The 115,462-nt window shown below is 35.0% G+C and overlaps 9 protein-coding genes and 1 long non-coding RNA gene across 12 annotated transcripts; 4 read left to right on the forward strand and 6 right to left on the reverse strand.

Moving 5' to 3' along the window:
* Positions 1–633: 633 nt before the first annotated feature.
* On the reverse strand, positions 634–4,709 carry LOC149475514 (uncharacterized). Its single transcript, XM_089713229.1, has one exon. The coding sequence runs from the start codon at positions 4,506–4,508 to the stop codon at positions 3,501–3,503; it is 1,008 nt and encodes a 335-aa protein (XP_089569355.1). The 5' UTR covers positions 4,509–4,709; the 3' UTR covers positions 634–3,500.
* A 6,001-nt stretch (positions 4,710–10,710) lies between these two features.
* LOC149475515 (uncharacterized) lies at positions 10,711–11,679 on the reverse strand. Its single transcript, XR_016318056.1, has 3 exons — positions 11,555–11,679; positions 11,086–11,111; positions 10,711–10,743 (listed from the first exon to the last, which is right to left on the reverse strand). It is a non-coding gene; the product is annotated as an uncharacterized LOC149475515 (long non-coding RNA).
* A 202-nt stretch (positions 11,680–11,881) lies between these two features.
* LOC149475516 (uncharacterized) lies at positions 11,882–12,956 on the reverse strand. The gene is made up of 2 exons (XM_089713255.1): positions 12,699–12,956; positions 11,882–12,076 (listed from the first exon to the last, which is right to left on the reverse strand). The coding sequence occupies exons 1-2, from the start codon at positions 12,954–12,956 to the stop codon at positions 11,882–11,884; spliced, it is 453 nt and encodes a 150-aa protein (XP_089569381.1).
* A 423-nt stretch (positions 12,957–13,379) lies between these two features.
* On the forward strand, positions 13,380–28,703 carry LOC149475517 (sorting and assembly machinery component 50 homolog). 2 transcript variants are annotated; one of them, XM_089713439.1, is made up of 13 exons: positions 13,380–13,516; positions 14,355–14,462; positions 15,075–15,197; positions 15,779–15,874; positions 16,353–16,437; positions 19,322–19,451; positions 20,592–20,697; positions 21,192–21,279; positions 23,115–23,296; positions 25,389–25,541; positions 26,271–26,391; positions 27,497–27,675; positions 28,607–28,703. In XM_089713439.1, the coding sequence occupies exons 1-12, from the start codon at positions 13,496–13,498 to the stop codon at positions 27,673–27,675; spliced, it is 1,392 nt and encodes a 463-aa protein (XP_089569565.1). In that variant the 5' UTR covers positions 13,380–13,495; the 3' UTR covers positions 28,607–28,703. The 2 variants fall into 2 exon arrangements, with proteins under 2 accessions (XP_089569565.1, XP_089569566.1); XM_089713440.1 differs by lacking the exons at positions 27,497–27,675; positions 28,607–28,703 and adding an exon at positions 27,229–27,389.
* A 4,591-nt stretch (positions 28,704–33,294) lies between these two features.
* Positions 33,295–38,027, reverse strand: LOC149475518 (uncharacterized). Its single transcript, XM_089713279.1, has 7 exons — positions 37,719–38,027; positions 36,608–36,797; positions 35,216–35,348; positions 34,694–34,796; positions 34,228–34,344; positions 33,835–33,954; positions 33,295–33,504 (listed from the first exon to the last, which is right to left on the reverse strand). The coding sequence occupies exons 1-7, from the start codon at positions 37,891–37,893 to the stop codon at positions 33,374–33,376; spliced, it is 969 nt and encodes a 322-aa protein (XP_089569405.1). The 5' UTR covers positions 37,894–38,027; the 3' UTR covers positions 33,295–33,373.
* A 1,493-nt stretch (positions 38,028–39,520) lies between these two features.
* Positions 39,521–54,399, reverse strand: MFS16 (major facilitator superfamily transporter 16). Of its 2 annotated transcripts, XM_089713395.1 has the most exons (14): positions 54,006–54,399; positions 50,071–50,237; positions 49,086–49,166; positions 48,493–48,626; positions 48,129–48,261; positions 47,634–47,782; positions 47,188–47,253; positions 46,059–46,103; positions 45,605–45,791; positions 44,726–44,874; positions 43,624–43,747; positions 42,598–42,675; positions 41,802–41,913; positions 39,521–39,638 (listed from the first exon to the last, which is right to left on the reverse strand). In XM_089713395.1, the coding sequence occupies exons 1-14, from the start codon at positions 54,164–54,166 to the stop codon at positions 39,563–39,565; spliced, it is 1,662 nt and encodes a 553-aa protein (XP_089569521.1). In that variant the 5' UTR covers positions 54,167–54,399; the 3' UTR covers positions 39,521–39,562. The 2 variants fall into 2 exon arrangements, with proteins under 2 accessions (XP_089569521.1, XP_089569522.1); XM_089713396.1 differs by lacking the exon at positions 46,059–46,103.
* Positions 54,400–55,155: 756 nt separating this feature from the next.
* LOC149475520 (uncharacterized) lies at positions 55,156–65,431 on the forward strand. Its single transcript, XM_089713231.1, has 7 exons — positions 55,156–55,167; positions 62,764–62,911; positions 63,251–63,447; positions 63,877–64,046; positions 64,124–64,183; positions 64,450–64,526; positions 65,333–65,431. Exons 1-7 carry the CDS (start codon positions 55,156–55,158, stop codon positions 65,386–65,388), a joined length of 720 nt encoding a protein of 239 aa, XP_089569357.1. The 3' UTR covers positions 65,389–65,431.
* Positions 56,173–61,583, reverse strand: LOC149475521 (uncharacterized). Its single transcript, XM_089713216.1, has 3 exons — positions 60,382–61,583; positions 56,889–60,333; positions 56,173–56,854 (listed from the first exon to the last, which is right to left on the reverse strand). Exons 1-3 carry the CDS (start codon positions 61,580–61,582, stop codon positions 56,173–56,175), a joined length of 5,328 nt encoding a protein of 1,775 aa, XP_089569342.1. The 5' UTR covers position 61,583.
* Positions 65,432–65,545: 114 nt separating the features above from the next.
* Pus10 (Pseudouridine synthase 10) lies at positions 65,546–78,956 on the forward strand. The gene is made up of 12 exons (XM_089713230.1): positions 65,546–65,770; positions 69,987–70,279; positions 71,165–71,274; positions 72,031–72,164; positions 74,429–74,530; positions 75,184–75,302; positions 75,738–75,851; positions 76,219–76,321; positions 76,814–76,920; positions 77,248–77,341; positions 77,899–78,085; positions 78,763–78,956. The coding sequence occupies exons 1-12, from the start codon at positions 65,648–65,650 to the stop codon at positions 78,939–78,941; spliced, it is 1,665 nt and encodes a 554-aa protein (XP_089569356.1). The 5' UTR covers positions 65,546–65,647; the 3' UTR covers positions 78,942–78,956.
* A 4,293-nt stretch (positions 78,957–83,249) lies between these two features.
* Positions 83,250–112,667, forward strand: LOC149475523 (putative fatty acyl-CoA reductase CG8306). Its single transcript, XM_089713418.1, has 12 exons — positions 83,250–83,355; positions 99,970–100,191; positions 103,101–103,352; positions 103,916–104,061; positions 105,004–105,113; positions 106,035–106,118; positions 107,846–107,954; positions 108,639–108,755; positions 109,799–109,918; positions 110,691–110,850; positions 111,190–111,287; positions 111,719–112,667. The coding sequence occupies exons 2-12, from the start codon at positions 99,994–99,996 to the stop codon at positions 111,855–111,857; spliced, it is 1,533 nt and encodes a 510-aa protein (XP_089569544.1). The 5' UTR covers positions 83,250–83,355; positions 99,970–99,993; the 3' UTR covers positions 111,858–112,667.
* The last annotated feature ends 2,795 nt before the right edge of the window (positions 112,668–115,462 follow it).

The following is a 115,462-nucleotide window of genomic DNA, read 5'->3' on the forward strand; positions in this document are numbered from 1 at the left end:
TGGTTAATCAAATCATAGTTAGCTTTAAAAAAGTTTCGTTTTGTTTTGGGAGCGCTACACATAAGCTCGAGTTGAGTATCTATTTGCACTACGGTATCTAGGGGTGGATGGTGTGGAACTACGTTAAGCAACGGGTCATCTGCAACACAAACAGAAGTTCCTACAATATTACTTAGAATAAGGTCGAGTATTTTATTATTCTCATTTGAAATAGTGTTATATTGCTTTAAGTTAAGGTAGGACATAGTGTATGATAATAACTTAGCCGTATCCGTGTCACATGATAGTGGGTCCGACGAGGGGCAGTCCGATGACCATTTGAGATAGGATAGATTAAAATCACCTATTATAAGAAAATTACTGAATGTACAATTTGTATAGATGTCATGAAGTTTGTAAAAAAATCTATCGTAAATATTATTTCTAGAAACTGGCGGAATATAACAAGCACATAAAAGCAAATCTGAGTATGATGGAAAATGTAAATATAATTCTTCTAGGTTATCGGTCTCCAAATCAAACCTCCTCAAGACATTAATTGAACTTTTAACCATTATTAAAACACCCCCACCGCCTTTTTTATTAAATATACTAAGATTTCGATCTCGGCGAAACATAGAATAATTATTAATCGTATAGGAGCTACCAACGTTGACAAGTGAGCATTTTAGTATAGTTGGTTCTTTGATATACTGTTCCTCTTGCTATTTCGGTTAGAGTCCGGGCTGTCTGGCTGGTCGCAGTGGTTGCGTTTTTTAGTGCGCATCTCTTCTGCACAGGATAATTTCCTTAATTTAAAGTCATTTTTTAACGCGTAATTTTTAATATTTTACCTTTAGATAGATCCATTAGACATAATTTTTTTATTGCAAGACGTTTTTTTCGTTGTTAAATAGGTGCCAGACGCAATTTTTTATTTCGTTTTTATAAAAAATTCAAATTATTTTAGAATGTCTGTAAATTTCATATTATGTTCTTCAAACATAATATAATCTAAAATGAATTAGCCAGACGCTAATTCGATTGTTAAGTATTAAATAATGTGTATAAATAAAAAAAAGTAATGAAGCATGCAGCTCATCAGCTAGTGTATTTTAACTATGCGACAGGAAATAATTGCAAGAATACAATATTATTTACACTTGTTCTTATAAATAAAAGCTTAAATGAAAAAAAATAAACATAAAAGTGAAAAATAAATTAAAGTTACCATACATTGAAAAGAATGGAATAAAAACTTTATCAATGAAGGTTAAACAATTACATTGTTAAATTTAAAAAGCCATCTTCATAATCATCATCATCATCATCTTTCCTCACACTGTCAGAATTATTTATGTTATCGTCTAAGGAATTGTTATTGTTTTCCAATATTCCATCATCTGTAAACAACTAGAAAGTTTGTTTCAATATTATTGATGTACACACGTACACACACACAACACACACACACCACACCACACACGACACACACACGTGAACACACACACACACGCATGTTTAAGTTTGTATTGAATTTAACTAAAGTAGTTAGCATGAATTTATATAGGTAGGTATACTAGCGGTCCGCCCCGGCTTCGCCCGTGGTACCTACATGTATAAACTATCCTATCTCTCAAGTTGAATCGAACTGCACATGGTGTGCGAATTTTATTATAATCGGTTAAGTGGTTTAGGAGTCCATTGAGGACAAACATTATGACACGAGATTTATGTATATATATTAAGAATTAAGATTAATGAATTAATATTGTTATCATCATCACTACATAGTAGGTATAAAAAAAAGTCGCTTTCTCTGTCCCTATGTCTCTTTAAATCTTTGAAACTACGCAACGGATTTTGATGTGGTTTTTTTAAATAGATAGAGTGATTCAATTGGGAGGTTTATATGTATAATAACATCCATTAAATAGTGGAGAAGTACCTACTGTTATTTTTGAGGTTTCTAATGTGATTACGTAAATAATTACAATTTTTCCACTTACAGTGCAAACGGAGGCACCCTACGAGTTTTATCAAAATAATGTACTAACTACATTGAAAAGGTCTACAGAAAAGTCCGTGATGGTATATGTCTATCTCTTATGGATAACCCACAATAACTTTTTTTATCATTTACTTTTTACGACAAATAATGGCTAATTTTCGAAGCGATTTTAACCAATACAGCATTAATCCTTAACCAATTAAAGACCTTGAATACATTGTTCATTTAATATAGATCTATATGGCCTTTTACACATGGATTTCAGTGAATATTTTCGAAGATATTACAGATTTAAAAATTGCGGGACGTAGCGTTTGCGGCGGTACCAGCCGGCCGCCCGGCTATATCTACACTAATATTATAAAGAGGAAAGCTTTGTTTGTTTGTTTGTTTGATTGTAATGAATAGGCTCATAAACTACTGGACCGATTTTAAAAATTCTTTCACCATTCGAAAGCTACATTATCCACGAGTAACATAGGCTAGGTTTTATCCCGGAAATCCCACGGGAACGGGAACTATGCGGGTTTTTCTTTGAAAACGCGGGCGAAGCCCGTAAATGTACCAATGGAAGGTACTTGTTCCCACAACACAGGGAATCCTAGAGTAGGAACAATTCAATTTCTATGCATCTTAGGTATATTTTCGAAAAAAATAAGTTATTTTTTATTGTTATTTAATTTTCGCGGCCGACCCTTTCTATCTCTCTTGCACTTTAAACTATCTCTCCATATACACAATCATCAAATTGTTATACTTACCTACTTTCACTACGTTTTTATTTGTACATATTTAATACTTAACAATCGAATTAGCGTCTGGCTAATTAATTTTAGATTATATTATGTTTGAAGAACATAATATGAAATTTACAGACATTCTAAAATAATTTGAATTTTTTATAAAAACGAAATTAAAAATTGCGTCTGGCACCTATTTTACAACGAAAAAAACGTCTTGCAATAAAAAAATTATGATTGATGGATCTATCTAAAGGCAAAAGTTTAAAAATTACGCGTTAAAAAATGACTTTAAATTAAGGATAATTTCCTGTGCAAATAAGATGCGCACTACTGAACGCAACCACTCCGGCCAGCCAGACTGCGCGGACTCTAACCGAAATAGCTAGAGGAACAATATATCAAAAAACCAGCTATACTAAAATGACTTCTTTTTCAACGTTAATAGCTCCCGTACCATAACGAGTATTTCCGAATCAAGTATACTATTGGAAAGCCATGTCTCCACCAATATTACAACATCGTAATCAGCCGCAAGTAAGTTTAATTTTAATTCATTAAGTTTTGTTTTTAAGCCACCACAGTTTTGGTAAAATATGGACAATTTACTTGTTTGCATTATTAAAACAAAAATAATACAATATGTCAGAAATATTTGCAATACTTTTTTTGAATTTTGTTTTCATGCTTCCGGTTAGTAAGACGTACATAATATAATAATTTGAATAACGATATTCTATAAGAGTGTGACTTAATCTCAACAATAATAGTCACTTTATTTTATCTAGATCACAAATATCTTTTATATGTATAGCACGAGATTCATCGGTTTTCCGTATAAGAATACAAGCATTTTTTACCCACACGTATTTATAGGACATATTTTGCGCATGTTGTCTAACGGATCTAAATAACATTTTGTTCTTGAGTGTTAAATGTTCATTTATATAGAAACGCACACTTTGAGAGACTGCGGTGGCGGCAGATGTTGGAGTACCGAGCAGCGCCGCGACCGTGAGTGTGCGGCGCGCCCGCGCCGCCGCTATTATATTGTCACGTAGTCTTCGGGAGGAAAGTTGCAGAATAATATTTTTTGGACGATTGCTAGTAGAACCGGGAGCCACACGATGCACGGATCTTATATCAGTCTCAGTAATTTTCACGCCGATTAATTTACCCATCTCAATGGAGAGGTGAATGAGATTTTCAGTCTTTTTCTCGGGCACATTTTGAATTTCCACGTTACAGTTGCGGGAAGCTTGATCGAGATCATCGAGCTTGGACTGAAGATGTTTCAGGTCAGCGCGAAGTTGGGTATTCTCCTGAGACAAGTCGGGCTGATTAAAAGATTTAGATGTACTTATTACTTGCTCCAGTTCCGTAATACGTTGCTCCGACTCCAGTAACCGCGTCTCTAGCCTTTCTATATCACTTTTAAATGATGACGATACTTCCCGAATTGCTGCATGGAGGTCGTCCCGCCACTTTTGTTGCCAACTTTCGAATTTTTCGTCGAAATACTGCATAAGCATTTGCGAGTTCATATTGAGAATTTGTGTCGGTGCACTGTTTTCTTTGGGGGAAGAAGACCCACTAAGCAATCCTTGTTTTTTAGACTTACATAATAGACATTTCCATTTAATTTTATTCATTGGAAGTATTTTTTTAAATTCAGTTTCTGATAAATTAGCACACTGATAATGTAAAAACATATCACATGAATTGCATTTTATCATATCTTTATCATTTATATTCTTCTTACACTTCCCGCAATCCATTGTTAATTTATATCAGGTAGAAATTAATTTTCCACAAAATTGGGCAAAATTTCTTAGTATGGCAACACTACGTCTCCCTAGTCCGTTCTCTTTGCACAAATATCATTCAGATATGACATATGCCAAATGCGAGTGACAGAAGGTGAAGGTGAAGGTCGTTCCAATTATAAATTATTATTCACCTACCTCCAATAAGATTATTAACGGCCAAAGCGTGAAATAAATCTTCTAGTTTTTAGCCACAATACGGAGTCTAATCACTGATTATAGTTGTTCACTGTGTTCTTCAAAAGTACTACAAGTGATGTAACGGCAGTTATAATGATATAATCAAATTTGTGATTTTAAAAACGCTTCGTCAATAGCAACAGGTATGTACCGTCGTAAAGAACTTTGAGTCGATAAAAGCAATTACTAACTAAATTAGTGACATAATCTTCGAACCTTAACTGAGCGTCGAAATCGATGCCCAGATTACGAGCAATTGTAACCCGCTCTATAGGGGTGGAGTTTACAAAAACAGTGGGATCTGCTTTAACCAAGTCAGCGACTTGCTTCTTAGACCCAACAACAAGATATTTAGACTTGGATGGATTAAGAACCAATGAGTTTTTATGAGACCAGTCTGATATGCGTTCCAAATCCTCATTCATTTTCCTGGTGCATTCTTCTATTCGATCTCTATCAATAGGTATGTAAAGTTGCAAATCATCGGCATATAAATGATATTGGGAGTTATTTATGCAAGAGGTGATATCTGCCGAGTACATGATAAATAAAAGAGGACCGAGAATAGAGCCCTGAGGAACTCCTCTATTGACAGGCACAAGCGAAGAAAGATCTCTGTTTCCGTCACCTTTAACCAGCATTACTCTTTGGTGACGTTGGCGAAGATAGCTATCAAACCAAGATGAAGCAATAGGATTGAAACCATAGAAATTAAGCTTTGAGAGAAGAAGAGAAATATTTATACAGTCAAAGGCCCTAGAAAAATCAAGCAGCGTTAGAATCGATGGCTGGCCATTGTCGCGTGCAGAGAGCAAGTTATCCACAACATCAATCAATGCAGTACAGGTACTACGAAGTTTTCTAAAACCTGACTGGTACTCCGGTAAAATATTATTTGATTCGCAGTACTTAGTGACTTGGTTGTAGACAACTCGCTCTAAGATCTTGGAGAGGTAAGGAAGAATACTGATTGGCCTAAGGTCCTTGAGGGCAGTGGGATTGTTGTTTTTCGGTATGGGCCGCACCAGGGCTGTCTTCCACTGCGATGGGAAAAGTGAAGAAGAGAGAGATGTATTAATAATTGCAGTAAAAGCATGAAGAGAATGTGGAAGTGTTAAAAGAAACATGTCCCTGGTTATTCCATCGACTCCTTCTGCATTACTTTTGATGTCCAGAATAAGTTTTCCGACATAGCTTTCAGTAACGGGTTCGAATGTAAAAGTACTGTCACAATAACGATTTTCGTCAAAATAAGCAAGGTCGACAGGGTCAGCAGTACTTTGACCGGGAACATCCAGGAAATGTTTATTTATTGCGTCGGCGTCACACAAATATTGCGGGATCTCACCAGTGCATTTAAAATCAGGGATAATATTTCTTTTCAAATTTTTCCACAGAAGTTTAGCGTTATTCTTGTGTTGGTTTATGTTATGATCGAAGAAGGCTTTCTTTTCATAGAACAAGCTAGTGTTCACTAATCCTTTCAAATTTTTATAGTCCTGAAGATGAACGTCAAGGTTAGTTTTTCGATATTTATAATGTTGCTCATCTCTCAACTTCATCATGTACCTTACGTTACTAGTTAACCATGGATACGACACTTTTTTTATTAAAGACTTCTTTATAGGGGCAAATGAGTCAAATAAGTTTATAATCAAGTGATTGAATGCATCTACCATCTGATTCACATCGGATAAACGCGCAATTGTATCCCAGGGAAGAACAGAAACAGCTTTATTAAATTTATTAAGATCTATGTCTTTTAAGGGTCTAAATATTATGTGTTTGGGGGAACAGGTGTTTTTTCTTAATTTGAATTCTGTTGTGATAATTGCATGAGCACCAAGGTCTGGGATATGTTCAACTTTTATTTTAGCTACAGGAGCATTTGTACAAACAACATCAATAAGTGACTGACTATGATCGGTGAAGTGTGTAGGCTCATTGACATGATTTACCAATTGCAGAGATTGTAAGAATGCATTCAAGCGTGCGGTATTTGGGTCTCGTTTGTTAATGAGATTTATATTAAAATCACCAGTTAGCACCAGATAGTCGTAGTCACTGAATGCAGATATAGTGTCTGTTAAAGTGTCCAAAAAGACATCGACGCTAAGCCATGGCGGGCGGTATGCTGTGCCGACAATGACGCGACGAGAGTTTATCTTCATCCTCAGCCACATCTGTTCGACAGATGCAGGAGAAGAGGGAATGGTACAGTCTCGCACTCTCATACCACGCCTTACGTAGAACCCTACACCTCCACCCCTACTGCGTACTTCGGGTGGGCGGGGTCGGTGACGGAGATTAAAGCCGGGCAATGAAGGAGCATGTGCTTCCTGCCCATCCCGAAGCCAGGTCTCATTGATCGCAAAGATATCTGGTTGTGAGCGATCAAATGCAGCACGGAACTCATCCTGTCGTGTACCTAGAGAACCCGCATTAAAAAATCCAATAATTAAACTAGTAGACTTGGCCATAACAATTAAATAATAAATAGTAAATACCTAATGCAATAATTTTAAAATCATACGTATCCCGGGTGCGATTATTTAATTGATAAATGTATGGTAAACTATAATAAAAATTTAAGGTAATAAATAATGTTTTGTGAAAATACATACTTTTAGATACAACTGGAATAACAAAAATAATATTAAAGATAATGTTAGCATATGTTATAATCTCATATGGTAGTACTTAGGTATGTTGTAATATATAAATAATAAAGTAATATTATTTGATTGTGTAAGATAAAAGATATAGGATAAAATTTATTCAATAGCATTCCCAAAATTCTTAAAAGTTCACAATATGATATGATTTTATATTTTTTTATATGTTCAGTGTCCAAAATGGTACCTGAAGAATTATCAGCTGTATCGTGGAGTAGGAAGTAAATGAACAGAATAATAGATTTAACATAATATAATATAGCCATAACTGACCATGATACCAAGTTTCGCACAACCACAACGCAATCACAGTTATCTACCTTTTGTTTAATTAAAATAGCGACAAAAAATAATATTAAATTAAGAATTAAAACAATTTTCACAATACTATAATATAAGTTCATACAGTTTAAACGTAACACATTATTTAGAAAAAAGTTGAGTACAAAGAAAGGGTCTGACCACAATATAAAGTACATAATTTTAAGTATTGAAATTGAATACAAGATAGAAAATGAATAGTTCAATAACAGATTAATATCATATTCAAATATATGGCGCAATCCACTACAAATACATACAAAATATTCAAATATATAAAACTCAAGCTTATTAAAATATAATACAATATTATATCTAATTTTTGTTATCAACATTGTACGGCACATTTTTGTTTCTGAATACACGGGTAATGTCGTGTTCATTACGAAATAAACAAATTTTTGTGGTTTCACTTTGCCTTGCATATATACGTCCCTCTTTCGTCCAGGCAAATCTCCAATTTTGTGCCTTACACATTTCACGTAGTTTACCGAAAAGTAGGCGATTAGATTTAGTTAATCTTTCATTAATATAAATTGATTTTTGATGGTGGGGTGGGAGTCCAAGATCAGCTGTTGTTAAGTTGCGTTTAATGCGAGCCTGCTTTATAAAATCATTCTTTATTGATCGGCGCGTGAGTTTAACAGCGATAAGCCGGGGACGCGGGGAGCGGGAATCAAGGTGCAAGCCATTCGTAGAAATCGTAGAATCATTAGTACGATGTTTAGACCCTATGCGATAAGCACATACGATGTCGCGTTCTTCGATTTCGATGCCGAGTTTTAGTGCAGTGGTGATAACAAGATGTGTCAGGGACTCGTTGTTAGTTTCGGGAATGCCAGATATTTCTATATCATTGAGTAAATCAAGCTGATAACGTTCGTTTAACTCGAATTGTAATGCATTAACGGTATCACTAAGATTAGTTGTGTCCCGGGAAGAAAGTTGATCGCGTATGGTGCTTAATTCGGCCCTCAGTGAGACGTTATCGTTTTCCAGTGCCAGGATTTTCTCCTTGTGAGTATGCAGCTCGTTTTGATAATCAGCCAGTTGATCACGCAAGATGTTAATAATATTCGAGAATTCTTTTTTTATCTCAGTGAGGGCGGCACTTATATTACTTTCAAGTAGGGATTTCAACTGATCGTAAGTAAATGGGGAAGGTGGGATGACAGGGGAACTATTTGATGATGAGCTGGTTTCATGAGAAGTGTTTTCTAACTGGGCTTTAGCGGGTGTTTCATCGCCTTTACGTCGAGATGTAACGTTCTTACAGAGAGGACAAAGCCACGATCGTTTTAATTCTTTAAGATTTTTCTTGAAGTAGTCGACGGAAATATTGATACACTTGTAGTGATAAGACCCCGCACAGGTAGTACAGTCAAGTTTTTCATCATGCCTTAAAAGTTTCTTACACGCAGCGCAATTCATGATAGATAAATACGTAAATAGTAAAGTTAAGAAACAATTTTTACTTGCAAACCTGCTTCACATAAATATGTCCCACTAAATTCACCAATTACACAGTGATATGTAACTTATATACTTTAAATACAATTAATTATTCACAGAACTTTTAAAAACAGCTGTTAACTTTCGAGGCGCAAACTACCCTCATTATCACACTGTTAAAAATAAGATTACAATTCAAAATAAGGTGAAAAAATAAATATTTTCAATCAAATAAATTTATATGTATTTATATGTATTTGGGACATAATAAAGTAAGTTTCTACCAAATTTCGTAGAAAAAAAATAAATTTTGAAGTAGATAGAAATAAAAGACCAAAAACTTGGTTTTTTGAATTTTTCACCTAAATTTTTAGGTTATGTGAAAAAATTGTGAATACAAAAGTTGTAGAACTTTTAATTACCTACAACTTTGCCATTGAACTTTTTTCTATAGGACTTGTAGTTTTGTCGGAAATCGAGAGAAACCATTTTTTTCTCTTAAAAGCTCCCCCCTCCCGCTTCCCGAACTCGGATTGACCGTAATTTATTTTTCCTTACATTTTTATCATATTCCCCTCCTTTTCTAATGGGTTTCATCCGACTGCGATTTTTTTTATCTTTTCATTATTTTCAAAGGCTTCTACCCCAGCCTATATGGTTGTTCGACTAATATAAAATCTTATTCCTAACCTTACAATATTAATAAACTTTACCTGAAGCTGAAATGACGACAAACCGTTCCATGTCGATGCCAGTTGAAATTGCACTTTAATAAATTTTGTACAGATTTTATAAAATAATTATTACGACAGAAAAAGCTGTAGAATACTATGGCGCGTATAGGTGATTGACGTTTGAACTTAGGTTCTCGAGAACGAACGAAAGAATTTCAATTTTGGCGCGTCTTCATAATCATAGATAACAGTCAAGAAAAAATTGCCATGCGACGAAAAAAAATAATTTAGATACAGATACAATCACAGGATACAATTTATTCTTGCTATCCACGCAGACAAGACGCAGACTGTTTCAACTTTTGTTTAATTTCTTTTACTGTTGAATTTTTGTTAGTTAACATTTATGTGGAATTAGTCGCGCATTTAGAACGCAACTCATCGATTTCGCTTAAATCACATAGGCCATGTTCATATGAAATCACGATGGCTCATGTAATTTATACCAAGCTTATACCTTTCCATATTGCAATTACATTTTAATAATGCGTACTTTTAAAATAAATACACGTTACACGTATTGCAAATTTTAAATGATGTGAAGCATTTATGTACTTAAAATTAGTATAAAAGCTTTCTAATAAAATAAAAACTCGTATAGATTTACCATCATATAGTACTTTACTTTCAAAGCTATGAACAAGGTTGAATTCTTGTCTTCTCTGTGTTTTCAGCAAGTGCCATTTTATCCAAAACATCTTGTAATTCCGGCCAGGGTTCATAGCGTTGGTTGATGATCATCATCTTATGGACTGTTGGGTTGCGCAAATCCATTGTTCTAGATATATTGTTAGCGGGACTGTGGTTTTTAAATACGACGTCCACCTGTGAAGGAAATGACATGTTTTTGTATATAATATGTACTACTATTTAGAAATAAAAAGTTCGTTTAAAATATCAAGAGATTACAGAGTTTTCTTTCACACTAACGTTCCCGCCCGCAGCTTTGCTCGCATCTAATTTAGATACTTGAATCTTATTCGGAAACCACGCTGTAGGTACATTGATGAGAACTGAATGTAAATCGGTGCAGTGACTTATGAGTTTATCGCGACACAGAGACGCAGCGGAGGACTTTTTATATTTTAATATATCTAGCGACTACTGATAGACTAAATACTGAAAATAGGTTACTAGATAAATTACCACAATTGAATCAAACATTACCTTATGTTGCGTAGCCCAAACGCACGCTAGAAAGCACAATATAAAACTGAGAGCGGTCACGAAAAATAACGGTATAGTCTCCCAATGAACCTTCATTACGTAGAGAAGTTTTAATCTTTTAGGTATAGGAATATCATACTGTGTTGGTGGAACTAAACTCGAAGTTCTAACAATAACCCTATTTGGTTGCTTTAATAACATTAGCAAGGAAGGACGTAAGACACGCGATGGTTTTAGAAATTTTGAAAGCATTTTAAAACAAAAAAAATTAAAAATACGTATGTATAAAAACCTGTCCTGTACCAATACCTAAGTACACTATGTACAAATATCAGACGATACTAGATTTGCTTAGCATTCTAATTTTAAAATTTCAAGAGCACTAATATAAAAGTATAGACGCATAGATGTATTCTATTTTTATGTATGCACTACTCGTTGATTAAAATAATTGATCCAGATTCCATACACCTCCAAAATTGCTAGTAGGTATAAGTAAATTGCTGTTATCCAAATCACTTACTGTGTCCTTTTTACTTCCTTTTTATTATAAAACCGTTTGCTTCTTTAGTGTGTCTTTCCTGTGTCACGCATAATTAATTAACACAGTATAACTGGCACTAATTCTTTTATATCTACCCGCTATAATAAAATAGGAAAACGTGGTCACAACAGATCAAAACACTTCATTATTTATTATAATTAAAATGATAAATGTAAAAACGATATATAAATGATAAAATAAATGATAAAAATAAATGATAAAATAAATATTTCCAAAAATAGTACCCCTCGTTTATGCGTGTTTACAAGACTGTGCGCGCATCAGCGCCCTCTTTTGCGCGAGCGTCATTTTATCCAGAACGTCTTGCATCTCGGGCCACGGTTCGTAGCGTTGGTTTATAATTATGATTTTGTGCACTGAAGGGTTCCGCAGATCCATGGTACGGGATATACAATCACGGTTGTGGGTAGTATACACGACGTCTACCTGTAACAAGAATAAATATCTATACTAATATTATAAAGCTGAAGAGTTTGTTTGTTTGAACGCACTAATCTCTGGAACTACTGTTCCGAATAGAAAAATTCTTTCGGTGTTAGATAGCCCATTTATCAAGGAAGATATATATTATCATTACGCTAAGTAAACCACGGAGCGTAGCTATTAATTAATATTTAAAAAAAACCTGACTGCTTAGGTATATAGCCTATGTCACTACAACCTTTTGATAATTATAACGACACCTCATAATTCAAAATCCGTAAAGCAGATTGTGTTTTAGATTGTGCCAAATAAATATACATACATTCTCTCGAAAAACATAACCCTCCAGTCTTTCGAAGTCGGGTAAAAAGATCGGATGCGGATACGGATGCTTCAATATATGTATAACGATCACGGTACATAATTTAACAAAAGAATAAATTTTATACCACGATGATTGTAAGACAAAAATATTGTTCGCTTCTTCAATATGTTTAGCCTTTTACTAGCTAGTAGCTAGCTACTAGTTATTTGTTCTGTGCTTATAGATAGATTATAAAACAAAGGGCCGCTATTGCAACGATGTAGTGTTCTTAAAAAAATGCTAGACCAAAATGTTACGCACCTTATTTAGAGATGCCCAAATGCAAGCTAGAACGCATAAAGTACAGCTAGTCATGGTGACCGCGAATAAGGGAATTGTTTCCCAGTAAACCCTCAAAACGTAAAGAATATGCAGTCTCTTCGGTATGGGAATGTCATATTGTGTAGCCGGCAAATAATCGCCTGAATTTCTCACAATAATTTGATTTGGGTGTTTCATTTTGAACGAATGTAGCGAATGTCGTATAATAGATGCTGGTTGCAAGAGTTTTGAAAGCATTTTAGTACAAAAATTTAAATAAATAAATAAAATGCAAACTAAAGTAAAAAGCTTACAAAAACTTGTATTAAAATGACCTATGAAAATTACTGTATATTATGTCATAATGATTTCTGTGATGATTTCTATTTTCAAAATACTTCATGCAGATATAAGAAAAAATTGATAAAGTTTTTAAAAGAGAAGTCATGGGAGAAGTACTTACTTGGTACTGTGCTTGGTACTTACCTTACTGTAATATAAAAAAACTTTATTATGAAGCACCTAACTTTAACCACTAAATAAAAAAGGCACTATTAATTTCGTGCGTTTAAAATAATAGTAATGAGAATTATTAAAGATGGTATTTTAAAAAGATGCCAGTTTTCGTAAGAATAGACAAGTATAGAGTAAAAATGACACATGACATATATTATCTGTCAAACTCGATGACAGCCTCTGCCAAGTTAATATTTATGTAATTTAAAAATAAGAAAAATTCCAAATTTTCTTTTAGATTTCCAATTCATAAATAATTGAATCAACCAAAATCAATAGAAATGGGTACTGTGCACGCCAAGGTACAGTATAGTGATTTTTTATCGTTTTGTAACGTGATATTTACATTGGTTTACTAAGGTTAACTTTGATTAAACAATAATCGGTAAAATTTCTTAAAAAGCCGTTTTATTTATTTTAATTAGTTATTAGAAATTTTATCTCTCATAATACAGTTACGATATTATATAGTTTTAGTGTAAATATGGGTAAATATATGATAAATAAACATTATAATAACATTGCATTAAAATGAATTTATTTAACGAATTAACTTCTAAATATATATAAACATTAGAGTCGAGCATGCTTCGGCAAGAGATGGGCCAGCTTGTACTAGGGGAGCTTCATCCCCACAGAAGAACTGTGTTTATTTGACACATAGTTACTATGATTCGTATTTTATTATATACTAGCTTACCGCCCGCGGCTTCGCCCGCTTTTTCTAAAACCTAATAAATTATATACTAAAACCTTCGTCTTGGATCACTTTATCTATTAAAAAAAACCGCATCAAAATCTGTTGCGTAGTTTTAAAGATTTAAGCATACAAAGGGACATAGGGACAGAGAAAGCAACTTTGTTTTATACTATGTACTATATTATTCATTATAAGTGTGGAAAGCTAGTAACCAGAGTTCTTCCCAACTTTATTTTTTTGCCGATTAGAAACATTAACCCATTGAGCCCTGAACGGCCAGATCCGGCCGCGACACAATAGATTTTCTATTGTGTCTGTGATTCCGGGGCCTGATGGATTAAAAGTATGTTTTGAAGATTCAAAAATGCTTTTAGAAGTGTTAAATAAATGGTTGAATTTGAGTTTAATATGAGAATTAAACATTTATTACTTTATTTAAGGCACAACAAGACATAAACACAGTTGGTGGAGGGCTATTTGAGTTTGATGAGTCAATCGAACTTGACGACAGGATTCCTAAGCCGCAAATCAAATTGAATGGAGTGAGGGTGAGTATTTTGTGAATTTATAGTAATCCTAGTAATCTGAATAAAGGCTATAGTTTTTTTATATAAACTAGCGGTCCGCCCTGGCTTCGCCCGTGATACATGTTTATGGTTTTTTTCCATAAGAACTATCCTCATACTTCAAGGAATAGATAAATTATACTTTTTACATTTATAAAAATGCTAATTATAATGCACACAAATAATATTTTAATTGTAAAAAGGCACATTTGTCTTTTTAATTACTACCCGGCTTCGCCCGCGGTACATATTTACGTTTTCTCTACATAAGGACCATCCTCGTACTTCAAGGAATATAATAAAAAAAGAATTGTCGAAATTGGTTCAGCCGTTCACACGTGATGCCGTGACAACGCGAAACGGGTTTCATTTTTATATAATACTAGTGGTCCGCCCCGGCTTCGCCTGTGGTACCTACATGTTTAAACTATCCTATCTCTCAAGTTAGATCGAACTGCACATGGTGTGCGAATTTTACTATAATCGGCTAAGTTATTAAGGACCATCCATTGATGACAAACATTGTGACACCAGATTTATATATATTAAGATTTTCATTTTAACTTGATATTCAACTTTATAAAATAATTACAGGCTCGTGTAGACCGAGTGCACGTGGACGGTTTGAATAGAACTAAAGATGATATAGTCAAGAGTGCCGTGGACGAATTGTTTCATGCTACTGATTTTGAAGATGTCATACTTAGAGCTCATAAGGTGTGTGTTTTATGATGTTAGAATTAAGCGCGTCACACACTGTGAAGATGCTATAATATTTTATCTTAAGATACTGTAATATTTTATATGACTCGAAATTTTGGGGGTCATTTGTAACAGGATGGCGGTTCTACAGGGGTTTTAGTACGCAATGACAAAAAGAAAAATGATGGTCAGAACCCTGATACCGGATACCTTAAGATACTGTAATATAAAATATTACAGTATCTTAAGATAAAATATTATAGTATCTTCACCGTGTGTGACGCGCTTTAGTGTGAGATATAACTGTAACTGTTTAGATTTGTTTCGTTTTCTTTCATATACTTAATGATAAGATATTTTTTTTTATAATTATTTATTCAAAGAAAAAAAATTCATCACTTAAATTATAAGGAAAGAGTATTTTGTTTTTTAATGTTGGTCCGGAATGGCGGAAGACGTGGGTTCGAATCCTGTCTCGTCATATAATTTTTTCTGTTGTTTCAAAAAAATTAATATAGCATTTAAATACTATAAAAATCTAAATAGTAATGATAGTGTCAAATAAATATTTTAAATATTTTATTTGTATTTTGCAGGTCCGTCGTTCGCTCGATTCATTGGGTTGTTTTAAAGACATTGGTGTACTAATTGATGTGTCCAGTGGTCCGGGTTCGACTCCTGAAGGGTTGGAAGTAAGATTTTTAACTGATTTTAGTTTTTGTTAATAATAACTTGTTTAATTTGTAGTTTTATAGCATTAAAATGTTAAGATATATCAGTTCTTTTTATAGTCGAGCCAATTTAATAGGCAACATTTGACGTCTATCAATTTTATCTTTGAAGAGAGGTAACTTGCTTAAAAACATCGATTTAAGTGAATTAATCGATACGGACTTGAAACATTTATCAATCGAACTTGAAACATAATATGTCAATTTTAAAATTCTTTGGGCGAATCCCTGTCCCAGTAATATATTTTCTTTCGTAAATTTAATGAGCAAAATAAGACAATTATCTACATAATTAAAAATGTTTTGAGGTTAATCTAATTAATGTAAGAGAGAAAAATAATTACATAATTAGACTGTATGGATATTTAATTAGTTTTTAACCAAATTAAAAACAGAAATAAGTTTTATAATATAATCCACTGTTTTTATAAATTTTCAGGTGACGTTCCAAGTGCAAGAGCTATCTCGTATAGTGGGCGGTGTGAACACGACGGTCAGTGAGAATGAAGGGAACCTTGTTCTTGGTGAGTTTGAGAAAGGAAAAGATAGATAAAAGATACAAAAAAAAGATAGAATAAATAGTCTGCCATGTGTATGGGTGTGTGTGTGAACAGTGAAGAATCCTTCTACTATTATAAAGGCGAAAGTTTGCATGTATGGATATTTGTTACTCTTTCACGTAAAAACTACTAAACCGATTACAATGAAATTTAGCACAAATATAGAGGGTAACTTGGATTATCACATAGGATAGGTTTTATCCCGAAAGTCCCACGGGAACGGGAACTACGCGGGCGAAGCCGCGGGCGGAAAGCTAGTAGGTATATATTTTAACTAGCTTTCCGCCCGCGGCTTCGCCCACTTTGTCTAAAACCTCATAAATTATATACTAAAACCTTCCTCTTGAATTACTCAATCTATAAAAAAATTGCATCAAAATCCGTTGCGTAGTTTTAAAGATTTTAGCATACATAGGGCCAGAGAAAGTGACTGCTTTATACTATGTAGTTATAAATTGTTCAATTTTAATTTTAATTTAATGAAAATTTTGCTTTGTACAATAATTCTGACAAAAAAAATGTCTCGTTAGGAAGATTATACAGTATACACGCTTCATCATGTTCAAAAGCACCTGTAAAAGCTCCCGGACCGGTTAAATTACCTGTTACAGCTCTCTGACTTGTTAAAGCAATTGTAAAAGCTCCCTGACCTGCTTAAGCACGTGTAAAAGCTCCCTGACGTGAAAGCAGCTGTTAAAGCTCCCGGACCTGTTAAAGCACCTATATAAGCTCCTGGACCTGTAAAATTTCCTGTAAAAGCTCCTGGACCTGTTAAATTTCCTGTTACAGCTCCCTGACCTGTTAAAGCACCTGTTAAAGCTCCCGGACCTGTTAAATTACCTGTTAAAGCTCCCTGACCTGATTAAGCACCTGTAAAAGCTCCCTGACCTGTAAAAGCTCCCTGACCTGTAAAAGCTCCCAGACCTGTTAAAGCTCCCTGACCTGATTAAGCACCTGTAAAAGATCCCTGACCTGTAAAAGCTCCCTGACCTGTAAAAGCTCCCTGACCTGATTAAGCACCTGTAAAAGCTCCCTGACCTGTAAAAGCTCCCTGACCTCTAAAAGCTCCCTGACCTGTAAAAGCTCCCAGACCTGTTAAAGCTCCCTGACCTGATTAAGCACCTGTAAAAGCTCCCTGACCTGTAAAAGCTCCCGGACCTGTTAAAGCACCTGTAAAAGCTCCCGGACCTGAAAAAGTGACTAAATAGTGTTTTGTGTGTGTCATGTGCAGAAAACAATACTATAGTCCTTTTCACCTATGATGATTCCTGTGACACTTCATCGTGTTCCGAATTACGAATTTTATGTTTAAAAAGTCAAAATAATTTTAGTGCACAATATTTTTATTTTATGGCGGCATTATTACCAAAAATATAAAAATGAAACATCTTAAGCTTATAAATAAAAAACAGTATTGTTTAGTTTAATATAATGAAAAATAAAATAAAATAACACAAAAATATAATACCTACGCAATTCGTGTACATGAAATGGATCGTTGAAAAATCATAGAGTTGGAAAATCATATAATCGGCGCCCATCTTGTGATCGTTTGTCAATCGAGTCAATCGTCTGTATGAGTGCGTCAGTCTTGTATACAAGTTGCATTTTTATATTGATACTTTACGTGATATTCTGTTATTGTTACTAATTGTTATAGTTGACTTTTTGTTGCTGTTGTTTGCTAAGTTTCCTTAGTTAATTGTTGGCGAAATGCCGAAAAAACTAATTTTGGTACTTTATTCAAATCGATTTCATTTCCATATAGAATATTATCGATTATCGGAAACAATTGATACGATTTCAGTAACCGACATCTCTACACGTGTCAAAAATCGATGTGTCACAGAAATCATCTTAGGTGGAAAGGACTATAAATATTGTATTGGATATAATAAATTCATGTGTCATGAACAAGTAACTAAATTATTAGAATTATCTTGTGTGTGCGTGAAGTACAGGTATCTAGAATCTAGATCATTATAATAATATTCTTAGGGATTTTAAATTCAACCAATAAAGTTTTATTCCTTACAAAATGATTTTACATGTCTACCTTCAACAATAAAATAATAATCGACTCAAAATAATAATTAACGCAACTAAACACAACCAAAAACGACCGTTACGTCCGAGAGCCAAACACAAATTGTGTTAAATCCGCTGTTCAACTCATTTTTATAACCTCCCACTCGGTTCGGGTTGCCAGTTGGGGATTTATTTCTAACTATATATATCTATATTGAATTTGATAGTTTTGTTTTATGGCATTCAAATGCATTGTAAACATAATTTTTAAAGAATACAAAATAAATCGATCACTAAGCGGGATTCGAACCCGCGCCTGTCCGCCAAGATCAATGTTTCTATTTACGAAAAGCTAGTAGATAAATATCTACTAGCTTTTCGCCCGCATTTTCAAAGGAAAACCCGCATAGTTCCCGTTCCCATGGCATTTCCGGGATAAAACCTATCCTATGTGTTAATCCAAGTTACCCTCTATATGTGTGCTAAATTTCATTGTAGTCGGTTCAGTAATATTTGCGTGAAAGAGTAACAAACATACACATACACATCCATCCTCACAAACTTTCGCATTTGTAATATTAGTAGGATAGTAGAATAGTAGGATAGGATTGTAGGATATACATATTTATATACATACTAGCAGTCCGCCCCGGCTTCGCCCGTGGTACCTACATGTTTAAACTATCCTATCTCTCAAGTTGGATCGAACTGCACATGGTGTGCGAATTTTATTATAATCGGTTAAGTGGTTTAGGAGTCCATTGAGGACAAACATTGTGACACGAGATTTATATATATTAAAGATAAAACCACCTTGTAGGTATTAGATTGCCCAACGTAGCCGGTCGCGGTGAGCGTGTATCAGCTGAATACAGTGTTGGACACAGGAGTTCGTCCAACTTCAATGTGGCGGCTACAAAACCGTTCCCGAGGAGCGGTTTGCAGCCTGTGTGAGTTTTACTTTTGAGTTAATGATAATTAATTTAATTATCGTCTTCGTTTAGATTATTGTTTTAGCTTTATAATATTAGTATTAGTTTAGTATAGATGATCTTTACCACCTTGTTTCCAAATCACAATGCGTGTTCACAGTCCTGTGATAATTTTCAAAGGAGAATGGGCAAATTGGGCCTGAAACTTTGGCTAAGACCAATACACACGAAATATTGTTTTTGTGATAGATCATTACACATAACTTACGAAAAAAATAAAATAAAAAAATAAATCAACCGGGTTCTTGTACAGTCAAGGCAAAAAGTTTTATTTATTTGGCTATTATTTTGCGCACAATAACGGTGTTTTTAATTCCAGTGAAGTAAATATAAATCTAAATGTCACTGAAGTGACTGAGTTTAACCACAAAAAACGTCTAACTACGTTGAATTATAATAAACACGGTATCTAGATACCTGTTACAAAACATAATATTAGTGTATTTCGGTTATTAGAAGGCTTAAGATTAGTACGTATTTGTAAGTGAAAGTGAATTGGAGTAACATAAAGATATTGTCATTGTCTTATAACAGTTATTTATTGCAAAAAATATTATACACAAAGAAATAAAACTTGATATGACTGTACAAAAACCCGGTTGATTATTTTTTTATATATATTTTTCCCGTTATGTATGTGTTATGATCTATTATAAAAACAATATCTCATGTGTATTGGTCCAACTCAAGGGTTCAGGCCCAACTTCCATAGTAAAATGCCCATTCTCCTTTGTATCCAATATTTTTTAACGTAATGCAATTACTTCCTCGAAATGTACTTTTAGAATTCTAAAAATAAGCTGTGATATTTTATAATTTACTAGCTTCCGCCCACGACTTTGTACGTGCATCCCCGTTTTTCCCCGTTCCCGCAAGAATTTCGGGAAATCCTTTCTTAGCGGATGCCTACGTCCTAACATCTACCTGCATGCCAAATTTCAGCCCGATACGTCCAGTGGTTTGGGCTGTGCGTTGATAGATCACTGTGTCAGTCACCTTTGAGTTTTATACATATATTAGAAGATATACTTCGTATAAATCACCCCTAAAAAATAACACTAAAACCTTTCGACCTTCTAAGATAATATTTCTTTGCAGTTTGACCACTACAGTATATCAACAGAATCATGAATACCCATGGTCCGGGTATAGACTCCTAGATCGAGGAGTTCTGCTAGACATGGCTTTTAAATCTTCACCTGCTGTAAGTTTTAGTGTTTCTAAATTATTTAAGTGTGAAGTTATTTAGTTAAGTGTATCTTGCTTTGAGAAATTTAGTTAGTGTTTTTGGCTTTTTGAAATCTTTGATTTATATATTTGTTATTGCTTCCTGCAATCGAGTGCTCCAGTTTTATTTCTAACTAGCTGTGCCCCGCGGTTTCACCCGCATTGCTCCGCTCCTGTTGGTCTTAGCGTGATGATATATAGCCTATAGCCTTCCTCGATAAATGGGCTATCTAACACCGAAATAATTTTTCAAGTCGGACCAGTAGTTCTTGAGATTAGCGCGTTCAAACAAACAAACTCTTCAGCTTTATAATATTAGTATAGATTATTATCCCGATGTTTCGCGCGATTGTAATGAATAAATCGCCTTTAAAATCTTTAATTTGTACAACTAACTTTAGATTTTTTAATAATGATGACATATTTCGTCTGTTTTATTACGAAAACTGATTATTATTTATTATATTACAGACAAAACACAACCTGCAATGGGAAGGTATGATTCGCGATACCTCTGTACTGAGTAAGACCACAAGTTTCAAAGTACGCGAGAGCAGTGGTGAGTGTTTTCTATCTACCCTCTAATTCTATAAATATTTTTTATTAATAATATAATTGGTTAAAAAACACTATCAATATCAGAAGTTGTAATTTCAATCCTTTTTATTATTCTTTTTTTTTTGGTAAAATCTGGATTCAATAATTCGTGTATTCACTTAAAATAAATAGTTCGTATCAAAAAATTGGTCCTTCAAGCCGGATTCATGACAAAATGATCTTCCATAGGGCCGGTATGTATTGACCGCCTCCTTGGTACAGTGGTTGACGCGTGAGCGTAGAACCGAGGGGCCTGGGTTCGATTCCCAGTGGAGACGAAGAAAAAAAAATGTCTCGGTCTGGCAGGACACAGAAGGCTGATCACCTACTTGTCCCTAAAGAAAATCGATCAGTGAAACAGATGTATAATGCATCTGCCCCTTACCCCACTAAGGGGACACGGGACTTCACTATAGTGTGTCCGGACATGACATACCGATATTTGAAGGGGCTATTCTCCAGGTATTTTTATCGACAATTCAACCCCTCTATAGTCCCCTACCTCACCCCCCTCAAAATGGCAAACCTATCAATTCGGATAGTGAATTTATGAAAATTGTAATAACTTCGAAAGTGAGTGTCACAAAATACTAAATTTGGTTCTATTTGAACAATAACAAGTTATTCTAGGGACCACTAAACAAATTTAATTGATAAGAGTGATGAAACATACTTTAAAAAATTCGAAAACCATTTTGAGGGGGGTGAGGTAGGGGACTGTAGAGGGGTTGAATTGTCGATAAAAATACCTGGAGAATAGCCCCTTCAAATATCGGTATGTCATGTCCGGACACACTGTATAGGGCCGGTGTTAAAGTCAGTCTTACGAAACATAGTATCAGGGATAAGAACATATTCCCAACGATTACTAATGTGTATTCTCTTTTGTAAAATGCTTATTTTATAAATTACTAGCTTACCGCCCGCGGCCTCGCCCGCTTTTTCTAAAACCTAATAAATTATATACTAAAACCTCTGAATCACTCTATTAAAAAAAACCCGCATCAAATTCCGTTGCGTAGTTTTAAAGATTTAAGCATACAAAGGGACATAGGGACAGAGAAAGCGACTTTTTTTTATACTATGTAGTGATACTGATTAAAACATGGAAATTATCAATCGTTATCATTAAATAAATATTTATAAGCCCCTTTATTAGCTTCACCTGTATGTTTGTATATAACCGACTCCTTTAGACTCGATTTTAACCAACTTTTAACGGACAGGTTTAAACTTTGTATACCTGTCAGGGATCGGTGACAAAACAATAATTTCATGAGTTTTAGTTGGTTTGTTTTTTAATTATATTAGTTACTAGCTGCGCTCCGCGGTTTTACGCGTATTGCTCCGCTCCTGTTAGTCTTAGCGTGATGATATATAGCCTATAGCTTTCCTCTATAAATGGGCTATCTAACACTGAAATATTTTTTCCGAACAATTATTTATTCATACATTACATATACTTACGCTTTAAATCATTAATTGTAATATTCATACAATATTTCTCAAATATACTGTACAATAATCTTTGTGTGTTGCAACAAATTGGTCCTTCAAGCCGGATTCATTAAAAATTATCTTAATAACTAGCTGTGCTTCGCGGTTTCACCCGCATTGCTCCGCTCCTGTTGGTCTTAGCGTGATGATATATAGCCTATAGCCTTCCTCGATAAATGGGCTATCTAACACCGAAAGAATTTTTCAAATCGGACCAGTCCTGAGATTAGCGCGTTCAAACAAACAAACTCTTCAGCTTTATAATATTAGTATAGATATTAATATTAATAATTACCATAGGTCCGGTGCTAAAATCAGTCATACGTCACATAGTATCAGTGGACCACAGAGACGAGAACATTTTCCCAACTCGCGGTACCTGGGTTCAGTTCTCGAGCGAGCTCGCGGGGCTGGGAGGGGGGGTGGCCAATATAAAGACGGAGTTACACGCGGAGGCCAATAAGGAGATTGCGCCCGGTTTTGTAAGTATCAAATCAAATCAAATCATTTATTTATTTCTCCTCACAATTCCCAATCTCATAAATTAATCTACATGCATACAATGATATTTTATGTATAGATACGTTATATACTCACAATATATCCAAAAAAAATGCTTCATATGCAGTGTCAGGCACACACAAATACAAGTATCATTTTACTTAATTTATTACATTCACAGACTGTATAAGAGAGATGGCTCTAATAAAATGATATAAACAAAAAAGACAAAGATAGTTTGTCACTTCCGCGCAGGTGTAAGCAAAAGTCATAAGAATTCACCAATTAAATATAAATAAACAAATAGTTGCCATGGTAATTGGCATAGACTAACGACACAGAAGGTTCAATGTTATAGATGTTACGTTTCCTGCACAAGTAAACAAATGTGACAATTTCATTTACTATTTAATTATTATTATGATGTTGTATTAAAATGAAAAAACTTTTTTGGAGATATAACTGTATTAAGTATTTATTACTAGCTATGGTGTTCGTTTTCGGTCATCATCATTTCACCCGATAAACACCCACTGCTGAGCATAGTCCTCCTTATAGAATTCCATAAGGACCGATCTTACGCTATTCGTTTCAAGGCAGTTCCCGAAACTCGTACAAGGTCATCACTCCAACTTGTAGGATATAATAATAGTGGTGCCTAGATGAAAAAAAAGGATGAAATAAAAGAAAGGATGAAGTATAAGCCTTTTTTATCTAAAACACAAATAAAATGTATGTTCAATAGCTATTTACAGAAAAGCAAATAGCATTTTTCGTCAGTAGCGATAATCTTTTCTTTAATGTACAATATACGTATATTCAACATCATTTTTGCAAAAAAACATTTTTGCCATCACGATTTCTTTGTATATAATAAATAGATATATTTGTTAATTACATGCACTGTGTGGATTTAAATATAAAAATAATCAAGTACTTATTTACCCAAATCGAAATTAATAAAATAACCGTCCTATTTTTAATAATCGTATCTACATGATAATCTTTGAACACAGTGTACGCTATCTTTGTCACACTAGTGATTGAAGCAATGTTTTATCCCTTTCATTATTTCAATACAAGTGTCAAGCATGTGTCATTCATAAAGAATTGTAAATTGTTATTTTTACTCATAAACTGTAATCATTTAATATATTTTCCTGTGATATGATATTCCTTTATCTTTCTTTATTTTTTTGCACGAATACGTGCACTTTCTGAACACACAGGAAGGCATTTTCGACAACTTTAATGTACCTATCGGCACATGCGCTCACTGGGACCGGTGACAATCTGACTGATTGCATTGGTCCCAAATAGGACCAATTCACGGAAGCAATTTTGGTGCGTTGATGACGTATCTACCTCTTGTTTCTATATATAATATCATTGCATGCATACAAAAATATCAAACAATAAGCTGGAGTTGGAGGAGCTGGTGTCTGAAATGGGTTTTAACCGGTATCACAGATCACCTAATTAAATTATATAATTAATTAATTAAACAAAGTATGGCTGTGTGGAGGTGTAAAATGAATAAAACATGTTTGAAGTGAAACTTGTTTAGGCGCGTTGAGAGTAAAATTTCAAGGTCACGTCATGGCAATACCGTCACGTGGAGTAAGGCGACGATTTTGTTATCTTTAAATCTTGCCAAGAAGTTTCACTTCTGAAACGTGTGCTCGGCACATGCCCTTTTTTGTAACTCTATATACACCTTTTTACTTATAATATAATTGATTTTTAGTAATCGAAGTTTATAGTTTCCTATCTGGTTTCCATAACACAAGCGAAAGCTTAGTATGGGATCAGATCGTGCCGTGTGTGAAATTTGTCCTGAAATACCTCACTGAAAACCAGTGTTACAGAAACACTCTGTAACTTTTGCTGACGTGGGGACCGTTTTGGCATCACACTAATTTTATTTATTTTTTAATTTTTAATTTAAATTTTATTTTGTATTTCTTATTTTTGTTTGTTTTTATTTAATTACCTTATTTCTGTATAATGTGGTGCCAAATAAATGAGTTTGAGTTTGAAAAAAATATTTATTTTGAAATATCTACTTTACAGGTGATCCAATTGACCGGGGCAGGGGGGGTGTTACACGACGTTTTCGGGACGGAATTAGCGGATTTATTTTATCTCGGGGGCCCCGGGACGTTACGGGGCTTTCAGCAGAGGGGTGCGGGGCCCCATAGTGATGGACTCGCTACCGGGGGCACGGTAGGTGTTTTTTATAGATAAAATATAGGTAGGTAATAGAAATGAACGAAAAAATTTGCACTTGTGATGTTTTTTTTTTGTATCCATACTAATATTATAAATGCGAAAGTAACTCTGTCTGTCTGTCTGTTACTCAATCACGCCTAAACTACTGAACCAATTTGCATGAAATTTGGTATGGAGATATTTTGATACCCGAGAAAGGACATAGGCTACTTTTTATTGCGAGATATGTACCACGGGCAAAGCTGGAGTGGACCGCTAGTAATATTATAATTGTGAAAATTTTTGTGATAATGGATGTGTATGTGTATGTTTGTTACTCTTTCACGCAAATACTACTGAACCGATTACAATGAAATTTAGCACACATATTTAAACTATTTAAACAATTAACATATAGATGGTAACTTGGATTAACACATAGGATAGGTTTTATCCCGGAAATCCCACGGGAACGGGAACTATACGGGTTTTTCTTTGAAAACGCGGGCGAAGCCGCGGGCGGAAAGCTAGTATATTATAATATAGAAATTTTAAAGGCAGGCAGAAGACGCGAAGAACGCGCTAATCTTAGGAACAGTTGGTTCCTCGATAAATGGGCTATCTAACACTGAAAGAATTTTTCAAATCGGACCAGTAGTTCCTGAGATTAAAACAAACAAACAAAATCTTCAGCTTTATAATATTAGTATAGATGTATAGATTTATTTAAATTTTGGTCCACAGATGTACTGGGCCTCTGGTCTCCACCTATTCACCCCGCTCCCCTTTCAGCCCGGGAAGGGAGGCCTGGGGGAGTTGTTTAGATCCCATTTATTTGTAAATGCTGGTTGTTTGGCGCATCCCGGTACGTATTTTGTTTATTTTTGTGTTTTTTTTGTAAGTTTAGGATCTTTTTATGATATTCGTTTTGTTTCTATTTTTTTTAACTGTAGTGTAGCATCTATAATGGTCAGTGTATGTTTTTATATTGTGCTTTTTGAAGTGAAACTTCTTTTAGGCGCGTTGAGAGTGAAATTTCAAGTTCGCGTCATGGCAATACCGTCACGTCAGCTACGATTTTGGTATCTTTAAATCTTGCCAAAGAAGTTTCACTTCTGACACGTGTGCTCGGCACACACGCTATTTTTATTTGTTATATAATAGGAATTTATTTAGATCAAGAATAAAAGTGGCCCTGATATGCTTCCTTGCGGTACTCCATATTTTATAACGTTTCAAATTTAATAACTTTTTAAGTCAATGGAGTGTAATTTGTTGTTATATTGCCGAAAACATATGATACTTTGGCCGCCATTGAAGATTCGTTTCTTTATTGAACTGCGTAATACTAAAACCTTCCTCTTGAATCACTTTATCTATTAAAAAAAACCGCATCAAAATTCGTTGCGTAGTTTCGAAGATTTAAGCATACAAAGGGACATAGGGAGTAGGGACAGAGAAAGCGACTTTGTTTTATACTATGTAGTGATTAAGGCTGCCTGTCCACCGGAGCGGAGCGAGGCAGCGGAGCGGAGAAACGGAGAAATATTAACCAATAGGACTGCACAAAATCTCATTTTGTGCAGTCCTATTGGTATCACGATTTTGTGCAGTCCTATTGGTTAATATTTCTCCGTTTCTCCGCTCCGCTGCCTCGCTCCGCTCCGGTGGACAGGCAGCCTTATTTCTGGCTTTATCGCAGAAGACCAAGCGATAGTCGAAGCACTCAGCGCTGTACGAGTGTCTATCGGCGCTGGAGTCGCCTTACGTCTCGGTCGGGCCGCTCGCGTGGAGCTAAATTTCTTGATTTTAGTACAATTACAAGAACAAAAAACAATTATAGATTGATATAGTTTGCTTTTACCGGATTTTTGGGTGCCTATTGCCTGTTTATTGCTACATATTGACATTTATTGCGTATTTCTGCCATTATACCGATATTTATTGCGTATTTTCTGCAATTATCGCAGAGGACCAAGCGATAGTCGAAGCACTCAGCGCTGTACGCGTGTCCATCGGCGCCGGAGTCGCTTTACGCCTCGGTCGGGCCGCTCGCGTGGAGCTGAACTACTGCGTGCCGGTGCGGGCCCGCAGCGGGGACGCACCGGCGCGCGGCCTGCAGCTCGGGGTGGCCGCACAGCTGCTGTAGGTGAGTGGGGTAAGGGGAGTGGGTGGGGATGTGTGGGGGGAAGTGGGGAGTGGGGAGAGGATAGGGGTAGTGGGTAGAGGGAATCTTTTGATTAAAAATCATTCAAATGGACTCAGAACTACTCAGACTACGAGCAGAATGTCTAAGAACCTATAAAATTTGTACCTATGTAACTACATTCAGCAAATAAAGATAATTTGAATTTGAATTTTTTGAATTTGAATTTGAATTTCAGCCAAACTCAAACTCACTCAAACTCAAACTCAAACATTCATTTATTCAATTAGACTACTATATTTTAGTAGCACTTTCTAATCGTCATTACATAAGTATTTTTAACATTTACCACCGATTCGGAAAGCAGTATCTACGGAGAAGAACCGGCAAGAAACTCCATAGTTGCTCTTTTAAATCATGTCAATATTACATAATATGTCACTTATATCTAACTACATAATAATATGCCAAAGAACTTTCCTGTGGTTTTTACGCGACAACCCTCCATGAGTTTTATATCTCATAGCCAGTCCTGAGTTAAAAGAAATGTAACGAAAACGCTTTTCTTTTCAAAGATCGTGATTGCTAATTGAGCGAAAATTTAGATCACAGCTCGTCGTGATCACAGTAAAAGATGCACGTCGCTAGATTTGGGCTTTGGGTCTTGGGATAATATAAAATATAAATTTTTAAAGAGTAGAAATATTCTATCATGAGGCGGGATTCGAACCCGCGTGTTTTTGCCATACCACGGCAATGAAAAAAAATATGTTGACCACGTGAAGAATCTCGCGATGTGGATGTACTATAACTTATATTGTGACTCAACACAACGCATTGTGGCCTATATTTTCTCCTATTTTTGACAAGTTATTTATTTAGACCTAATATTATACTTTTTAATACCAATTTCTCATAATTCTTCTCTTTTCAGGTAAAAAAAGAAGAATTTATCTTGGATCAACTTAAAGTTATGTAAATTATTCGTGTCTGTAGCCATAGTAATGTTAAATAAATATATAGTTACTATATTGTATCGTTTTATTTCTATTATACAAATACATAGAAAAATGAAATACACAAGAGATTTTTATGATATTTGAAAAACCACTTGAGCCACGATTTATCAGAAAATTTATCAGCGATTGCTAGAATGAGAGATCAAAATTGGGTAAGGATGTAATTATAAGCAAGTTTACAATAAAAAATGCATAAAAACAACAGTTTTTTAACACCAATTTTTGTTGCATAAATAAAAATATATTAAATAGAATACAGAAACGAATATATAACTTCACAAAATACAGAAAAAAAACAACTTATCAGTAACAAATTCCATTATATTTCTTATTTGGTGTGGCAAATAAAATTATTAGAAAAATATGATTTCAAATGCTGTCAATTAAAACACGTGTGAGTAACTAGCATTGATGCAACTTTTATACCTACTTATTAAATCAGTAGGAGAACAGATTAACTAATTACTAAAAATTAATATATTTTAGTTATAGTTAAGGTCACTGTCAAATTTAACAATAACAATAACGGTAACTTTAGCAGTGACAGCGAAATGGGTTGGAACAGTGTATTTTTTTAGCAAAATTAAAGTTATCAATTCAATGTCATCTCATTTTGTATTTGACGCCTCTGGTTTTTTAACGTTAACAATAGCTCTAACCGGCGAAATGTAAGCTGTTATAGTTAGTGTTGAAATTAATGTTAAAGTCAAATGTTGCAACTCATATTTTCCCTAACCGTTACTTTAACATATTGTTTATTATTGCTAAAGTAACATGGTGCAATCTAGCCTACTTTTCATATTCATATCTTTTAATACAGCGCCATCTATCGGAATCTATAAATTTCGTTTCATCCAGAAGTCTATATATATTATATATTATAATAAAATCGTGGGAAATTCAAAACTGTACATTGAATATATTTGAGCGTGATCTACAATAGATAGGTACCGAGGCCAAAAATATAGTTTTTCATAAATTCATTGAAATAAATTTCGAAGTGATTGAAATGCACATCATGAGTAAGAATTAAACGTAGTACGTGATCCCTGAGGGCTATAGACTATAATAATACCTACTAGTTGTCCCGGCAAACGTTTTTCTGCCTTACTTTTGTAACTTAGGGGTATGAAAAATAGATGTTGGCTATTTACCCAATAGGAATACAAAATTTCATCAGGTTTCGTAGGAAGTAGGGTAATGTCATGGTAATGTTTATGTTACATTAGTTACATTGTGTGGTTTTTTTACGGAAAGAAAACATAAAAAGTATCAATAGAGCATGACGTCTGCTGGGACAGCTAGTATTAGTAAAAATACCTATCGGTGACTTTCTAATCTTAAAAGCACGTGTCATTTTGTCCTCGATGGACTCCAAAACCACTGAACCGATTTTAAATTTGAATTGCACCCCTGGTGTAGATTGATCTAACTTGAAAGATAGGATAGGTTACATCTCAGTTTATAGAAGCAAAAATTTTTTTTTTTCAAATTTTTAAAAACCATTCTTACATAATTTGGCGACATCTGTTGATGAGTAAGTACTTAGTATGCAATAGATGGCGCTTTTTAATATATTCGTATTTAAATAGACATTACAACGTCTATCGGGTCCATATCGGGTCAGCTAGTAATAAAATATATTTCAAATCGTTAGCAGTTCTAGTATTTTTGGAAAATCAAATGAATAAACAATAAATTTAGAATATTGGGAACTGGGGCTGATTACAAATAAAACGAAATTCTTATTTAAAAACAAATTTATTATTTCTTGTCTAAGTTAATACAAGTAATAGTAATCTTAAGACATCGGATTATATGCACTAACAAAATGCCAAAATATGCATGCAAATATGCACTAAAAACGACTGATATGCCTAAAATATGCACAATACAAAATAAAAAAACCTTTATTATTTTATATATTTAAATCAAAGATTGTACAAATACAGTGAAATTTTCATGAAATTTAGTATAGTTTTTGTGCCAATATACAATTTTTACCTAATTTTCGAGCGCAAATTTGTGACGTTTGTCACCCGCGAGCCCAGTGTTGCCACCTTAGACCTTTCCGGGCTAAATCTAGCCCTTTTTTGGAATTCAACCCATGTTTTAAGTTTTAGGGTAATCTAGCCCTATTTTGAATAGCTCAAAATTTACTTAAAATGGAGCCCATTTTGTAATTTTTCGCCATTTTACCATGCCAAAATAGGGTTTGTTTACTCGCTGAGCGTTCTGATTGGCTAATAAAGGTTAGTCGACCAATCAAAACTCCCGTTACTTAACGAAATATGCACTATTGGGGAAAAAGGCTAAAATATGCACTAACGCCGTAATTAGCGAGTTTTATGCATTTGCATATGCAAATATGCAAATGCATATAATCCGATGTCTAGTAATCTATCTAATAAAATTGAGACTGTAATTCCTTCTTATCATTACATAGGTACATAAAAAAAATGAAAAAACATGAAACAAAAAATTAATGAGATTTTACTGATAAATAAAATTTTACATACCTATAATAATACATTAAAAAGTAGTACTTGTATACGTAGTATATTATTATTAGTCTGTGGTAGTACACACACAAAATAGGATAACTTTTATTCGTAATTATTATACACTCATAAAATCGTTTTTAGACGCTTTCAAATTAAAATATACAATAATTGTGTTTTACAACCTATATTGCTGACTGTACTTAAATTATAATTTCTATGTTAGACCAAAATTTATGGACTTTTTAGCTAAAACCATGACTAGTACATAAAAATGGAAGAAAAATAGCATAATAAAGTGGATTAAACTTAATAATATATATATTGTGTTTTATTTCTCCTAGATTGGTCGTCTATTTTCTATATTCTAAAATAATCTAATTGAGCTATTTAATATATTACTATTTACTGCTTATAAGGCCTCAGTTTTGGTCTTTTTTTAGGATAGAATAAAAACCAGACTCACACTCGCCTATTAAAAGGTCGTCGAAATGTTTTATAGCTAGCTTTCCGCATGCGGCTTCGCCCGATTTCTTCAAGGTTTAAGTATATATATATATATGTCGGCGCAACGACGATAAACGACTACCCTCAAACTACTAAATAATTATAACTAGCTAAAGTTTACTTTGATCTTTTTAAATAAGTGGTTGATTCATTAATCAACCACTAATGAAACAATTAAATTAACGAAATAATTAATGTTTGTTAAAACTGATGAAAATTCATTGTAAAAATTCGAGTGGCAACACTCAAACTAATTCTTGTGAGTCATGGTTCGCTTTAAATACGAGCGCCCGACGGCACAGAGCACATTCACTCGCCGGCCGTCGGAGCGTTCGGAGCTCTCTCTATAATTTCCACGCAGATTAAAAAGGCAGTAAAAATACCCACGGGCGTTCTACTTCGAGTATGAGCGTCTGCTCTGATGATGGTGACGTCAGAATTGCTGACGTCACTCTTTTTAAAAATAGCCTTTGGGCCCTTCTTCCGTCATATATAATTTATTAGGTTTTGTCTAAAACCTAATAAATTATATTATACTAAAACCTTCATCGAGAATCATCATATATCTATTAAAAAAGAGGGTGAGCCGAGCACACGTGTCAGAAGTGAAACTTCTTTGGCAAGATTCAAAGATACCAAAATCGTCGCCTTACTCCATAACGTGACGGTATTGCCATGACGCGACCTTGAAATTTTACTCTCAACGCACCTAAAGAAGTTTCATTTCAAAACCGTATCAAAATCCGTTGTGTTGTTTGAAAGATTTAAGCATACATAGGGATATAGGGACAGAGAAAGCAACTTTGCTTTATAATATGTAGTGATTCATTGAAATTACCACCTTATTTCGTGGCAGTAATGTTGAAAGTGTATTGTATGAACAGAAAAGTATGCCTAATACACGCGTAGGCATAGTTTTTCTTTGGACAATTTTAAAACGTGATTGTGAGTCAAGTTGTCTATTTTCAATGTGATCGAAGCGATTCTAAAACTTGTGTATTCTTTTTCTTTATGCGTTTGTATTTTTTTTACTTGCGTGTTTTTTGAAGTGAAACTTCTTTATCGGGGTTGGAAAAAAATTTAGTGTAACATTTTTTCGTTACGCGTGACATTTTTCCGTTACGCGCCATCTTTTTCTTATCCCTACTACGCGTGATTAACGTATTTCTGTAAAGTTGCAAATAGTAATTTTTTTTTTGAAAAATAAGGTCATAAAGAAGCTTCACTTCTTACGTGTGTACACTAGTACACGCACACATTTTTTTTTATTTAAGTATTACTTTATTTAGGCTTTTTATTACTTTCATTTTCTAACTAGCATACTAACTACATTTTTACCGATTTCAACAAAGATTTTATTTTTTTAGATGTTTTTTTGTTATTTTTTTGACTAGAATAAAATAGTATACCATAATTAATGAATTTTATTAAAATTTTACCTGTTTAGTATTTGGGTCTTCATCCACCATTAGGTAGTTAGTGATTTTAGAATCGATTTATTTTTCTATCTATTTACCTATTTCTTTAAAATCGCATTTAAAAATTTAAAACCGTCTAAGACATTATAAGGCAGTTATTTAACTATATCCTAAAGAACTAAGAAGCTATCACCATATCAGGAACGGCTGAACCGATGGGTTTCAAAAGGACGGTAGAAGTTAAAATTTTATATTTTTAAGTGGGTAGGCTTTTGGTGATGCTACTTTCATAAGATATAGTAGAAAGTAGCAAAGCCTGTGTCGGCGCGAGGAAAACCGCGGGAAGACGATATAGTCCCAATTTTGGACATGTTGATGTTACCCAATCTGAAAAAAAAATTGAGTTATTATTTTTAAAAGAAGGTAATTTTTAAACTTATTAAAATGGGTCATAAATTTTATCATTAAATTACACATAAGCAAGTACTTATGTATTAAGTAAAAATTCTGTATTCATTATAATAAATAATAATAAAACTACATTTAATCATAAAAAGACATAAAAATTTTTTGGAAACGATACATCATAAATGAATAATGGTAGTTACATGCTTTAAAAAAATCAACATCACATTACTTGCCTATCAGGAAAATTCAATTATACCTAAAAAAATACATAAATAGATTATAAATTATGATATTTATACTAAAACTCACCAATTTGCGTAGACTTAGGCACAGAAACTAGTAACAAAAGTTGAGCTTCAGCCGAATCCAAAATTCTGCATTTTGAGTAGAGAAAACTAGACGCAGCCACTGTTATGAGCCAACTTATTACTGCAAGAAAAAACAATTATTTTAACTCAAACTCAAACATTTATTTATTCAATTAGACTTCTTCTAGAAGCACTTTTGAATCGTCATTACATATTTTTAACATTTACCACCGATTCGGAAATTAGGAACTATGGAGAAAACATTATTTGACATCTAGATAACATTAGTACATAATAAAAAACTTTCTTTTTATGATAAAAAAGCACATGATGTTAAAATATACATAGTTTCACTTCTGACACATAGAATAAAAATTTACACAAGACGACTCACCAAGAACAAGTGTCGTGACGACATCGGACACATATAAAACACCCTCAGCTTCCACAAGAAGACAACAGCATTCTAAATAGACCAGCATTAGGGCTGAGAACTTGCTCCAGACGGATACTGTATGGACAGACATACAAACAGGTGTTATTAAAGAAAAAATATAGTGTGTTTGTTATTTTAAAGTGCTTCATTTTAAAGTTCCAATAATCTTTTTTTTTATTGAAGTAAATATAATTTGCCACTTGATATACAATTTTATATTTTGGCGCGAAAATCCAGCTTTTTCTATTTTTTATTATTATAAAACAAGAAAGGCTACTTTTCCGATTTTAAGTTCAATTCATTTTATTTTAAATACTACAGAAATTATATTTTCACTGAAATTCTAAAATCAACTATACTACTAAAAACTACTAACTATATATACTACTTAAATCTACTTACTACCAATTAACTACATAATTACCTGTCTCTTCTTTGGTAGCGCATGTACCAATTAAAAATGGTAGCAATGACGTCATCACCACCCACTTTAATTCCTCCAATGATGGCAGTGGTGGCTTACCGCACTGAAAGAAAATCGATTGATTGATTGATTGATATTAAATGTAATTTTCCATTGATTTTTCCGGTAAAGAACTGTTTCTAAAATAATTTTGTTATGATCGATGAAAATATGATTTTAATTAGTTACCTCTCCAAATATAGAATTTAAAAGCAAAATTAACTTAGGAATAAATTTCAAAAATATCTTACCAACACAATACAGAAGCAAAAATAACTTACCAACAGAATACAGAAGCAATAATAACTCACCAACACAATACAGAAGCAACAATAACTTACCAACACAATACAGAAGCAATAATAACTTACCAACAGAATACAGAAGCAATAATAACTTACACTGGTAAGTATTCTGTATTGTATTGACAATACAGAAGCAACAATAACTTACCAACACAATACAGAAGCAAAAATAACTTACCAACAATAAATGGAACAGCGGTACCGTCAGCAGCGATACGATATAATTGCAAATGGCTAAATATGGCGTCACTTTAGAATATAACGCTAAAGACAGCCAGGAACATGGTCCACTTGCGCTTGCTAATATTGCTCTGAAATTAATTAAATGTGTTGAAGGAAATATATATTTTATGCCATTTTGCAAACATAAAGTAGTTACAGCAAAAAGAGAAAAAACATAAACGTTTTTGCAAACCTATCAACTGCTCAATCATTCATCGCTAGAATCGAAAAACACAACTCTCAAAATGCTTTTTTGCACCGTACTGACATCATTCATCCCTTAATTCATCCATAAAATTCGAAAGAAAGACAACACAACCTAAAAATACTATACCACAAAAAAAAAACAACGCAACATAAAAAAATCGCAAAAAAAATAGTTTGGAAAATCCAAAAGTGCACGCCTCATAATTTTTTTTAATAATTATTTATTAATTATTATTTTTGTTTATTTAATAACAATTAAACCACATCGAATCAGATCCTGAAAAATGAAAGGGTTCTATTCCTGAGCATACTCAAGCGTAAGAGAAAAAAAAAGACTCGATTAGTAAACTATTTCGGTCGCTATCGTGTTAACAAGAAAATCCTCCACACATACAGACACACGGACGTCCAAGACAGAACTTTTTTAAACTGTTTTTTAACTAGTTTAAATAACAAAAATGACATCAAAAATATCATGAATGTTAAAAATAGTGTTTTTTCTTAATATGTGTGTGTATGTATTATCTTACAAGTGCAATGTATGATACATAAAGACATTTTAAGTTTGAAAAATCAGATGTTTTGCGCGAAGTGACAGTAGTACCCACCTCAACGCTTCGCTTATGAGGCGTGCAATTATTACGTTTGCAAAAACTCTTTTTTGCACACCCTACTAAGTGCCGAAATATCCATCCACACAGCCTAAAACACAAAACACTACTACAAACCAAACAAAAATAAAACACAAAAAGCTTCAAAACTTTATTTGCACACCGTACCCCTCCATAACCCGCCTATCCACGGCCAGCGACAAAGCATTGACGGTCATTGCGTACAGAATCACCGCCGCTATGTTCGCGTGGAACGCTGTGAGCAGGTACAACTGAGGTCGGGCTGGGTGTGATTTACCCCGGCCTGCCGTGAAGTATAGTAATGATATAAATCACGATTTAAACGCGATAAGAGGTTTTTATTTCTAAACTTACACTATGGCAGTTGAAAAACTATTTTTTGCACACCCTACTAAATGCCAAATCATTCATCCACACAGTCCAAAAACACAACACAACGCGCAATATGTACTACAAATCAAACAAAATTAAAACACAAGAAGTTTTAAAACTTTATTTGCACACCGTACCCCTCCATAACCCGCCTATCCACGGCCAGCGACAAAGCATTGACAGTCATTGCACACAGCACCACCGCCGCTATGTTCGCGTGGAACGCTGTGAGCAGGTACAACCGAGGTCGGGCCGGGTGTGATTTACTCCGGCCTGCCGTGAAGTATACGAAACTTAGCGGGAGGGGTGAGAGATGTTGGAGCGGTCCTGTTTAGTGGAAATAATTACTTGTTATCATCAATCACTACATAGTATAAAACAAAGTCACTTTCTCTGTCCCTATCTATGTCCCTTTGTATACTTAAATCTTTCAAACTATGCAACGGATTTTGATGCGGTTTTTATTAATAGATAGAGTGATTCAAGAGGAAGGTTATAGAATATAATTTATAAGGTTTAAGTGCGGGCGAAGCCGCAGGCGGTGAGCTAGTATTCAATACATTATGATAGGATGACTTAGAAAGAAAGAAAGAAAGAAAGAAATTATGATACATTATATAAACTTAAATTATGATATTTTAAAAGTAGATTGGAAAAATTTGTATAAAATATAGAGGACTCATTTAAAATGTTTGTTTTAAGAAATAAATGTGCAGAAATTGCAAATTCATGCATTCAGTGTTTTTATTTTTTAATAATGAAAGACCATTATTAATAGAAATATTAGGAAATATTATTGTTCCCGTAAACTAGGCTAGCTTCATACTGTCTTGATAATATTTTAAAATAGCTTTTTTTGTGCAAAATTTTTGTCTTGTTTTAATTATGATTTTATCATCATTGAAATAAATGAATTTCCTAATTATTGTAAAGTTCATCTATATTATACTTACTAAATATATTATTGTAGTTATCAGGATAGAAAGCTTACCAGATTCAAGTTGAAATGTTACTAAAATTATTAGTATTTAAAAGATATTTAATATTTAATGAAAACTAGAATCAAGCAATGGTAGATAATATGTAATGGCATAGATCTTAAAAAACTAAGCTTCAATTAAATTCTTAGAATGATTATTTGGTTTTGAATAAAGTATTGTTTGGAAGTAGTATCTAAGTCTAGAAAAAATGATAATTACATGGCTGAAAGTGCTATGCGTGCTAAGTGAAATGTGCATGCTGTATTGCCTCCAATCGCCCCGTATTTTGGCGCCAAAACCGCCAGCGCGACTGCAATCAAAACACCAAGAACCATCCATCTTTTTTGGAATTCACACCACAAATCCACTTGATAGGCACTTCTATTACTTGTATACCGATTCTCCTGTTTGTAAACAACTAATTTTTCACTAGGACCTTCCATTTTTATGAATATTAGTCACATAAAATGCATTTAAAAATTCAATACGAATACGTAACTTTCTTTTATTGTATTCAGTTTAAATGACAAATAGTTTACGGTTAAATAGTTATTTGAACAGGGAAGTTTATAGGAAGATCTGTTTACGTATGTTTTTGGAAGGATTTATTTATTATTAATTCAAAATGGAATATTATTGATAATTATTGATATCACGATACGGAAATATTTTGAAATACCGCGCTGCGCAATGCGCATCTGCATTGCGTCAATTGTCAAAGTCAAAAATCTATATTTATTTTACAGGATACAAGTGTTTTGGCGAGGGTAAAGTAATATTTTTATTTATATAATTTAATATTTAAATATGTAAAATAAAGACGCATTTCATGTAGTAGTAATCATTTGGCTGAACCTCGCAACTTCATCTGCTCGCAAAAATTGTTTTTTCGCATTATATTTGCAACTAGCTGTGCCGCGCGGTTTCACCCGCGTGCCTCCGCTTCTGTTGGTCTTAGCGTGATAATATATAGCCTATATTACTCGTGGATAATGAAGCTTTCGAATGGTGAAAGAATTTTTAAAATCGGTCCAGTAGTTTATGAGCCTATTCATTACAATCAAACAAACAAACAAACAAACAAACAAAGTTTTCCTCTTTATAATATTAGTGTAGGTAGATGTGTGTATTTATTTTTTATGTTGCGATATTATTGTAATAATTTTCATAACATTTCTTCATTACTTGCTAAGTGGACTATTTAAAACTAGCACATCCTTCACTAAATAAGCGCATTCAATGGAATTAACTTGTGAAATTAAATATTAATGTTTATTTGTAGCAAAAAAAAAATATATTTATACTAGTTATGTAATGTTAAGTTTTAGTAAAAGCGCGGGAGAGTTATTTTAAGAATGTATTTTTGTTACTCTTTCATACAAATCGTTGGTTCGGTGTGAAATTTGGCACAGAAATACATTACAGTCTTAATTATAGTAGTGACCCATTTTTCTAAATCACAAAAGTGAAAATGTATTTTTGGTATAAACCAATGCTTTGTAGCTAAAACTAGAGTCTAAAGAATATTTTTGAAGTATTGTTCTTTAGGCGCGTTGAGGGTAAAATTTCAAAATCGCGTCATGGCAATACCATCACGTCATGTGACGTCACGACTTTGATATCTTACCAAAGAAGTTTCACTTCTACACGTGTGCTCAGTAGTCAGTACACACGCATTATTAGTAAGCACAAGTAAGTAATTTACTAAAATCGGGGTAAATAAAAATAAATACTGCAGAATATTATTACACACACGGCGCAATCTGATCCCATATTCCCATACTAAGCTTTTCGCTTGTGTTATGGAAACCAATTGGCTGATAAACATACATAATTTTTAAATACATACATACTTATATAATTACTAGCGGTCCGCCCCGGCTTCGCCCGTGGTACCTACATGTTTAAACTATCCTATCTCTCAAGTTGGATCGAACTGCACATGGTGTGCGAATTTGATTATAATCGGTTAAGTGGTTTAGAAGTCCATTGAGGACAAACATTGTGACACAAGATTTATATATATTAAGATTAGGGGTAAATAAAACACAAAATGCCGTCAAAATTGATAAAATTATACATTTTATTATAAATATTTGCACCATAATACTGTTACTCGATTCGAACTAGCCGAGGTGAAGCAAGCCGCCTTTCTTGTCTGATTTTCAGTACTTCTGATCTTGCTATTCTGTAAATATAAATAAAAATATTATTAGCATGTTTTGGTAGAAAAGTGTAATATAATGACTAGCTTTTCGCCCGCGTTTTCAAAGGAAAACCCGCTTAGTTCCCGTTCCCGTGGGATTTCCGGGATAAAACCTATCCTATGTGTTAATCCAAGTTACCCTCTATATGTGTGCTAAATTTCATTATAATCGGTTCAGTAGTTAATGCGTGAAAACCATACATACATACATACAAACCTTTCACTCTGAAACACATTTTAATAATAATTAGGACTTTGATATGACTAATCCTTTTTTATTCGTATATTTTTTATAATACAGCTAGCGCGTAGCAACACTGTAACCCATTCAAAGTTAAATATAATAAAATTCAGAATTTTAGAAAAACTTGAAACAGTTCAGCGAAAATTAAAAAAGTCAAGAAAAACTGCATTCTACATTTTTACCATCCTCAAATTTTCTAAAAAGCAACAAATAGAGAATGAATTCAACATTTTATCGTCAAATTACAAAAAAAAAAACAAAAATGTGTGCGTGTACTAGTTTACACACGTAAGAGGTGAAACTTCTTTGTGACCTTATTTATCAAGACATAATTTACTATATGCAACTTGACAGAAATACGTCGAATCACGCGTGGTAGGGATAAGAAAAAGATGGCGCGTAACGGAAAAATGTCACGCGTAACGAAAAAATGTTACACTAACTACTAAGTATGGCACGAGAGCCTTTTATGTAAACTTCCATCCTTTGGAATCTGCCCGGACTTATGTACTTGGATTAGTAACTTTTTGAGGAACCGCTCTTTTCAGGTCACAGTTGAAGGATGTTCCTCTGACATCCATCTAGTCAATGCAGGTGTCCCTCAGGGGTCAGTCTTATCTGCAACTCTCTTTTTGCTCCATATTAACGACCTCTTCGGACCAGGTATTTATGGGTATGCAGATGACACTACAATTATAGATAGTTACATATCCGATTCACGACAGAATGAGGTGCAGATTCAACAACAGCGTGATGCAATGCTTGATCGTTTAAATATAGGTTTGAACAAAATATCTAATTGGGGCATCGGCAATCGTGTGGAATTTAATGCATCGAAAACGCAAACTTGTTTGTTTACAGCGAAACGAAGTCAATTAAAGTCTACACCAACATTTCACGGAGTACCTTTGGAATTATCTGACAGATTCGATCTTCTTGGTCTTACGCTCTCTCCAAATCTAAACTACAAAACTTTTATTGAATCCAAAGCAAGTGTTGCAGCAAAGAAGCTAAGTATACTTGCCAAGGTAAGGCAGTACTTTACACCGGAACAGCTTCTGAATCTCTATAAAGCACAAGTTCGGTCGTGTGTAGAGTACTGCTGTCACCTATGGGCTGGGGCTGCGAATTACCAACTGTCAGCACTTGATTCAATCGAAAAGCGAGCGAAAAGGCTTATTAACAATGACGTATTGGTCAATTCTAAATTGACCTGCCTCGAGCATCGTCGTAAGGTTGCCAGTTTGTCGGTATTTTACAGAATATTCTTTGGTGAATGTGCCGAGGAGTTACATAACTTGATACCGGCATCACCTTTTCACCATCGAACAACCAGACGCGGAGCAGATTTCCATCCTTATGTTGTAGACATCCCTAAAATTCGCACAAAGCGATTCACGTCATCATTTCTCTTGCGAACATCTAAGGACTGGAACTCTCTACCGAATACAGTTTTTCCACCTTCTTACAATCTATCCAAATTTAAAGCAAATGTGAATAGGCACCTTCTAGGTAAACATGTTCCAACTTAGGACGCGTTGTCACTTACCATCAGGTGAAACAGCGGCCAAATGTTTACCTATTCATGAATAAAAAAAAAAAAAAAAAAAAAAACTAAATTTTTTTCCAACCCCGATAAAGAAGTTTCACTCCAATATCCTAATACTTTAAAAACACAAAAAAATTTGGTTGTCTGTAAAGTCGGTTTACTGACGATAGTTGAACGTGACAACGTCCGATTGTGCTTCTTTGTCGCTCGTTCCGCGCTCTCGCTTGCACTTCAAGCCTTACATGGAACGCCTCAGAGCGAGGTAACGCCGCATGACTCATGTTTTTTCGTGCGAACAGCCGGCTCTATCGAATTATAAGACGTTGTCACGTCAAAAACAATAATTTCTCACCGTAACAACAGCAAAAGCGCCATAAAGTCGCAAGTAATCAACATATAGAATACATGCGACCAAGACCCGGCGCTAGACACGACGCCCGCTAGCATCGGGCCCACGGCTGCACCTGCAAATTATTAATATTAAATAACAAACTTTTTCCGCCCGCTTTTTCAAAGAAAAACCCGCATAGTTCCTGTTCCCGTGGGATTTCCGGGATAAAACCTATCCTATGTGTTAATCCAAGTTACCTTAAGGATAGGATTAAACATACTATAAAAATACAACTTTTGACTGCCTCCTTGGTACAGTGGTTGACGCGTGAGCGTCGCACCAAGGTGTCCTGGGTTCGATTCCCGGTGGAAACGAAGAAAAAAAAAATGTCTCGGTCTGGCAGGACACAGAAGGCTGATCACCTACTTGTCCCTAAAGAAAATCGATCAGTGAAACAGATGTATAATGCATCTGCCCCTTACCCCACTAAGGGGACATGGGACTTCACTTGGATAAGGATAACTATTAAAAATTTAAAAATAAATAACAAAAATGACATCAAAAATATCATGAACGTTAAAAATAGTGTTTTTTCTTAATATGTGTGTACATGTATTATCTTACAAGTGCAATGTATGATACATAAAGACATTTTAAGTTTGAAAAATCAGATGTTTTGCGCGAAGTGACAGTAGTACCCACCTCAACGCTTCGCTTATGAGGCGTGCAATAATTTTACTTATTGATAAATCTTTACCAAGTAACACAAACTATATTTTGTCTTAATACATTTATTATTTTAAGTATATTAACTTACCGATACTCCCGGTGCCGTCTATTATGGCAGTGACTGTAGCCAGAGCTTGAGAATCACCCGACAAACTGCTGTGGGTACCTGCGAATATTTTTATTTTTTCTTAACACAATTAATTTTTAAACAGTCATAAAATAATCAATGACAACACTTTTATGAGGAACTAGCTTTCCACCCGCGGCACCGCCCGCGCAGTCAAAGAAAAGCCGCATAGTTCCCGTTCCCGTGGGATTTCCGGGATAAAACCTATCCTATGTCCTTTCTCGGGTATCAAAATATCTCTATACCGAATTTCATGCAAATTGTTCAGTAGTTGAGGCGTGATTGAGTAACAGACAGACAGACAGAGTTACTTTCGCATTTATAATATTAAGTATGGATTAAAATCGATGTATACGCGCTTACGTTTATGATTTAATTTTCATTATAAAATTTTAAAATTCATAGGGATGTAAACAGACATTTTAAGATAAATTCTTTAAAAAAATGTTGTTGAAGTACATTTTTTTACGTATCAGTGCTTGGAAAACAATAAATTTCATCCTATAAAAGATCTGGAACACCCTGTATAATGTCATTACTTGGGAATGTCATATTACACAATTGTTTCATCACTAATGGTGATAATCGCGTACAATAAACAAAAAAAAAATATATCATAGTTGTTTAATCACCCATATCTACAGACGAGAGCGTACAAAAACCCCAAAAAAAAAATCACAAAAAACATAATTCATAGTCAGCGATTTCTTTACCAAGAATACAAAATATCACGAAAAATGACATTTTGTTTTGTGAAAAACTACGCAACGGATTCTGATTCGATTTTTGAAGTGAAAACTTCTTTAGCGGTGTTGAGCACTTTTTCTGTAATCTTAAACTCGCGTCAGGACACGTGAACTGATCGAAAAAGCGTAAGACGGATACCATTCCAAAATATCAAACATGCTCAACGTTAGTAATCAAGTTTTCACTTCTGCCGGCACTCCCCCAGTGCAACCCGTCTTTTTATTTTTTTTAATCACTCACCAAGCTCCGCGCTAACAGCGGTGGTGATGAGAGCGTACGGTCCGTTCACCAACACACCCGCTATCACCAATAGTGTTACATTCAACACGTAGGATGTAGCTCCCCACCATTGGTAGAGTAGCAGCTGAAAAAAAAATTAAAAAGCTTTTTTAATGATAAGTACATATTTGAAAATTGTAAATGTCGCAGTAAACTGGCTTGTCGCAATAGAAATAGTATACTGGCTTGACTGGTCGGTTGGCTTGGTTGGTAGTAGCCCTGCCTTCAAAGCCAGAGGTCGTGGGTTCGATCCCCACCCGGGGCAAATATTTGTGTGATGAACATAGATGTTTGCTCTGTGTCTGGGCGTTAATTATCTATATGTATAAGTATTTATTTAAAATTATATTTCCATAACACAAGCGAAAGCTTAGTATGGGATCAGATCGTGCCGTGTGTGAAAATTGTCCGGAAATATTTATTTATTTACTTAAAACTACCCTCAATAAAAAAATAACATTTACATGATACAATATACCAATAGAAAGATCTCGTTGAACACTCTCTAATCTTAAATTCTCATTACTCAGTCACCGGACACCCTGTATATTTACAACCATCCTCAAAAACAAAATCAAGAAATCGACTATACATTATAATAAACATATCAAGTACTATCAAGTCCCATATTATCACTACACACACATGAGACACTCTGCATATTCAAAACTACCCTCACAAAAAATAACCCTAAACATCATCATCAGCATATGCCACTCTACTAAATCCTACATTTTCACTGCACACTTATGAGATACCCTGTATAAGGTATACTTCAAACTACCCCCAGCAAAAAATAACCCTATACATTATAAACAGCATTAAGAACACTATCAAAACCTACATTTTCACTACACACTCGTGAGACACCCTGCATACTTAAAACTACCCTCAACAAAAAATAAATAAAAACTACCCACAAAAAATACCCTATACAATATACCAAGAGAAAGATCACTATGTACACTGTCAAATCCTTAATTCTCATTACTTATTCACCGGACACCCTGTATATTCAAAACTACCCTCCCATAAAAAAACCCTATATACTAAAGATACTTACCGTAGGCGCACATAACGCATAGAAAGCGGTGCACACTAGTGCTGGACACCCGGCCGCGTCCGCTAACACTCCGGCCACTATAGCACCAACCACTCCGCCCACGTCAAACGCGGTGCTAAGTTCCCCGGATTGACGGGGAGTTAGTGCGGCTAGAAATGTTAAACTATCTATTTGTATGTTGTAAGGACCAATTTTTCAATCATTAAAACTTATCCGTCCAATAAATGACGACACATTGATAAAAAATGCCACCTGTAAAATATTAAAAGATAGGCAATTACACATTTTTGAAATGGTATTTTAATACGTTATTCAACGAATAAGTTTTAACCATGAATTTTAAAATCAGCCCTAAATCAAATACCTAATTTCATCACACAAATGAAGGTAAATATGATGAAACCGTTTCTTTAAAGAATCAAACATTTTGACGACATGTGACATGTATCAGTAGTTATTAACAGCATATATTATGTACTGATTAGTCACCATTTCTGTTTAAAATAATGGTCCAAATGCGCTAATAAGTGTACAAATTCATGTTTGAGAACCAAAATGTTGGTGACCCTGTTATTATTGGCACAAAAAGAAAGCATATTGTTTTATACCTAACAAATAAAAAATCTACACTAATATTATAAAGAGGAAAACTTTGCTTGTTTGATTGTAATGAATAGGCTCATAAACTACTGGACCGATTTTAAAAATTCTTTCACCATTCGAAAGCTACATTATACACGAGTAATATAGGCTATATATCATCATGCTAAGACCAACAGGAGCGGAATAATGCGGGTGAAACCGCGCGGCAAAGCTAGTAATCTATAAAAACGTTAGCTTAGATATTATATAAACGAAAAAATAATAAAATATACTCACTAGAAGAATTAATATACAGCGGGAGCCAATACAGAAACGTGTAGCTCACGAGCTTAGCAAAAAAGAGTGAAAGAGAGAACTCTATAACCCCCGGTATAGCTAATGCGCGTGTGAGCGAGACGGCATTAGTTTGTCGCGGCCGTCTTGAAAGGAGTGACGTTTCTTCTGACGGTTCGTCTTCTTGGTACTGTAATATTTTAAAATTAATTGTTTAAAATTTGAAAATGCGTCACACATATGCGAAAGATAAAAATATATGATAGACGAAACGGTAGATTCAAAAAGGAATATGTAAATTACAGGTTATATATTTTATAGAAGCCTTACACAATTAATTTAAGAAATTTAGAAGCGTTTGACATAATGTGTGAGAGAAAGACAACATTATCGATCGAGAAGACAAACAACTGAAAGTGTTCCCTTATTTCTACCAGCAGTGTACATGAAAACTTACCGGTGGCGAGTTGGCTGAATGCCGGTTCGGCCGCAAGCTGGCCGTCTGCGAAACATGCGATTATTACAGTGCTGTGTTATTTTAGTGTACTTAAACTGTACTCAACTTTGAATTGGAGTTAAGTGGTTAAGTGGTAAATGTTAATTTTAATTATCTTCATTTCACTTGAATTTATAGTTTGCAGTAAGATTTTAAATATTTTATTTCTCTAATGAATTTTTGAAGTTAAATCTTCTTTAGGCGCGTTGAGAGTAAAATTTCAAGGACCCGTCATGGAGTAAAGCTTCGATTTTGGTATCTTTGAATCTTGCCAAAGAATTTTCAATTCTGACACGTGTGCTCGGCACATACGCTATTGTTTGTGTCTTCAAGGACTAATGCCTCGTTAGTTAAGTGTTAAAGTGATCGTTTAATAAAGCAGAGGCATAACCAGACCTTAATAAGATAATACCAACTTAAAATTGAGTTACCGTTTGAGTATTTCGTATGTTTTACTTAATTTTTGCGACAGCTGTTACTGTGCTTAGAATTGGTAGTGTTTAAGTGTAAGAATGATCAATTGTAAAATTTTAATTAATTAATGTTTATTAAAATTAAGTTAAAACAATAACAACTGTTGCAATGACTTATCACCAAAATTAAGGAAGAGGAAAGTAATATAATGCTTGAAAAGTAAATTAATAGACAGAAAAAAATTACAAATCAATTAGGTGCACTAGTTATGAAAATTATTAGAAGAAATAAACCTTATTTCAACCAAATCATGATTAAAAATTAAATAAAAAAGTGTGCCAATATTATTGTCATGCACTGTATGCATTATTTTGTTGTGAATAAACATTATAGGCTCTTCAAAATGGGCAGCGTTGGGAGAGTAGATGCAATCACGATAGTGTAGAGACTGTCTATGATCGGCCGTCATTGTAGATGTTTCATAATACAAATTTAGATGTAATTACTAACAATAATACTTGTGTTTTTTTTTACTAACAAATGGATCTGCGATATCCGAATTTTATGCTAAATAAATAAATAAATAATCGCCGTAATGGCGGCAAACATCGACGATCATTTGTTGGGCCAACGCTGCCCAATGTGTGGCCCCTTAAGATTTTAAAAACACACTAACCTGATCACCAACTATAACTTGTGAGGGTTCGTCCTCATCTATTGACCTTCGGGGCTGTCTGCTTGGCTGAAAGTACAAAGATATATAAACTGCTGGCCCGATTTTGATGCAACTTTTATAAATTTATTCTGCAAATTGTGAACTTATTTTTGTCATACTATTATCTTTTAACATAATTAAAGTATTTTTGTGGTCGAATTAATATTCGACCACAAAATAATAATTTTAAACTAATGTTTAAAATTATCACTGTTTTTATGTTAACTGATCAGAATTATTCACATTTGCCTTACTAAAGTGACTAAATTTTAATTTTTACGAATACAAGTGCGGACATAAAAAAGTATCACTCAGATAAACTTTATTTTTTATTATTATCCATAAGTATCAACTCAAATATTTTTTTTTTATTATTATGAATTTTAAGATATACTACCTACACTTACCGAAGACCGATCAACACTGAGACCAACACACCTAGGCTCTGGTGCGAGAAACAGGAAGACAAAGAAGCCAATTATACCCATAACTAAAGCTGGGTATATGAAAGATAGCGACCAATCGTGTTCCACATATTCTGCCGCCATTATTGTACCTGTGTGAATAATTTATAATTTGCAATTAATAATAATTATAACAGCTATACTAAAGAAATAAATAAAACATCTATTATAGAAAACACACGTTCTGGAAACACTTCATCAGAAATTTATATAACTACTATGAACGGATTCTAGGTAAATTTTACTGCTTGGCATAAATTATATCATAAAACTAGCTCTGCCGCGCGGTTTTACACGTGGAAACCGCGGGAAAAAGCAAGTGTTTGTACTTAAGTGTCATTTATTTTCTAATCCAGTCATATATTTTCGTGTGAATGTGTAACAAACATACATCCATCCATTCTCACAAAAAATCGCGTTTATAATACTGATACTTACCTAAAATATTACCCAAAGACGTATGCGAGTTCCACACGCCAAAAATCAAGCCCTTTTTCGTGTTACCGAACCATTTGCCAACTATGGCCACTGTTCCCGGCCAACCTGTGGTTTGTGCTACACCAGCCCCTGCCTGAAATGTGTTTTTTTTTTTTATACTAGTCTAAAATTTATATGTATTAAAACTCGATAACATTTATAATATCTAAAAAAAAGAGCGTGTGCCGAGCACACGTGTCAGAAGTGAAACTTCTTTGGCAAGATGACGTGACGGTATTGCCATGACGCGACCTTGAAATTTTACTCTCAACGCGCCTAAGTAAGTTTCACTTTAAAAAATGTAAGCCAGTAAATCAATACATACCTGTACAAGTAAATAATAAGATATGTTGTGTATATTCAATGTTTTCGCGAGACCGAATAAATAACACAAAATCGCGGAGAACATCATGCCGAGTGACAGGAAGTACCGAAGATCTACTCGCTCAGCTATCATACCTGCAAGAGTTTATTGTTTTTGATACATCTAGATGGAATATGAAACTTGTGTAATTGTACTATTTCGTATATTATAAAAGCGAAAGTAAATACATGCGTCTGTTCGTTTATTTGTAAATTGCAAACTTGAGCTATTTATCTTTTTGTGTTATTTTAATTGATATTGTACAAAGCATAGGAACCATAAAGATTACCAAAAACTTATATCGTAAAAAAATAGACGCAATCAAATATGATTCGATTAGAATTTTGAGTGGAAAAAGCCTGTAGGATGATATCGTGAATAAAACGGGTTCAGAACATTATTTTTTTTAGAAAAATTATATTTCATTTCTAAAACAACAAGATACGTATTTGAAATCATTCATTCTAAATATTAAGTAGATTTTATTATTTATTTTCTATTTAGAGATTAAAATAAAATACTGTCCCTAATAATTTGGCCCGCACTTTACTTACCGGAAACAAACATGGCCGCCGCGTAGCTGAAAAGAAACGCAGAGTCCAACGTTCCGAGAAGCGTGTTGGCGTCATTTGTGTCTGTAATGGGACAGAATAATAATGATAATAATCTATATCAAAATTATTAATATTTTAATTAAAAAAAAGTAAAAATCGACAGAGTATTTTTTTTATTATTATAAGGTGAGCGTGATAAAAGGTGTAATGGTTGAGACGATTTAACTATAACGCAATATGCACAAGCTTGAAACTATTCATTCAACAAGTATTAATGAATTTAAAGAAGAAGGTAATGCAGGACAGTTCTCTGGCATCGTCATTATTTTTAATAAATGAAATGTAGTGAGATAAAAGATTTATATATTATGTAGTTATATAATCAGCAACAAATCTAAAGAGCTTCTTGCGGCTCTTCTCTGTAGAAATTGCTATGTAAGTACTAGTGGTATGTATTATTAAAATAATTTGGAAAATCCAAAAGTGCACGCCTCATAATTTTTTTTTAATAATTATTTATTAATTATTATTTTTGTTTATTTAATAACAATTAAACCACATCGAATCAGACCCTGAAAAATGAAAGGGTTCTATTCCTGAGCATACTCAAGCGTAAGAGAAAAAAAAGACTCGATTAGTAAAGTATTTCGGTCGCTATCGTGTTAACAAGAAAAAGGATCCGCACATACAGACACACGGACGTCCAAGACAGAACTTTTTTAAACTGTTTTTTAACTAGTTTAAATAACAAAAATGACATCAAAAATATCATGAACGTTAAAAATAGTGTTTTTTCTTAATATGTGTGTGTATGTATTATCTTACAAGTGCAATGTATGATACATAAAGACATTTTAAGTTTGAAAAATCAGATGTTTTGCGCGAAGTGACAGTAGTACCCACCTCAACGCTTCGCTTATGAGGCGTGCAATTTTGTGCTCCTAACTAGTTGAATAAATGAATTTAAATAAATTAGTATACTTACTGAAAGGCGGCCAGTTACACCACTGATCGTCTGCTGGCACAAAATCAGGCGGTGGTAGCGCACTGCAGTTCTGATGTAGAATGCTCTTAACCACCGAGATCGGTTTCCGAGTGAGGTGGTACGTCATGTATGTGAAGTAGGTTAGGATTAGCACACTCACTTGGTACCTGGAACATATTGGGATGAAGGTGTAAATATTAATGACGAATACCCATGTTGACCACAAATATAGGTAATAATCTTATCTAATATTATAAATGCGAAAGTATGTCAGGATGGATGTGTGTATGTGTATTTCACGCAAATACTATTGAACCGATTACAATGAAATTTAGCACACATATATAGAGGGTAACTTGGATTAACACATAGGATAGGTTTTATCCCGGAAATCCCAAGGGAACGGGAACTATGCGGGTTTTTGTTTAAAAACGCGGGCGAAGTCGCGGCCGGATAGTAAATTAAAAATAATAAACGTAAAAGTATCACGACTATGTATGTATTACTAGCAAAAATTAGCCTATGTGCTAATTCAGACTATAACTATCTATCTCTGTACCAAATTTCATATGATCAACTGTTTTTGATTGAAAGAGTTACAAACATACATCCAAACAAACTTTCGCATTTATTTGACACAAGCAAGGATTTCTTTAGATATGCGTGTGTTATGATACTAACTACATGCATTTCAATGGTTTTCACATGAAAGAGTAACAAACATACATCCATAAGTACATTGTCCGACAACTTTTTGCGCTTTCTCCCCGTGGTTGCCTGGCAGAGATCACAGCATAGTGATAAGGCCGCCCTTTGTGCTTTCTAATCTTATTTTTGTAACCTTTATGTATATTTTGTTTTTTGCAAAATAAATAAATAAATTCTTATATTATAAAATCTCGCGTTTGTAATATGTATTGTATTGAACTTTTTTATTATTTTCAATAACAAAGCATTTTTGTAATTCTTTTATTCAACTTGTATGTATAATGTAGGATGTTTAAACACGATATCATATGCATGACTAATTGCAATAGAAGTCATGGCCGACGGTCATGTTACAATATAACCGATAACGTTACTAGACATAATAGTTTTATCCATTACTAATATTATGAGGTTAAACAGTTTGTTTGTTTGTTACAAATTTCCTCACAACATGAAGTTTGTGTTCCTCTGAAGGTTTGAAAAAATTTGTAGTCTGTAAAGTTGGTTTACTGACGATAGTTGAACGTGACAACATCCGATTGTGCTTCTTTGTCGCTCCTTCCGCGCTCTCGCTTGCACTTCAAGCCCATGGAACGCCTCAGAGCTAGGTAACGCGCATGAGTCATGTTTTTTCGTGCGTGCAGCCGGCTCTATCGAATTATAAGACGTCACGTCAAAAACGAAGTCACGGGCCGGGCGGCAGCTTGTCAATCGAAAAAAAAAACTATTTAGTACTAATATTAGAAATGCAAAAGTATGTTTGTACGCCTTTCTTTCACGTACCAACGGAGAGATTCCTAGGAATATAGGAATAAAGTTAGGAAGCTCGAGAGAGGCTTCTTTTTGTAGCGGTGAAACATCTTATTCCCATGCGAATTTCTTTTGACCACACGAGCGAAGCCGCGTGCGAAAAGCTAGTAATAAACATCTCTCCTTGATAGCGTGCGATTACTTTTAAAAATGCAATTACATTCAAGCGATGAGTAAACCCAGAGGCAAATGTATGTCAAGGATAGCAACCAATGCTTAGAAGTTACATAAATTTTATTATATCTAATATATATTATAAAGGCGAAAGTTTGTAAGGATGTATGGATGTATGGATGTTTGTTACTCTTTCACGTAAAAACTACTGAACCGATTACAATGAAATTTAGCACACATATAGAGGGTAACTTGGATTAACACATAGGATAGTTTTTATCCCGAATGTTATAAAAGAACATCATAGAGAGATGTGTCATACATTATTATGCTGATAATTATCAAGATATGACTGCGGCACTTATACTATTACGTAACTATCATAATTAGAAGATAATGTTTAAACTTTCTTTGAAACAAACAATGGAATGACTTATTAGATAAGATTTAAGCGATATCTTAAAATTATTAAAGACAAGCTCCGCCCGCCCAATTATTAAAGGAAAACCCGCATAGTTCCCGTTCCCGTGGGATTTCCGGGATAAAACCTATCCTATGTGTTAATCCAAGTTACCCTCTATATGTGTGCTAAATTTCACTGCGGTTCAGTAGAATTTGCGTGAAAGAGTAACAAACACACACACACATCCTCACAAACTTTCGCATTTATAATATTAGTAGGATGATTGTATACCAATAACTCTGAAAAGGACCATTCTTTATATGTATCTAAATAAAACACAGTAACAAAGCTTTATATTAATCATGCATAGTCAAGTGTTAACATCATCCATTGAAAACTATGCAATTTCCATTTTGCATTGCATTTTCCATTTGTAGAGATCTTTTTTTATTCAAAATGTATAAGTATAGATAAGTATCCTACTAATATTATAAATGCAAAAATTTGTGAGGATGGATGTTTGTTATTCTTTCACGTAAAAACTACCCAACCGATTACAATGAAATTTGGTATGTTGGTAGCTGAAGACCCAGAGTAAGACATAGACAACTACTTATCCTGGAAATCCCGCAGGAACGGGAACTATGCAGGTTTGTCTTTGAAAACGCGGGCGAAGCCGCATGCGGAAATCTAGTAGGCTATATTTTTAGGTTCAAATTCAGAATCAGCAGCTAGTAACATTAATAAAAGATGTTTTGTTTGTTTGTACCTCGCTTCTCCGCAATTATTTAACACACATTGATATACATTTTACCAGCGGAAAGCTACATAATTATTAAGTGACATTGCCTACTATACAAGACAATTACATTAAATTTTATCAGTTTTAAAAAATATATGCAAAAAGTATCATAATTAAATATTATTGTAACATATCTAATCTTTATCTATACAAATAAAACTGAATTACTTTTTTATCAAGCAATCGATACTTCCTCAGTACTGAGCGAACATCATATTTTGTTTAAGCTTTTTAAATAAATATGCATATACATATAATCTTATGAACATGTCTCTTTGCCTGTTTGCCATTTTTATAGCAGTACTGCATGGATTTACTTCCAATTTTGTACAGATATAGCTTGAGACGTGAGAAAGAACAAAGTTTAGATTTATCCTGTAAATTCCATGGGAACATGATCTATGCAGGTTTTTCCTTGACTATGTGGACAAAGCCGCAGGCAAAAGCTAGTATCTAATATATAAAATTCCCGTGTCACAATGTTAGTTACCGTACTCCTCCAAAACGGCTGGACCGATTCTCATGAAATTTTCTGTGCATATTGGGTAGCTCTGAGAAACGGCCAACATCTATTTTTCATTACCGTGATAAGAGTAAGGCAGAACAACGTTTGCCGGGACAGATAGTAATCTCATGAATTGAACCACCTGTTGGGCCATATGTTCAAATATTTTTTCCTTCAAACTATATGTAAATATGTGTAGTGTGTAATAATTTGTTAGATCTGGCACAATGTATAGATAACAGTGTTTCTATTGTTTTAATGTATTTGAATATGGCTTTAGTTGTACAGATGCTTTGTTTGAAAAATGAAGATAATATATTTAAAAGAATAATTAGGTAGGTATTTAAAATATATTTTGAGTATTTTAAATAAGTACTCATATATTTAATGTTATAATATTGTTACAGTTGTTCAGCATATAAGAACATAAATATTTTTTACATCCTTAATTTTAAATGTGTTCACAGTCCACAATTTCTTTTATTTTCTCATATTTTTATTCAAGGTTACAGAGAATGTAGTTCAGAAACTTCCGAGATAAATTAATTTCCGGTAGGTACAGACTATAAAATAATTTATAAATAAAAACTTACCATCGTAATCTGTTTATTTGCCATCGAGGACAAAGCCATGAACTAAGTTTTTGTAAACACTGAATACCGATCGGCGCGTCTCTGTGTATACCAGTCATTATAAAAAAATGTAAAAACTTTCTTTTCATGAATTTTTTCGCGGCACCAAGACACCGAGTCATTCAAATTTCGAATATCCCACACGCATTGTTCCTGTATGTACTTTGTTTAATAAAACAATAATTTATTCACACTTGAAATAAATATTATAACGTAACTTTGACACTTATTTACAGTTTATAACTGTGCGGTGAATTCAGCGGGATTAATAATTGTTATTTTGTTTGCTTTTATTTACAAAATTCACTTTCGTTTACGAACACAAAACCCGTTCATCATTTGACACGTCCTCTTTTTAAATGCCAAATGTCAAAATCACGTCATAGTCAAATCACAAATGTCAAATATTTTGCAAGGTATTACGTTCCGTTACACGTATTGGTTTTAATATTTAGTGAAGTTTTCAGGATTTTCATCTAGTTTCTCTTTAATGTCCTTACAATTAATTAGGATTAATAATTGAAGAAATGGCAAACAGGAAAAAATAAATTATGATCGCTATGACGCTTTATATTGTGAAATGATTAACTTAATGCGTTTTATATTTCAATACATCGTACTTTCTTTCATCTATACTAATATTATAAAGCTGAAGAGCTTGTTTGTTTGTTTGAACGCGCTAATCTCGGGAACTACTAGTCTGATTTTAAAAATTCTTTCGGTGTTCGATAGCTCATTTATCGAGGAAGGTTAAAAGCTATATATCATCACGCTACGACCAACAGGAGTGGAGCCACGGGGGTGAAACCGCGTGGAGCAGCTAGTTGTAAAATATATATTCTGATGTTTGATCAATGATATTTTATATAAATTTAATTTAAAAAAAAAAAAAAAATTATACCGGCCGAATTGATAACCTCCTCGTTTTTTTGGAAGTCGGTTAATAAAATATCATTGTGTTTGATATAAGTAACGAAAATTCTAATATATAAAATCCATTGGAAATCGATAAAACATCTGATAATATTAATTGCTTCATAATATATCGATAGTTAATGAACTGTGCAATTAAATCATAAACGCTTTTCTAATCGTTTATCGCATTAGAATTATGTTTTCATTTGTAAGTATTATTTCTATGAAAATATTATATTTTAAAAAACAAACTCAATACCCTGATATTTTGTACTAGCTGTGCTACGCGGTTTCACCCGCGTTGGTCTTAGCGTAGCGCCTTCCTCGATAAATGGGCTATCTAACACCCAAAGAATTTTTCAAATCGGACCAGTAGTTCCTGAGATTAGCGCGCTCAAACAAACAAATAAACTTTATAATATTAAGTATAGATTTCGTTTTACCTGGTTACAAAGTATCTCATATTTATATGTACCTATATGCTAATCCGCTGTATTATCTTCTTCTTCCTGCCTTTATTGCGATCGCCAATGTACGTTAACTTCATTTTTTCTGTGAAAAAAAAAAACGTGTGGCACTCGGGGACTGCCGCGGTAAAGCTTTTGCATGCTATGCCTTTGTTGTGGACTGTATAATTTTGTTGGGTTCGTGGTCGAAATAAAACCCTTCCTTCGACATACATAAGTACATATATTTTCTCTTTACAATTACAATTCCTAATCACTATTACTTATTAACTACTTGTCTGTAATAAGCACTTGCTCGAACTGATCACTATTAGTACTTATTCGCTACTGGTCTGGAGTAAGCACTTGCTCGAACTGAACTCCATTTGAGAATTCGGGCTATTTATATGCGTCGCCGGCGGGGAGATTCAAAGCGGCCGCCCGGCGGCGAGGCACAAAGCGGCGGCGGCATCCAAAAGGCGGCGAGACTCAAAGCGGCGGCGGCATCCAAAAGGCGGCGAGACTCAAAGCGGCGGCGGCATCCAAAAGCGGCGGCGGCTGTCTTGTATGTGCCGCCTAGGCCACGCCTCCTCCACGTGTAAACGCAATGCACGTGGCGTACTGAGTACAGCGCGATAGGCGAAACCGCGGTGCGCCTCGTCGAAACCGCGGTGCGCCTCTCTTCCACGTGCAGCGTTAATATTCCGCCTCATACACGTGGAGCCGCTGCGCGGGGAGCCCCGTTACCGCCTGCGTGTACTCGTCCTTTACAGTCCTCCCCCCGGCGTAGCTTGCGTAGCCTCCTTCATCACGACGAGCTTGCTGACGGGGCGTCTGAAGATCCCGCTCTTGGTCTTCACTTCGGCTACCCGCACAGCGTCGTCCGGCCCGGCGTGAACGCGCACCACGACCCCCATGGGCCATGTGTTGCGCGGCAAGACGTGGTCCACGATAATGACCACGTCACCTTCCTCGAGGCGTCGCGTGTCCTTTCGCGCCTCCCCCCGTGGCACGAGCGTCGGTAGGTACTCCTTGATCCATCTGCGCCAGAAGTGGTCGGCGAGCGCCTGGCTGGCGCGCCAGGTCCGTCGGTCTGCTTCGTCGCACGGCCCCGTCGTCGGCAGTCCCGTTGAGGAGCCCAACAGGAAGTGGTTGGGCGTGAGGGCTTCGGGGTCGTCTGGGCTCACGCTCACGTGAGTCAGCGGCCTCGCGTTCACCGCGAACTCCGCCTCGGTGAGTAGAGTCCGCAGCACCTCTTCTGGCGGCGCCTTCTCCCGTAGTGTCGCGCCGAGCGCGGTTTTCACCGACCGCACCAGCCGCTCCCATGCACCGCCTTGATGCGGCGCACCCGGCAGTATGTAGCGCCACTCCATCCGGTGGCGCAGCGCTTCTTCTTGTAGCGCCGGCGCCCACTCGTTGTACGCCTTCTTCAGTTCTTGATCGGCGCCCCTGAAGTTTGTACCGTTGTCTGAGTACATCAGACGAGGCCACCCTCTGCGCGCTGCCATCCTTCTCAGCGCCATGATGGCTGAGTCCGTTGACAGAGATGCGACGAGCTCCAGGTGCACGGCGCGCGATGTCAGGCATGTGAACAGCGCGCCCCATCTCTTCTCTCTTCTTCGTCCGATCTTGACAATCATTGGCCCGAAGTAGTCGACCCCGCAGTTGGTGAAGGGTCGGTGGAACGGGTCGAGGCGAGCGCGCGGCAAGTCCCCTTTGGCTTACTCGGCGTACTCGGCACAGCGCGCAGTTCTTCTCCACGGCGCGCACTGTAGGCCGCAGGTGGATGACCCAGTAGCGCTGCCTCAGGTCGTTGGTGACGCGCTCGCGGTTGGCGTGTCCGGCGGCACAATGTTCCTGTAACACTATTAGTCTGGTTATTCTGTGCCGGCCGTCGAGGATTACCGGCTTCTTCATTGTGTCGGGTGCCGTGGCTGCGTTTATGCGGCCCCTTACTCTCAGCACGCCGTCTTCCATTACCGGGTCTAATTTGTACAGTCTACTGGATCTGCTGATGGGGCGCGCGTCCTTGATTCGCTTTATGTCTTCTCCAAAGCTGTCGTTCTGTGCGCGCTGCACCAGCAGTCGTTCGGCTTGCTCCAGGTGGCGACATTCTAGTCTCGTCGCCGTGTGTCTGATGCGTATGTCGATGAATGCGAGCACCCTTGCTGTTGCTCCCACCAGTGTGCGGAATTTGGAGAAGCGCTCTGGATCCGGCAGCCATTCCATCTTCCGTGGCAGCTCGCTTACATGCAGTACATCAGCCTCGTCCGTAGTTTCTCGTAGTTCCTTCTCCGTGGGCCACTGGTCCTCCGTCTTTGTCAGGAATTCTGGACCCTGGAACCATCGATCATGTCCCGTGGTGAAACTTAGGCGGGTGGCGTCGTCGGCAACGTTTTCATGAGTCGGCAGCCACCGCCACTCTTCCCTTTGTGTTAGTTCTCCAATCTCACCGAGGCGATGCGCGACGAATGGCGTGTATCTCTTTGCATCGTTGCGCACCCAGTGCACCACCGTCGATGAGTCTGTCCAAAACCAAGTACGAGATATGTCATACCTGTGCTCTCTTCTTATCTGATCGGCGAGTCTGGCGCCGATCACCGCCGCCTGCAGCTCTAGGCGCGGGATTGTCTGCGCGCGCCGTGGTGCCACCTTTGCTTTCGCCGAGACGAGTCTCACTTGTACGCTGCCGTCCGTTCGCCGCATACGCCAGTACGCCACGGCTGCATACGCTTGTTCACTGGCGTCGCATAGCACGTGCAGCTCGATGTCTTCGACGTTGTCCGTTGCGTAGCATCGCGGCAAACGTAGCGCGCCGACCGCTTCCAGCTGCGCCAGCCAGCCCGCAAACTGTTCGCCCTCTTCTTCAGGTATTGGTTCGTCCCATGAAATTTGGAGGCGCCACAGGCTCTGCAATATGATTTTAGCACGGATGGTGAAATAACTTAAGAGGCCTAGTGGGTCATAAATTGACATTACCGCACTTAATGCTTCGCGCTTGGTTGGCGGGCGCTTGCGATCTCGCACCTCCACCGGTACCCTGTTCATCGCTGTGTTGAATCCTAGCGCGTCTTGCTCGGCGTCCCAAATTAGCCCGAGGATCTTCGGGGCTGGCTGCGCTCCTCCCAGCTGCGTTGGTGTGCTGGCGTGCAGTTCTCGTGGCACGTCCCTCAGCACGCTCCTATCGCTGGCGTTCCATCCTCGTAGCTTGAAGCCTGCCGCCGCGTGCACCGTCCGTATTTCTTCGATTGCTTGTCTGGCTTCCTCCGCGTCGGCGTAGCTCACCACCAGATCGTCCATGTAGTGGCTCTTCGTTATCGCTTCCAACGCCATTGGATATTGTTCTGCGTGCTGCTGCGCATTATGATTACGGATGTAATGCGCCATAAACGGAGAGCTCGCTGCGCCGAATATCATGGACGTCATCTTGTAGTGCTGTGGCGGCGTGTCGCGTCGGCTCCCCCTCCATAAAAACTGCTGCGCTGGCTGGTCTTCGGGTCTTATTTTTACTTGTAGGAACATCTCCTCTATATCTGCCGTGACTGCCACTGCCTTTTCCCTGAATCGAAATAATATACCCGGCAGTGATAGTAGCAAGTCTGGGCCCTCAAGCAGTTCGTCATTTAAACAAGTCCCGTGGCTTTTGGCTGCCGCATCGAAAACCAATCGCTGCTTCCCTGGCTTGTTGGGATTGGTCACAGCGAAATGCGGCAGGTACCAGCACACGCTGCTCTCGCCTTCACTGCCGTCGCATGGAACCGCATACCTTTTCTCAAATAAGTTGTTCATCTGCTTGGTGTACTCGGCTGCGAATTCCGGCGCGGCGTCCATCTTGGCTTCAATCTTCAGAAGTCTCCGCAGCGCGGCATTGTAGCTCGGCGGCATGCGGACATTATCCCTCTTCCATGGCAGGCCGATTTCATACCCGCCCGGCGTCTTCTTCGTAGTCATCTCGACGATTGACGTTGCTCGTCGGTCGGCTTCACCTATGCGCGGTCTACTGGCTATGTTCAATGATTCTATCTTGAAGTGTTCTTCCACCAGGTTGTGTAGCCGTAGGTCCGCTTGCTGCTGTTCTCGGACGTGAAGCACGCAGTCCCTTTCGACGATCATTCGACGCGGCGTTGTCCCATGTATCACCCAGCCGAGATTTGTCTTGGAGGCGGCAGGTTCGTCGGCGCCGCCCGTCCGAAGTTCTCTTGTCACGATATGCTCCCAGTGGTCGGTACCCACCAGGACACCCGCGCGTGCTTGTTCGTAACATACCTCATGTTCCGGTATGTCGCGCAGGTGTCTGTACCGAAGCAGGGAACCCGGGATGGACTGCTGATGCAACTGTAGCTTCTTCATTGTGCGGGCGCGCAGGTCGTGTAGTGTCCCGTCGCTCTGCCCCCGCAGCTGCACCGTCACCAGTCGACTTCCTTCTTCAATCTGCTCCATGTTCGCCCCGTGGATGCGGAGCGGCGTGGCGGGACCTTCGGCGCCGATCTGTTGCGCCAGGTCCTCATCAATGAGGGTGATGGTGGAGCCCTCATCGAGCAGTGCGTGCGTCGATACCTCCCCCCGTGGGCCGACGACGGTAACTGGACACATCTTCAGCAGGACGGCGCGGGGCGGTGCGGTTGCGCGGTCAGCAACCGCCATGACGGTTTCTTCGGTCGACGCAGCAGGCTCTTCTCTTCTTACGTCGTGCAGTGATGAATGATGCGGGCGGCGGCACTGGTTCACGCCGCATGGTTTCGCTCGACAGTAGATGCGCCGATGTTTCTTCGTGGCGCACTTGAAGCAGGCGCCCTTTTCCCTCACCAGCGCCCACCGCTCATCCACCGACAGCTTGGCGTAGCGCGGGCAGGCAACCATGGTGTGGTCGCGCCCGCAGCATAGGCAGAAGTCTTCTTTCTTCTCTTCTTTCTTCTCTTCTTTCTTCTCTTCTTTCTTCTCTTCTTTCTTCTCTTCTTTCTTCTCCTCTTCATCACCACTGCTGGAAACTGTGGCGTATACTGCCGACTTCCTTCTTGGTGGAGCAGGTCGCGCTGCCGCTGCTGCCGTGGTGTCTCTGCGCGCTGGCGCAGTGCTGCTCGTCGGCGCGTATGTGTAGCGGAGCGCCTGGTCCGCCTCTCTCATCAGGAAGCGGGACAGCACCACAATTTCCGGATCTGCCGTACCTTCCTGTGAATATGCATAGTCGCACCATCTGGACCGCAGGTGCGGACTTAGTTTGTCCAATATCTCCCTTGCTAGCATAGGATTGTATAAATATCCTTTCCTATCTATGGTTTGAAGTATGCATACCACGTTCTGTACCTTCACCGCGAAGCTGTTGATGTCCTTGGCCGCTGCTCCAGGTCGCGGCAGCTTCCTCAGGTCCTCCATGGCCCTGTCGATAATTATCTCGGGCCTCCCGAAGCACTGCTCCAAGGTTTTCATGACTGCTTCAGGTGATGAAGCAGTGTGAAGCAGCGCTGCCACGGCGTCCCTTGCTTCCCCCTTCAGGCATGTACGCAGCCGCTGGATGTTTTCTGCGTCGGACACTTGGTACATGCTGCTTGTGTCCCGGTAGGCTGCTCGGAACGGCAGCCACTCTTCGATCGCACCTGAAAATATAGGAAGGTCCGCGTGGCGTAGGCGCGGTCGCGCCATCTTCTCTAGGGACGCCGCCAGCTGCTCGATTCCTGTTCTTCTGGTCGGCGTCGGCGATCTTCCTCTTCTTAGTTCGGATCTCTGGTGTCTGTCATCCTTCGGCACAGGATGTGACTGGAGCCACTCGTCCACCTTGTTTCGTTCTTCTGTCGCGGTGACGATATCTTCCGGCAGGTCCTCGTCTTCCTGTATGGCGGACACCTCGAACTGTAAGCGTTTATTTATTAGTTCTTTCTCAATTTGTAGTTCTTTTCTCTGGATAGCGGCGAGTCGCTCTGCCGCTTCTAATTCCGCTGCCTTAATCCGCCGCGCCGTACTCGCCGACGACCGCACCGATCTAGCGGATCTCGCTGGCGAATGCCGTCGCGGTTGCGGCGGGATCTCCATTGTTTCTGTGGCTGACGTCAAGCGTGCGTCAGACGGCGATGCTAACGGGTCCAGCACCAGCCGCCGCATTCGTTCTTGCCGCACACGCTCTGTCTCCTGGCTCCGGTCTTCAACTTCCACAGCGTCACCCTGGCTGCGGGTTACCACCATGCCTAAAGAGGTGACGCACCGCAGGCTTATACTGGCAGACTCGTTCCGCTGACCAGCACCCCTGATTCCCGGCGCGTACCACTAGGTCACCACTGGCGGCCCGTGTCTGCCCGTAAAAAACCTTACGACTCACCTTATTGGACTAGTACCAACAGCGCGGCCCCGTCGGTAGGTACCTGACTCGCCTGGTGACGATCAAAAACACCAGCAGGCTAGTACCAACGTTACCGGTTTGCCGATATTCGTCCCTCGAAGGTGAGCTCGTTGCCGATGCGTTCCTCTCTTCGGCAGGATCTGGTCTTCCACGTGCAGCGTTTCTTCCTTGAAGTATCCGGCGCTCGTTGGATCACACGTTGTTATCCGGCGATCTAAGGGCCACACGTTGATATCCGGCGATCGAAGGACCACACGTTGTTGTGGACTGTATAAGTTTGTTGGGTTCGTGGTCGAAATAAAACCCTTCCTTCGACATACATAAGTACATATATTTTCTCTTTACAATTACAATTCCTAATCACTATTACTTATTAACTACTTGTCTGTAATAAGCACTTGCTCGAACTGATCACTATTAGTACTTATTCGCTACTGGTCTGGAGTAAGCACTTGCTCGAACTGAACTCCATTTGAGAATTCGGGCTATTTATATGCGTCGCCGGCGGGGAGATTCAAAGCGGCCGCCCGGCGGCGAGGCACAAAGCGGCGGCGGCATCCAAAAGGCGGCGAGACTCAAAGCGGCGGCGGCATCCAAAAGGCGGCGAGACTCAAAGCGGCGGCGGCATCCAAAAGCGGCGGCGGCTGTCTTGTATGTGCCGCCTAGGCCACGCCTCCTCCACGTGTAAACGCAATGCACGTGGCGTACTGAGTACAGCGCGATAGGCGAAACCGCGGTGCGCCTCGTCGAAACCGCGGTGCGCCTCTCTTCCACGTGCAGCGTTAATATTCCGCCTCATACACGTGGAGCCGCTGCGCGGGGAGCCCCGTTACCGCCTGCGTGTACTCGTCCTTTACAGCCTTCAAGCCACACCTCCGTCCGTCGGAGTGGGAAGCGTGAGGTTTTTCGTTACGGAATTTCTAGATTCAGTCCCCACGCTCAAGGCCTGCGATAGAAGCTATGCAATAGCTTAAAAACAATGTATGAATTAAGACGATTATAAATGCATTATATTCTTCTATTGCAGAAATGGCTTGCAATACACGCATATATTATAGCTATAAGTCAGTCCAGCCTAGAAATCCGTAAATCTGGCTGGCTAGACAGGCTAGTTGAATATCATAAACAGAATTTCATTCAGGACTTGCAGAAAATACCTAATGTACAGTTAAAAGGTAAGTTTGTTAAACAAATCTGTATAGCATACAGATTATAAGTAAAAAGCAAAATTTTTACTGTACCTGCGAAATGGCTGGATCAATTTCGATTCATGTGCAAATAATAACATTTTAAATTTCGATGTTACCAACGGACATGAAATCTGTAAAAAAACTGGCAGAAGAGAAAAAAATTAATTTGCGAGATTCGTTCGAATTGATGAACATTTCCCTTACGCGATTATATATCACATTTGGTACTAATATCCTTGCTTATATTTATAGACAAGTAAATAAGTCATACATAAAATGAAGTGTGTATTTTGTAAATTAACAACAACACATCTTTATCTATAGCCAAGATCGAATCAGCACCTCCCGGCTACGTGGACTCCAAGGAATGGGACTATGAATCCGTAATCCGTCTCCTCACTCTGATCCGCCAAAGCGAAGGTTTAGGGCCAGTGAGACGGGCGATCAGGCGGGCTCTATCTCAATCCACTAGACGCATGAGTATAAAGGAGAGTCTTAAACTGTTCCCGAGTTTGAAAAAGGTTAGTTTTTAAGGCCTTACGATGAATTTTTATAGGATTAATGTTTGGTCTTATACTTTAGATATATTCAAAAACCGAAAAATATAAGATTTGGCATATATTTTAAGGAAAGTACATTGTCTAGAAACTACAGAGGAATCTAACATGTCTATAAACTAAAAAGTATGATTTTAAATTTAAATAATGTGTCTATTACCTTCCCAATAGGTTCGGCTTTACTTGGTTCGGAAATTTTAATATAACGGAGTACACACACTACACAGTCATATTTTTTATTGCAAAATTTTTTCAAAAAAAATCCCTTCCTGGCCTGAAAGTAATATTTGCCATTACGGTCTCTTAACTTCGTTACGTTACAGGATTTTGTCATCATAACTAACAAAGCCTAGACTTGTTAAGAAACAGTATTTTCTTTCACAATTTTTACAGCAAATAGCCAACGACATTTACTACGATATAGAAGAATCAGAAGAATACTACGATGTGTCGATTAAAACTCCCCTGTTTGAAAACAGGACCGAAGACGATGCGATTATCATCGTCAGCAATCCTGTTGAAGCCAGGCTGCCCAGTGCTATGATCAGTGTGAATTTGTTGAAGTAAGTAAACATATGCTTTTTAGCAAAGAAATATCCATCTACTTTTATAATGCCATTATTGCACGTCTTATTTACAGAGAGATTATGGAAACCAGATCTCAGGCGGCCAGATATATGCCCAAAACACGTATGACATTGTAAGTATTCATTATTCATAGCAAATCAAATAATTATTATTTGGCGGAGCTAGGTATTGGATGAATATCATATGATTACGATGATTTAAAAAATGTCTACTGGAGAAATATCTATCAAATATAAGAAAAACAACGATCAGTTATCAACACACTCAAAGAGTAGTAAAAAGTAATATTATTACATGTACCCTCCTTTCTAGCGTTATATTTAATCACTAATATGTACAACAACAGCTTATCCCTGTTTAAATAAAAAACTGTTGCAGTAAATGGAAGCCACGAAATAAAACGACACCAACAACACAAAAAATTCCTGATACTACCGTTGAAACTGGTACAGGTGGTAAGTTATGAAAATTACCTAAACACTATTTAATATTCATCATCATCATCATTCATCTCTGTCATACGAATAAATGAAAAAGTAATTCCGAATATCTGACACAAATTCAAACAATGTTTGGTCCGGGAGCCAGCAGCAGATTTTATGACCAAGTTCCTCTCAAGCGGTAATTAGTAAAATGCATCAAAGTATAGTATTATGAAGCCTCGTGAACGTCAGCTGGAGCTCGGTTGGGGGGAAGAGCGGTTGTAGCCTCCCGTATCAGCTGACGGTTTTTCCACCAAGATACAGCCAGCTGACATATATATTTATCCACAGTTACATATAAGCTATCATCAGGTAAATTTTTGTTTGAGAGGAAATAACGGAAAATAAATTTTTCTTTAAATTTAACTTTCATGTTCGAGACACCAGCTGACGTATAATACACCATGTTGTAACCAGCTGACTATTTTTTTTCGTTGAGATATTGGGTTAGCTACAATTTGACAAATTTTTAGCTGAGAGGAAATGAATGAATGAATGTATTTTTTTTCCTATGTGCGTGGGAGGCTACAACCGCTCACCCCCCCAACCGAGCGCCAGCTGACGTTCACGAGGCTTTATAATACTATACTCTCATGCGTCTGACGAATTATCTCTTGAGAGGAAATAGTTAACCAAATTTGCACCTGGCTCCCTAACCATTCTTATGGATGTTGTGAATGTTTTAAAAGATATATCATCGATTATAGTAATAAATATACTTAGTAATATTCAATTATTTTAGTAATATTTAATATTAAATTATTTTTGTTTTATTATAGCAACAGGAGGCGAGAAAGCAGAAGCTGCTACGGGCACGACAGTGGCTACGGCGTAATTACGTGAAAATATCTTGATATTTAAATAAACATTAAAAGAGTTGATACTATATGATTATTCTATTAATCCCTCTCCAATCCCTATATAATAATCTCTAAACATGATTTGCGTGTATTGGAACGCATTTGACTCTTGTTATCAATGACAGATGACATTTGGTTTACGGTAATCGATTTTAAAATTTAACCTTTAAAATTTTCGTGTAGCATTTTAAATTTTTAAAATTATATCTCTACTATTGTTTATAAGTTTTCAAAATGGATAACAAACCTCTATATCAGTTTTGTAAGGAGCTTGGATGTTGTGATGTGTGCTGTTTTCGTTTTATGGGCTATAAAAAGCCCAGTGTTTACACTGATGTTAAAAAATGTGCGGAAAAGGTTTGTAAATATAAAATAATGTATATGCATGAATATAAAAGTTTTATACAAATAATTATACCTATTCTTTTTTACAAATCATACGATATGTTATAAACAGACGTTCGAATTTGGTACGGACCGCACCGTGACCTTGGTGCGCTCCGGACCATATTCGATCGTGTGTACAGTGGTCCGCCGGACATAATTATTATTATTGACGGTACGGTTGGTTCGATGGTTTTTTCATCCGAACTTGGTGCGGACCGTACCAAATTCGCGCGTGTGGACGGGCGATCGCACCGGACAGCGCATTAGTCATAGACTATATACTTATTACAGCTTTAGTCATAGTTCTACTGCCAAACAAAACGGACGTCGGTCGATCGTTATCAATGGCGATGGCGTCGGATGATGTGGCTAATACTGAAAAAAGATTAATAATATAAATTTTAGAACTCTACAAAGATTTATGATATGACTGCATATGTCTGAATGAATCCCTGTCTTTTAAATATAATTTTGCCCATTCTTTTCTCTTCGTTTTCTTCTTTTCAATGGTTGTAACTTGTACTTGTACTTGTACCAAAAGAAGCCTTGAACTGAGGTATACATGTGAAAAAAATACAACATTCTAACCACGAATTTATTACGAGAAATAGATTTTCAAGGAATTCGGTTTGACTTTTAATGAGATTACTATGATCAATGCTCGAAATATTCACAAAAAAAGGAGATTAATTTGTATTAATTTGATATTATTGAATTGTCTTATAAATCTAAGATATTTTTTTTGTTCAAGTAATTTATTACATATATAAAGATTATGTACCTACATATAATAATATATTGAAATATCGACTATAACTAACGACTAAAATAATAGTAAGTAATAGATAGATGATATATATAATTTTGTTTACTAGGGACAACCCTGACATTCTTTGAAAATCAATATCTCGTAATAACTTCGTGGCTAGAATGTGGTATTTTTGTCACATGTAGAACTCAGTTCAAGGTTTCTTTTGGTACTAAACAGAGCTTCTACTAACGCCTGCATATAATATAAAAAAATAAAAACGAAAATCAGTAAAAATTACAATACTTTCGCCTCTATCGACAATATCGAAAATTTCAAAAAGGGATAATTTGCGCCTTTAATCACTTCATATATTAGCAACGTAATAAATTATCTAGTCGCTAGTGTATCTATTTTTTTATACGAATTTATTTAGCTCAGTCGGCCGCGAAAATTCCAATATTTTAAATGTTTTTTTAAAAATCGTAAATTTAATCGTAATTTTTAAACAAAGAATATTTTCTTTTAGACCGGGAGATACTGACAGAAAATTTCGAGTCATTTGTATCAGGATGGCGGTTCTACAGGGGTCTTAGTACGCAATGACAAAAAGAAAAACGATGGTGTGAACACTGGTACCGGGGGCTTAGTCGCGTGGGCGTTAGTCGAACTCGTCGGAAAAATAGCGAAAGTCAAACGATTTGTAACACAAAAATTTTAGAATTTACCGATAGCCCATAAAAAAGAAGTAGGCGGTAGTGTCATGCCATACTTTTCCAGTGTGACTTACAGCCCGCCATACCGACGCGAATGTGTTGATTAAAAAAAAAAATTCAACCATTTGTACCAGGCTAACTTTTGCACAGGTAGCCATCGTTGTGCAGCCATTTACGAAAATCGCTATGCCATACTTTTCGGACGATTCCAAATGGACGCCATACCGCCGAAAATCTGCAAAATTTTTTTTTTTCGCCAAACTTTTTGTGCCAGTATTGCATTTGGATTTTTGGAGAGTATTTGATAAAATGTGATCATTATTATATTTGCCATACTTCTAGTAGGGGGAAAAAGTGCTGCCATACTTGAAAAATTAATTTATTCGTCACGTTTCAAAAATACGACTGTACAATACGTAAAATATTTTTTTTACAGTATGGGATCATTATATTCTGTTTGTTTGTATACAATTCTACCTAAAAAAAAATATCGCAGATTGCAAACATGGGGCGGACGATTGTAAGACTTAAGCCAAGACGTAAAAAAAAAATGAAAAGAATTGGCGATTTGTACCAGTATGGCATTTGGATTTTTGGAAAGTATATGATGCAATGTGACCATTATTATATTTGCCATACTTTTAATAGAGGGAAAAAGGGGCAACATACTTCAAAAAACTTGATTTTTCAAGGGGCTTTCAAGGTGCAAGACATAAAATCATTTGTTACAGTATGGCAGCATTGTATTCGGTTCGTTTGGATGGAATTCTACCTAAAAATTATTATCCCATAATGTTACCATGGGGCGGAAGATTGTCGCGCTCAAGAAAAATTAATAAAATAATTGGACCAAATTGTTTCAGTATAGCATTTCAAATTTTCGAAACTTGAAAAAAGTATGCTCTGGGAAAATTACACCGTACTTATAGTAAAGTGCCAAAACCACCTGTAATATCGTGAACGCTATACATGTGAATAAAAAAAATATAGATAGATATAGGTAGATCTACCTAAAAGGTGGTAGATATGGCAACACTGTCTCCACCCTTAGGCACACTACAATGGCAGACTTATTGTAATACATAGAACTCCAATTATTGCTATGTTTGTGTTGGTCGTTTCATTTGACAAGCATCTGTCATATATCTGCGTTGCCAGACATTGCGTCTTACAATAGTATTAGTAGTGGTAATAGTAGCCGTACAATATTATACAAAATAAACATCTGGTTATAAGTGAAGATTTCCACCACCTAGATCTTTGAAATTTTGTATTTATATTCGTTGAACCTCAAACTTACAGGAAAAATTAGTTCCATACTGTTACTAATCGTTCAAAATACGAATAAAATCTTACAAAAAAAAAAAATCCTATACACATTCGCCACCTCCCACAGGTATGGCATTATCACACTTCTATTTATAATCATTCAGGAGTTGTTGAAAAAAAAATTTAGGGTGTTACAAATGGTTCGGCGAAAAAAAAAGTTTGCAGATTTTCGGCGGTATGGCGACCATTTGGAATCGTCCGAAAAGTATGGCATGGCGATTTTCGTAAATGGCTGCACGACGATGGTTACCTGTGCAAAAGTTAGCCTGGTACAAATGGTTGAATTGTTTTTTTTAAATCAACACATTCGCGTCGGTATGGCGCGCTGTAAGTCACACCGGAAAAGTATGGCATGACACTACCGCCTACTTCTTTTTTATGGGCTATCGGTAAATTCTAAAATTTTTGTGTTACAAATCGTTTGACTTTGCTATTTTTCCGACGAGTTCGACTAACGCCCACGCGACTAAGCCCCCGGTACCAGTGTTCACACCATCGTTTTTCTTTTTGTCATTGCGTACTAAGACCCCTGTAGAACCGCCATCCTGATACAAATGACTCGAAATTTTCTGTCAGTATCTCCCGGTCTATTTGTGCGGCAATGCCTGGACGGATAGCCGAAACCGATTGAATATTGAAACTGTAAAGGCGAAGCTGCAAATTAATTGTAATTTTAAATTATCGTGCAAAGATTTTTATACATTCGCTTTAGAAAATGAAGAGCTATTAAAAGCTGTTTCTTCCAACAGCAAATATAAATGCCAAAAATAAATTTTCTCTATTTAACATTGCTGTTTTAATTATCTCCCGTAAAAAATAACTAAAACTCGTATTTTTGATGCTGTTAACCCTTAAATCCTGGCATCTTAAATACTGGCAACCCTAGGTGCGGTGCGGTCGTGTGGCGAGTCGATCGCACCGCACGAGTACGGTGGTCCGGTCGCACCAGTTCGAACGTCTGTTTATAATTTAATAGGATACTCCAATATGTGTTTACCAAGCTTTGTTATTTTTTATCGCACACGATGTTTGAGCGACCGGTGATTGTTGATATAAAAAAATCAATTACAAAATATAATATAGCGCTGATTAATTAAGCAAAACTTATTTTTTAAACATAATATATACAAATGTATTAATCAAATACTTCATGTAGGTATTGTTAATAATAATAAATATCACACAAGCTTCGAAAGTATATACGCAAATCCAATCGTAAATTTGTGAAAGAAAAATCATTATCACCACCATTTTAGCCACACAAATCCATTCGGCCACTCGAATTTTCACAAAAATTCTAAAATTATATTAATTTTTCGAATTATTAGGAGTTTGTACAAGACATTCATACAGCAGATAATATTTTATCATACATGCATGTTATATTTTTCAGTATATAGATGCAGATAAAAATAATGAACCACTTATTTTTACAAATACTGTAAAAACGTCCAATAATATAGAAGAATCAATCATGACCACACAAACGAACATGCAAACGAATCCATCAGAAGATTCAAGACAAAATAAACGGAATTCTGAATCGTTTCTTTGTAACGATAGTCCTTTATATCCTCCGAATAAGAAACAAAAGATAGATGTGTGCGTAAGCTGTCTTGGTGTGCTTCAAGAGGATTATTGGGACCACACTATTTGCAGCATTAAGGAGATATTTCAGAAGAAAAAGTATGTTGAATATTTTAGAATTTAAACATGTACTGTCTTACCACAAAAAACTTTAGACAGGGTTTAACTTTAAGCGAAGATTCTCTTTAATCTGGTTCTCTTTAATCTGGTATTATGTGTCGTATTTCACATAGACAACTATTAAAGTGACAGATCCCCGGTTTAAAGTTATACTGTGTTAAAATTGTTTTGTGGTAATACTAGTATATTTGATACAGAGATGGGATTCCAGGCTGCGTCTTTCGACATTTGGACCCCAGCAATATAATTTCTTCCAGAATACCTTCAATTAATACCTTATTCTAACAGTAAATTTACATCAAACGAACATAGAGCTAGAGCAAGAGCATTCTTTTGTGATCTTTTAATGTAAAAACTTGTATTCAGTGTTCTTCAGTATTATCGCATTGCATAGAATCTATTTGAACGCACAAAAAACAACAAAAGAACGCTCTACACCTGTTTAAACTAAAATTATTTTACATAGTGGAGTTAGAATGAGCATTTGCTTGTTTGATGTAAATGTAAAGTTACACATACATAAAATTTATCATTGTGTTTGTTGCTATGCTTCTCTGAGATAGCTAAACTAATTTTTATAATAACTTATTCATGTACGTACTTATATTAGCAATGTCATGTATTTGTACAGATTTAAACACCCCTGATATTATTTTTTTAACTACACGGTAGAGACGCACGTGTCAGAAGTGAAATTTCATTGGCAAGATTCAAACATACAAAAATCGTCACTTTACTCCATGACGAGATGGTGACGTGACGTGCACTTGAAATTTTACTCTAAATGCGCCTAAAGAAGTTTCACATATAATTTTAAAGTTTTTCTAGTTATCAATTATAAACAAAAAATACCTTATTTTTCAGCTATGAATGTGAGTCTTACACATGTGGGTTGTCAGCTCCAATTTCAACGATAATGCGTGAGAAAATAATTGCGTTGAAAATAAAGGACACATTCCCAGATTATGATCCAAGTAAGTATATTGTAATTTGTATCACTAGCTGTGCCCCGCGGTTTTACTGTTGTTCTTAGCATGATGATATATATCCTATAGCCATCCTTGATAAATTGGCTATCTAACACTGAAAGAATTTTTGAAAGATTTTTTAGATCCTGAGATTAGCACATTCAAACAAACAAAGCTTTATAATTTTAGTATAGATAAGAAAAAGTGTAATTATATTTTTGTTTACTATTAAATACTATAGTTTATAATAATTGTGCTGCTAACGTAAAAGAATAAATAAATAAAAAAACAAATAAATAAATACAGGCCTATAAATAGAGGCCTTATCACTTACTAGCAACGCGAAATTAGTTGAGCATGTTTTATTTATTACACGCTTCACCTGTATGTTTGTAACCGACTTCTTTGGGCGCGATTTTGACCCACTTTAAACGGCCAGATTTCGTTCAAACTTTGTAGATTTATTGAGGACCGATGACAACACACTAATTTGATAAAATTTTCTATTTTTTAGTTCGGTTTTCTATAAAAAGCGTGTTTTTTAGTTTTTTTAAACTATTATTATTTATTTATGACACTATTGTACTTTACCAGTAATAAAAACATATATAATTTAACATGGAAAACATGAATATGGTTCAATTATAGGCTGTCTTATTGCTTAAAGCAATCTCTTCCAGGCAACCATTAAAATAAAGGACATGTACAATGCTGGTAAAACGCGATGTAAATATATAATTAGTATTATTAAAATATTTTCAGATATAATAACACCACTAAAAGACGCATGGAAGATGACATTCAGGGAGCGAGTGGCGGTCAATATTGATAAAAAGTTTGATATGGATTCACCGCTGCTTATAACTGTGCATTTGGATTATCCTAACGATTTGCAGGTATTTCAAATATATTTATTAATTCAAACTCAAACACAAACTTTTATTTATTCAATTAGACTTCTAGACTGGGGTAGAAGCCTTTAAAAATAATAAAAAGATAAAAAAAATCGCAGTCGGATGAAACCCATTAGAAAAGGAGGGGAATATGATGAAAATAAAAGGATAAATAAATTACGGTCAATCCGAGTTCGGGAAGAGGGAGGGGGGAGCTTTTAAGAGAAAAAAATGGTCTCTCTCGATTTCTGACAAAACTATAAGTCCTACGGAAAAAAGTTCAATGGCAAAGTTGTAGGTAATTAAAAGTTCTACAACTTTTGTATTTACAATTTTTTCACATAACCTCAAAATTTAGGTGAAAAATTCAATAAACCAAGTTTTTGGTCTTTTATTTTTATCTACTTCAAAATTTATTTATTTTCTACGAAATTTGGTGGAAACTTACTTTATTATGTCTCAAATACACTGTAATTTATTTGATTGAATATATTTATTTTTCCGCCTTATTTTGAATTAATACCAAAAAAACAACCTAATTTTCAATCGAAAAGTCACCCGTCAAAATATCAGCTATTTTTAAAAATTTGGGAAGCCTTTTATTCATTGAAATCTCTACTTTCATATGGTGTAAAAAAAATAAACACCACCATAGTAAATGTTCTCAGGAAATGCATACAAACAGTGTGATAAGGAGCTTTTACTAAATCAAGCACACTTCTCGAACTCTATATCTTCTCTTGTATCGGCTTTTCGGTAATATTTCAAAAGAAAAAAAATTATCTGTTCTAAGTATAATATTTTACAGCATATTCAAAAGCAAAATGATGTCGATAAAAACATTTCAGGTAGTTTGAGAAGTGTGCCTGATTTAGTAAAAGCTCATTTTCACACTGTTTGTATGCATTTCCTGAGAACATTTACTATGGTGGTGTTTATTTTTTTTTACACCATATGAAAGTAGAGATTTCAGTGAATAAAAGGCTTCCCAAATTTTTGAAAATAGCTGATATTTTGACGGGTGACTTTTCGATTGAAAATTAGGTTGTTTTTTTGGTATTAATTCAAAATAAGGCGAAAAAATAAATATTTTCAATCAAATAAACTACAGTGTATTTGGGACATAATAAAGTAAGTTTCCACCAAATTTCGTAGAAAAAAAATTAATTTTGAATTAGATAAAAATAAAAAACCAAAAACTTGGTTTTTTGAATTTTTCACCTAAATTTTGAGGTTATGTGAAAAAATTGTAAATACAAAGGTTGTAGAACTTTTAATTACCTACAACTTTGCCATTGAGCTTTTTTCCGTAGGACTTGTATTTTTGTCAGAAATCGAGAGAGACCATTTTTTTCTCTTAAAAGCTCCCCTCTCCCTCTTCCCGAACTCAGATTGACCGTAATTTATTTTTCCTTTTATTTTCATCATATTCCCCTCCTTTTCTAATGGGTTTCATCCGACTGCGATTTTTTTTTGTTTCAAAAATTATCTACTCTAGTCTATTCTTCTAGGAGCACTTTTGAATTGTCATTAAATATTTTTAACATTTACCACCGATTCGGAAAGCAAGCAGCAAAAAGAAGAAAATAGATTTATTGAGAAGTTGAATTTTGAGTGTTTGTCTGTAAAATCAAACATTATTCAAATTATATGAAAGTATATTACATGCTACTTATACTTATTGTTTTTTGCTGTTGACTTAATTTGTTGCAATAATCACTACATAGTATAAAAAAGGCGCTTTTTCTGTCCCTATGCCCATTTGTATGCTAAAATCTTTAGAACTATGTGATGGATTTTGATGCAATTTTTTTTTTTAATAGATAGAGTGATGCCAGAGGAAGGTTTTAGTATATAATTTATTAGGTTTTAGACAAAGTGAGCGCGGGCAGTACCTAAGCTATATATTTTTGTATTGTATAAAACCGTAGTGCAGTGGTGGCTCAGTGTTGAGACCTAGACTTCATATCGATAAGTCTGAGGTTGGAGACCTGCCCCCCTAGCCAAGTTTAGCCTGCCCTGCCCCCCTAGATACGTTTATCTACAGCTTACGTCAATCTCATACATTCGTAGTCTATTCTCGTACACTACGCTAACAGAAAGCCACTTGGCTAGGGGGGCAGGTGGGCGTGCAGGAAATAAATTAGTTATTCAATTTATCTGCGCATATTATAACATCAACACTGCTTGAACGGTGAAGGAAAACATCGTGAGGAAACCGACATTTTTTCGTGCAGCATTTTATTCCATATTTTGTCTTTTTACAGGAGTTGGAAATCCTCAAAATAGTGTCGGCGGATTTGTTCATATCTCGCAGTAAACAGAAAAGGAGATTCCCCACAGAATTCACGAGACAATCTGTTGAACAGGTGATATAAACTTCTAAATACAGTGTTATTTTAACAATTAAATAACTTTGTTATTTACCTTTTTTTAATTAGATTTTTGTAATCCAAATTTTATTTACAAGATTTTCGTATTTTTGAAGGGAAAACTTCTTTAGCGGCGTTGAGCACTTTTTCTGTAATGGGTATAAAATCTTAAACTCGCGTCAGAACACGTGACCTGATCGAAAAAGCGTAAGACGGATATCATTCCAAAATATCAAACATGCTCAACGTTAATAATCAAGTTTTCACTTCTGCCGGCACTCCCCCAGTGCAACCCGTCTTTTTTTATTGTTTTATGGCAACACTTGAGAACGCATCACTGTGATCACATAATAGCATAATATTATGATGCTAATCTAACCACGGTTTTTATTATACATATAAGGGCCGATTTTTCAATGCTTTGATAAAACTTATCCGTCCAATAAAGTATTACACGATTCTATTAAAATGTCACGTAAACTGTCAAATACGGGCAATTAGAAGACGTTTTTAAAATGGAAGTTTTATACATTATTCCACGAATAAGTTTTATCCAAGCATTGTAAAATCAGCCCTTAATAATATTTTTTGTACTAACTCCATCTGGTATCATTAAATCTCTTAATTTTAAAGATATTTTTTCACACCAGGCGCTAGAAAACGCAACACTAGCATCACTGCTAGCGTGCGGTGCGAACCTCGCGGCGCAAGAGCACGCGCAGTGCGTGAGCGTTGTGTGCGCTCATGCACCGGCTTATTTGGCGGGGAGGTGGGTTTTTTGTTGGTTTTTGCTGTTTTGGCGGGGTTTTTTGTACATTGGCAACACTTCAGGCATTATAGAACGCATCACTAGCAACACTGCTAGCCTAAAGTATTTTTTTTAAGTTTGGTTTTTGCGAGGGATCAAGTTTTTTTAATTTGAAGGATTGTTTTTTTTTTGTCGAAATTGATTATGATAAGATTTTTTGGAAGTTATAGATAAAACGACTTTAATATCTTAAAAATTATACAGAAAGTTATTGTCAAAAATAAAAATAATCACATACTTTCTATAATTTAAATACTATCCTATTTTTTTTTTAATACAGAACATATTATTGAATTCAGTTGTTTACTTACTACGCAAGTTAATACGCGATTTTGTTGGTGTTTGCCAATACTTATACTATTTCTCGTATACCTAACCATTTTTTTATAATTCAAGGTACATAAAACTAAGCAGAAACCTACCTCAATCGCCGTGGGTGCTAGACGGCAAAAGAGTCCTACCAACTTCGGTACAGGAAATTATATTCGCGCCGCTGGCTAAGTTATTCAAGTAAGTTATGTTAATTAAGTTATTCTGTTGATATTAAGTTTATAAATGTTGGATTTTTCATTTTTAAGTAGATATTTTTGAATGTATGGTGTGCAAATAAGGTTAAATTACAGTTTTTTAAAACGAAGTTTCCCAATTGTAAGTGATGTTTTTTAAAAAAAATAATATTGTTTAAAATGTAATTGATATGTTATTTTTTGAATAAAGTTTATTCATACCTACAAATTATTTAAATAATTAAATTATTTGTACAATGTAACTTTCGGTAAGCTTACATTTTACGCCATTGTTTTAAAATATTTCTCTATAAGATAAATAATATCACTTTTACACAATTTTTATATGTTTTTATTTAATATAATTACAGTTTCTCCGATAGCGACGTAGAAAGTCGTTTAAAATTCATCGCAGCCGGTCGAGAAGATGTCGACGTAAGATGTTTAGGAGATGGGAGACCGTTTGCTATTGAGGTATTATCATTATTACTAGCTGTGCTCCACGGTTTTACCCGCATTGCTCCGCTCCTGCTGGTCTTAGCGTGATGATATATAGCCTATAGCCTCCCACGATAAATGGGCTATCTAACACCGAAATAATTTTTCAAATCGGACCAGTAGTTCATGAGATTAGCGCGTTCAAACAAACAAACTCTTCAGCTTCATAATATTAGTATAGATATAATATTATATTATAAAATATTATAATCAATAAATAAATAAATCATTTATTTCACTTAAAACATTTAACAAATTAGTGCGACCCAGGCTCCTAAGATAGTAAGAACTGTTTTTCAGGAGCCAGTGAGCCATTTACAGTTACACGACACGAAAAAAATATTTTATATCTATTATAACTAAATTTCTATTTCTTAAACCTATGCAATCATTTAGTATAAAATAGACACTACAAAAAAATATGATTTTTCATACAAATATCTACTTAATTTTAATTTAATTTTGCAGATTTCCGATCCGATAAGACAATTAAAGTTAGAAGAATTGGAACAAGCATGTGCTGAAATAAGCAAAAGCGGTGACGTAGTTGTCAAGTCACTAACTTATGTTAGCAAGTGAGTATGTGCTTTATTTAATAGGGAATAAGGTTTATTTTTGCTTGATTTTTTTGTGTTGGTTGTACCTTATTTTAAGTTCTAGTAAATTAGGTTCATTATTGCTTGATTTTTTGTATATATTGGTTGTTATTGTGTGTTGTGTGTTGGTTGTACCTTAGTGTGGGTTAATACCCAGGTTCATTTTTGTTTTTAATATTTTCGATACATTTTCTTGGGTGTTAAAATGAAGCTTATGTTGTGTTTAGTTCAGCTACCTTTTTGTATACATTACAAGTAAAAAATTAATAAAATAATATAAGTATAAATAATTATAATTATTTTCAGAGATGATTTAATACAATTGAAGAAAGGCGAAGAGACAAAATGCAAGACATATGAAGCGTTATGCATTAAGCTTACACATTCGAAGTTTGATGAAGTAAGTTTAAACTATATAAAAACACTAGCTTACCGCCCGCGGCTACGCCCGCTTTGTCTAAAACCTAATAAATTACATACTATAACCTTCCTCTTGAATCACTCTATTTATTAAAAAAAACCGCATCAATATCCGTTGCGTAGTTTTAATGATTTAAGCATACATAGGGACAGAGAAAGCGACTTTGTTTTATACTATGTAGTGATTTAAATCTTTACTAATCACTACATAGTATAAAACAAAGTTGCTTTACGTGTGCCTATGTCCCTCTGTATGCATAAATATTTAAAACTACGCATCGGATTTTGATGCGGTTTTTTTTTATTGATACAGTGATTCAAGAGGAATTTATAAGGCTATAGGCTATAATATATCATCATGCTAAGACCAACAGGAGAGGAGCAATGCGGGTAAAACCGCGGAGCACAGCTAGTTTATGATATTATTTTAGATTGCCTTTAGTTTTAGAAATTAAAGACTTTTTAACGGATTTTTAACGAAATATAAAACGTTTAGTCATCATTTTATTTTTCATTAATCATATAAATTATTTTCAGGATACAACGAGCCCTATAAAAGTAACAGAAAAAGACATAGAATTCATAAACACATACCGCAATACGGAACTCAATGATCCGGCTAGGATAAACATTAAACAGAAAACGCCGATACGAGTTTTGCACCGGCGGCCTTTGATCAATAGATCGCGGCAAATTTTGGATTTGAGCGCTGAAATGGTGCCCGGTAAGTCAGAGTAGTTAGAAGTAGTTAAGTAAAATAACATAAATTTGCATGCTGTTAAATGACGGCTAACATGCTGTAATACTAAATTAATTGTAAGACACTAAGACCTTTATATACCACTAGCTTTCCGCCCGCGGCTTCACCCGCGTTTTCAAAGAAAAAGCCGCATAGTTCCTGTTCCCGTGGGATTTCTGGGATAAAACCTATATATATATATATATATATATATCTTTAAAACTACGCAACGGATTTTGATGCGTTTTTTTTTAATATACAGTGTGGAAACAATTCCATTATTTTTTAAAAGAAATAGAACTGCATTCAAAGATTTTCGAAAATTCACTTGCTTCGACCGATAGTCTGAACTAACTGAAAAAAATTGAAATTTGTTATTATTTATATGTGGAATTTTCGAAAATCTTTAGAGTGATACAAGAGGAAGGTTTGTTTAGAGTGATACAAGAGGAAGGTTTGTTTAGAGTGATACAAGAGGAAGGTTTGTTAGAGTGATACAAGAGGAAGGTTTGTTAGAGTGATACAAGAGGAAGGTTTGTTTAGAGTGATACAAGAGCAAGGTTTTAGTATATACATATAATTTATTTAGTTTTAGACAAAGCGGGTGGTAAGCTAGTTTATTTATAAAAGTGTTAAATTAAACGAATTATTATTTATTACAGAATACCCGCAACTATTCCGAGCACACCTCGTAACATCAGCGGGCACATACGTCAAGGAGTGGCTGCACGGGGAATTAGCCAGAAGCAGGCCGTCCCTCTCGCACTTGTTGCGAGCGGATATAGACTTGCTCGCTCTAGACGTCACTAGGGTGCACTTGGATTGGCCGATACGGAAATAAATTGTTTTTTATAAAGTGTGTTTTATTTGAAACCTTTTGTTTAGAGTGAAATTTCAAGGTCGCGTCATGGCAATACCGTCACGTCATGGACGGTGACGATTTTAGTATCTTAGAACTTCTTTAGGCGCGTTGAGAGTAAAATTTCAAGATCACGTCATGGCAATACCGTCACGTCATGGACGGTGACGATTTTGGTTTTGAAGCTTGCCAAAAGTTTCACTTCTGTCACCTGTCATATCTACTAAGTGTTAAATAAAATAGTCAAGGAGTGACTGCACGGGGAATTAGCCAGAAGCAGCCCGTCCCTCTCGCACTTGTTGCGGGCGAATATAGACTTGCTCGCTCTAGACGTCACTAGGGTGCACTTGGATTGGCCGATACGGGAATAAATTGTTTTGATACAAGTGTGTTTTATTTGATAAAACCTTTTGTTTAGAGTAAAATGTCATGGTCGCGTCATGGCAATACCGTCACGTCATGGACGGTGACGATTTTGGTTTTGAAGCTTGCCAAAAGTTTCACTTCTGACACCTGTGCTCTTATATAATATCAGCTTAAGTGAATAAAATAGTCAAGGAGTGGCTGCACGGGGAATTAGCGAGAAGCAGGCCGTCCCTCTCGCACTTGTTGCGGGCGGATATAGACTTGCTCGCTCTAGACGTCACTAGGGTGCACTTGGATTGGCCGATACGGGAATAAATTGTTTTGATACAAGTGTGTTTTATTTGACACTAGAGGTCCGCCCCGGCTTCGCCCGTGGTACATATTTCGCAATAAAAGGTAGCATATGTCCTTTCTCGGGTATCAAAATATCTCCATACCAAATTTCATGCAAATTGGTTCAGTAGTTTTATAGGCGTGATTGAGTAACAGACAGACAGACAGAGTTACTTTCACATTTATAATATTAGTATGGATTTCATTTTTTATAAGAACATGAAATAAAATTATGGTTTCTTTATTTTCCTATTGTGACTACAGAAATATTATGTTGAGCGTAAAATTTCAAGGTCGCGCCATGGCAATACCGTCATGTCATGAAGAAGCTTGGATTTTTTCAACTAAGTAACTATTAATAAATATAAAGAACTGTTAAAATGCTAAAAATAATATAACTGTAGAAACTAAAGCTTGGGTTAGTTTAAAACCATAATAATATTAGACTGGGGTATTAGATAAAAATAAAAAACCAAAACCTTGGTTTTTTGAATTTTTCACCTAAATTTTGAGGTTATGTGAAAAAATTGTGAATAAAAAAGTTGTAGAACTTTTAATTACCTACAACTTTGCCATTGAACTTTTTTCTATAGGACTTGTAGTTGTGTCGGAAATCGAGAGAAACCATTTTTTTCTCTTAAAAGCTCCCCCCTCCCGCTTCCCGAACTCGGATTGACCGTAATTTATTTTTCCTTACATTTTTATCATATTCCCCTCCTTTCCTAATGGGTTTCATCCGACTGCGATTTTTTTTTGTTTCAAAAATTATCTACTCTAGTCTATATAGGTTGAGAATCACTCACAATTTGGGTGTCAGTTTTCTTTTGCATATTATGTGCATGTGTGTGTTTGTGCGTGCGTGTGTGTAATAGAATAATACTATAAAGATAATTTATTAGAAACTAGCAAACCGGGCGAACTCCGTTTCGCCACCAGAGACACCTTTTTCTTTGCTATAAACCTCACGGAGCCCGAGACCTTTCCAACGAATGCAAAACCGTGGAAATCGGTTCATGCATTCTGGAGTTATAGCATCAGGAAGGAAAACCCGACTTATTTTTATATAATATTAGATTGCTTTCTGAACTTATAGACTGAAGTCAATAATTTCTATGTTTTAGACGACCTAAAATTATAGAAGTCTAGTTAAATAAATACTTGATATTAATTTGAGGAAGTAACTACCTAAATGAATACAATATTGACGCCAATAAAATATTTTGAAATTGTACACGTATAGTCTATTTGAATATTTCTAAATTGCTAATAGATGTTTTAATGAATATGCGTAATAATAACACAAAAAGTACTTTGATGGAGGCGTCATTAAGAGTAGGTAATTTAAATAATTTCTCGATACAAATGCTGGCATGAAAATTTACACAATTTAAATAATGATTTATATTAAATGAAGTTGTCTGTTATTCTAATACGACTGGACTGCTAGATATATTTCGATGGACTTTGTTTTATAGATAGATCAAGGTGAAATAACTAATTTATAGTGACACCGTGTTACATGTTTTTTTTAATTAATAGAATCGGTATATATCTTCCTGTGACATATTGAAAGCTATCTCTACGCTAAAAAAATATCAATTTTTTACAGCCGTTTAGAGATACATAATATAAGTTTAAGATTTTAAATATAGACATAAATTTAATTAATACAGGAAGCAACTTAAAAGTTTCGTTAAATAAAAATTTATTTAAATTGGTATCTTGGTATCTCCTCCAGTCAAATCGTAAAGAAAACGGTACGCACAACTAGGTTGTATATTTCAAAAAATACCGGATATGCACAGAAAATACGAAATTTCTTTATCACAAAGCCTCATTTTAACGAGTGCTAAATATTTATGCGTGTGTTGAATAACAATTTGCCCGCTCGTGTAGGCGAGATTCTTAATGTGTTTGTTGCCAGTTAAAAAATCTCCCCGAATTTGGGGAAGTTTTATCTAATAAAAATATTTTAATTACTTTGAAATAATCAAAGTAAACTTATTCTGACTATATTTTAAACCTGCATACGTAATTATTAGAAAACTATAATTGTGACGTAAAGCTAAACAAGAAAAAACATTGTATCAAGTTTATTTTAAATTTTATTATTACATTTGTACAATTACAGTATAATCTCAGTATTAAACAGTACAACAATATCATATACAATTAAGATTAGAGTTTTTGTTAATCATTCCCATAGATTTCAATTACTATATCTCTACAATAAATGAATAATTATTTTATTCATAATTGTAGACTTTGTAGAGCTCATTTCATTAATCATAGCATGGACCAATATACTCAAGTGAGTAGGTATATTGGTCCATGATCATAGTAACGTAAATTGTATTATATTAAATTTACAATACAATTTTGTTGAATTCAATCAAACATAGCCTTTAAGTTAAATTAATCTTCATAAATATTAATTACAACGCTTTTAGCAAATCAGTTTTGGTTATGTAGTTTAATTAATAAATGCAATAAAACTTCTCAAGCAAATATCAACTTATGCATATGACCTAAAAACTACTCCATGTTGCAATGGAAAATTTCGCATCTGGCATCCCATTTCAACTGTAATGGTGGCAGTACACATGGGCCCAACGTGTTGGGCCAACGGGTTGGGCCAACGTGTAGAGAGCTACTTGGCGGTATGTTGGCTTCATTAGCCTAGTTGGCGCCAATATTTGCAGGCCAACCGAATGTTGTCGGTTTTTTGTGCACACATCAAAGGATCTTGGCGCGCTCCGCAAACAGCGTTCACACGTTGGTGTCTTGTTCAGTTTGTTGTTACGCGTCAGCGGAGACAGTATCGTTGCGCGTCAATGAAATTTACGTTTAACCATGTTCCAATAGCGATGGAGGCCCGAGGCGCCGATGTGGACAAGCAATGAGGTTTTACAATTCGTAGAATTGTATCGACATGAAGGAATAATTTGGAATCCACGGCATGAACTATGTACACAAAAATAAAAACCAATCTCAATAAATCAGATGTTTTATTTTCTATTTATTATATTATTCTAGATGTTTTTCTTATCTCACTTTCATACAATTCGATAAAAAAAAATTATTTATAAAAAGAGTAAAATAGTATTAAAAAGTTACTTGTTCTTAAAAATTAAATAACAATATACAATGAGCGTGGTTTTGATCAAATTGTGCTTTATTACATAAATAATATTATCATTTAATATAATAATATTATATAATCTTTAAAGTTTCGTTTTATAGGTAATTAAAATTAAATTAAGTGTAAAATGTACACATTTTAAACATTTGAAAAAATCTAAACATAATAATGTTTTATTTATACAGAAATAAAAAAGGACAATAGAGATTGGAAAATGGTATCATCGCAGACGGCAGAGTACATTCATTGTTATTGATGCACATGTACGTAATAATTAAACGCACTGTATAAATAAATTGCCGCGGCTGCAAGAACTTCTACGGACTACGTCCATCCTTGAAGCGCCAATGCAGAATGATCAGTACGCCAATGTGTGAACAGGAATCTTTGATATCCTTCATTTTTTCCCAACACGTTGGCCCAACGCGTTGGCCCCATGTGTACTGCCGCTATAAAAACCAGTCAGATTTAAACCATCGTACAGCGTGCACGTGTTGTTTAATTTAATTTGTTTTCTTGTGATTTTGTGCTTGCATGTCAATAAAATCCTTTTTGGTAAGTGAAAGTTTGTGTTTTTTTCACTCACTCAGGCAAAGGCTGACGACAAACAGCCGTGTGTAATGTCAAATTAACATGCATATTTTTGTTTGCACGGTGAAACCTTGTTTAGTGGTCAGTCAATAGAAATCGAATATTTGTAATATTTGTGTGGTTTTGAATTTTGATCATTCATTCAATATTTATTTATTGTTATGATTAAGGTGTATTTTATACACAAAAGATATAAAGCGTAGTAGAGTTGAACTTCTTTCATCTCATCTCATCGTACTTTGTATGGAGTATGTACTTACTACTTCACACAAAGTTCGCCGAATGTCTAGTTCCACTATGTATCAGTACTTAAATTTTAAACTAAAGGAATTATCGAAATTAGATACTAAAATTGGAACCTTCAAACAGACCAATTCACTTTAATTTTAGTGTACAAGTTCAACTTATAAAATTATGTTAATATAGCCAGAAGCTACAATTTTATTCCCTTGTATGTAGATTAATTATCCGTCTATTCTACGTAATAACATTATAATTGACGACCTCTGCGTCTAATATAATTATTAACAATCATTGCAACTGGATGATAAAACCTGCTTGTATAATTTTTAAATTATTGAGATAATTGACTTGACAATATTTTCAGTGTTTTATAATATTATCTATATCACATACCTACTATGCATTAATAATTAATTATCTGTAACATTTGTATGTGACTTTCCCGCGCACAAGAATCATCATTTTTTTAATGTCACGCATTGGTCACGCACAAGTTTCGACATTTATGACGTATTCATTTCCCGCCATAACTTTTTAAATTGCCATAACTACCAAATTACAAGTTGTAATAATTTAATAAGGGCATCGGAAGAAAATATTCCGAATTGCAACATAACCTTTCTCTTTTTATGCATTTTTGTCGCAGCTTCAAAGTGCATTTTGGATTTTGATTCATTACCTACCTACGAGTAATAACTTAAGTTAAAACCTTATCTGTGGGAATATTCTCACAACACACAAGAATAAAAAACGAATTAACATACTGTTTAGGTAATGTGTGTTTGTATGTTATATTTGAAGTTCCCATAAACATTATATTTTAATTTTAAGTAGGTAGGTTTTTCAAAGTGTAACTTTCGTGAAATATAGGTATGACCGTATGAATATATGTATTTATGTAATTTAATGGTACGGGAGCCAGGTGCAAATTTGGTTAATTATTTCCTCTCAAGAGATAATTCGTCAGACGCCTCAGAGTATAGTGTGGTATAGTATTATAAAGCCTCGTGAACGTCAGCTGGCGCTCGGTTGGGGGGGGTGAGCGGTAGTAGCCTCCCACGCACGTAGGAAAAAAAATACATTCATTCATTCATTTCCTCTCAGCTAAAAATTTGTCAAATTGTAGCTAACCCAATATCTCAACGAAAAAAAATAATCAGCTGGTTACAACATGGTGTATTATACGTCAGCTGGTGTCTCGAACATGAAAGTTAAATTTAAAGAAAAATTTATTTTCCGTGATTTCCTCTCAAACAAAAATTTACCTGATGATAGCTTATATGTAACTGTGGATAAATATATAGGTCAGCTGGCTGTATCTTGGTGGAAAAACCGTCAGCTGATACGGGAGGCTACAACCGCTCCTCCCCCCAACCGAGCTCCAGCTGACGTTCACGAGGCTTCATAATACTATACTTTGATGCATTTTACTAATTACCGCTTGAGAGGAACTTGGTCATAAAATCTGTTCCTGGCTCCCGTACCATAAGTGCCAAATTACAAAAAAAATTACGAATTTAGAACCTTCTTTTTTGAAGTCGGTAAAAACTACCAAGGTAGTAATGACAAATCACTCAGAGAAAGATGCTGAATAATATTTCTTGGAGTTGATTACGACTTACGATATAACTTACAAATTTACAATGCAAGAAAGTATAAGAATCGACGGATTTTGATGCGGTTTTTTTAATAAATAGAGTGATTCAAGAGGAAGGTTTCAGCATAAATAAAATTTATTGAAATGAGGGGTCCTGGGTTCGATTCCCGGTGGAGACGAAGAAAAAAAAATGTCTCGGTTTGAAAAGAAAATCGATCAGTGAAACAGATGTATAATGCATCTGCCCCTTACCCCACTAGGGGACAATATGGGACTTCCCTTTTTTATAGAGGGTAACTTGGATTAATATAGATCTCTATGAACATAGGTTTTATCCCGGAAACCCCACGGGAACGGGAACTATGCGGGTTTTTCTTTGAAAATACTGGTGTAGTCGCGGATGGAAAGCTATTTACTATAAATAAGCTAGTATAAGTAATATGGACAATATGGTAGATCATAATATTATTGTAATGTAGATTATTATTGTCCACTCATTTTACGTGACGTCACATTAAATCCAAGATGGCGGTATCTATAGAGCATAATTTTATACTTTTTACAACATTTTTGCATTATTCCTAGAAATTATCTTGTTATGAACTGAAACAAAAAATCTCGAATATATTTAAGTATTTTAATTTTTAAGATGTTTTTAAGTGCTTTTTTTTCCTGTTTAAAACTAGATGACGCTGATCTAGACTAAAATAACATATTTGTATGTAAATTACTGTGTCTGTATCTTGTATACATGGTTTTATCCATAAATATGATCTGTGTCAGAAACCAAGAAATCACTCTACGTGATATTGTTTTTGAAATTTTAGTAAGAAAATCGTATAATTTTCAGTACTTACCGATGGTATTTCACTTTGGTCTTTACAAACTTTAACGTAACAAAACGGCATTGTCAAATAATACCCGGCTTTTTTAGAGTACCTATAAGTATTCTTTGGTAGAACGTCAACTGAATGCAACAAACAGCATGTGTTCTTTTTTTGGGCATATTGCTGCGGCACCGGCCCCGCCCCCTAACCATATCTCCCTTTAATTTCTGTGATCAGTGGTTTTATACGATTTCAATACATATTTCATTTTGTTTAGGGCCTTACCTTAGTGACACTGTGACAGTGAAAGTCACATTAAAATCGCTACAACTGTACAGGGATTTTGATATAAGTAGGTGCGTTTGTAAATTACAATAAATAAATATGTTTCATACAACAAATATTATGTTGCCATACACATAAATCCATCCTCACAAACATTCGCATTTATAATCACTACATAGGTAGTATAAAACAAAGTCGCTGTGTCTGTCCCTATCCTATGTTCCTATGTATGCATAAATCTTTAAAACTGCGTAACGGACTTTGATGCGGTTTTAATAATAGATAGAGTGATTCAAGAGGAAGTTTTTAGTATATTATAATTTATTACGTTTTAGATAAATGAGCGGGCACGGGCGGAAAGCTAGTATCACATATAATATAATACTTGAAGTTAAAAACACGTGTAAATCTAAAATTAGGTTGTTGAATAATATTTACGTTTTTTTTGTTACACATGGCTGATAGAGCGTCCGCGAAAACCTATGGAAGGTTTTCGTGCCATTAACAGTTTAATAATCGATATATCTTTTAAATGGCGCGTTACGAAAGATTATATTTATATTTCTTGCATAACTAGTAGCCATGGTATATTCTGGAAATTTCCTTCGTGCGTTGTTTGATTTCACGCGAGTTAGGGGGCGTCCATAAATTACGTGAAGTTTTTTTTCAATTAAATAGTAATGTAACGTAAGATTAGACGAGATTTGACTAGAAAAAAAAACTCACATAATTTATGGACGATTAACTAACCGATTTTAAATTCCGTAAGCACGCTCTCTGTAAGTTGAAACGTCCGGTAAAAAGATATAATGAATAAATCGCGTTTAAAATCCGTTAAAGTCTAATTTCTTTACATATTGTGGCGTGTTTTAGGCCGGTTGCAGAACTTCACCGACCGTCAGTGCGTACCATCGGTCCTGACGATACGCATCAACAATGTGTATGATATGACACTAATACGCATGACAATACGCGTGCGTATGGTCGGTCTAGCTATGAACGGTTTTATGAATTTCCATACATATGACAAGCGCGACTGACGTACGCACTGATGGTCGGTCAAGCTCTGCAACCGGCCTTAACTTCATTACCTCTTTATTGTTCAAATCTCTATGTACATAACTGGATTATTTATACTCCTTGTTTTTTTTGCAAAGATTATATTAAAGCCTAGTCATTAAGTATTTTGTATGTTTATTGCTTGGATAAGCATGATTATGCAAAAATGGATGAGCCAAATATCAATTGCTTTAATAGAATTACTATAGTATACAGTATAGTCATCCCAATCTTGTGAAATTATACATAAATAAATATTTCAGGATATTTTTCACACACGGCACGATCAGCCCCCCTAGACAAGTGGGTTTCTATTAGCGTAAAGTTCAATAGAATAGATTATGAATGTATGAGATTGACGTTTGATTACGACGACGACGACAATTGATTACGTCAATCTCATACATTCATAATCTATTCTATTGAACGTTACGCTAATAGAAAGCCACTTGTCTAGGGGGCAGCCCTAGACAAGTGGCTTCTATCTCATACTAAGCTTTTCGCTTGTGTCATGGAACCCAGTTGGCTGATAAACATACATTTATAATTTTAAATACATACTTATATAGATAATTAACACCCAGACACAGAGCAAACATCGATGTTCATCACACAAATATTTGCCCTTGGTGGAAATCGAACCCACGACCTCTGGCTTGGAAGGCAGAGTGATGACATGTCTACAATATTTTTATTAGGTCAATACGAGTAAAATGGAACCTACTTGGTTATGTTTACGAGTATGTAAACCTATTAAAAAGTTAGACATTTTTATTCAAACAATCGACGCAGGTTTTTCTTTTGCGCAGGCGAAGCCGTGGGCGGAAAGCTAGTTTCACACTAAGTTTTTAGTCCAGCGGCTTATTCTTGACAGATCACTTTGAGTCTAGACATTTGAAAAGGTCTAGAAAGTGGCTTAGACCACAAGAGATTTAGTGCTTCAAGAGAAAATGTGTAACTATAGATTTTAGATAAATAGTACACATTTGTTTTCTCTTTATTTATAGGTGATCGAAATATAGAATATAAAGACCAAGCAACTGGGAAAAACAGTTTTTTTAATAGGGAAGATAAATGCTTGAACAGTCAGGTAAATAAGTACTACATATTGTGTTGCTTAATAACTTTCCAACTTCTTTCTTCAAGAATAGACATTCTCAAAACAATACTGTAGTTAACTATAATTAGGTTTATGAGTGTAAAAAATTTATAAACAATTCCATTCATATTATATTCACACTTTCTTTTTATTTAAATAATTTAGAAATTATATAGGCTTTAATGCTCTTAAATAACTTTGGTCTCGTTTATAGGCACGATATTTATTATAAGTTTTGTTTTTAATATGTATCCGCTAACATACCAGTCCGTTTCCGTTATATTTAGAAACAACAACAACAACAACATGTTTGCATGTAACCGTCAGCAAAAATACAGTTGAAGCTACGACTCCTTTAGGCGCGGGTCAAACACAAGCAGAACGGGCGCGGGCGTGCCATAAGCGCAACTCTTCAATATGTTTTGCACCACGTCCTTCTACATTTTGTATGAAAGAACTTTGGAAAGGTTTGTGCCGTCTCGAAGCCTTTCCAAAGTTGCGCCCGCGCTGCTTGTGTTTGACCCGCGCCTTAGAGTCCATTTTTTAGAGTATATTATATACAGGGTGTCCCACTATCGGTATACTAAGGTCAAAGGAGGCTATAGTTTTGCATACGGTGAGTACGTAAAAAATACTTATAAAATTCCAGACGCATTTTTTTTTCAAATAGATGAATTCTTAAAACTCTATGTGTACACCCCAAACAAGCAACCCGCCCAAATTTGCCACCCGCACGTGAGCTATCGTTTAAGATTATGTTTTCATAGACAAAATGCTATTAGCATAGCGTTATATGCCGGCTGCGCGAAGCTAGAGAAGAAAACATGAATTTTAAGGAAATATTTAGCAAAAAAATTTTGGCGTAATTTTGTTGTTTAAGTATTTTTACGTGATCAGTGTGTGTAAAGCTACATGTCCCTTCGTGCTTAATATACCGATAGTGGGACACCCATTGAGATAATATTAATAGGAGACGACACCGCCTACATCACTTATGTTCCACTCAACATACGTCATGTGACGTATGTTGAGCGGTATTTTTTAATGGTTTTAAAGTGAAACGCATCAAACATGCCTTCGTGTGTGTTACGATATTGCACAAATAATAAAAATAATACGGAAAAGTGCAAAGGAATAACTTTCATCGTTAAGTACCTAACTGAATAATAATTTTTAAAACTTAGTTAGAGCAAAAAAATGGCGCACAGATTTTGTTCGTGGTGTCTCCTCCATACGTAGTAATATTATCTCAATGGGGACACCCTGTATATTACAGTATACTCTAGGATTTTGATACACTTTAAACGGACAGATTTAATTAAAACTTTGTACACATATCAAGGATCGGTTACAATACAATAATCTATACTAATCTATACTAATATTATAAAGCTGAAGAGTTTGTTTGTTTGAACGCGCTAATCTCGGGAACTACTGGTCCGATTTGAAAAATTCTTTCGGTGTTAGATAGCCCATTTATCGAGGAAGGCTAAAGGCTATATTATATCATCACGCTAAGACCAACAGGAGCGGAGCAATGCGGGTGAAACCGCGGGGAACAGCTAGTTTCTTGCGATAAAACGTGTTTTATAGTTTTTTTTAACTAATAGCTTTATAAAATTTATAGATCAGAATACCACATGAGCTAAGCAATACTGGATTTTGCCAGCGAGTGAAACCACAGCTTGTACTAAAAAACTAACTTTGCCCACGACTTCGTTCGAAAGTCACAAACAGAATGAAAGTTATGGGTTTTAATATCACAAAAATAACTAAATAGGTAATATTATAAGCACTTGAGAAAATACAATTATTATAAAACATCTTATATTAGAATTTAGATACTTATTAGTTATTACACATATTGATAAATTAGTATTGTATTATGTCTATTTCAAGTAAATATGAATATAAATTTAACTAGCTGTCCGCCCCGGCTTCGCCCGTTGTACCTACATGTTTATACTATCCTATCTCTCAAGTTGGATCGAACTGCACATGGTGTGCGAATTTTATTATAATCGGTTAAGTGGTAGTCCATTGAGGACAAACGTTGTGACACGAGATTTATATATATTAAGATTTTAACATTAATGACAATAGTTTATTTGTGTGTTTAATTATAAAAAGTCGAACTGAAAACCTACTTTTTTGATGTCGGTTGAATCCAGTTTGGTACAGTCCTAGTCATACGGAAGCTATGCGGGGGTACATTTGGACGATTTATTTTCATCTTTAAAAAATCCTTTAGCCTCCGCGACACAAATATGTAGGGTTATAAAAGTGAAACAAAATGAATGACGAAACTCTGCAACAATAACATACTTACCTTTTATGTAATGGTGGGTCGTCAACCTTTACATGTGAATTTTTATTGTTTTTAGGGTTCCGTAGTCAAAGCGTAAAACGGGATCCTATTACCATAATACCGAGACTTCGTTGTCCTTCTGTAGGCTATATGCCCCAGCCACACGACTCGACGAGTGGTATGGGAAGTGACGAGGGAAGTAGGCAGGGACGTAGTGTGGCCACGTTACTCGTCATGCCACTCGTCGTGCTCATCGTCCTGCTCACTGCTGTCGGCTTTTGCGCGCGAGTCAAAGGACCGGCAATACGAGTGCGAATTAGGGATGGGCGTCATGGAATCAACGGACTAGTTAAATTAACCGTCTATATGTACACTCAACGATTCGACTAGTCCATCGCTCACCAATGCACTAGTTGAATTCAACGGCTAAACAGTCTTATTGATAAGAATAAATTCTTTTCTTTGAAGTTTTTTAAAAAAAATATTTTTGGTTTACAAGACCAATGTTTTGAATTTAAACTATAAAAACAAACGATAATAAGTTTTTTAGTAATACTTTTTTTAGGGAGTATAATTTTTGTAAGAAAGCATAAATATTTATTAATTGTTTTATTGAGATTAGAATTTATTGTTTTAAGAATTTATTTAATAATAGTTATTTATTTTACACATGGACTAGTCGAAGATTTTAACTAGTTGAATGACTAGTTGATGAACGACATTTAACTATCTAGTCTCGTTGATGAAAAATACGTCGACGACCCATCCCTAGTGAAGAGCGTCGCGATTAATCGCGCGAGTAGAGCAGTGTGTGGCCAGACGGCAATATCGAGGCGAGCGGCAGCGCGATGAGCAGGACGAGGAGCAGCACGAGTAGCAGGACGAGTAGCATAGTGTGGCTGGGGTATAAAAGACCGTGACAGTCGAGAATTAATAAATTGGAGAGAAGAAATATTTCGTTCAAAACTTACCGGCATTGAAAAGTTTAAAGTTTATTGAAAAAGTTTTAAAATAATACCTACAGTTAAAATTTGGGGAAATTAAAGCCTGTGTTACTTCAAAACTGTGATTATTCACATTTCACTGTGACATTAAGTACTATGTAATAAATTAATTAAACGGCGCTGTTTAATAAAACGTCTTACATTTGTTTTTAACGAGTAACGACCAAATGTAAAATACTTTCACCAGCACATATTATTTCACCATAATATTTTTTTACAAATATGGTGAAATATTATGTAGTTTGTGTAATGTTTTTATAAACATTAATGCACAGAATATAGATCACATTTAATTAATCCTTCCTATCCTATCCTAACCTACTAATAGGTATTATTTGTATACGTAGTATATTATTATTAGTCTGTGGTATTATAAATGCGAAAGTTTGTGAGGATGTGTATGACGTATGTGTGTGTTTGTTACTCTTTCACGCAAATACTACTGAACCGATTACAGTGAAATTTAGCACACATAGAAGGTAGCTTGGATTAACACATAGGATAGGTTTTATCCCGGAAATCCCACGGAAACGGGAGATATGCGGGTTTTTCTTGAAAAAGGCGGGCGAAGCCGCGGGCGGAAAGCTAGTATTATATAATATACAGTATCATAAAAAATATACATACCTAGTTTCTATTTAGTCTATTTCTTTATCGATTCCTCAGAGGCGAAAGAGTTTCTTTTTTTAAAACTTGTTTGTGAAAATTACTAAAAACGCGAATATTTAAAATTAATATTTAAGTAACATCTATAATATTTTATTGCAATTTTAATTATAGATAAGTTAAAGTAATAAACAAATTACGCACGCTAGTAATACTAGAAACGGCTTTCGTAATAAAATAGCCGTGAAAACCTCAGCTTGCGGTAGGCCGTAGGCGCGTGAGATTATAAAATATGAAAATGCGCGGTAAATTTCCACAGCTGACAGCCGAGCCACAGGTAATATTACCGCGTGAATCGTGATGGGTTAGTGACCTCGCCGCTTGCAGTGTGTGTTCGATATTTGAATTATGATTTTAACGGCCAGGATTATTAAAAAAGTTTTAGGGAAGGTTTTATATAAATAAAAATATTGACGTCGAAATAATTATTACGTATTTTGCGTAAGTAGGTACTTACTGTATGTTTGCTCTTTGTACACAATTTTTTAGAGGAAAAACCGTATTGTATGTTTGCTCTGTGTACACAATTTATTAAAGAAAATACCTGGGGTATTTTTTTACGGATTAATATTGGCAATTTTTATTATAAATATTATTTTTATATTTAATTTAATTCAAGAATAACTGACCTTAAAATATATAATATTTTTAACATCCCACGTGTTTAAAAAATAATACAGTTGTTTTTAATGAATGATTCATTATTTAAATCGTTAAGTGTCGACGACGCGTTTAAAAACAAAAATAATAACTAGATTTCTGAATATCTAATTTTAATACTGGTCTTGATTACTGTAATATTAGTTTGCATTGTTTTAGAGATCCGTAAATGACTTAAACGTGATACGGAAGTCGCAATAATAACGGTTCCGTACACTCACCGGTCACTGATTCTAGGTTAAGCAACGTTAGAGCCCTGTCAGAACATGGATGGGTGTCCAGGTGGCTTAATTCTTAACGTTTTTGAAGTGAAACTTCTTTATCGGGGTTGGAAAAAAAATGTAGTGTAACATTTTTTCGTTACGCGTGACATTTTTCCGTTACGCGTGACATTTTTGCGTTACGCGCCATCTTGTTTTTATCCCTACCACGCGTGATTGACGTATTTCTGTAAAGTTGCTTAAATAGTAATTTTTTTTTACTTAAATAAGGTCATAAAGAAGTTTCACTTCTTACGTGTGTAGGTACACTGTACACTGTACACTAGTACACGCACACATTTTTATTTATTTATTTATATAAATTTATAAATATAAATTTATAAATAAAAAAAAAATAATATACACTCACCGGCACGGAATCTTGGCCACTTACAAATTTGCCGATAAAAAAAGTTTGAAGTGTTTTTCACGATTTTTTTGTATGCAGATATGTTAACATATTACTTGTTTAATTTTATGGTAAGAAATCATTAAGTTTGAGAATAATCTTTTACCACTTTTTAAGAGTTACTCGAAATTTGTGATTTGTGCGGTTAAGCCGAAGTTACGAATTGTTCGTTTTAAACTTTTTTCGATATCGTTTATGACGTTTTAAGATATTGTTATTGTTGTACTGTAGTCAATGATCATAAAAAACAATAAAAAATGCCGTTAACATCTGAACAACCTGCTCAGGCCATCACAATGTTAGACCAATGACTGCCGCAACGTAAAGTACCTAATGTTCAGTACGTACCACGTTCAGCGGTGCACTATGCATGGAGAAGATACCAGGAGACTGGTAGCTACATGTGCAGACCAGGAAATGAAGGCGTGAGGTGCACATCAGCTCGAGAAGACCCGTTTATTGTTCAAGAGATACTCAGAAATGGCTTTCTGACAGATTTTGAGATACGCCACCGGCTCTAAAACACCAGGATAATAAATGTGAGTGAGCAATCGGTGAGAAGACTAATGAAGGAAGTTAATTTGATGGTTTGCAGACCAGCACGCCGTCCAGGACTCCTCAGACATCACAGAGAAGCACGTCTTCGTTTTGCACGAGAACATGAAAACTGGACCCACAGCCAGTGCGCTCGTGAGGTGTTCACAGATGACTGCTAAGTCACTTTACGAGCTTTTGATAGCCAAGAGTCAGTTTAGAGGAGACGAGAAGAGAGGTTTTCACCCATCACCACACTCAAACTGCGATTTTTCATGGAGGGTCAATAATGGTATGGGGAGGTATAAGTTCCGATGCTCGCACGGAGTTAGTTATCGTAGATAATGCCTTAAATTTGATCAAGTACATTGAGGAAATTCTCCAGGAACGTGTTCAGCCCTATTACAGGTTTATCAGTGAAGAAAATTTGCTACTAATACACTATAACGTGTCTTACGATGCGTATAAGAGTATCTTCAAGAGGTTATTATTGAAAAATTGGAGTGGCCAGCTCGTAGCCTGGATCTTAATCCAATAGAACACATCTGGGACATGCTTAAAAGAAACATAAAGTTCGATTTCAACCCAGCACCAATGTTAGATGAGCTTAGAAATACAGCTGGGGCCGTTTGGTACACTATAGCTCAAGTGGACATCAAAAATGTCTTCTAGAGTATGCCAGACTGGATGCAAACAGTGTTTAAGGAAAGAGAAGGAAACACCCTATATTAAAAGGTTCAATTTTTTTTATGGAAACGTTCTTTCTAATTTTTGTGCATTTTTTAAGAAATCATTTAAATTTCACAGGAAAAGCGTAAATTCTTGTTTAATTCATATCTACGCGGCAGTACTTCTTATAAACTTCCAATGATTACTAAAAGTTAGTAAAAACATTAAAGTAACTAGTTTTGGTTAAATTTTTATTGAATTTTGTAGTAGAAAAGAAATAGTGTTATTTTACCCAAAAATTTGCAGTGGCCAAGATTCCGTGCCGGTGAGTGTATATATATAATAAAAATTTATATTTATTTATTTTAAGATTATACTTCCATATTTTGTTATTAAAGTCCTAATAATCTAAACGGTAATATAGTTCGAGTCGGACTCGTGCACCAAGGGCTAACCTATTTTTTATTATTTTGTAAGTAACTATAAAATATATATTTTTAGTAATTTTAAAAATAGGTTTCTGGAGAACATGTAAGTTTCAAATTAATAACAAACTAAGCAAAATATGCCATCAACGTCACAACAAAACAAAATGACATTTTTTATGGATGCCCGGGTGTCGTAAAAAAGTAATTACCCTTGATGAGATGCAAGATTAAGAAAAAAACGAAGTATTAACTCAAGAAGCTTATATCTAATACACTGGAGATTTCAGTATGAACATTAACTTGTAACAAGAAAATATGACCTTGAATGACGCCTGTATGTTTTTTTATCCCTTTCACACCTAACTAACTACCTAGGTGTGAAAGGGATAAAAAAACATACAGGCGTCATTCAACGTCATATTTTCTTGTTACAAGTTAATGTTCATACTGAAATCTCCAGTGTATTAGATATAAGCTTCTTGTATTAACTCATTAGCATGCTGAATATATTCATGTTTCAGAAAATCACCTCTCACTATACTTTTTATGAAGTAGAACAAAATATGTTGTAAATAAGTAGGTATTGAAATCGTATGAATTAGGAATAACCCATTGACCACCGAGCGGCCCGATCGGGCCGAGACACAATAGATTTTTTATTGTGTCTGTGATCCGAGGACTGACGGAATAAGGCTTTTAATCCTAGGAATTAGAATTTTAATCCTAGGAATTAGAATAAAGCTTGGTTGAGTTTAAATTTTTAACGCTTACATAATGTCATTTGAATTTATCGTGTTGCCAGATAAATCGAAGTAATCTAATTTTGGGGAAATTGAAAAATCTACGTTTTTTGAATGCTAAAGGTGAATGGTACTAATGGTAATGGTGGAATAAAATGGTAATGTATTGTCTAATTGATCACTAGCAGCTCGCCCCAGTTCCGCCTCAATACATATTAGAAAAAGATTATGTTGTTAAAAAAAACAAAAAACTCGTTTTAAAAAGATAAGGACATGAAATGATAGTGTCGTGATGAAGTTTGAATTAAATCTGTCATTTTAAAGTGAGTCATAATTGAGTCTAAAGGAGTCAATTACATACAAACGTATAATGTACCTTTCTAATGGTGAAATAATCCTTCTATAGAAATTCAGAGATTTGCAAACCGCAAAATAATTATCCATGACAAACAGCATTAAATGACTGCCACTGTGTGATTATACAGTGATTATGAATAATTTTATTAGACACTATTGTGTATGTAATTACCACCCAAATGACTTGCAATGTGTGACGCAAATCACATGTACACTACCTTGAGAAAATATACAAATTAATAATTTTTCATGTTATTTGGTTAATGGTATTAGCTCGCCTTGTCGCCTTGTCGTATTGTCCTGTTTCAAAAAAATTCAAAATTGTTTGTTTAGAACAATAAAAACACACATTACAAATAAATCATGAACGATGTCACCCATAAAATGTTTATTTTGTTTGTTTCGAGAAAAACTTAAAATTCTGAATGGTTACTGTTTTAACAGGGGTGTTACCGTGATGCATGCTTTAAGAAAGAAAGCAAAAACATTTGTTTTAAGTACTCAACATATTATCATGGTACGGGGGTTGTTCTGTGAACATTGATCATTTCGATCTTTTAGCAGAACTCAATAGGTAAATCTTAGTCCTCTGCCTTAGCCATTTGTTAGGATCTATAAATCCTATGTTTTATTTCCAAAATCAACATTTTCTATTATATTCGAACGGTACCTATAGGTCCAAAGAATACATAAGTTCGGTAAATCTTGGGATATACTGGTAAAACCTGAGTTTTACAAATAAACGTAACATATATAAATAAATGTAACAGTAGAGATTTATAAACCGCGAACGGGTCTTTTTATATCCATAATCTGTCGGTAATAATATGTTTTACAGTTTACTATCTATACTAATATTATAAAGAGGGGTTTGTATGTTTGTATGTATGGTTTTCACGCATAAACTACTGGAACGATTTTGATGAAATTTGGCACAGACAATCTTTAGACCCTGAAAAAGAACATAGGCTACCTTTTATTGCGAAATATGTAGGTACTAGGTACTACGGGCGAAGCCGGGGCGGACCGCTTCTTATAGATAAATATAAATCTGTTTAGATTATAAACATTGATTGAAATAAATTAACTAATCCAGTTTTATTCGACCACTTCGTCAAGTTTTAAGCATATTTTACAGCTCTAATGGGTTTAGATTATCTTGTAACATTGAAATTATGCCTAAAATGTCTATTTTTGTCGTTGATAATAAGCTAAACGAATTCATATTAGTTTCACGCTTGTAAATAATGCTGAGTTAAAAGATGAAGTTTTATTTAAGAATTTGTGCCAAGTTAAATAAACAAATTGGAAACTTTAATTCCAATACGGTCTAATATATCGTGCGATTTCATTGTTCGCTCAAAAGTTTAAATTGCTTTAGATTAGTTTTAATTATTGGCTCGCTCAATTCATTTTAATAAAATGAATGTGCCACCCAGATACAATATTAATTAATTCAAGTGCTAGACGAGCTATTGTCTATCGATTCGAAGAATTAATGAACCGAGGCTCAGTGTCTGTCACATTTACGCCCATCATAATTAATAGCCCATTAAATAGGATAATAGCGTTTGAACATAATTGACTACTCGTCAAAATGTCATGTGAGGTTACGAGTTACGAAAAGACACCACAATCTAAGAATACATGGTAATACCATAGTATAAAGAGAACAAGTAAGTTATCTTCGAACAAAGGTACATCGCACAGTTTGTAAGTTCATACGCAAGTTTAACGCACGCACACAACGCCCGCGCCGCGGCCGCTCGATTCCTTCTCATGGACCGTTCTCGCTAGGGGCGCGCCATTGCTGTGAACGGCGATGTTTGTTTCTTAAATTATTTAAAATATCAACGGGACAAGTGACAACCCTGCGCCTTGCAAGTTTAGGTACCGTGCGCTAAACGGCCGTAGAGGGCCTACTTGTTCTCTTTATACTATGGTAATACGTAAACGTTGGCAAATACGAATTCCCATTAAACAAAGTTATACCATAATGGTTTGTGTAAACAATGGGTTGACGCAAAAGTAACGAGTACTGTAAATAATCATGCTATTTTCCTCGTTGTAGCGTGCTGTGCTTTAGAGTTAAATTGTCTTTTTTGTTAAATCCTTCACCTTTGTTTATCGCATATATACTCTATAGTCTATTCAATGAAAATTATTTTCGTGACTTTTGTGAACACAGATTTGGACCTACATCTTTTTCCTCACTTTTAGTTGCAAAATTTTACCCAGCTATTTAGATTTTTAATATCATTGCAGTAAATAGAAATTTATTCAGTACATAAAACAGTATTAAATCCAGTTTGCGAAAGTGATTGTGCTATAGAGCCCTGTCATTTTTCCACCATGGAAATAATACTGCTTTAAGTTATCATAGGAATGTCTTATACACGCCTTCCATTACCTTAATAATTTATTGAAAATTTGCTTTTATTTATGCAATATGTATACTTTAACTACTTAACTGGTTAAATTACCGCACATCGATATACATAATTATATAATATGCGGGTAATTTGAAAGAAATATTTTGATGATAAATGCTAAGTCATCTTATTCTATGACTAAGTGCCGCAGAATTTAAAGTAACAGTACAAAGTGATTAAGATACTTAATTACTCATAGGTTAAATATAAATAGACATTAGAAAAATTAGTTTTTATTTTCAATTTTTATGTTTTCCAATATTTACACTAACACTAATTTTTTATTATATTTTATTGTTTTTCTACATAAATAAGAATGAAATTGCGCGAAGGAATTGATTTTCATTTAGATTATAATCTCGAAAATATTTCTTAGAATATTGGAATTAACCACTCCTTTATTATGTTACAATTATTATTTTTTATATTTAAATAAAGGCAACAACAAATTCATTTGTACTACTTTCATCCAGAAATTGTTATCCTATCCTATCACACATATAACTGAAATTCTTACTTCACACAAATATAATATAATGTGCTGTATTTAAATATATTTTTTAACTCCTACCGGCCTATTCGTTTTAAACCACTGGATCGTTATAAATAAAAAGAATGATCTCAGATGGCTGTGTTTTTTCAAGTTCTCACTGCTAATTTCGTAATAACATGACACAAAAAAATCTTACGTAGTATTTTTATCCGATAAACAATGCAATGTTTTTATATTACTCTCAGAGATATTACTAATGTTTTTTTATTATTAGCTTTTACAAACGAAAATCGACTACTATAACATTTGTATTTGTAAAGAGCAGAAAGTTTAGAGAATGAATGTGATCAAATTTTGTTTTGTAAACTGGCAACCCGTTTAAGGCAAAAGTGTCAAACTTCGACTTCGAGTTTGAAACTTTGTTCAGAATTTTGTTATGCTGCCCTGTGGCGGGGTTTGAATTATTTTTAAAAATATTGAATACTATAAAATATTTGTTTCATTTCAGTGTATGTGAAAAACAACCATCAAAATGACGGAAGAATCACAAGTTCGCGCGTTTTACGCCGGTAAAAACTTTTTTATAACCGGGGGCACAGGCTTCGTTGGATTATGCCTGATAGAAAAAATATTGAGATGCATACCGGAATCGGGAAAATTATATTTATTAATGCGACCGAAGAAAGGAAAAGACATTTCGGAGAGGCTAAACGAATTCCCTGGTCATTCGGTGAGTACAAATTTAACTTAAATAAAATTTAAACAATTAAGTTTGAAAATGGAAAACTTTACTGAATACATTATGTGTTATTTTTTAATTACACTTTAACACGAGCATAATTTGCTTGCACATATTGTTAAAAATAAACATTTCCTAATTAAGCTTTAAAGTTTTTATAGAATACAATTAAAATATTTTTTTACTGCAGTAAATTAAAACATTTTTTTCCCACACCAAATTAAACCATTTCTTCATTAACACAAATTTTTATTTTTAAAAGAATTTAGTTTGAATATTTTAACCATTGAAATATTATTAAAACTAGTTCCTACTAGGAACAGAAGTAAATGTGTTATGTTGCTATTTTTAAGTCAATTTTTTTGTTCATAAGTGAAGTCTGATCAATTTTTAGGGATTTAGGTGATCAGCCTTCTGTTTTTTTCTTCGTCTCCACCGGGAATCGAACCCATGACCTCTCGGTTCTACACTCACACGTTAACCACTGTACCATGAGGCGGTTGGTATTTTTTGTTACTTACTATTTGGTTGGTGTTATAATTACTAGCTTTTCACCTGCAGCATCTCCCCCATAGTCAAAGGAAAACCTGGATAGATCCCATTCTTGTGTGATTTTCGCGATAAAAACTATCCTATCTGTTAATTTAAGTTAGGTACTCTATGTGTGAGCCAAATTTCATGAAAATAGGTTCAGCAGTTTTTGCGATTAGGAATAACAAACAAACACACAAACTCTCCCATTTATAACATTAGTAGGATTACTATGGATTATATTTTATTAAAGGATCCTTGGTTAATAAAGTTGGGAGAAGTGACTAGTATCTAAAATTATTATACTTAGAACTGCTGAAGAGTTTGTTTGTTTGAACACGCTAATCTCAGGAACTACTGGTCTGATTTGAAAAACTATTTCAGTGTAAGATAGCCCATTTATCGAGGATGGCTATAGGCTATATAATATCATCACGCTAAGACCAACAGGAGCGGAGCAATGCGTGTAAAACCGCGGAGCACAGCTAGTCCTACTAATATTATAAATGCGAAAGTTTGTGAGGATGTGTGTGTGTGTGTGTGTTTGTTACTCTTTCACGCAAATACTACTGAACCGATTACAATGAAATTTAGCACACATATAGAGGGTAACTTGGATTAACACATAGGATAGGTTTCATCCTGCAAATCCCACGGGAACGGGAACTATGCAGCGGGTTTTTCTTTAAAAAGCGGGCGAAGCCGCGGGCGGAAAGCTAGTATAAAAACAAATTAATCACTTTGAAAATATATTCTTCATTATATATTCTACAAATGTACTCAAGTCAAGTAAAAGATAAATCGTTAGGACACTGTAATTCTATATACCGAGGTAATGGCTGTAACAACCTTGTTAATTATTACCGCAACTTGTAAACATGTAGGTACTTATTGTATTTACGCGAATATACTAGTTTTTCATGTGGTTTTGCTTGTCATATTATTATTTTGCACATGTTTAGTTTTGGAAACAAAAAAAAGAGATTCGAGTTATTTGTAATATAGTAAATAATAATAATAACAAAAAGACTGTGTGTGCCGAGCACACGTGTCAGAAGTGAAACTTCTTTGGCAAGATTCGAATTTACCAAAATCGTCGTAACTCCATGACGTGACGGAATTGTCATGACGCGACCTTGAAATTTTACGCTCTAAAGAAGTTCCTCTTAAAAAAAGACACATAAGTAGTTAAATACAACATTTTACTTTTTGAACAAGTGAATGCTCTTTGTTCATTATTTTTAAAATCATAAATAATAAATACATTATATACTTTATAATGAAGTAAGTTTTATTAATCAGAGCTTAATTGATCTATACTATATAATAATATTATAAAGAGGAAAGGTTTGTAATCTATATATATAAAACTCAAAGGTGACTGATATAGTGATCTATCAACGCACAGCCCAAACCACTGGACGTATCGGGCTGAAATTTGGCATGTAGGTAGACGTAGGCATCCGCTAAGAAAGGATTTCCCGAAATTCTTGCGGGAACGGGGAAAAACGGGGATGCACGTACAAAGTCGTGGGCGGAAGCTATATGTATGTATGGTTTTCACGCATAATTACTACTGGACCGATTTCAAAAATTATTTCACCATTAGAAAGCTGCATCTTCAATGAACAATACCTGTAGGCTAGGTTTTATCCCGAATATGCCACGGGAACGGGAACTATGCGAGTTTTTCTTTGAAAACGCGGGCGAGGCCGCAGGCGGAAAGCTAGTGTATTATAATCATCATTTATTAAGTATCACTATTTAGTATTTTATAAACTTTTTATCTGATTTCAAAGGATTAAAGATTTTGTAAGGAATAGCTTATAATTAAGAAAAATTAATGATTTTATTTCTTATGGTAATGAATCTTAATTCTTGTATTTCTTTATAATTTTAATGCAATAAATACCTATATTATTTCCAAATAATTGCATGTCATGTAGCTTTATAATACATGCGTTTATAATGTTTAAAACTATCCTATAAATTTTGATGAGGTTTTTTGAATAGATAGGTCCTTGAGGAAGGATTTAGTTTATAATTTATATTGTTTTGTACAAAGCGGGCGATGCCGCGCGCGGAAAGCTGGTTAGAAATAAAAAAACAATGTTTATTTAACACAACAAACAAATAAAAAATAAAATACATATTTGTATATTATTTGTACATTTAAAGTAAAACAGAGAAGCACAATATGTAATTAGGAAAAAATGGTAAAAAATTAAAAATAATAATTAAGTATTCAATTAAGAATTTTTAAAAGTTTCTAAAATTATAATTAATCCGTGTTAATTACGCGGCGTTGATTTTTCCTATTTTTTATATTATTTTAAATTTTAATACAATATATTTTTTTTTAATTTCAGGTATTCGAAAAACTACTGCAAACAGAATCAAAAGACATATTTTCCAAACTAATACCAATATCAGGGGACGTAGGTTCCGAAGACCTAGGGCTTCGCCCCGAAGACAGGCAATTACTTATAGAAAATGTCAATGTGGTTATACATTCCGCCGCTACATTGGATTTTGAAGAGAATTTAAAACCAACGGTGAAAATTAATGTTTTGGGAACGAGAAGGGTCATGCAATTGTGTCAAGAAATGAAGGATTTGAAGGTAACATTTGTTTAGGAAAAGCAATAATAATTATTAACATTAACAATACAAAAAAAAAATACGAATACAAACATCTTTTTTGTTACTAAAACATACATTCTTTATTGTTACAACAACATACAGACACATACACATATTATAAAACCAAAAAGGATTCAACTCATAAATGACTAAAGATCTATTTTAATAAAATTTGCTAACTCGTCTACAATTAATGCTTTTTTAAAAGAGCATAAATAATTTTACCTTAAATTTTCATTCACGTTTGTGACATTTGATATCATTTTATTTGTTTTTATTTATCTACATTTGATTTGATACTGTCAAACATACAAACATTTTGTTGAAATTCGAAAAATTTGCCTTGCCCTCATTTGATTTGATTTGTCATAAATTGATTTGAATTAGCATACTTTGATTTGATTCATTTGCCATAAATTGATTTGAATTAGCATACTTTGATTTGATTCATTTGCCATAACTTAATTTGGTTTGATAAAAGTTGATTTGATTTGCCATAGCTTAATTTGATTTAATTTGCTATAACTTGATTTGATTTCCAGGCGATGGTACATGTATCATCAGCATACGTGAACTCATATCTACTAGAAGCAGAAGAAAAAGTATACGAGACGCCGGGGGACGTTGATAGTGTTATAAATTTGGTTAATCGTCTCTCGGACAAGGCGTTAGACGATATGGAGAAAACGTGAGTTTATTTTATTTATTTACTAAAACCTAATAAATTATAATAACTTAAACCTTTTGAATCACTCTATCTATTGAAAAAAACCGCATCAAAATCCGTTGCGTAGTTTTAAATATTTAAGCATACATGAAAGCTAATGCATTTTATATGCTCACTTCAAAAATTGCTGTTTCATCTATACTAATATTATAAAGCTGAAGAGTTTGTTTGTTTGTTTGAACGCGCTAATCTCGGGAACTACTGGTCCGATTTGAAAAATTCTTGAGGTGTTAGATAGTCCATTTATCGAGAAAGGCATATTTAGGCTATGCAGGGTGTAATCGTTAAGTGTGCACAGGCGATTATTCCGTAACTATTGCAGATATCAATAAACTTAAAACTGATATCGAAAGTACTTAACCTAATGAGTAAAATGGCCATACCTCGTTTTGGAATACCATTGTATTTCACGTCGAGTTCTGTTTACAGTTTCTGAATGAATTTTTATTAAAATTTGCGAAGTAATTTAAGCACAAATTCAAAAAAAAAATAACCAAAATTTTTTATATTATATGTTTAGGATAGTCATATCTCATACTAAATGTATGGGAGTGTTTGTTATAAATTTTTGGATATTTCCCGTTTTATTTTTAATAATTTATTATGGCCATTTTACTCATTAGGTTAAGTACTTTCTATATCAGTTTAAAGTTTTTTGATATCTGCAATAGTAACGGGATAATCGCCTGTGCACACTTAACGATTACACCCTGTATATCATCACTCTAATACCAACAGGAGCGGAGCAACGCGGGTAAAACCGCGGGGCGCAGCTAGTAAATTATAACTTTAAATAGTTTTTCTTTTTTTAACCTAAGTCTATTTATTCCATATACAATTTATATTTTGTTTACTTGTGTGTGAAATAAAGTAGTTATATATTATTTTTATTTTATTTTTCAGAATACTCCGAGGCCATCCGAATACCTATACATTTACAAAACATCTTGCCGAGCACGAAGTTAAAAAATGTTCCAATATGTTCCCCTGCACTATAGTTAGACCTTCTATGAGTAAGTTTTTTATATGAATTACTAGCTTACCGCCCGCGGCTTCGCCCGATTTGTCTAAAACCTTATAAATTATATATGTACTAAAACCTTCCTCTTGAATCACTCGTTCTATTTAAAAAACCCGCATCAAAATCCGTTGCATAGTTTTAAAGATTTAGGCATACATAAGGACAGAGAAAGCGACTTTGTTTTATACTATGTAGTGATTTAAAAAACTAGTGGTCCGCCCCGGCTTCGTCCATGGTACATATTTTCGTTTTCTCTACATAAGAACCATCCTCGTACTTCAAGGAATATAGTAAAAAAAGAATTATCGAAATCGGTTCAGCCGTTCTCGAGTTATGCGCTTACCAACACATTTTGCGATTCATTTTTATATATAAGATTTAAAAAACTAGCGGTCCACCCCGGCTTCGCCCGTGGTACATATTTACGTTTTCTCTACATAAGAACCATCCTCGTACTTCAAGGAATATAAAAAAAATATCGAAATCGGTCCACCCGTTTATGCGTGATGCCGTGACCAAGGAAAACGGGTTTCATTTTTACATAAATAGACTAATAATTAAAAATTTCTCATTTACAAAGCATTTGAATGCTATTAAATTGAAGAAAAGAGCGTGTGTGCTGAGCACACGTGTCAGAAGTGAAACTTCTTTGGCAAGAATCAAAAATACCAAAATTGTCGCCTTACTCCATGACGCGACGGTATTGTCATGACGTGGCCTTGAAATTTTACTCTCAACGCGCCTAAAGAAGTTTCACTTCAACAATAATAATAATTTCTTATAAGTATATGTATAGACATCGATTTTGCATATTTTTTTAAAAGTAAAAGTTGTATTTAGACCAATTTTGGTCTTGAAAACAAATAATTTATATAAATATTTCTTTATTTATATATTATATTTATTTTTTCAGTTGTAGCAGCTTGGAAAGAACCAATGATTGGATGGACTTGTTCCAAAGTTGGACCTCAAGGGTTTTTGATGGGTGCTGCTAAAGGTAAGAAATAACCTTTATATCAAATCAAATTGATTGATTGATTGTCAAATCAAATTAAATTGATTGATTGTTAAATCAAATCAAATTAATTGATTTGAGATTAGCTGGAACTTGCTGACAGACAGACAAAAATTGTAAAAAATTGCTATTTTGGTATAATATATACGTATTACTAGAGGTCCGCCCCGGCTTCGCCCGTGGTACATATTTCGCAATATAAGGTAGCCTATGTCCTTTCTCGGGTATCAAAATATCTCCATACCAAATTTCATGCAAATTGGTTCAGTAGTTTAGGCGTGATTGAGTAACAGACAGACAGAGTTACTTTCGCATTTATAATATTAGTATGGATTTTTATATGCATTTAGTAAAAAGTGGTTATATTATAATATAACAAACAGTCTCAAACAGACATTTCAATTTTATTATTGGTATAGATTATTTAATCTTTTGACCACATTGTAAGCTCGATTAAATTAAAAAAAAAATGTTGTGTGGTTTTATGAAACCACGGTAAAAGTGAAACTGTTCGAACGGTTCCGAACACTGCTTTGTGTAGCGCATGTCGCGTGTCGGTCGGCTGCCGAATAGGTATACCTACTGCTTTGTGTAGCGCATGTCGCGTGTCGGTCGGCTGCCGAGTAGGTATACCTACTGCTTTGTGTAGCGCATGTCGCGTGTCGGTCGGCTGCCGAGTAGGTATACCTACTGCTTTGTGTAGCGCATGTCGCGTGTCGGTCGGCTGCCGAGTAGGTATACCTACTGCTTTGTGTAGCGCATGTCGCGTGTCGGTCGGCTGCCGAGTAGGTATACCTACTGCTTTGTGTAGCGCATGTCGCGTGTCGGTCGGCTGCCGAGTAGGTATACCTACAGTAGCGATACACGCGACATGCGCTACACAGACCAAAAAGTTTGAGACGATGTAATAAAAGTTTCACTTTAATAAATCATAATATGAAAAATCCGTTATGTTTCGAATCTGTGAAAGTGAAACTTTTCTAAGCGCGTTGAGAGTAAAATGTCATGGCAATACCGTCACGTCATGGAATAAGGCGACGATTTTGGTGTTCTTGCCAAAGAAGTTTCACTTCTGACACGTGTGTTCGGCACACACGTTCTTTTTTACTTATCTTTAAATCTTGCGAAAGAATTTATATTGCACGTCTCATAAGCGAAGCGTTGAGGTGGGTACTACTGTCACTTCGCGCAAAACATCTGATTTTTCAAACTTAAAATGTCTTTATGTATCATACATTGCACTTGTAAGATAATACATACACACACATATTAAGAAAAAACACTATTTTTAACATTCATGATATTTTTGATGTCATTTTTGTTATTTAAACTAGTTAAAAAACAGTTTAAAAAAGTTCTGTCTTGGACGTCCGTGTGTCTGTATGTGCGGAGGATTTTCTTGTTAACACGATAGCGACCGAAATACTTTACTAATCGAGTCTTTTTTTTTCTCTTACGCTTGAGTATGCTCAGGAATAGAACCCTTTCATTTTTCAGGGTCTGATTCGATGCGGTTTAATTGTTATTAAATAAACAAAAACAATAATTAATAAATAATTATTAAAAAAAATATTATGAGGCGTGCACTTTTGGATTTTCCAAACTATTTTTGGTTTTATGGCATTCTTTCTATTCTTAATAAATTTATATTTATCTTGCGAAAGAAGTTTCACTTCTGACACACATGTTTATATATCTATCTTTTACAGGTGTGGTCCGTAGATTGCCACTTGCTAAGGAAAATATAGCGGATTATATTCCCGTGGATGTTGTTGTTAATCAGCTTTTAGTGGCCGGTTGGCATGCTGCTAAACAGAAGTAAGTTTTATTTATTTATACTAATACTAGCGGTCCGCCCCGGCTTTGCCCGTGGTACATATTTCGCAATAAAAAGTAGCCTATGTCCTTTCTCGGGCATCAAAATATCTCCATACCAAATTTCATGAAAATTGGTTCAGTAGTTTAGGCGTGATTGAGTAACAGACAGACAGACAGAGTTACTTTCGCATTTATAATATTAGTATGGATTATAATTAATACAATGCTATTTATGTGTGTGTTGGAATAAATGGTTTATTTCTTTCTTTCTAATTGTAATTAATCTGGACTTATGCATTAATTCGCCTATCTATCCATACTAATATTATAAATGCGAAAGTAACTCTGTCTGTCTGTCTGTTACTCAATCACGTCTTAACTACTGAACCAATTTTCATGAAATTTGGTATGGAGATATTTTGATACCCGAGAAAGGACATAGGCTACTTTTTATCCCGGGAAAATGACGCAATCCCGGAAATCCCACGGGAACGGGAACTATGCGGGTTTTTCTTTGACTGCGCGAGCGAAGCCGCGGGTAGAAAGCTAGTACTAATATATTTCTTACACTATAATAAATGGCCTTTTTATGGGTTAGATTAATTTTTAAGTACCTACTTAGTTCACTTTTATTTTATATGTCCATAATAAATGTGTTTCCTTTCAATTATAATATATTATCAGGTCAGGTCTATCAGTATACCACTGTACTACGTCAACACAGAATCCATTCCGTTGGACAATGCTCGACTCTATTGTGAGCGAAATGCTGCATAATTATCCTTTGAAGGGCGCTGTTTGGTAAGTTTTGATAGTAGTGGTCCGCCCCGGCTTCGCCCGTGGTACATATTTCGCAATAAAAGGTAGCCGATGATCTTTCTCAGGGTCTAAAGATTGTCTGTACCAAATTTCATCAAAATCGGTCCAGTAGTTTATGCGTGAAAACCATACATACATACAAACTTTTCCTCTTTATAATATTAGTATAGATGAAACCCGTTTCGCGTTGTCACGGCATCACGTGTGAATTGCTGAACCGATTTCGATAATTCTTTAAAATTTTTTAATGTTTGTGGAAGTCCAAGAATGGTTCTTATGTAGAGAAAGCGTAAATATGTACCACGGGCGAAGCCGGGGCGGATCGCTAGTATTTAATATCTTTATATATTACTAGCTTTCCGCCCGCGGCTTTGTCTGAAACCTTATAAATTATATACCCAAACCTTCTTCTTGAATCAATCTATCTATTTAATAACTAGTGGTCCGCCCCGACTTCGCCCGTGGTACATAGTTATCCTATGTCCTTCTCCTGGCTCTAAACTACCTCTCTGCCAATTTTCAGCTAAATCGGTTCAGCCGTTCTTGAGTTATAAGTGGAGTAACTAACACGAATTTCTTTTATATATATAGGTCTTTATATATATTACTAGCATTCCGCCCGCGGCTTTGTCTGAAACCTAATAAATTATATACCAAAACCTTCATGAATCAATCTATCTATTAAAAAAATCGTATCAAAATCCGTTGCGTAGTTTTAAAGATTTAAGCATACATTGGGACAGAGAAAGCGACTTTGTTTTATACTATGTAGTGATGTTGACTTTTACAGATTTTATTCACTTTATACACTTATCAAGGATCTATGTATATAATAATAATTTCATAAGTTTAAGTGTATTGAAGTGAAACTTCTTTAGGCGCATTGAGAGTAAAATTTCAATGTCGCGTCATGGCAATACCGTCACGCCATGGAGTAACGCGACGACTTTGCTATCTTAGCATCTTACCAAAGAAGTTTCACTTCTGACACGGCACTTTTTAAACTATATTTATGTTTTTTCCAGGTACCCGCATTTACAATTCGTGCCGTCGCTGTTTCTTTTCCGAATTTCGGCCATCTTTGTCCATTTTATCCCGGCTATTTTATTAGACACTATATTACGTATTACTGGAGCAAGGCCTATGTAAGTATTTATATTTCTATGTAATAACTAAATAAATAAATATTTCAGGACAATTTTCACACACGGCACAATCTGATCCCATACTAAGCTTTCGCTTGTGTTGTGGAAACCAGATGGCTGATAAACATACATTATATAATTTTAAATAAATACTTATATAGATAATTAACACCCAGACACAGAGCAAACATCTATCACACAAATATTTGCCCCGGGTGGGAATCGAACCCACGACCTCTGGCTTGGAAGGCAGGGCCACTACCAACCAAGCCAACCGGTCAGTCGATATAACTAGCTGTGCCCCGCGGTTTCACCCGCATTGCTCCACTCCTGTTGGTCTTAGCGTGATGATATATAGCCTATAGCCTTCCTCGATAAATGGGCTATCACCGAAAGAATTTTTCAAATCGGACTGAGATTAGCGCGTCCAAACAAACAAACTCTTCAGCTTTATAATATTAGTATAGATTTAGAGTTTGAATGACCGTTTGGCTTGGTTAGTAGAGACCCTGCCTTCCTAGGTCTTGGGTTCGATTCCCACCCGGGGCAAATATTTGTGTGATGAATGATGTTGTTTGTTTGAACACGCTAATCTCAGGAACTACTTTTCCGATTTGAAAAATTATTTCGGTGTCAGATAGCCCATTTATCAAGGAAGGCTATAGGCTATATATCATCACGCTAAGACCAAAAGGAGCGGAGCCACGCGGGTAAAACCGCGGGGCACAGCTAGTTTATAATATTATTAATATTTTTCTTTGATTTTTTCCAGATTATTCCGTCTCCACAAAAACGTATGGAACTCATTGAGTCGATTGGAAAAGTTCATTTTCACGGAATGGCGTTTTCATAATCCTAACACGAGGCAATTGGCCACGGAGTTGAATAAAACTGACGAACAGACGTTTTTCATTAATATTGGTACTATATATGTGAGTATTAATTAATTTATATTTAACTAGCTTACCGCCCGCGGCTTCGCCCGCTTTGTCTAACACCTAATAAATTATATACTAAAACCTTCCTCTTGAATCACTCTATGTATTAAAAAGAAACCGCATGAAAATCCGTTGCATAGTTTGAAAGATTTAAGCATGTTTTAAACAAAGCGGGCGAAGCCGCGGGCGGTAAGCTAGTTTATTAGTAAAATTACGAAACAAAAAAGCTTCACCCCTTTTCTTTTATAGACCAAAATATATATCAACATGAACCTAGGCTCATTTTGATCATATTTTTTCAAATTTTAATAAGTATTTCAATGTATTTTTCAGTGGATCGAATATTTCGTAAACCTGCATCTCGGTGTGAGAAAATATTTGAACAAGGAAAGTGAAAAAACTATGCCGGCTGCAAAAACTAAGGATCAAATGTAAGATATTTTAATTAATTTATCTTTTACTAGCTATGCCCCGCGGTTTTACCTGCATTGCTTCGCTCCTGTTGGTCTTCGCGTGATGATAGCCTATAATAGCCTTCCTCGATAAATAGGCTATCTAACACCGAAATAATTTTTCTAATCGGACCAGTAGTTTCTGAGATTAGCGCGGTCAAACAAACTACACTTATCAACGATCGGTGATAATACAATAATTGCATGACTTTATCATACTAAACTGTTTTCGAAGTGAAACTTCATTAGGCGCGTTGAGAATACAATTTCAAGGTAGCGTCATGGCTATACCGTTACGTCATTAAGGTGACGATATTGTATCTTTGAATCTTGGCAAAGAAGTTTCACTTCTGATACGTGTCGCACACACGCTCTTTTTATGTTTTTTAATTATATTTTTTTTGTTTCAGATTAAAATTCGTCCATATTGTTTGGCAAATTCTGGTTATTTTCTTAGTTTGGTTTCTTATTTCAAAATTATTGGGTTTGACGCTGCTACAGTCATTTTGGGCTCCACCTATCGTATACTTTTTGTATACACTTTTATAAATATTTTTAAGTATACATAATATATTTTATGGTATTTTTTTATAAGTATAAAAAATTTTTTTGAACAAATTTTTTCGGTCAATATATTATGTTAGGCTAATTGAAAAAATTGTATTTCATGTAAAAGGGCATTTTTTTGTATTATGTAATATGTACTTATGTTTATTTTCTGCTTTAATAATATTCGAAACTTTAATAGGTTTAAAAAAATAAAAATATATATGAATAAATTGATATTATTGAATCTCAAATGTCAAGTTCAAAATTCAAAATTTTGAATTTGATTTGAATGTTGAATTTGAATTTCTCAAATGTCTTTAAAATATGTATGAATGTATTGATATTATTGAATCTCAATGTAATATTGATTATTTTATTATAAGTGTTATATTATTATTAATTTGCGTCCACAAGCTTTACTTATAATATTGCATTTTACACATTAGTATGAAAATACGTATTTTTCGAGATTGTATACAAAAATTGTATTTTTTTAGAATTTTTACATTTTTTTTTGTATGAACTTGTATCTTGTAATGTTAGTGTTTTAATAAATTAATTTTTATGAAAGTTGTATTTCATTATTTGTATGTTAATGTAGTTGTAATATGCCTAAATTTATTTTAAATATTTATATATTTCTATAACAGCGGCCATGAATTTTTAAAAAATTCTGTTAATTTATTTTCCATACAAACTTGTATTTATCTATAAACCGCATGAAAATCGGATCATCCGATCGCACCTTTTTTATATTTTAATTCATGGTTGCTGTTACAGAAATATGTAAAAAAATATACACATGTTTTAGGGCCGATTTTTCAATGCTTGGATAAAACTTATTTGACGAATAATGTATAAAACTACCATTTTAAAAACGTATTCTAATTGCCCGTATTTGACAGTTTACGTGACATTTTAATATTATCGTGTGATACTTTATTGGACGGATAAGTTTTATCCAAGCATTGAAAAATCGGCCCTTAAATAATCAAATTTTTAACTGGTTTTAATTCGAAAATAAGAAAAAAGCTTTGAATTAAATTATAAGATCAATTTATTACTTTGTATTTCTTTCACTTATGTATCGGTGAAATATTGTTAACTTTAAAGTTATGGGTTAAGTTATAACTTATATTATGTAACTTATGGGTGAAGTGACATTCCAATGACATAAGTATTAAATAAAATGTGATTAATTTTATATTGTTGTTTTATTTTTAACCATAATACATCTTAGTTATTGATCTGAAAACGCGTATCTAAATTGTCAATAAATAATAACGCCATCTATTGAATACTAGCCTACGGCTTCGCCCGGCTTCGCCCACGTAGTCATAGAAAAACCCGCATAGTTGCCGTTCCCGTGTTATTTCCGGGATAAAACCTATCCTATTTTGTTAAGTCAAGTTACCCTCTATATGTGTGTTAAATTTCATTGTAATCAGTTCAGTAGTATTTGCGTGAAAGAGTAACAAACATACCTACATACACATGCATCCATCCTCACAAACTTTCGCATTTATAATTTATAATATTAGTAGAATAGGATAGGATTTACTCAATCCAGTCCGCAGAATATGTGACCAAATTATGTAAGAATCGTTTGGAGCCTTTGGGAGCTAACTGATAATAATTATCACTGTACAATAATAGACAAATAATATAAAGGGACAGAGAAAGCCACCTTTTATACTATGTAGTGATTATTCAATAAAACCTATCTTAATCTCGAATTTTAATATTCCGAATATCATAATCCCAAAAACGTATTAACATTTTTTCATAACCCCGCTTTTTAAAATTCCGAAGTTTAGTTTGCCATATAGGCCATATATTAATTGCATTTGCCTATTTCTTCATTTTATTTTATACGACGTTTTACAATTTAGTGAGTTCCAGTCGAACGAAATCTAAATGCACAAAATCCCAGATGACCGTAATCCATATGCACGAAAGCCAGATTTTTAAAACACATTTTTTTAATACAGTTAATGGATATCCAGATTAACAATATCCAGATTTTTGTATTTCAAATAAACAATATCCAGAAAAACTAAATCCTTCCAGGGGATCTCAGTTCTAATCAGTAACCAAACCTAGCCTTTTTTTTAGTGGGGAACCTACCGAGTCGAATTTGACACTCAAACATTTCTGTAATGGGGCAAGTAATAGATATGTAAACAATAGCGAGTCGGTTCTGGTTCTGGTGCTGTTTGTGAAACTCAAACCACACCCCGGTCACTCCATACAAAATCATCGTTTTGACAGTCACACTGTAGAGACTGCAAATGTGTGTGTTACGGCTAACCTACTGAATCGAATTTGACACTCGAACTTTTCTCTATTGTGCAATACTTACGGCCAATTTTTATTTTCAGGCGATAGTAACGATTGTATGGGAACCAAATTAAAATATTATAAAAATCTGACAATAGTTTATCAGGAATATGGTACGATGGGAAACAAAAAATGTATTCTGAGAATCAGGTATACCATATAACTATATTATCTGGATAATGAGAATGCGGGAAACCAAAAAATACATTTTAAAAATTATTTTTAGTGCATCTGGAAATTGATTCATCTGGGAAATTATAAAAGGAATTTTAAAAAGTTGTTATTCATTACATTTTTATGCCCGTTTTCACCAACTAAAAGTTCTAACAACCGTTTTCGGGCTTTAAGATTCGGGAAACAGAAATTCGAGTTCTTTTGAATATTTACGCACTCTATTCAGCAGAATATGTAAGAATCGTTTGGAGCTACCAAATAATTGCGAATGCAAAATATTAGACAAATAATTTAAGAAATATAGGAACAGAGAAAGTGACTTGGTTTTATACTATGTATCTCTATCTTAATCTCTATGTAGTGATTATTCAATATTATGTTTAAAATGTGATTGGGAATTGTGAGGAGAAATAAATAAATGAATTGATTCAATAGGTACCTACGTCATTTATTTATTTATTTTTTGTAAGAATGCATTTTTATTCAGTAACTATAATAACTTAATGTTATACATATAACTTAATGTTATGAGCCTACGAAGGTTTTGAGTTGGTAGGATCAACGATATAGGTACGTGGTTATAAATAAAACGAGTTAGAACTTCTAAAAAGTAATTTATTTCTTAGACAATTAAAATTTGTTGATACTTATAGTTTTGAGATTACAGCTCATTACAACTATAGCTATACACGGAAGATAAAAAGGCGGCAAAATTTCCAAGTTTATGTCAAATTGACATTTAAACAAAAAGTGCGCCTGCACATAGTTAAATATTTATTTTTATAACCGTGTATACCTTTAACATTAGCATTACATAAACTTACGTTACAATTAATATCTAAAGAGGCAAACTATGTAACCTAATTATTGTGATGTTTTATATGTAAAGGAAAAATAACAAACGAAAAACCCTAATTGGCAATAAAAAATACTTATTGTCCTCAAAATAAAAATAATCTGAAATGTATAATACTTAAAAACTATTGCATACGAAATCAATTAATTGCCAAAAAATGACAAAATTACACCAAATTATACAAATAAAATTATTTATTTCATATCGCGTTACAATAACTTATTTATTACCTTAG

This window comes from Colias philodice, chromosome 30, assembly GCF_061535455.1.
Source record: "Colias philodice isolate Cphi_HAF_F1 chromosome 30, ilColPhil1 Martin Lab GWU primary, whole genome shotgun sequence".
Lineage (NCBI taxonomy): Eukaryota > Metazoa > Arthropoda > Insecta > Lepidoptera > Pieridae > Colias > Colias philodice.

What these genes read in the sequence shown, in the direction of transcription:
- LOC149475521 (XM_089713216.1), bottom strand. Translation starts at nt 61,582, where the DNA reads ATGGTGGTAACCCGCAGCCAGGGTGACGCTGTGGAAGTTGAAGACCGG. An exon ending in CGCCACAGTTTCCAGCAGTG is followed by an intron (nt 60,334 to 60,381) that starts GTGATGAAGAGG and finishes AGAAGAAAGAAG; the next exon opens with AGAAGAAAGAAGAGAAGAAA. An exon ending in AGCGCGCAGAGGGTGGCCTC is followed by an intron (nt 56,855 to 56,888) that starts GTCTGATGTACT and finishes TACAAACTTCAG; the next exon opens with GGGCGCCGATCAAGAACTGA.
- LOC149475517 (XM_089713439.1), top strand. Translation starts at nt 13,496, where the DNA reads ATGGGTACTGTGCACGCCAAG. An exon ending in GACTCGCTACCGGGGGCACG is followed by an intron (nt 25,542 to 26,270) that starts GTAGGTGTTTTT and finishes TTTGGTCCACAG; the next exon opens with ATGTACTGGGCCTCTGGTCT. An exon ending in TGGTTGTTTGGCGCATCCCG is followed by an intron (nt 26,392 to 27,496) that starts GTACGTATTTTG and finishes CAATTATCGCAG; the next exon opens with AGGACCAAGCGATAGTCGAA.
- LOC149475514 (XM_089713229.1), bottom strand. Translation starts at nt 4,508, where the DNA reads ATGGATTGCGGGAAGTGTAAGAAGAATATAAATGATAAAGATATGATA.
- LOC149475516 (XM_089713255.1), bottom strand. Translation starts at nt 12,956, where the DNA reads ATGCTTTCAAAACTCTTGCAACCAGCATCTATTATACGACATTCGCTA. An exon ending in TTTGGGCATCTCTAAATAAG is followed by an intron (nt 12,077 to 12,698) that starts GTGCGTAACATT and finishes TTCTTGTTACAG; the next exon opens with GTAGACGTCGTGTATACTAC.
- LOC149475520 (XM_089713231.1), top strand. An exon ending in TGTTCCCGAGTTTGAAAAAG is followed by an intron (nt 63,448 to 63,876) that starts GTTAGTTTTTAA and finishes CAATTTTTACAG; the next exon opens with CAAATAGCCAACGACATTTA. An exon ending in CCCAAAACACGTATGACATT is followed by an intron (nt 64,184 to 64,449) that starts GTAAGTATTCAT and finishes AAACTGTTGCAG; the next exon opens with TAAATGGAAGCCACGAAATA.
- Pus10 (XM_089713230.1), top strand. Translation starts at nt 65,648, where the DNA reads ATGGATAACAAACCTCTATATCAGTTTTGTAAGGAGCTTGGATGTTGT. An exon ending in GGAGACCGTTTGCTATTGAG is followed by an intron (nt 76,322 to 76,813) that starts GTATTATCATTA and finishes TTAATTTTGCAG; the next exon opens with ATTTCCGATCCGATAAGACA. An exon ending in CACATTCGAAGTTTGATGAA is followed by an intron (nt 77,342 to 77,898) that starts GTAAGTTTAAAC and finishes AATTATTTTCAG; the next exon opens with GATACAACGAGCCCTATAAA.
- LOC149475523 (XM_089713418.1), top strand. Translation starts at nt 99,994, where the DNA reads ATGACGGAAGAATCACAAGTTCGCGCGTTTTACGCCGGTAAAAACTTT. An exon ending in TTAGACGATATGGAGAAAAC is followed by an intron (nt 104,062 to 105,003) that starts GTGAGTTTATTT and finishes TTTATTTTTCAG; the next exon opens with AATACTCCGAGGCCATCCGA. An exon ending in TGGCATGCTGCTAAACAGAA is followed by an intron (nt 107,955 to 108,638) that starts GTAAGTTTTATT and finishes ATATATTATCAG; the next exon opens with GTCAGGTCTATCAGTATACC.
- MFS16 (XM_089713395.1), bottom strand. Translation starts at nt 54,166, where the DNA reads ATGACTCGGTGTCTTGGTGCCGCGAAAAAATTCATGAAAAGAAAGTTT. An exon ending in GTGTAACTGGCCGCCTTTCA is followed by an intron (nt 49,167 to 50,070) that starts GTAAGTATACTA and finishes GTCCCATTACAG; the next exon opens with ACACAAATGACGCCAACACG. An exon ending in TCAGTGTTGATCGGTCTTCG is followed by an intron (nt 47,254 to 47,633) that starts GTAAGTGTAGGT and finishes TTGTACTTTCAG; the next exon opens with CCAAGCAGACAGCCCCGAAG.
- LOC149475518 (XM_089713279.1), bottom strand. Translation starts at nt 37,893, where the DNA reads ATGGAAGGTCCTAGTGAAAAATTAGTTGTTTACAAACAGGAGAATCGG. An exon ending in AAAATACGGGGCGATTGGAG is followed by an intron (nt 36,798 to 37,718) that starts GCAATACAGCAT and finishes TCCACTAAACAG; the next exon opens with GACCGCTCCAACATCTCTCA. An exon ending in CGCTACCAAAGAAGAGACAG is followed by an intron (nt 34,345 to 34,693) that starts GTAATTATGTAG and finishes CTGTCCATACAG; the next exon opens with TATCCGTCTGGAGCAAGTTC.